The 144,179-nt window shown below is 45.8% G+C and overlaps 1 protein-coding gene and 1 pseudogene across 1 annotated transcript; one reads left to right on the top strand and one right to left on the bottom strand.

Annotated features, from left to right (window-relative positions):
* Positions 1–9,801: 9,801 nt before the first annotated feature.
* LOC118892006 lies at positions 9,802–10,145 on the bottom strand (annotated as a pseudogene).
* Positions 10,146–64,613: 54,468 nt separating this feature from the next.
* LOC118893048 (death associated protein) lies at positions 64,614–126,063 on the top strand. Its single transcript, XM_036848189.1, has 4 exons — positions 64,614–64,836; positions 77,224–77,320; positions 122,642–122,684; positions 124,138–126,063. The coding sequence occupies exons 1-4, from the start codon at positions 64,782–64,784 to the stop codon at positions 124,249–124,251; spliced, it is 309 nt and encodes a 102-aa protein (XP_036704084.1). The 5' UTR covers positions 64,614–64,781; the 3' UTR covers positions 124,252–126,063.
* The last annotated feature ends 18,116 nt before the right edge of the window (positions 126,064–144,179 follow it).

The following is a 144,179-nucleotide window of genomic DNA, read 5'->3' as shown; positions in this document are numbered from 1 at the left end:
TTAATGCCCATGTGGGGAGACATTGGTGGGGTCTTAGACCCTGGGGAGCTAGAAGTAGCTGGAATTGCTAGCCCTACATAAACCCAGCACCTTTGTAGGCCTTCTGCCTCCATCATAAAGTCATTCTGTTATTGGAAGTGGAGTAGGATTAGTTATATATGGCTGTGTAACAAATTACCCCAAAGCCTCTCAGCTTAAAACAACAAACATTTATTATCTTACACTTTCTGTAGGTCAGGCAACTGGATGTGGCTTAGCAGAACCCTCACACTCAGGATCCCTCACCAGGCTGAAATCAGGGTGTCAACCAGGGGTGGGTTTGCTTCCAAGCTCACTCATGTGGCTGTTGGGAATATTTCATTCCTCACAAGCTGTTGGCCTGAAGGCCTCAGTTCATTGCTGAATACTGGTCAGAGGTCTCTCTCAGATCCTCGCCACTGAGTCTCCCTATAGGGCAGCTCGCAACATGGCAACAAGCTTCCATCAGAACAAGTAAGCAAGACAGTGAGAGAGGGTAGGCATGATGAAAGCCAGAACCTTTTGTAACCAACCTCAGAAGAGACATCCCATCATTTTTGCTACATTCTGTCTGTTTATTAGGTGCAGGTCATCCTCAAGGGGTGGGATTTATGCAAGGCTGTGAAGACCAGGAGACAGAGATGGTTGGGAACCATCTTAGAAGCTGTTTAACACATGGTTATTGATCTGGACCCATATGTTCTTGCCCAGGAGTGGGTTATTAGAATGTAGAACTTTGGAGGAGAGATCTTGCAGACCTAAGATTCAGAGCTCTAAGGTGTGCAACCCAGCTGGCATTGGTGCTTCTGGGGGTAATGCTGACACTGGTGGTGTGAGAAGAAGCTAGAAGCTAGAACCACTGCCATCACTGGGATGATGAACCATTGCCAAGGTGATGCTTCAGGAGTAGTGAGCAAACAGGAAGCCTATTCTCTCTCCTTCTGCCTCCCACTCTCACTCTGAGCCCCTTATTGACAAAAGCTGAAAGAGAGGAAGATGGCAGAAGGGAAATATGATTTGCAGAATCCCAGCCCTGGCATCAGAAAATACAGTGTAGAAGGAGCAGGGCGAAGGCTGAGAGCCCACAGCTGAATAACCAGCACAAACAGCAAAAAGGATTATCTTCCTACTGGCCCAAGAAGGTGGCAAGAGGCTTCTCTCTGCCTGGGGATCTGTATGGAAAACAATATTAACGTCTCCAAAGAGATATCAAAACAGTAATTTTGTACATAGCATAGACGTGGAGTATGAATTTATGCTATCCACATAATACAGGGATCTCAACAAATAACAACAAAAAATCCCAGGTAAGTGAACCCCTGTGGTTCCTAGCAGAAGCAGATGCAAAAACCCTCTGTAGGGACGTTTATATAACTCAGAGCATATGGGCTTCCCACAGAAAGAAAGAAATCTCCACTAAAGATGAGCTCATTATCAAAAATTAAAAAACCAAAGAGGAAATGGTTCACCATAATGGGATTCAATGATCACAAAAACAGAAGAAAAAAAAGAAAGAAAACCGAAGTAGCCCAGTCAAGGGCTTGAGAGGTTAGAAGAATCTTTAAGAGATTTTAAGTTCATCTGTTAAAAAGAATAACAAAGATCAAAAAATAATCATAATGAAAGAACAAGAAAACATGAGGAAAAAGAGGCAGATTTTTCTAACAGTTAAAATAGGACATCTAGAGGAGAAAAATATGTTGATCAAAATTTAAAACTCAGTGGTCAGGTTAAATAGCAGATTAGACAAAACTGAAGGGAGAATTAGTCAATTGAAAGCTCTAGATCTAAACAAATTATCCAGAATGTAGCACAGAGAGAGACAAAGAGTTATTTCTTAAAGGGGGTTTCTAGTTAAACATGGCACCTTCAATATAAACATTTATCACCCTCCTTCATGAAATTTCCCCCAAAGTGGTAGTGGTAAAAAGAAGGCAGAGGGACTTCCCTGGTGGTCCAGTGGTTAAGGCTCAGCACTTCCACTGGAGGGGACATGGGTTCAATCCCTGGTCAAGGAACTAAGATCCCACATGCCACAAGGTGCAGCCAAAAAAAAAAAAAAAAAAAAGAAAGCAGAAACTCAAAGGGCAGACAGAATGGGAGAGGAGGGCAGTAATAAAATGTTAGTAATTAACATTTAGCCCAGAAAAAGCTAAAACCTAAAATGGCAAAACTGGAAAGCAGGCTGATTCAGGCTGCAAAGATCTGGTACCTCTGAGAGCAGGGGTGCATGTAGAACTCCAAACAGAACTGGCTGAAAGACTGAATGAGGAAAGGTTGGGACCAGTTCCCCTCTCATTCCCTAGCAGAAAACTCTGAGGAGAAGTTGAGCTAGACAGACTCTGGACTCAGCAAAATTCACCTCCGTCATAGACAAGGACCATGCTAAAAACTGACGAGTCAGCAAAATTCTGCAAATTGCAAGATGAGCCCTGGACACTTTCTGCATCTGAGTTTGAGAACGTTGGCAGCCACCGTCTACCCCTCAGACAGGCAAGTGCAGGACATCCCCTTTGGGAGAACGAGCAGCTCCAAAGAAAACATCTACTATTTGTAATATAAAATACTTTCCTCCAATGCCTTGTAATTTTTTAGCTAGCTTCATATTAAGAGTGAGGATTAAAAAGTTGATTGGGGGACTTCTCTGGTGGTCCAGTGGTAAAGAATCTGTCTTCCAATGCAGGGGATGTGGGTTCAATCCCTGGTTGGGGAACTAAGATCCCACATGCTGCAGGCCAACTAGGCCCACTGGCCACAATTACTGAGCTTGTGCACCTCAATGAGAGAGCCCGCAGGCTGCAAACTACAGAGCCCATGAGCTCTGGAACCCGTGCACCACAACTAGAGAGAGAAGCCTGCGTGCCACAACTAGAGAGAAGCCTGTGCACCACAATGAAGAGTCCGCACCACATCAATAGATCCTGAGTACCACAACTAAGACCTGACGCAGCCAAAAGAAAAAAGTTGATTGGAAGCTCTCTGTACTGAAAAGAAAAAGAAAAGAAAGAAGTGAAAAGAAAAGTACAGAGGCTCTGAGGAAACATAGGCAATACTTAGAATTAGAAGAAACAGAAAAAAGAAGCAAAAAGAAGTATAATTATCTTCAGAGTTATAAGAGAAGACAGCACATACATTAAACAAAAACAGGAGACAATTCAAAAAGGAACAACTGAAGAACAAAAATAATCTCTTGGAAAATAAAAACATGATGGTAAAAAGAAAATTTTCCTTGATGAGGTGAAAGATAATGGAAGAAAGGGGAGTGACGACAAAGAAGGTATAAATGAGAGCTAATTCCTCATCTTCTGTAGTAAAAAATCAGTAGATGATATCCAAATCTGAAAAACCAATAATAACATCGGCATGTTGTAGTAATACAGAGGTGAATATCAGAAGAAGCAAACAAAAGAGTTGAAAACGGTTGTGTCTGGGAGTTGGAATCAAGTGTGAGGCAGGGACTACTCCATCTGGTCATAAGTCTTTTAGAACCATTTGACTTTTAAGCATTGCATATGTATTACTTCAACAAAAATAAAGTTAAAACTATATATGTATACATATACCTGTGTGTGCACGCATAGGAATCACATAGGATAAAATGAGAAGACCCAACATATGTCTAAAATATCATTTCAGAAGGAGAAATAGAGAAAACATGAGAGATACAACATTTTTAAAGGTATTGGCTAAGAACTTTGCATTTTTAAAGAAATACATGCTGTTCGGATTAAGGAAGCCCTTCAAGTCTCAAGCTGTGCCTGCTTGATGAAACTGTTATGTAGGTTAAATGAGCTAATACTTATGACTGGATTAGAAGGAGCCCTGTCACAGAATAAGCTCTCAGTATATGTCAGTATCACTATTTCTTAATATGCAATTGAGACAACATTCCAGGATCCTCAGGGTCCTGGAAGAAGAATTGAGGGGTCCACGTGCCCTAGCAAACTGTAATGCCTTAAAAGGCACCACAAAAGCTTTATTTGATTTTACTGATATGCATCTAGTTACCCAAGTCTGATAATTCAGTTTTGCAGGTGTAATAACATCAGTAGGTACCATTTATTGAACGCCAACTGTGTGTGACTCCCTGTATTTTACATGCAGCATCTTATTTAACCCTCGTGACAATCCTATGCAATGGGCACTATCAGGACGCCCATTTTACAGATGAGGAACCCAAGGCATAGGGAGGTTGATTAACCTCCCCCGAAAGATAGAGAATAGCAGATCCAGGGTTTGAATCCAAGTATTCCCAGCTCCAAAGTTAACTTCTCTAGAAAAGGGTTTCTCAACCTCAGCACTACTGGCACCCTGAGCTGGATAATGCTTTGCTGTGGGGCTGTCCTTTGCATTGTAGGATGTTGAGCAGCACCCCTGGCCCTGAACCACTAATTCCCCCATCCAATCATGACAACTAAAATGTCTTCAGATGTTACCAAATATCCACTGAAGGTGAACAATCCCCTGGTTAAGAGCCACTGCTCTGGATCATCTTCCTGTATCCCCAGACTAGAGGCTACAGCCGTCTCCTTAAATCAGCAGAACAGAGGTCAGGAAATGGGCTCAGGGGTCAGGATGACAGGCTCTGTTGTCTACACGGGGCTCTGAGTCTCTCCACACCTCAGTCTTCTCCACTTTAAAATGAAAGTGGATTGGATGTGAGCTGAGGATTCTATCACCTCTGAAATCACATGATCCCCATACAACCTGGAAATATTTTTGAGTGTAGTGATCCAAAAGTGGTATGTTTCTACCAGTCAGAATGGCCATCATCAAAAAGTCTACAAATAATAAATGCTGGAGAGGGTGTGGAGAGAAAGGGAACCCTCCTACACTATTGGTGGGAATGTAAATTGGTACAGCCATTGTGGAGAACAGTATGGAGGTTCCTTAAAAACTAAAAATAGAATTACCATATGATCCAGCAATCCCACTCCTCTGCATATATCCAGAAAAGAAAAAAACTCTAATTCGAAAAGATACATGCACCCCAATGTTCATAGCAGCACTATTTACAATGTCCAAGACATGGAAGCAACCTAAGTGTCCATCGACAGATGAATGGATAAAGAAGATGTGGTATATATGTACAATGGAATATTACTCAGCCATAAAAAAGAATGAAATCATGCCATTTGCAGCAACATGGATGGACCTAGAGATTACCATACTAAGTGAAGTAAATCAGGCAAAGACAAATATCATATGATATCACTTATATGTTGAATCTTAAAAAGTGATATTAATGAACTTATTTACAAAACAGAATCAGACTCACAGATATAGAAAACAAATTTATGGTTACAGAAGGGGAAAGGTAGGAGGGAGAGATAAATCAGGAGTTTGGGATTAACAGATATACATCACTATATATAAAATAGATAAATAACAAGGACCTACTGTATACCACATGGAACTATATTCAAAATCTTGTAATAACCTATAATGGAAAAGAATCTGAAAAAGAATATAAATATAACTGAATCACTTAGCTGTACACCTGAAACTAACACAATGTTGAAAATCAACTGTACTTCAATTTAAAAATAGTGGTATGTTTCTGAGGCACAAATTGCAGCTGCCTACTCTACCGTGCCCCCTGGTTTGAGCGACTCATTAAAATGGCCCCATAATGGGAGCCCCCGGAAGGAATGGCCAGTGAAGTCAGAGCAGCTTGTTTATCCTCTCATTTGTAGTCCAGTCAATTGGCCATGTATCTATTCCATGACACTCTACCAATTTACTCAATATGCTGCAGCATCCAGAGGGACACAGAGCAATAAACAGTATTGCAACACGTGATTATTCTCTGAGGGAGCACAGAATTACTAGAGAATTCTAAAATAGAACCATTCTCCTCTGCCTGAAATGGGTAGATATCTCATTTTTAAAGAACATGAATTCTTTTGAAAAAATTAACTTGTTTTCTAAAATAAAATCTAAATTTACCTGTTTTTCAGCAGAACTTTGAGATCCTCAAAGAATGAAAATGCAGGGTCCAGTTACACAGTATCTAATATCTGTACAGCACTTTTAAACCTATTACCATGTTTTAGTACCTACTTTTTATTTTCACAACACTGTGAGTTCAATATCCATTTTGCAACTATTATCATTCTTAGATGAAGAGAGTTAGGCACAGACCGCTAATTGCCACAGATTACATGACAGAATAGTGCTGAGGTCCTTCCATCTTGGGGTTCTCATTTCAGTGGTGTCCATTACCCAACAAAGAACACATGTTGACCTGAAACGGCAACTTCTCCACACATTCCATGGCGGTCTGGTCCCCATTCATTTTATGTCAAGTTTTGAGGCTCTGCAACTCAACAGAGATAGGGGGAAATAAAAGGCTTGGGAAAAGTTCAAAAGCAATGGACTCCATTTGAATTTGAAAAATGGAACCTAACAGAGGAAAGTTGGAAAAAAAAGAGGAATGGGGAAGACAAGGCAGAATATAATTGTTCATATAAAATCAGAATTTTTTAAAAATCCAGCTAGAATTGATCAAATTTAGACCTGAATTAAAGCAATGAAAACTTGAAAGTTTGCATATAAGGTCCCATTAAGCCCCCCTGTGGAGTTGCACATGCAGGATCCTGGGGAGAATCACAGGGCAAGGTAGAAGTAGGAGACAGCTGATGACAGATGATGATCTCCAACACTTATTTAAAGCTTCCCAAATCATTACCCTCCACCCTCTCATCTCTGCTAAGTTACTCTCTGTACAGAGCTTTGGCAGGGAATCTGGCCCGCAGTTTTCATTTTGCCCTTGTGGACATTGGAAATAACCTGTTGCAATTATAAAAAAGTCAGGATTGGAAATCAGGAGACCTAGTCCTAGACCCACTTCCACTACTGACCAGCTTGATGACCCTTGACAAGGCATTAAACCCCTGGGGGCAGCAATTCTCCCTTGTGGAATGACTGTATTGAACTAGCGGAAATGTAAGGTCACTTTTTGCCTTGAACTTCAATAAGCCAGTCTAGATGAAGAGAAAATAGTTAAATCCCTGAAGTTTAACTGAGATCCTAGAATCTCTAGCTTTCCTTTTCTCCCCGTTTCTGTCCAAGCAGTGCCTTCAGATCCCATTTCCCCATTAAAATAGAGTAGAACTGATTCCAGCATTTGTACTTTGTCAGAAAGCATTTTATACCAACCTGTTGTCTCCCGTTAAATTTATATAACAAGTCTCTGAGTCTACAGCAGCCCAGATGAATGGAGTTGCAGCCAAAGCCAAGAGGAGAGATTTGATGTGTAACAAGAATGTCCTTTCAGCTCTTGCTAAGCCTTGCCCTGTGGATAACCTGGCTAGAGGCATTTCAGAAAGTCTGGGAGGTTGGGTCAAAAGAGGAAATGTGGAGGCTTGCCTCCTCCACCACGCCCCCTCCCCACCTCCGCCTTTCCCTTCTCTTCATCCCATTTCTTCCCAGAGGGAGGCCCAGGAGGATAGCACGTGTCTGGGGGTCTTCTTGCCATTGGACCCTGAGCCTGCAAAGTACATCATCCCTGGGGTCCACACATTTGGGAGACTCTGCACACCTCTCAACACACACAGGAGCCAATCGTGTGTAGAATGTTCCATTGCAGACAAGTGAAAACTGCGGCAAGGTAGGTCTGACATACTATACCTAAGAGTTATTGGGGCTTCAGGATAACTAGGAATAAACAATAGGAAGTCCATTGGTCTGGTTTGTGAATGAAACCTATTGCCTGCTGTATCAGTAAGCAAAGGATGTTGCAGCCTTCGAGCCATCGCATCACAGCCTCCCCGACGGTGAGCCCCGAGGGAACTCAGGGTGAAATCAGGATGCCCAGCATCTAAAGCAGTCAGCCGCTGCAGCCACCCCCAATAGTGCACCCTGAGGAGACTCGGGATGAGAAAGCACAGGATACTGGCCCCAGGGAGCTGAGGTGCACATCAAAGGAATGATTTCAGTGAGCCCAGACTCTTGCATCTTCCCATACACAGAAAAGCGCTAAATTCCTTAGCTTGAGATGTCTGGTTTTCCTTAATTAGCAGTAACCTTCTGATGTTCCGACTACCTGGTCTTTGTTACAGGAACTCCTGTGTATCCTGGCTCCCTCTCTTACCTCTTTGGAGCGGTCCCTCAGAGTGATCTGAGGTGCTGGGTCCCAGGCTTAAGTCCTCAGTTGTGTCTGCCAAATAAAACACAATTCTCAACTTTTAGGTTGTGCATTTTTTTTCCAAGTCGACACAGTTGTGTCTGGGGGCTTTTCACTTTGCTGGCCCCTGGTTTCTCCGGGTGACAGTCTTCCCTGCTCTTCTGTACTATTGAATTCTAGTACCTTGCTCGCACTCACTCTCACGCTCCCAACACACTCAGGGAATTTAACTCTGTGCAACAAGAGTTTCATTCTCTTGGAAATCTGTGTCTCCTGCTCCATGAGATTTCCTGGGTTCTGTCCCAGACCCCCAGTTTCACCCTTCACATGCCCAGATTCCCAGAACTCTGCCTTCATGTCCTTCCTCTTCATCCTTTTACCTGTAGCATCCTTAATCACCACCTCGGGTAAGGTCTCCACCACCAGCAGAGTGAGTGTGGGCTCTGACTAGTAGATAAATGAAAAGGAAATAAGGAAGCTCAAGAAAGGGAGAGAAACAAAGTCTCCAAACATTCAGAGATGCAGAGGGCTTATCTTCTCTGACCTTCTCAAGGCCACTCCACTTTGACATCTCTTATTTTTCTTCTGAATACAGTGGCTAGAAGTAAACTGAGAAAATATGTAAAATAAAAACACATGAATAACTACCAGGAACATGAAACTGGGACTCCAACTCTAGAATCTGATGATTCCTTGGAAAATTGTTTCTAACAGATGTTCCTTTGAGATCCAGAAGGTCAGACACACCATGACATTTAAAGCACCTCTCGCTGTGTATGAAATGTTCATCCCCATAGGGAGGGGAGAAGAAGATGCAAGTTACAGCCCAGATCAAGGTAGATTGATCTGCAGGAAAACCAGGAAGCCGGAAAAAAAGAGAAGGGAGCTGAAATTTCAGGAAGGAGCTTTCTTCACTAAAAAGTCAAGTAATCCAATCCAGCTTAACAACACATATGTCCACAGATGCTACAGGCTGTGATCAGAAAATTTTAAATAACCAGCAAACAAGACTTCCTTCAAACATGGGTTTCTTCCTCCTGATAGAAATAGAATAGTCAGTGCATCTACTCTTACAGTAGGAGAGGAGGGGGAAAAATAAAGGAAGAAAAAGTGAATATCCAAGAAAACATCTGCATGCTGTGATGCCTTAAAATAAAGCAAAAATATTGACTCTGTGTATTAATCGAGGAGGAACAGCCACATGCAATTTCCCAAATAAGAAGTAGTTATGGTTACTGCACTTTGGAAAGCAGGAGTGGAGGGAAGTGTCACTTTAAATAACTGCAATTTAAGCAAAACAACAGCTTAATAAAGTGCCAGCAGCTCCCTCACAGTTTAAAAACAGATGGGCTTTGCTACTCAAGAAGAAAGAATTTTTCGACGTGCTGAGATTTGGAGAGTCTGTCATCGCCCTTTACTGAATCATTAAAACTCTGAAAAGCAGAAATAATGATACAATTTCCATTTCACTTCAGAAACTTTGGTGCTGTATGTTTCATGCGGTCAACAGTATAAAACCATCATCGTTTTCACGTTATTATACAGAGAACAGACAGTTATATATTTGCAAACTTTGAATAGGATTTTAGCTGAAGTATTTTTTTACCATCTTTTCATCTTTTTTTTTTTTTTTTAAAAAACGTAATCTCAAGACATTATTGTCTTTGGATTGAAACAAGATACGAAGCTGAGGACTGGATCACTTGGTCCTTTCTCTTCTTATGTCTTCCCAGTTCAGAATGCTTGCATCTCTTAATAGCCAGCATTCGCTTAGACCTGCAGTTGGGCTCAATGCATTCAAGCCTCAGCACAATCTTCTTGGTAATTGTAGGCTTTTTCTGGAAAATCAGTTTAGTCTGTCCACCGTAGCCACTCTGCTTCTTGTTATAATGCTGCTTTCCCTGGGCACACAGAGAGTCCTTGCCTTTCCTGTTCTGGGGGATTGGTGCTTGCCATACTTCTTACAGAAAGTCTGACGGGTTTTAGGAACGTTCACCATGTTTACGTGAACAGTGTTGGCATGGAAAAAAGGCTTTTTATTTTTTTCTGATCGAATATTCAGGATGCCAACAAAATAGCTAATATTTCAACGTCAGACCTATGAATACTATATGTGTGTGTGCACGCACAAACGTGCGCCCACATGTGTATGCATGAGTGTGTGTGTGTGTGTGTGTGTGTGTGTGTGTATTTCAGCTATGCAAGGTATAGATTTCCTTCCTGCCACAGAGAGGGTGGGCATCTCCTTCCAGGATGTCCAGAATTTTTCCAGTTTTAGCCGTGGAAAGTTCCAGTTTCCTGGGAAATTCCTCTATCCTAAGCAAACCAGGACTGTTATATACCCTAGTCACAGGAGACTTTACCTCAGTGCTGTCAGATGCTACTATAAATTGCTGTAGAGTCTTTTTTCCTTTCTTTTTCAACTTTATTGAAATATAATAGATACATAATATTGTGTAAGTTTAAAGTGTACAACATGTTGCTTTGATACATTTATATACTGCAATGTGATCACCACCATAGTGTTAGCTAATACGTATCTCCATCACATCACATAATTGCCATTTCTTTTTTTTTTCCTGTGATGAGAACATTTAAGATCGACTCTCTTAGTAACTTTCAAGTATGTGGTACAGTATTTCTATCTATAATCACAAAGCTGTGCATGAGATCCCCAGAACTTATTCATTTTCTAAAAGGAAGTTTGCACTTTTTGACCAACATCTCCCCGTTTCTGCCATCCCCTAGCCTCTGGTAACCACCATTCAATTCTGTTTCTATGAGTTTGGCTTTTTTATATTCCACATATAAACAAAATCATACAGTATTTGTCTTTCTCTGTCTGATTTATTCCACTCAGCATAATGTCCTCTAGGGCCACCCATACTGCCCTCAAAATATTAAAACTGGAACTGCCATATGATCCAGCAATCCCACTTCTGGGTACATATCCAAAGGAAATGAAAACAGGATATCTGAGGTCCCTGCACTCCCTTGTTTATCTTCTGTGATAATCATAGCAAAGAGCCTTTTTCTTGATGGAAGGGCCTGGCGCCTTAAGGAAGCTGTGAGAACCCATTTAAACCCTGATCCTAACGTAAGAAGCTTGGCATCTGCCTTAGTTTCCATTTGGAGCTGGAAACCAAATCATTGGAGAAGGAATATGTAGTTTGTAAAACCTGTCCTGCAAACAAACCTAGGAGTTACCAAAACTTCCAAGGGTTCTTTCATCACAAGCCCTGCAGGATATTTAAGAGGAGGGACTACAACATTCCCTCACAAAGGTGGAAGCAGCCCTGGCCGGTTCAGGAGACCTAGGTTCTTAACCTGGTGCTGCCCTGACTAGCTGTGTAAACTTGAGTAAGTCTCTTCGCCTACATGGTTGACTAACCAACTGGTTGACCAGTCAGCTGGAGGGTTGAGCTGGGGGTTCTCTTCCCAGATGTCTGACTCTCATTGTTACCCCTTGCCAGTTACATGATATTAACCCTGCCCCTCTCTAATAATCTCCATATGCTCGTGTGTCCCAGCGATCGGGCAACTTGAGGCAAAGATATAGACCTTCAGTAGGACATGTTTCTTCAGGCTACCAGTAAGTTTCCGTAGGGATGATAAGGTTAGGGAACAACAGTTTTCTAGAACATTTACTCCTCTGATAATCAGGATTAACATCTCTCCCCAAATTCTGAAACCAGTTAGAATTTCTACCACATGGAAGCAAGTTACTAAATGACATTACACCTTTGTGTTTAATTACTAGTGAAAACAGAACAATATGGCATCATTTAATCGAAACAATAGAAAGGACAGCTTTAAGTGATAGAAGAACTATGCTGGGGTTTTAATCTTTAAATAGAGAGATCATACATAGCTTTATCATAATGTTGTATACTTCTTCCCATTACAATTTGATTCTCATTTGGGGGTTATTAACCCCATCATGGCATTTTATTTAAAAAGTAAGCTCTTATCACACCAACATAGAAATAAGAAGACAACACTGTTTTCATTGCAGCTCAGTGTCAATGTTGCAGATCCCAAGGCAACAAAGCTTTGTCCCAGAACAAATTTGTCTCCCTCACTTTTGCTTTGTGACATTGGAAGGAACCATCAACAAGCCCAATACTTTCTATGTTCACACTTTTTGTGTTAAAGGCGGAGTAGGTCAGTAAAAATTAATTAAAAGACCTACTTAAGCAGAAAAGAGAAATTTACTGAGCAATTTCCCACTTCTTGGTGAAAACCTCATCCCAGGCAATAGTTTCTCCTGAGCCAGTGGCCTTATTTCTGATTTAACAGTGGGGTATTTCTTAGCTTCCGCATCCCATCTGCATCCATTTTCACAATGACTGAACAAATGCAATTAGCTTGCAGTGAGCCAAGTAATGGTTTTCTTAAAGGATTGGGGACACTTTCTTAGACTCTAATATGCATGGGCATCTTCCCCGGCTCCTTTCAGCCAGGCTCCCATTCGTAGCAACCACATGTCTTTCCCTAGTGCACCAAGGCAAAAGTTTTGCTGCAAGAAAACAATACCAGGAGATTGAAGAGCCAGCTGAGGGTGTGGATGGGGAGAAACAGGGCCTTACTGCCATTCCTAGCTGGTAAAATCTACACAGAAAGAAAGAAAACTAACACTCATGGCACGCCTACTGAATGCTGGGCATTGCACTTATGCTTTTACAAGCATTATGCCAGAGGTCTAGAACGTCGGTTCCATCAGACCAGAGATCTCATCTGCTTTGCCCACTACTGTATCCCCAGTACACATGAGAGGCACTCAAAGAATATTTGTTAGGGGTAGCAACCTGAAGACCCCTAGGAGTCATCTCCACCCTTGTATTTGGTAGAATCCAATGTAAATATCGTCTCACTGTCGGTGGTCCGGGAAACCAGCTGGCTTCTCAGCAGTCATCACACCTAGGAATCCTCTGAAAGCTCAAAGGTAGTAACTCCAAGACTTTCAGAGTTAAAAGAACTTGGAAACATTTTCATGGATACCTTGGATTCACTGTTCAATGCAGAGGCCATAGTGAATAGTGTCTGAATGACCACATGTGGATAAAAATATTTGAATGAGACAATCTAATCTTGAAATGGGCTCTCCACCTTCACTGATTAAATTAGCTAACACTGTTCTCTAAAGTTACTGGTCATCCAGTATTCTTCAGCTGTATTTCTTCAATATTTGTCTTCAATAATAAATACTTGAGAGTCTGCTATGTGTATGTTACACACTCTACCAGGCACGGTGGGTTTTACAAACTGAAACAGACATGGCTGCAGTTGACCAACTGGCCAGCATTAAGACTCCTGCATGCCAGCCCACTGGTAACTAAATTTCATCAAATCTAAGATATGTTAAATGTACAAAACATCTTGATTTCAGAGATGGTATAATGTGAAAAATGGTATTTTTACCTCTCCCTGCATTTAGTTCTGCTCTGTTCTTTCTTCTATCGCTGTTGTGTTACCACTGACCCACACATAGGAACGAAGAAATCTGAAAGTATATGATGGTTTACGGTGGAAATGGGGCTCTTCTCATTGTAACAGATGTTGTAGTAAATAGACTACCCATTGAAATCTATTCCAAGCCTCAATGTCCTTCTATTACCACAATCTACTATATCACTTTCATCTGAATACACATTTTGCAAACACACAGAATTTAATCTAAATGGGAATTGACAGTAAAAATACATTTTTAGTGGCAAAGTAAAGTGATATAAGAATTGAAAAAAAACTAGATTCTTATGCTTGTATACTCTTTGGTAGATCCATATTTAAATTCAACTGCCACTGATAAAAAAAGAATTCTAATTTTTTCATAATTAGTGCAAAACGATTTGGCAGGCTAAAATCTGCATGCTTCAAGTACTTTATTCTTGGTAGACATTTTCAATGAGTTCATATAACAGACATATCCTGAGTCTTATTCCAGAAACTGACACCAATATCTTATGTTTTTGTAGCCCAGAGGAACTTGCCCAAACAACTTACTTTTTAAAAAAAGAAATTAACAGTAATTTTCCTTAAAATCATTTCTCTTTCCAGTTCCTTTGGTGGAGAGGGTGAGTTTTCCATTACTAAGTAGAGTTTTCCATACAAATAAATCAAGACTTCCTAATCATCATGATTTCTAATGCTGAATCTTGAAGAATTTTTAGTATACAGAAACTTGATCAGCAAAGTAACCATAGTTCCCTGGAAATGTTCCATTCTGTAAATTTATCACAGCAAACACACTCAAACAGAAAAGCAAAAGGCATAAATATGAAGTCCCTGAACCAACAGCCTCCCAAAGGGAAAGGATGGGTGCTGGGTTTCATAGCACCTGGCATGAATGGCTTTGAATGAATGGATGGATAGAAGGATGGATGAATGGATGGATGAATGGCTTGCATCACCACGTAAGAAGAAGCTATAATAAGCAAAGGATAATAGTTCTGGGACTATAGAGCATTAAAGAATAGCTACAAGAAACCAGGGAGGGGATCCGCTGGCTTAACAGGATGCATTATCTGAGATCAAGTTAGCTAAGATGGAGGTCGTTCTTTATTTCCAGAATGAGTCATGGATTTATTCTCTCCCGTAGGGCTAGAGAGATTCTGCGTGTTCACACAGAGCAGGGAGGCAAACTCCAGCAGAATATGGACAGGCTTTCTAAAGTGGGATATTTTAAGAGCTTCAGAGCCCGCTTACTGCTCTGTTGGCTTCCCATTGTGGACTCTGCAAGACCCAAATAAAGTTCATGCAGGTTATTTAGAAAATTAGATGATTTCGTGTATCATTTCTTGGAGATCGCACAGTCCGTAGATGAATTGCAACAGAGGTAGATCCCAAATCCTTGAGTTCTCAGTCTGCACCCAGAGCTGGCTCTTCTAAAACATAATGCTTTCCTGAGTCTCTAGCAAGAAGGCCAAGGGTTTGACGGATGGACTCTTCTTGAGTTCTGAAAATAACTGATATGGTGGCCAAAGGTAAACAGGACAGTCATTTGACTCTGTACTTGTCATTTAGCCTCGTCACGTGTCCTAATCAAAGCAAGAGGGCAGAGTCTGATGTTGAACATTGCTGCCATCTGCTGCAGAACCCCTGCCTCACCCCCAGTGAGGGGTGGGAGGAGGACGCAGCCAGGAGCCACCTTGCTTTGACTAATTCTAAACCACAGCAGCTCAGCACCAGCAGAACTGCTGAGCTGGGTTTTACTTCACCTCAGGTGTCACTGACAACACTGTCAGTTGAGCAGGGATGGCTGCTGAACCTTTATTTCTGGCAATAAGGCGAGAAATAGCAAAGGTACAGCTGGATCTTATGATCACAGGTCGGGTTTGCAAGGCTTAGGGTTGGGGAGGGAGAGAGTCATCTTTTATTTCACTACCTGAACAGTCAGGCTGGAAGTCAAAATCTATAAAATCGAAGAGGGAATCCCATATTTTGTCTGCTTCCAGTTCTCAGATGGGGCTCTTCTTTCAAAAGAAAGAGCAGTGTTCTTCTAGATGAGTTAAATGAAACAGGTAACCCCGCCTGCCCCGAAAAGAAGTAAAAGTCATTGGATTTAAATAATTTAAATACAAATCCTGTCTTCTCTTAATAGCTTGTCTATAAACTTCTTGAGAGTAGGGACCTTGTCTTCCCCCTCTTTTATGTCCCACAGTACAATTTATGGTGCCACGCACAAGGCAGGGAGCGAATAAATCTTTTTGGAATGAATGAAAGAATACAGACTCAACAGAGCTTAAATCTCCATCAGGCAGAAATGTGTAGGCCTGAAAGGAGACATAAAAAAAAACACACAGAATAAAAACTTCTGCAACTAGTATATTCGGAAGGAAATACTCCTAGTAGATAAAGCAAGGACTTAAGGGTAAGAGCACCCGGGGCAAATCCTGGCTCCACCACCTTCTGTGTGACCATCAGGAAATTATCCCATTTCTTTTTCAAACTTTTTTATTTTTTGCTTTTAAAGAAATTGAAGTATAGTTGATTTACAATAATTCGGGTGTACAGCAAAGTGATTCAACTATACGTACAGAAATTATCTTATTTCTTGAGCCTGAATTACTGACTTTGCAGGGTTGTCATGAGCCTGTGAAGACATAAGTCAGATTATATCACCCCTCTGCCCCAAGACCTCCCTCCAGTGGCTTCCCATGTCATGCCAGGTAAAAGCCAAAGTCCTGACACGAACATTCTCCCTACTCTGGCCTCAACCTCGACTTTCTGTGGGAGAAGAGCTAAGATAGATCCTATATATTTTGTTGATTTCTTTCATTCATTTCCTGGTTTCCTCCTAGAACGTAAGCTCAGTGAGGGCTGAGAATTCGTAGACTTTATCCACAACACTTTGAATGGTACCTGGAACTCAATAAATATGTACTGGATGAATGGATGAGTTTCTAGCACAGTATCTGGCACATAGGAGCACTAAATGGAGATTTTCACCATGAGTCAGCCCTCTTGCTGCAGATGTGAAACCCGATCATAAGGAGAACCAACTGTATTCTTTGCACTGGACCATTTTACACAAGGGACTAGAGCATCCGGAGATCTGGTATTCTCAGGGCTCCTGGAACCAACCCCCCACACAGATACCGAGGAACAACTGTATTCTTATTATCTAGGATCTCAGGAGGAACTAAAGCTATGTACTGTGTGCTTTACATTAGACACAAAAATCAGTCTTCTAAGAACAAAACCATAAACATATACAGTGAAATGTTTTTATATAATATTTTTAAGACCCCCCCCACAAAAGAAACCCAATAAAACGAATAGGAGACACAGACCACAGAGTAAAGAGCAGCTGCAAGAACCTTAAAAGGTAGAAAGAGGTAAGGATCTGTGCTGGGAAGAGTTAATATACAAGAAAATGGAGTAAAGAAGGCAGAGAAGGAAGAGGCTCAGAGAGAGAGGAGAGAGAGACAGAGACTATTAATTACACATTTTTGCAACGCTGTCTCCACCTTTATAACTTTGAGATGCCAGTTTGAGGATTTAAAAAGCTCTATTTTCTTTCCTTGAAGAGATTTTCCCCAGCACATTGCCAGCGTGGCAACTGCATTGATTCCATTCAGTGGTTCCAAAGAGGCATACTTTCTCAGAGATTCAGAGTTTCAAACATTTCAAACATTTTTTCAGAGTTGCTAATATAAAAAAATCTTCTCTTCATGATTGCACATCTGCAAAACCCAAATGAATCACAGGAAAATCTACTATGATAATAAAAGAATTTAGTAAGGTAGCAATTTTTTAACAAAGAAAAAGAAATACCCGTTATATATAATAAACAAAAAACTAGTGAGATATAAAAAAAGATCATATTTATGATAGTGAAAAAGAGAAGACATACATCTTTCAGGCATCAATCTTACAAAGGAGCGTCTGAAACCCATATGAAGAAAACCGTAAAACACTCCTGAAAAGACACAAAAATAGACAAACAAATGGGAGGACACTCCACTTTCCTGGGCTGGAAGACTTAAGATCAAAAAGGTATCAGTTCTTGCTAAGTCAATGTATGAATTTAATGTGATCTAAATTTTAAAATTTATCAATTTTTTCCCCCTCTGGGCCAGAGAGGTTGATTATAGAGCTCATTTGGAATAACAAGCAAGAAAGCATAACACCCTGGAAAATAAAAAGAATGAGAGAGAAGGGAGGGTGGGTAGACCTAGCAGATATTAAAACACACTATAAAGCTTCTATAATTTAAGAGGTTTTGTATTGGTACTTGAATAGACAAACATGATACAGGATTTTTAAAAATCCAGAAACAAACTCACCTGAATATGAAAATTTCATATATAGTAAAAACTACATCTTAAGTCAGTAGGGAAAAGATGAACTTTTTCATAGGTGGTATTGAGATAACTGCATAACCATATGGAAAATTAAAACTTAAATCTTTACTCATGTTGTACACCAGGATACATTGCAAATGGTGTATGTTTAAATGTTTAAAAAAAAATAAGATACCAGAAGAAAATATGGGTGAATACTTTTTTAACCTTAGAGTGAGTAAAACTTTCCTACTTATGACTTGAAATCTAAAAGCATAAGCAAAACGATTAATTTGGTTATAAGAAAAACACTTTTTATGGCCAAAAAAAAGCATAAGCAAAGTAAAAAGACAAATGACACTAAGGGAAAAATTCATGCAGCAGACAGTTAATAAACCTAATTTATAAAGAGGTTCTACAAATAGAGAAGAAAAAACTCCACCAAAAAGTAATCTAGAAATATGAATAGATAGTTTATGGGAAAATAAATGGACTCACTCTTAAACAAATAAAAAGATGCTCAAGATTACTTTCAGTAAGGGAAATACAAATTAAAATTATTCTGAGACAGAGAAAGACAAATATCATATGATATCACTTATATGTGGAATCTAAAAAATGATAAAAATGAATTTATTTATAAAACAGAAACAGACTCACAGACATAGAGAACAGACTTATGTTTACCAAAGGGGAAGGGGCGGGGAGGGATAAATTAGGAGTTTGGGATTAGCAGATACAAACTACTATATATAAAATAGATAAACAACAAGGTCCTACAGTATAGCACAGAGAACTATATTCAATTCAATATAAACTAAAATGGAAAAGGACCTGAAAAAGTATATCTATCTACCTACATATATAGGTAGATAGATACATCTGAATCACTTTGCTGTACACCAGAAATTAATACATTGTAAATCAACTTTACTTCAATTAAAAAAATTATTCTGCCATGCCATCAAATTGAAACACCTCAAATATGATGAAATCCCTATGTTCATAATGATATATATAAAAAAATGCTTTCATTCTTCCGTCTGGAAGATGTCTGTGAACCAATTCATTAATGTGAAAATTCGTAAGCAAAGAGAAAGGATCAAGCATTTATCTTGCCTTCCTTAAGTGACTGTCCTTCAGTCTAGTCAAAGAGTTGATAAAGGGAACTTTTGCTTAACAAACCATTCTAGCTAATGAATGAGGAATTATGGAATTTATATTTCACCATTTTGCAACCCCTAATGAATTAATGGATTGGCAAAAATCTAAAATTTGACACATGTGCTTCTCATTTACCCTATCTATCCCACTTCCGGATCTAACCCAATGATACACTGGCAAAGATTTGAAAACCCGTATTCAAAAGGCTATTCTTCACAGCACTATTTTTTTTTTTTTAATTTATTATTGGGTGCGTTGGGTCTTCGTTGTTGCGCACGGGCTTTCTCTAGTTGCAGTGAGCAGGGGCTACTCTTTGTTGCAGTGCGTGGGCTTCTCATTGCAGTGGCTTCTCGTTATGGAGCACGGGCCCTAGGTATGCAGGCTCAGTAGTTGTGGTGCACGGGCTTAGTTGCTCCGCGGCATGTGGGGTCCTCCAAGACCAGGGACCTAACCCGGCACCCAAGTAGCAGCCTTGCCAAATAAACCGAATCTGAATCTGATTATCCATCTACCTATCACTTCATAGGAAAGACAGCAGACAGAGGGACAGGATAAATGTCACAAGGGGGAAAAATCAGCAAAATCTAGACTGCTGGAAACCCTACAGGATAAACACCCAGTCGCGTCCGCAAGCCAGTGCAGGGAAAACCAAGGATGAAGACAGACATAAGAGAGCTGTCATCCAATGCCCTGCCGGGGCCCTGTTTGCATCGTGATTCAAGCAAACAGATGGAGCAAAACCATAGAAATGTACAAGACAACCAGAAAAAGGGAAGCCCCGCCTGGGTATTTAACAAAATGAAGGCATTCCTATTACTTTTGTTTGGATGTGATGAAACATAATATATAACACGCACATATACTTTATTTTAAATAAAGTTGCTCTAAAACCAGCTTGTGTAGCAATCTACCCGGTATACTACCTTATTCTTTTTCCGTTCATCTCTAGCTTGCCTCCTGGCACCTGGATCCACGTCCCGCCATCCTTTTCACGAAATAGGAACAGAGAAAGGTGCCTCCCACGGGTGTCTTTACCAACCAACCCCCAAGACTAAAGCGCCTTCAGTCAGAAAGAGATGCTGCTTCTTTTTATTCTTCACGAAGAGGAAAGCAGTTTCTCCCCCATCGACATCAAACAGGGAGGTTGGGAAAACCCATTTGCCTCCCAAGAACCTCCCTCAGAACCTCAGAAATGACTGCAGTTCTGGGGGGTCCCACTTTTACAAACTGTCCCCTGTGCAAAGCTTTCCAGAAGGTGTGCTGGTCTTTAAGTGGGGCTGGAAAGGACTTCTGCAATGACCTTCAGTCCTGCCCTTGGGGTCTGAGATTGCTGGACACAGGATGGTGGCCCGAGAGGGAAGGGGGAGGCTTCCGCAGCGGGGACAGCTGGGGATGGGGAGGCTGCCCCAATCCTGTCCCCTCCCCCATGACACGGAGAAGTCGCTGTTTGTGATCCGGACTCCTGTGCAGTCATACTTCCCGTTTCCACTTCTAATGCTGATCCTACATTGCCCTCCTTCACCTTTCCGTTTCCCCAAGGACACTGCTTCTCCCAAATCAGAGACTTTCCTGTCCCCGTCCCATCAGAGGAAGCGAGCATCACTGGCCGGAGCCGCTGCCCTGACCATGCTCCCTTCTCGTCGGCCCGGCCTGAGGCCCCAGGGATTCCAGAACATCTTTCCCCTTCCCCCGGCTTTTGCCTTCTCCCCAGCTTTTCCACTCTTCTCAGTGGCACAGTGTTATTGTGGAGAAAAGTGCTTTTCCAAAACCAATCTGTGCTAGGATATTAGTGTTTAACATCCTCTAGTGCTTTTTGAGAATTGTCTACCCCAGAGGCTGTTTCATCTGAGAAGGTGCCAGAAGAAACCAGTGGTGACGACTAGGATGACCCAACATGGGCACTTGGCTTTTCGGTTCTACACGGCGGGGAGGCTGGTGGTGCCGGCTCGGGTCCTCTTTACCATCCGGTAGGTGCCTCCACTTCCGGGCTGATGAAAAAGGTTGACTGGTGTTATGGATTGAGTTGTGCCACCCCAAAAGTTCCTGTGTTGAAGTTCTAGCCCCCAGCACCTTATACTGTGACTTTATTCAAAATAGGGTCTGTGCTAATGAAGTCATGGGAATTCATGGGAAGGGCTAATGAAGTCATGGGAAGGGTTCCAGCACCTTATTCTGTGACTTTATTCAAAATAGGGTCTGTGCCAATGAAGTCATGGGAAGGGCAGTTAACCCAATATGACTGGTGTCCTTATACAAAAGTCGCCTTTTATTTGGACACTTACAGGGGGAAGACAACATGAGGAGATACATGGAGAATATTCTTTTTCAAATTCTTTTCCATTACAGGTTGTTATAAGATATCAAATAGAGTTCCCTGTGCTACAGAGTAGGTCCTTGTTGTTTATCTATTTTACGTATAGTAGCATGCATCTGTTAATCCCAAACTCCTAATTTATCCCTCCCCTATCACCTTTCCCCTTTGGTAACCATAAGTTTGATTTCTGTATCTGTGAGTCTCTTTCTGTTTTGTAAATAAGTTCATTCGAATCATTTTTATAATTTTTTATTATGTTTTCATTTTTTTAACTTTTTATTTTATATTGGAGTATAGTTGATTAACAATGTTGTGTTAGTTTCAGGTGTACAACAAAGTGATTCAGTCATACATATACAGATATCTATTCTTTTTCAAATTCTTTTCCCAACTAGGTTATTACAGAATACTGAGCAGAGTTCCCTGTGCTATATAGTAGGTCCTTGTTGGTTATCCATTTTAAATATAGCAGTGTGAATCATTTTTTTAGATTCCACAATAAGTGACATCATATGATATTTGTCTTTCTCTTTCTGACTTACTTCACTTACTATGATTATCTCTAGGTCCATCCGCATTGCTGCAAATGGCATTATTTCATTCTTTTTTATGGCTGAGTAGTATTCCATTGTATATATGTACCACATCTTCTTTATCCATTCGTCCATCAATGGACATTTAGTTTGCTTCCATGTCTTGGCTATTGTAAATAGTGCTGCAATGAACATTAGAGATCTTGATTTTGGACTTCTGGCCTCCAGACTGTGAGTCAATAAATTTCTGTTGTTTAGGCTCCCCCCACCCCATCTGTAATACTTTGTCACTGCAGCCTGCGTGGACTAATACAGCTGGTAATGCACTACTGGCCCCATCTCCTGAGCATTCTCCTTGTCCTAGTGGAAGTTGCTGCACCTCACCCCATGGCCAGTGACCAGTGACGAAACATGTTATCAAGGGCCGGCCTTCTTGCCTCTAAAGGGACCAACCGTGTGGTACAATTCCTGCTCCAGAGCTCCCCGTGGGATCAGGCTGAAGCTGGTCTCCAGTGGAGCCCACATTCTCACCTGGTTCCCCCCCAAAACACATCTCCCCTACCCGTCCTCTCCTGACCCCTCCTGCCCTTGTCCTGAGAGCACTTCCTCAATGAATCCTTTGCATAATGTCCCTGCTTCTGGGAGCCTGATGCAAGACACTCAGCATCTAAGTAAGAGAGTATCTGGGTGGGTGGTACCCACCACCCCTTCTCAGCACAGAGGCAGGTCCTACCCTACCTCCACGTCTCCAGCTTGATATCCTTCCTCCCTGAAACCTCATGGCTCTGATAGCTGGGACCCTGGGGCCACCCCAGAAATCCAACTCCATCAGGGAGACTCCAGGGACACCAAGTCCCCCTCCCCTCCACTGAGCAGCATCGCAGAGCCCCAGGGAGACCAGCACATTTTATTCCTCTGTTGCCATGGCTCCTTCCCCACGTACCTGGCTTCTCAATGTATTTAATGTGCCACTGTGTTGGGGATGCCTGCGGATCATTACAGAGCCTATTCAAGTCCTTGTCAGCAGGCCTCCCAATGTGACAGACAGAAGAGGGGAAAAGAGAAAGAAAGGGAGGGAAATCTTACTGTTTTAAGATTCACTAAGGGAAAAAAATCCACCTGTTTTCCCACTAGATTTCACGTCGCTAATGGTTTCATCTCTCAGTTTTCTCTTGCAGTAATGAAAAGAAAGTATTTTTCCCTTCATTTTGCAGGCATTTTGGAGGAGAGGTAATATTTTTGGTTTTGTATTTTGTTTTTTGGGTTTTTTTTTTTACCTCTAATTGGGTTCCTAACTCTAATGACGGCCCAAAAAGCAAATAGGAAGGGACAGATTATGTAAATCACTTTCCCTTTGATCATGTTTCAGCGAGTCCAAGCCAACCCACACTTACGCATGGTTTCCATGTGCACGCAGAGCAGATGGTGCTAAGGGCGTAGGTTTGCACTCAGAAGCCTGCTCCCTGCTGAAAACTGCTGCTCCCACACGCTACAAAGCATCTCAAAGGCAAGGTAATTCCAGAGGAAAGGGAATTCAGAGTCATCCCCCCCACCCCCGACTTCCAGCCAGCTTTCCGATGCAAAGCTTCTGTAAAGTTGTCTCCAGAGATCAAATGTTTTTCTTTAAGAAAAAATTCCAGAATATTCAGGCAAAATTCTACCCTAAGTAGCCTATATTTTAAAATATAGCTGCAATAGCAGGTGAAGTAGTTAAGTCTTTCTTCTATTCAGGGTTTCTCCCACCTAGAGTTTCACATCTTCCTCTGGGTCATCCCAGAAGTGACACAATTCAAATTCGCCTTTCCTATTTCTTATTTTTTTAATGGGCATTGCTTTAATTTTTTGCTCCTAATTTAAAAATAGGATCAAAATATAGAGCAACAAAACTTAAAACAATGTTATTTTATCCCACTCATCTTTGTGAAGATATGCTATTTGCCTACTCATCCTAGATTGAAGATGGAAAGATGAGCGAGATGCAGAAGCTGTGCTCAAGAATTTTACAGTCAAATATTAAGGCAAGGGACTTTCCTCGTGGCACAGTGGTTAAGAATCCGCCTGCCAGTGCCAGGGACACGGGTTAGAGCCCTGGTCTGAGAAGATTCTACGTGCCGTGGAGCAACTAAGCCTGTGCGCCACAACTACTGAGCCTGCAATGAAGACCCAATGCGGCCAAAAATAAATAAAATAAATTTTAAAATTTATTTAAAAAAAATATTAAGGCAATAAAAAATACTCTTAAGTTGATCACAGGGCAGAATACAGTGCCTGTCATGAAGATTTTACACAGTGGTGCAGGGAAGGGAAAGCGTGATCCCACTGAGTTGTGGGTTTGGGAGAGCGCGCGGCTTAATAAATGTGATTTCAACAGTTAGAGATGGGAGGGGCATGGCATGGAAATGCAAAACTATTTTCCATAAAAGGAAAAACATGTGTGTGCCAAGGCACAGAGGCAGGAAATCTCAGGCCATGTTCACTGCATGGAAACCAGCCCAGTGTGAGTCGATAAGCAGTGAAGATAGTAAAGGCAGATCAGCTCCAGATCGTAAGGTCCCGTGAAGGCCTTGGGGGAGGAAGTCTGCTTAATGCTAAGAAACTAGAATCCGTTATAAAGTTTTTGAACAAATGAGTGACTTGATCATAAGTGGTCTGTGTTCATTTCCTAGGGCTTCCGTAGCAAAGTACCACAGACTGGATGGATGGCTTAAACAAAAGAAATTTATCTTCTCACATTTCTGGAGGCTGGAAGTCCAAGATCAAGGTGGCAGCAGGGTTGGCTTCTCCCCTGGGCCTCACTCTAGCCCCAGATGGTCATCTTCTCTTAGGTTTCTTCACATGGTCTCCCCTGTGTGCACATCATCTCTGTGCCCTAATCTCCTCTTCCTACAAGGACACCAATCATACTGGATTAGGGCCTACCTTAATGACCTCATCTTAACTTAATCACCTCTTTAAAGGCCCTGTCTCCAAATACAGTTGCATTCAGAGGTACTAGGGGTCGGGACTTCACCATATGAATGAGGGGTGGGGGGACGCAATTCAGCCCATAATGTAGTGTATGTAAAAAATACCCTTAAAGAGGATGGAGGCAGAAAGAGCAAGAAGACAGTGGAGTCTGGGAGGCCGTTGGAGGCTGGCACCATGGGTCCAGGGAGAAACAATGAAGGGACAGGCATGAAGAGGTTTCGTGAAGACGGATGCTTAGGACTTGGCACTGATGGATGCTGGAAATGTTGGGAGGGAAGGAATCAGAGATAGCTTCATGAAACTCCATGGGCCGGCTTGACATTGGCATGGACCTCTGCGTAAAATAGCTCGTCAGTAAACAGGAAGGAAGGGATGGAAGAGCGGGAGAGAAGATTTGGGCAGGGACTAGTGTGGGAAGCATACTTGCTTTTTTTTTCTGTAATTTTGAAAATTTATTTTATTGACATACAGTTGCTTTACGATGTTGTGTTAATTTCTGCTATACAGGAAAGTGATTCAGTTATACATATATATAGACATTCTTTTTCATATTCTTTTCCATTACGGTTTATCACAGGATATTGAATATAGTTTCCTGTGTTCTACAGTAGGACCTTGTTGTTTATCAAATTTGCTTTTAACAGTACTTTTGTATTGATTGGCTTTTTAAAAAAAATTACATGCCAATTCAAAAAATCAAACACAAAAATAAAAAACTGTGGAATTTCAAAGCCCTTCTGGGCTGGCTTTTTATATCACTGGACTTTCCCCCTGACTCCTGGGCATGTATGTTGGGGACATCATCCAAGAAAACAACCCAGGGAAGAAATTATAGTAGTCAAAGGTAAGGTCAGCGGCTAGAAAGACAAGACGAAATTCACCAGAACCACAACAAAACGGTTATTTAGAGAGAGCAATTTGATGTAAGAAGGATTAACCTTGGACTCTTCCAAGGAGATTCAGTTACTCAAGTTCCACCCCTCTTCCTCCAAAAGTCTCATTACAAGGGGGCTTCAGGCTGTTGACATGATTGAAAGAGATGACACCTATAAAGTGCTGAGCACACCACCTGGTGCAGAGTAACTACCCAATATGTTAGCTATTATCAAGGCACTGATAGCATCCTAGCTGTTATGTATCCCATTTTGAAGAGCATCGTCTATGAGTCACGTGGACCAGAGGGATGCAGTGGTTCTTGGCTGATGCCTGACCATCTCCTTCCTTGCAGCTTCCCTCCTCGCCTGCCATCAGAATCCCAACTGTGTTCAGGGTCTGGAAGGCCTTGTGCTTCTGTGGACCAGGCTCTCTATAGTTCCAGGGAGAATCTTGATTGGCCTAAGCCAGTCACTGCCATTTTACTTTCCTTGTGGGTGATGGATTTAGGTTTGGAAAAGGGTTGCAGTCATGGTCAAGTGCAATGGGAGGAGGAATCTGCTGGGAAATACCTGGGAAATTATTTCCTGCTCTTACAAAGGGGTAGAGATGGTGTCATCTGTGTGGTGTGATGGGAATTGTAGCAGCTATCTTTGGACTATGAGGGAAGCCAGCCTAAAAGGACAAACCAAGCCACCGAGGGTACCCAAGAGAGAAGGGGAAGTAAACTGAGTCTTAGATGGTTTTGTTGAGCTGCTGACTTAACCAGTGCTGGCACTGGTCCATCTCGGGACTTCTTTTTAAAGGGTAATGAATGACCTTAACCTTGTTATCTCTTACTTGCAGCCAAAAGTACCCTAATTAGTATAACTCCCTTTGGTCCACGTGGAAAAGTTCGACTCCTTTTCCTCTGGTGCATGTCTGTCTTCTTCGCCCAGACTAGGGGTGGAGTTTGGACGTCCCTCTGTGGGGCTCTGTACACCAGCATCCGCTACACCAGCAAGGCACACATCCCTGAAACAGCCACCTCTTGGAAGAACCTGGGAAAACAAGTGCAATTTCCTGGTAGCCAAAGCTCACACATTTCACTCCGACTCCCCCCCAAGTTGGCCTTCTGTTCTGAAGTGACTCACATTGCTTTTCCCTGGACTCCTTCCAATGCTTTCAGCATCCTAAACCCCAATGCAGAACTCCAACTGTGGGCTCGTCAGCTTTCTCCAGACTATTTCCTTTGTGTTTGCCAGGCTTCTTTTCTGATATGAGTCACAGTGCTTTGCCTACGTTATCTGCTGATAAAGAAACATGTCAGCCTCCCCGCCCCGCCACCCTGGGCTGTCTGCCATTTTCCCCAGATCCAATCTCCCCTGCTGGACCTGAAATAGTAACAACCACAACAATGCCTTACATTGCACTGCAGAGCTCTCAACAGTTTACAAAGCATTTCCAACATGCCACCTAATTTCATCCTTGCAATGATGTATGAGCTAAGTAGAGCAGACAGAGTTATTCCTATTTTGCAGAAGAAGAACCACATTTAGAGAGGATGACTTCTTGGACCGAGGTCAAGTGGCAGATACCTGGCACTAGTAGAAATCAGACCCAGAATTAGACAGAGTCTCTCTCCATCTAATTCAGTCCCGTCCCACGTGTATTTACTCTGTCTTCCCTTTGCGCTCGGCATTTGGGGGCTTGCCTGAGACAACTGGGAGAATGAGGGCTGGCATTCCTGCTTAAAAGAGACAGAGGGAGGTCAAACTGATGCCAGCGAGCGGTGCCTGGGATCAAGTCGCCTCTCGTTTTGTAACTTTTGTGTCCTTTTAATGTGGTTCCGGGAATTTAATATGCTCTGCTCTTTCTCCCACTAGGAAGAAGCCCTTTGTTTTGTTTTTTTTCTTGAACGCTATATTGGGAAATGAAATGCAGGGAGTGGAGGATGTCCATTATCTACAAAGCTGACTGAAGCACGTACTCAGCGCGGCGAGCAGAGGCAAACGGGGACTGGAAAGGAGAGTCCCACAGGAAGGGGGCTCACAATGGTGGAGCTAGGACTTATTTGATGAGCCGGATAAGAACCTAAAAATATTAGCTATGTTTACAAACACTTATTGCGCCCCAGGTGTATCAGTTCATTACTGACGAGTAACAAAAAGCCCCCCCCCAAACCGTGTGCCTTAAAACTACAGCCATGTATCATTTCTGAATTGGCTGAACTGGGTTTGGGTGTCCTTGGCTGCCATGTTCATGAGTCTGCAATTAGTGGGCAGGGTGGCTGGGGACGGGCTGGTCTACGATGGCCTTGGCCTGGGACGACTTGGCTTTACCGCACATGGTCTTTCATCCACAAACAGGCTAGCCTGGCCATGTTCTTATAGCAAAACAGAGATGCACGAGAGAGAGACCAGAAGTGCACAGGGTCTCTGGAGGCCCAGGCTCAGACCTGCCCCATGGCACGGTCACATCGACTGCATTCTTTGAGCCAATGCAAGGCACAAGGTCAGCCCACGTGCAGAGTTGGGGAAATAGATGTCACCTCTTGATGAGCAGAGATGCAAAGTCACCTGATAAGAGGTTTGGAAAGAGGGAGGGGTGCAGAATAGAGGCCCATTATGTGTGTTGAATTTTGAGGGCTGAGAGAAATATGTAAGATTGTCTTAGTCCTTCAACATGGAAAATAATTACGGGTCAATCCTAAGACCTGTTAATGCACGCTGTGTAGGATCACTTAGAAAAGCATCAGCTGAGGCTTCTTTGATGATTACAAGGTCAAGGGGATATTTTTGCCTGAGAGAGAGTAGCAGTCCCTGCACCTAAAAGACGAAAGAGCAGACCAAGAATGGCATCTTTGGTCAAGGTCAGGGATATTAGCACCTCCTGGGGCATTGCCATCTGGGGAGTTTGGAATGCTCACCACATCCAGATGTGGTTCATGCTCACCGTGTGAAGAGGGCTTTACACACATTGTTATGTGTCAGCCCCACAGCAGCTAAAAGTAAGGAATATTCTGAGATTTGTTATTGAGTTTTATTCAGCACACTTTTGAGAACCCCGAGGCAGACAGCAGATGTCAGTTTCACCTGAGCTGTAGTGGACGAGAACACCTCTTTGACGGAAGCAAAGGGAAAAAAGAATCTCTCATCTACAATTTGTGTTACACAAAAGCAACATCCTTATTTCCAACCAGGCCCCTCGGAGCTATAGAATATTTTAAGGCTTGAATTCTTCTATTTGAAACTAAAATTAACTGTTAGGAAAATACAACATCTGAAATATATGTTTTTGTAATTATCTAAATATCAGTAGTCAAATTTTTTATGGCCTGCTGAAGATCAGGCTTGATCTAACACCTACCAACAGTAAACAGGTGGGACAAAAGCATATCTCTCCATGAACCCAGACATGTCAGTGCCCTTGTTCTATTATAAAGAGTGTTTTAAAAATAAGAACTGCTACCTTTAGAACAACTGTGGACACGTTCTAAAGGCCATGTGGAATCAGCCTGGAGACCCTGCTAAAAATCGAAAATATATGAAATTCATAAACTTGTAAAATTCGAGCATATTCCCTTTCACAGGCAGGCAGCAAAATGACAGCTGTGCTCAGACAAACAAGTGGTTCCAGTTAAGGAAAGGAATATAACCGAGGCTTTGTTTGATCATGGCTGAGTTTAAACTCGTCAGAAGAAGCATGATCTGGAAAAGAAGCCAAAGAAGACAGCCAAGCAGGTGCACCGTCAACACCGCCGCTGTTTATTCCCCTTTGCTTTATTCATCAATTACCGGATGTTCTGAGCACCTGCTTTTAGGAGGGCATCACCTCAGAGGTAAAAATCTCCCTCTAGCCCTGCAATGGTTCTGAGAGGTTTGAGGGGTGGAGGGCAGGGGGACAAAAGGCCTGGCCCCGGCAGCCATGGGCTTTTGGGTCACTTCACCAACACCAACACTTACGTAGCCTTACATGGTCCCACCAGGCACCTGGGACATTTTTGCATCTCTTCTCAGGTGGGCCCTGTCCTTCTGCAGCTCCTCCCGGTGGCCGAGGGCAGTGATCTCCCGCCACCATCCAAGGGTTCTCATGCACCCACCCCCAGCCCCAGCAGAGCCCAGGGGACACCCTCAGGTGCAGGGAAGCACCCAGGACGGGCCTGAGCTGGTCTGGTTGAGCGTGAAGTCCACACGCTGCCTCGGGCGAATCTCTACTCCCTGGGCTCTAGCTACTCCCTACTAGAGCAAAGCCAGGGGCTGGGTCCAGGGTTGGACCCCCCTCCTTGGGCTTTGCCTGCTGAGTCTGAACAGGGGCCGTCTCCTGGGTGCAGCAAAGTCAGGGCGTGGCATGCAGCGAGAGTTAAAGGCCCCTGTAGAAATAGATTCCTCACCCGGCCTGGGAAGGCAACATTGCTACGGTGACATTTGAGATAGAAAATTGGTGGAGGAGAGTGTCTCAGAAACTGGCAACTAAACTCAACAGCTGCCTTTGGCCCTTGAGAGACTGAATGGAGATGAGCGGCTGGAACTTTGGCCTCCAGTTCTGCTTCTGCCACTTGCTGGCTGTGAGATTTTGGACAAGTTACTTCATGTCTGGGGATCTGTCTCCCCACCAGTGAAATGGGAATAGGAGTTACCTGCCCCAGTGGATCCTTGTGAGGTCTAAGGCTTCTATGATGCATAAAGATTGTAGAGCAATGCAGGCAAACTGTAAGCCCATATAACGGCCAGAGCAGCCCAGCCTCAGGGCACAAGGTGGAGGCCAGGGCTCCTGCCCACATCTCTCACTCTGGGTGGTGACTCAGGCCTCCACCCCAAATAGCCTAAGCAGTAGCTACAGAGGTCAGACAAGAGCCAAGAGCTGCAAAAAGGTTCAGGTCCCTGAGATCAGTCTAAGATTTTAGTGGTGAGGAGAAGGAGGCGTAGCCGGAGGCCGGAGGATTCTAGGGAAGCCGGGAGGCTCTGACACTTGGCCAGTCCAGACTCCCACCTCCCCCCACCCACCCACACCAGCCAGGCAAACAGGCCAAATCAGCTCTCCCTCCCTCCTCATGCCCCACCAGCTTCCCAGCCAGGGCATCTTCTTCTCTTTAAAGGGCCCCGAAAGTTAAGTTTAAAGGGCAGGAAGGAGGAGTGGACGAGAGAAGGGGAAGGATGTGATCAGCGTCGCCCCAGCCTCATATTCCCCTGGGGAGTCCCTCTTCACTCTCACAAGGCCATGTTCAGCTCTGAGCAGCTCTTTGCCCAGCTAACGAATGCCCGGGTGGGTCTGACGGGCTCAGGTAGGAGGGGAAGATGGTGAGGAGGAAACCATGCAGGAGGGAGGGGCAGTTTGGCCCCTTGTTCACAAAGAGGCTCACACGTGTGTTCACACGCGCACACACACAGAGGCACACGCACACACAGGTCCACCTTCCAGCTGACCGATGGCTGAGGCAGTGGCAGTAGGACCCTCCAGTGTTCTCCTCTGTTGGCAAAGCCCCAGACCAAGTTCCTAGACAGCGACTCTTTGTCCAACACTTGTACCATGTCTTCTAGGGCTTGAGTCACTGAGACGTGATGGCCGCAGGCACTGGAGAGCTGTAAACATTGAACAACGGGCTCTTTGGGAGCGGTGGGGAGGCCATGATTTGTAGATGTTGCCAATTTCTATGGTGTAAATACTCCACTGAGGCCAGTTTCAAGCTCACTGAAAGTGTGGCTGGGAGGAGACAGCTGTGATCAGGTGTGGTGAGCAGCACACCTCGCGGGTACCGCGGAATCACAGGTCTCGTGATTGCAAGAAAGGCTTCCCAGTTAAAAGACCACGATACTCAACCCCAGCAAGAAAGAGAACTGAAACACCAGCCGAGCTGCTGGCTACAGTGTATGTGTTCAACTGACAATATTTACTTGAGTAAGCGAAAACCATGGAGAAAAACTGGGGGGAAGAAAGGTCCTTGTGACTTCTGCCACGATGCATGGTTAACACAGGTGGAATGTTTTTCTGCCCAGAAATTGGCAGAATAAACATTACTGGGTAGGCTCACGGAGACATCACCTCTTATGAAATTTTTGTTTATTCTGGTGTAAAATAACTTCAAACAGCTTTATATCATAGGAAGTCAAAAAAGAACTCACTAGAAAGGCACCCCAATCTAACTGAGGTCACGTGGAAGGATTCTCTGCCTCAGATGCGTAGGATCCCCTTGCATGAAGGATGAAGGGTCACGTGAACCTTCTGGAGTGACTGCCTGGGGTGGGCGGAAGGAAAGTCCCCCCTCCTGAGAAAAAGCAAAGTCCTTCTGCAAGTGACAGCCTTGTCCCATTGTTCCGCAAAATCCTCATCAAACAACTTCTTTTCATTCCTCTGCTTTTGCCCAGTTGTTTGCAGCTCACATTTTTAGTAGCTTTTCTGAACGTAAACCTGAGATGACTCCCAATGCAGACAGAGAAATCTTCTGTTACAGTCTGTTGAAAAACTGCTCACTGGAATAGGGGAAGAGAATGGGAAGAGAAAACACATCTCTGTATTCATCTAAAGGAAATGGAGCCTCAAACAATAAGGTAAGATTATAATATTCTTGAGGGAGGCAAAACCCTCAATTCCAATATAAACTATACAATTGGTTATCTCTATACCGTTAAGAAAGTGTCCCAGCCAAATGAACTCAACATACTCTGGGTAGCCCAGATCCCTTACAGAACAGCAATCTGCACAAAGGCAAAGAAGAGATAAAAATAGAACACCTCCCCCAGACAGTAACCCCAAGTGGAAAGCTCTAAACCTATTAGAAGTGTGGGTTTAACATCTCACCCATCAGGAGTTTATTAATGAAGCTGTTGGATTATCAGCTCCTGGATTTACGTGGCACAAACTTCAGAACTGACACCCGGACACCAGGACTCAGAAGGGTGAACGTCCAGCCACAATCCCACTGCAGGGACGTGGAGGAGTCGGAACCAATGCCAAGTCCAAGGTGAATTAGGTCAGGAGGGCATGGGGATGCCACCTTATCAAAGCATTCTTTCCATAACATTCCTTTAAAACATAACTTCCCCCTCGTGAATTTGAAAGATACAAACGTTCTATTTTGTACACTTTTCCAGAAACTCATACATTGAGTGAACAGAAGTGAATCTGCTTTTCCATGTAACAGGGGGATAGGACAGGGAAAGATGCAGCCTCGTGTTCCTCAAAAGGCTGAGGTATGAGGGTCCAGGGGTCCTCAAGCTGATTTCTTCTTCCACCATTTTAAAGCTGTGCAATCCTTGGCAAGTTAATTTTTCCATGACATGTCAAGCCTGAAAAGGAGGAAACCCAAGTAGCGTACTTGATAAAATGTCCATAGTGGGGTGTCCACGCCATGTCCATTACAGGTCAGTGTCTCTAGTTGTTTTTTAGACCATGCTACCCGAGCAACTCACCAGGAAGGTGGGACGTATATGAGCTGGATTTGGCTTTGTAATTGAAGAAAACTTGTCTCAAAGTTAAGTAGACTTTTTTTTAATGTGCGTAAGTGTTTATCCACCCCGTGACAAGTAGGCATGGATGATAAATAGTTCATTCAAATAATAGTTATTGAAATTATTTCTTCAATAGCTCCCTGATATTTTGTCTCAACTCACCTTGTTATGTAGCTGAAATCAGCATCCTGGTTAACAATTTTCCTGAATATTCTCTACAGGTTAGCACCAAGGGTGGGATCCTCTGCACCCCTAATCTCACTAGCCACGGCCAGGCTGACGTTTCCTGGGCCCCAAAGGAAGGAATTCGGAAACAGCACAAACAATTACTTCCTGCTTCCTGCTTCCCGCTTCCAGTTTTGGCCAAAGCAGTGGGAATGATGGGTTCCTGCTGCCTCTGCCTCAGAATACATGGAGGAACCTAGGCAGAGGCTTGGTCCACAGATGGAAGAAGGCGCTCAGGAGATGAGCTCTGCAGAGTCGGAAATCTTTGCACGGGAGGAAATAATCCAGCCTAAAAAAGGGGAGGGGTGACGGGAGGGGGAAGCTCCAGCCTCTGTGAAGGCGGCAAAGGGAGGGAGCCAGTGGGGAAAGCCAAGAAGGGGGGACCACCTCACAGGGCAGAACTCCAAGGAAGTGGTGGACTCTGGCCTGGGGCTGCAGCGGGGGGAGCCCAGAAGCCCCAACTGATGCTTGGGCCGTGCGGTCAGTAGCCTGGAAGTAGCAGGGATGTCCCACAGGTTAGCCTGACTTGGTGGCTGCTCAGGAGGAGGCTGGGAGGTGGCCCTGAGGGCTGCGTCAGCCCAGAGCAGGATTTCAGAGTGACCTGGAGGCTGGGTTCAGAGGTGCACCCAGACCTCCACCCCGCTGCCCAGGAGACAGGCAGGTTAGTTGGCCGATGTCTGAAATACCGTTTAAAGGGGGCAGGATCTCTCACTCCACAATAGGAGAATGGTTGCCTAAAACGTTAACTAAAGAGAAAAACAACCGCCTGAGAGAATTTGCACTTCGTTACAGCTCTGAGTGGGGGTCTAGGACATTCAGTACGGCTGTCAGCTGTGTCCTATTGAGCCTCAGGGGAAAAAAGGCCTGGTAAGTTGCTTTCTCTCTTTCCCCGGATTTGAGAGCCTTCTGCCTGCCTTGGAAGGACAGTGTTTATTCTGGGATGGATCCCATCCCCAGCTGCCTCGTCCAGGCCTCGCTGACGTAGGCAGGGCCAGGGCTAGCCTCACAGCTCCTTCTTCCTTGTGCAGTGGACTTACTGGGGTCCCCAACCTACAACTCGCTCAGCCGAGCTCAGGGTCATCAGGGATGAGAACTGCTGAGGTCACAGAAAAATGCACCATCATTATTCCTGAAGAGAGGGCCCCAGGCCTGGTACCCCTGACCCTGATTTTCCATCTAACCATGAATAAATGATAGCCACTCTTTTCTTGCTTTGATAAGTGGAGAGGACCCAAGGTGAAAAGGCCTGAGAGGTGGACGGGGCCACTGCTGAGGAGATGAAAGGGCAGAGGAACAGGAAACAAAGACCATCTTGCTGGACTCTGCAGTTTCTCCAGGGCTCTGCTTTGCTTCCACTGACTCTCACAAAATAGAGGTGGCTTCAAGGAGGTCAGATTGTGTAAGACATCCAGAATCATGCCTGACTCAGTGAACACGCTGGCACGAACCACTTGTAGTTTTAAGTTGGTTGATTGCATATTTAATTATTTTAATTCCACTATTGGGGTAAATTGAAAAATCACTTTGCAGAACCTTACCTGGCAAATAAAGGGGGCTGAGACGTGTGAGCTGGTACCGACATGAGATGTGTCAAGAGAAGGTAGGTCTGCTGAGAAAGCATCAATTAGAAGCTGGAGAGTTTAGCATGGGAGGAACTGGAGAAGGGGGCACACACACATACACACACCTTGTTATCCTGTTGTATCTCCATCATTGCTGTTCTCACAACTTGAACACACTTCATGGATTGACTTGTTTGCACCTGTCAGCCCACCATAAGAACAGCCCACCATAAGAACAAGGTTCCTGAAGGCAGGAACCTTATGTGTCTTGTTCGACTCTAGGGTCCCCAGGATCTAGAACAGTGCCTGGAAGCAGAGCTCATCACTGTTTGGAAGAGAGGAGAGGAGGGAAGGCAGGCAGCTGGGCACTTGTCCCATAACAGATGCTGAAACCAACCGGGCTGAACGGACCCACACAAGCTGGTCATGTCAATCTCCTCCACAGTCGGCAGGCCAAGTATGAAACCACGGATTTGGGATAATGACCATCTCTTGAATTCTACTGTTACCCAAAGGGCAGCTCCGTAAACTAAAGAGCGTAAGATGGAGAGAAAGAAAGTCTTTCCCGGTTCCAGACACACAGGAGGGGAGGGGAAAAAACAGACACGCCAACAGAAAACCTAGCTGCTGGCTTGCTTGCTGTGAGAAGCCCACGTAAGAGGAGAGTTTGGGGTTGGCCCTGCCCAGTGAGCTGGAAACCCTGGGAAGGGTCCCAACAGTAGGGGCCCTGTCCCTGTAACACTGGGGTTTACTTGCCTCAGTTTATAACTTTGCCCTGGTCGAGATAGTGGGAATGAGTTCTTTAGGGTGACATACACATAGAGTCTACAGTCTGTGGCCTACAATCTGTGCTTAGTCTATATTCCGATGTACTTATGTGGAAGGAACAGAAACTGTGTGGTCCGTCCTGATGGGACACCAAGCACATGTAACTGGGAGATTTTTGTTTACTCTGAGCATGATAAGCCAGCACATTTAGAGCAAGATTGTGTGCAAACCTGGTTCCAGTCTACACTGGGGACAACACGTTAAGATGCTCATCAGCAAACCGGAGGGTCCAAGAAGATGGGCCACTGTGGTCCGAGGACGCCAGGCATGTCACCCAAAGAAAGAACAGGAGTGTGTACCCTGGAAAAATGAGGGCTCGAAAGTTCCTAGAAGCCTTTGGGAAGCATGTGACAAAGAGGAAAGAATACAGTTACTCTGGTTACAGATGGAAGACAAAAAAGTTAGACCAATGAGATAGGAAAGCAGAGACTGACTAAATGCAAATGGACTTTGGTAACAATTAGAAGTTTACGACAATTAAATGTGCAATAGGGAGCAGCATGTCTTCTGAAATTGTTCTAACCTGGACTGGGGCCCTACCCCACCATCTACTAATTGTGAGGTCTTGGGCAAGTTACCCAATTTCTTTAAGCCTCAGTTTTATCATCTCTAAATTGGGAAACATGACAACAACTTCTTCAAAGTTTGCTGTGAAGGTTAAAATTTAATAATTCATGTAAAACAGTTAACACAGATAGTAAGTACCCCATAAACATTAGCTATGATCATTTTATTATTATAGAAGATTCAGGACATAGCCACCTATTACATGAAGGAGTCCTGTTATAGGTTGAATTGTGTCCCCCAAAAAAGATATGTTAGGGTCCTAACCCCCAGGACCTCAGACTGTGACTTTATTTGGAGACAGGATTTTTACAGCAGTAACCCAAGTAAAATGAGGTCATTAGGGTGGGTCCCAATCCAATAAGCCTGGTGTCCCCATAAAAAGGGGACATTTGGACACAGATGGGGGGAAGACAATGTGAGGAGACACAGGGAGAAGACAGCCATCTACAAGCCAAGGAGAGAGGCCTGGAACAAGATTCTCCCTCACAGCCTCAGAAGGAACCAACCCTGAAGGCCTCATGAGTTTGGACTTCTGGCCTTCAGAGCTATGAGACAAAAAAAGTCTGTTGTTTAAACCCCCAAGTCTGTGATACCTTGTTACAGAAGCACAAGCAAACTAGAACGGGTCCCCACTCACCAAAATCGTGTGGCCTCTTGTTGGGGGTGGAGATGGTCATGACCAATTTACCATCTGTCATACGGGTGGAGATGGTCATGACCGATTTACCATCTGTCATACATAGAGGCTCCTGGGCATCACACCAGAGACCGATTCAACTCGGTCTGGACTGGACCCCAAATCTGCACTTAAAAAACATGCCCAAAGTACAGCAGGTGATGGTTGGTTTAAAGCCACTGGATGGACAAACTTCAAAGTATTCTTCAGCTCTGTTTGCTGTCCATGTGAAGCAAATATGAGAAGGAAGGTGTGTGTGCACACGTGTGTGTCTGCGTGTATGTCCACGTGTCCATGTCTGGGTCATTCAAAGCATATGCCCGTGTTCAGAAAGGATCTCCATTTCAAGATTCTACAGATGAAAATGAGAGAAGAAAGGTAAAGTATATAAGTTGAACTGATTTGCCTTTTCCACACGCAGCTCCCATCTCGGTCCAAGCAGCCCTGGCAGCAGAGTTATGCCTCCTGCTGCCCACAGTTCTGGCTGACGGCCACCCAAGCAGCTGTCGGGGGTTCGAGGGGCAGCAGGTTGAGCAGATCCGGCTGGAGCAGCTGCAGCTGCTCACGGCGCCTCTGCAGACCGCAGGTGCTGGGAGCTGCCTGAGCACGAGGGCTGTTCCACAGAGTGCACAGAGGGAACTTTTGCCAAGTCCAAACTTGTCTTTGTGATATGCCATAGTTTCATTTTCAAAGAAAGAAATAGCAGCTCAACACAAAGTGGGCATCTTCTGGTATTTTCTTTTATATAAATATTAGCCAATTCAGATATAAAAGACCATTTTCCCACATGAGCTAAGATATTAGGTCTGTGCATAAAGATAGGTGAAGAACCAGCCCCTGAGCAGTATGCGAACCTACGAGAAGACAGACAGGCCCGACACATGTTTGAAAATAGGTGGGGACATCTGAACTTGTGTCAAATAACAGTCTACTTCCAAAGAGGGATACTTCAGCTGTGTAGTATTTTCCAATTTCATTTAACTTAAATAAAGCAGACTGAACAAGTTCTATCAGCCTGAAAGCTGTATTATTCCCTCATTCAGGTCTGGGTTTTTTCTCCTGTGTAATGGTTATCTATAGCTGCATAACAAATTACCCCCACAATGTAGCAGCTTATCGACAGATAAATGGATAAAGACGATGTGGTACATATATACAATGGAATACTACTCAGCCATAAAAAAGAATGAAATAATGCTATTTGCAGCAACATGGATGGACCTAGAAATTATCATACTAAGTGAAGTAAGTCAGACAGAGAAAGACAAATATCATATGCGATCACTCACATGTGGAATCTAATTTTTAAAAATGATATAAATGAATCTATTTACAAAACAGAAACGGACTTACTGATTTTGAAAACAAATTTATGGTTACCAAAGGGGAAACATGAGAGGAAGGGATAAATTAGAAGCTTGGGATTAACATACACACACTACTATACATAAAATAGATAACTAATAAGGACCTACTATATAACACAGGGAACTCTACTCAATCCTCTGCAATAACCTATATGGGGAAAGAATCAGAAAAAGAATGAACACATGTATATGTATAACTGAATCACTATGCTGTACACCTGAAACGAATGCAACATTGTAAATCAACTGTACTTCAATAAAATAAAATAAAAAATGACACACATGTATTATCTCACAGTCTCTGTGGGTTGGGAATGCAGGGGCGCTTAGCTGGGAGCCTCTGTCTTGGAGTTTCTCTGGAGGTTTCAGTCAAATCATCAGTCAAGGCTGGGATCTCATCTTAAAGCTGACTTGGGGGGCTGGGGTCATGGACTCGCTTCCAAGTTCACTCACGTGGTTGTTGGTGGGGCTTGGTCTCTTGGCACACACATCTCTGCACAGGGTTGCTTCACAGGCTGACGTCCCCCAGGGCAGGCAACCCAGGAGAGCATGAGAGAGAGAGAGAGAACCCAGGATAGAAGTCACAGTCTTCTTACAGCCGAATCTCAGAAGCAACATCCATCACTTTACCATATTCTGCCTATTAGAAGCCAGTCACTAGATCGATCCCGCACACAGGGAGAGGGGCTGATTCAAGGACATGATGAGGAGGAGAAGGGGATTTGGGGGAGTAACCTGCCAGGCTTCCTCCTACATTCTGAATCAAAGTAAAGTTTCATGTCGTGAAACATGACATCAACATAAACATCGTCATGTCTCCCTAGGACATTCTACCAAAAACGGTTTTTCACAACTCATGTTGCAGATAGGAAAGGTGGTGCACTTGGGAAGGATCTACTGATGTCTGTTGGAATACACGTAAGAAATAAGGGGTTCACACAACATTGTAAATCAACTATACTCCAATAAAAATTAAAAGAAAAGAAAGGGTTAAACTTAAGTCACGGAAAATCCTAAAGTGGTCAATTATCAAATATTTACTGAGTACAAAGTGTTTTGCTTCCACTTTTTTTCTCCGATACCTACAGCAGAGCTGAAATGTGGAAAAAAGCATCCTTTACCTGATTTAGTGTCATAAGGAAGTCAGTCTGTGCCCACCCCTGAGATATTGCCTTTTTTGGTGCCATTAAGTGATGCAGTCGACAGGGGTGGGCAAACTTCCTACACAGATCAGACAGTAAATATTTTTCGCTTTAAAGGCTCTGTCACAACTATTCATCATTACCATGACAGCACAAAAGCAGCATTAAGTAATACGTAGAAGAACAGGCATGGCCATGTTCCAATAAAACTTTATTTATACAACAGGCATCAGGCAAAATTTCATTCACAGGCATAGTTTGCCAAACCCACAATTGAGAATAGCCTGTATTCTATTTGTGAATAAAATAAAAATTAGCAATAAAGGTACAGTAGCACTAGCATGTTACTATATCTAACAAAGGCCTTCAGGTCACACGTATAAAATGTTTCATCACAAACACGTGCAAATTATATTGAGTCCGTATTGATAATCACCAGCCAAGTAGCGGACATATGACCTGTGAATTCTTGTTGCCTGGAATCATGTTAGAAGTTGTGTGACAATTGAATCAATGGGGTGAGTGTAGGAAGGCCTGAAATTACCTGATATTTTCCTTTTGCCACCCTAATAATGAATTTCTACCTAATCAACTAGAACAGGAGTACCATTCATTTCTTTTAGTTGATGATAGAACAAAAGAAACATTGTGCTGACTGTGAAAATCCCATCTGATTGGAGGATACAGGACATGTAAATGAAAGAAAAAGTTCATGATAATAATTACAGTACTAAGCCTAAAGTGAAGATAGAGGAAGAGGCTTGGTCATGGAGATTTTTAAAGTCTAGCACCTGGAAACAGAAGTCAGGCCCATCATCACAGTTTCAAGGAAGTTTGATGGAATCTTTTTGTTAGGAGAACCACTGACCGAAACCGCCCGCCCTGGCCAGCCACTATAGTAACCACTTGCATGAGTTATCTTACAACAGGAGGTCCCGGTAAGGAATATGGAACTAACAAGCTACCACCAACTGCAAGAATTCGAGAAAGGTCAAAAGGAGAGAGGAGGTGCCAGCCCACATACTCCACCAACCTCCCAGAATCCTTCTCGCTGGAATCCACCTTGGCTGACCGATGCGCATGCCACCAGGAAGGACCCTGAGTCGGAATGATTGGCCAGAAACAACCTGGAAACTAACCCCATCACCATAAAACCCGAGACTGCGAGCCACGTGGAGAGCGGTTCTCCTGGTTTCCCTTACCCTGCTGCTTTCCGCCCGGCCGCCCCTTCCCAATAAAGTCTCTTGTTTTGTCAGCACGTGTGTCTCCTCGGACAATTCATTTCTGAGTGTTAGACAAGAGCCCACTCTCGGGCCCTGGAAGGGGTCCTCCTTCCTGCAACATTTTCACTCATCATTCATCCACGTAACCAGGGAAACATATTCCAAACAATGGACTAAAGTCTCCCAGTGCTTACCCTTCAATTTCATCATGTAGACTGCATTTTGGAAATCCCAAACATTGAAACTCAGTGTTCCCAAATACAGATTTTTTTCCTCTTTAGAGGAGGGCAATAGTGAACAAGAGTCAGCAACCTCGGAGGCAGCATCACACTTACCCGGGGCAAGAAGGGCACAGCCATCTCCCTCCCTTTCTCGTACCTTACACGTGAATCTGTAAATCAGACTCGTTCACAGCCTCCTGGGACAGCAAGGGAGTTGTTTGTAATCACAGAGCACTAATACACGTAATCAGTCAATGTCTTCTCCTCAACTGTGATCAAAAATTAATTTAAAGAGATTTAACTTTTAAAAGGGACATTGATGTGATGTTCATAAATCAATGAGCTAAATATTAGCCCTCATAAGTGTTATGAAATCAGTTAATGATCCCTTCTGTGGTGAATACAGTTCTTAATCATTAATGCCACTGCTATATGTAATGCCTCTCTTAAAAATGCCTCAGCCAATGCATCTCAACATGCAACATTCACTTTCTTAGCAATCACGTGAAAAAATAAGGATATATCAGGAATTCAAAAACTGCTTCGGGGTTTTGACTTCCTGGTAGGTCCCTAAATATTATAAGAAAAAAATCATATATTCGGTGGTTCTCAAACTTTAGCATGAAACAGAATCACCTGGAAGGCTTACTAAACTACAGGTTGCTGGACCCCACCCCAGAGTTCCTGATGGAGGAGATCTAGGGTAGGGAGAGAACTTCCGTTTCTTTACAAGGTCTCAGTTGATGCAGGTGCTACTGGTCTAGGTGTAACAGGGAAGAGCCAAATCTGACTACAAGTTGGATCTGTTTCTTTTACTTTAACCTTTGCTTTCTGCTGCTTTGGTTCACTAAAAGGATCCTGTCTATACTTAATGGCCTGCCTTGGGAACCCTGCCCCCTGCCTGAATGTTAAACCAAAGTGCCTTTGTTCAGGGAAGCATCCGGACCCTGCCCACCTGTGGACGGCTACAAGAAAGAAGTAACACATTCCCTCCCCAAGGCTGGCCATTCCAGGGGATATTTGCAAAACTTATGGCCTTCTTACTTTACTTCCTCATCTCCTCCCCCTCTCTGTGCTATAAAAGAAACTGGCATCCAAATCCCAATAAGATGGTTATTTTGAGACTTTAGTCTGCCATCTTCTCGGCTTGCCGGCTTTCTGAATAAAGATGGCGTACTAGGAGGACGCGGAATTTGTGTTTCCTCACAACTAGGGCACCTACCAGGCACCAGTGGGGGACCACGGACACCTAAGGGGATGGGAGGAACCCCCAGTGACTGGGTAGGATGTGGGGCATGAGGGGAGTGAAGGGGGAGGAGAAGTGGGGGCAGGACGGGACTGGCGCCCCTGAGGGGCGGCTGGGGGAGGGAAAGGGATCCCTTGCCCGAAGGGGGAAATTGGGGAGCCATTAGGAGGGCAGAGGATCAAAAGGGAGCGTGGCCAGGTTTGCCCTGCTCACTTGGGCCCCCAGGAACCAGCTGAGATCCCAGGCCTGATCCTCTGCCCACCGAGGCCCCCTCCAGCCACGTGGGTCCTGAGGGAGAGGGAGGGAGGGAAGGGGGAGCAAAAGTAAAGGCCTGACCTCCGGGACCAGCACCCCTGAGGGGCGGCTGGGGGAGGGGAGGGGTTCCTACACCCAGCAGGACCCACGCACGGTTAGGGGTCCAGCAGGGACGCAGAGACCCTGGGGGAGACAGTGCGGGGGGGCAGGGGGGGCACAAAGGAACAGAAGGGAATGCGGCCAGAGCTTTCCCTGTCCATGTAGGCACAGGGGAGCCTGCTGGGCTCTGAGGCCTAATCCTCTGTCCTCGGGGCAGAGCCCAAGCCCCGTCCCTACCCCCCCACCCAGGGCCCCACCTCTACACTCGGAGACCCCCTCTGATACCCCCTTCAACGTGCTGGGCCTAAACCCCACCCACACACCCCGACCCAGGGCCTTTCCTCCAAACTCCAGAACTCCACACTCCAGAGACCCTCCTTTCCATGTGCTGCCTCTCCCCTTCTGCGCAGGTCCTAAGCAGAGGCCCCGCCCCATGCTCAAAAGTCACCCCCCCACCTGCCTAGGTCCTGCCCCACCCAAAACCCTGTCCCTGTCTAAGTTCCACCCCTGCCTAAACTCCGCCCCTTAGCCAAGGCTTTTCTTTTTTTTGAATTTTTTTTAAAAATTTTATTTATTTATTTATTTATGGCTGTGTTGGGTCTTCGTTTCTGTACGAGGGCTTTCTCTAGTTGCAGCGAGCGGGGGCCACTCTTCATCGCGGTGCGCAGGCCTCTCAATATCGCGGCCTCTCTTGTTGCGGAGCACAGGCTCCAGATGCGCAGGCTCAGTAATTGTGGCTCACGGGCCTAGTTGCTCCGCGGCATGTAGGATCTTCCCAGACCAGGGCTTGAACCCGTGTCTCCTGCATTGGCAGGCAGATTCTCAATGACTGCGCCACCAGGGAAGCCCTTTTTTGAATTTTTGAATTTTATTTATTTTTTTATGCAGCAGGTTCTTATTAGTCATCAGTTTTATACACATCAGTGTATACATGTCAATTCCATTCACCCAACTCATCACACACCCCCCCCACCCCCCCACGTCTTTCCCCCCTTGGTATCCACATGTTTGTTCTCTACATCTGTGTCTGAACTTCTGCCCTGCAAACCGGTTCATCTGTACCATTTTTCTAGGCTCCACAAACATGCGTTAATAGACGATATTTGTTTTTCTCTTTCTGACTTACTTAACTCTGTATGACAGTCTCTAGATCCATCCATGGCTCAACAAATGACCCAATTTCGTTCCCTTTTATGGATGAGTAATATTCCATTGTATATATGTACCACAACTTCTTTATCCATTCGTCTGTCGATGGGCATTTAGGTTGCTTCCATGACCTGGCTATTGTAAATAGTGCTACAATGAACATTGGGGTGCATGTTTCTTTTTGAATTATGGTTTTCTCTGCGTATATGCCCAGTAGTGGGATTGCTGGATCATATGGTAAATCTATTTTTAGTTTTTTAAGGAACCTCCATACTGTTCTCCATAGTGGCTGTAACAGATTGGGGTTCTGTTTTACCTTGTTGATTCATTGTTTTTGATTCTTTTATATATTTATTTTTCCTGATAAATCTTTTATTTTTCTAATTTTATTTTATTTTATTCTTTATACTTTGTTAGTGATCTCTCCTTTTGGTTTGTTTGCCCACCCCCCCCCTTTTTTTTTCTTTTTTCTGTTGTGGTTTTATTTTACCCTGTTGCTGTTGTTTCAATTATAGTTTTATTTTTCCTAATATGTTTTTTATTTTTCTAATTTTATTTTGTTTTTTATTCTCTGATATTGTACTGTCCCTTTTTTCTTTCTTTCTTCCTTTTTTTTATATTTTTATTTTTTAACCACACCACGAAGCTGGCGGTATCTTCATTCCCAGGCTGGAGGTCGGGCCTGAGCTCCAGTGGTGGGAGCTCTGAGTCCAAACAGCTGGACTAACAGAGAACCTCAGACCCCAGTGAATATCAGTTGGAGTGAGGCCTCCCGGAGGTCCTCACCTCAGCACCAAGACCCAGCTCTATCCAACAGCCTGCAAACTCCACTGCTGGACATCTCAGGCCAAACAACCAGTAAGACAGGAATACAGCAACATCCATCCAAAAAAAAAAAAAAAATGAAATGACCAAAAAATTTAACAAAAGACGGAGCAAGGTAAAAACCTACAAGACCAAATAAATGAAGACAAAATAGGCAACCTGCCTGAAAAAGAATTCAGAGTAATGATAGTAAAGAAGATCCAAAATCTCGGAAACAGAATGCAGAAAATACAAGAAACATTTAACAAGGATCTAGAAGAACTAAAGCACAAACAGTGATGAACAACACAATTACTGCAATTAAAAATACTCTAGAAGGAATCAATAACAGAATAACTGAGGCAGAAGAACAGATAAGTGGGCCGGAAGATAAAATGGTGGAAATAACTGCCAGGGAGCAGAATAAAGAAAAAGGAATGAAAAGAATTGATGACAATCTCAGAGACCTCTGGGACAACATTAAACGCACCAACATTCAAATTACAGGGGTCCCAGAAGAAGAAGAGAAAAAGAAAGTATCTGAGAAAATATTTGAAGAGATTATAGTCAAAAACTAACCTAACATGGGAAAGGAAATAGTCAATCAAGTCTAGGAAGCACAAAGAGTACCATACAGGAAAAACCCAAAGAGAAACACGCCGAGACACATATTAATCAAACTATCAAAAATTAAATACAAAGAAAAAATATTGAAAACAGCAAGGGAAAAGCAACAAATAACATACAAGGGAATCCCCATAAGGTTAACAGCTGAGCTTTCAGCAGAAACTCTGCAAACCAGAAGGGAGTGGCAGGACATACTTAAAGTGATGAAAGGGAAGAACGTACAACCAAGATTACTCTACCCGGCAAGGATCTCATTCAGATTTGAAGGAAAAGAATAAAGAATAATAAAGAATGTTACAAGAGACAAGGAAGGACACTACATAATGATCAAAGGATCAATCCAAGAAGAAGATATAACAATTGTAAATATTTATGCACCCAACAGAGGAGCACCTCAATACATAAGGCAAATACTAACAGCCATAAAAGGGGGAATCAACAGTAACACAATCATAGTAGGGGACTTGAACATCCCACTTTCACCAATGGACAGATCATCCAAAATGAAAATAAATAAGGAAACACAAGCTTTAAATGATACATTAAACAAGATAGACTTAATTGATATTTATAGGACATTCTATCCAAAAACAACAGAATACACATTCTTCTCAAGTGCTCATGGAACATTCTCCAGGATAGATCATATCTTGGGTCACAAATCAAGCCTTGGTAAATTTAAGAAAATTGAAATCGTATCAAGTATCTTTTCCGACCACAACTCTATGAGACTAGATCTCAATTACAGGAAAAAATCTGTAAAAAATACAAACACATGGAGGCTAAACAGTACACTACTTAATAACCAAGAGATAACTGAAGAAATCAAAGAGGAAATCAAAAAATACCTAAAAACAAATGACAATGAAAACACAATGACCCAAAACCTATGGGATGCAGCAAAAGCAGTTCTAAGAGGGAAGTTCATAGCAATACAATCTTACCTTAAGAAACAAGAAACATCTCAAATAAACAACCTAACCTTACACCTAAAGCAATTAGAGAAAGAAGAACAAAAAAAACCCCAAATTTAGCAGAAGGAAAGAAATCATAAAGATCAGATCAGAAACAAATGAAAAAGAAATGAAGGAAACGATAGCAAAGATCAATAAAACTAAAAGCTGATTCTCTGGGAAGATAAACAAAATTGATAAACCATTAGCCAGACTCATCACGAAAAAAAGGGAGAAGTCTCAAATCAAAAGAATTAGAAATGAAAAAGGAGAAGTAACCACTGACACTGCAGAAATACAAAGGATCATGAGAGATTGCTACAAGCAACTCTATGCCAATAAAATGGACAACCTGGAAGAAATGGACAGATTCTTAGAAATGCACAACCTTATGAGACTGAACCAGGAAGAAATAGAAAATATGAACAGAGCAATCACAAGCACTGAAATTGAAACTGTGATTAAAAATCTTCCAACAAACAAAAGCCCAGGACCAGATGGCTTCACAGGCGAATTCCATCAAACATTTAGAGAAGAACTAACACCTATCCTTCTCAAACTCTTCCAAAATATAGCAGAAGGAGGAACACTCCTAAACTCATTCTACAAGGCCACCATCACCCTGATAGCAAAACCAGATAAAGATGTCACAAAGAAAGAAGACTACAGCCCAATATCACTGATGAACATAGATGCAAAAATCCTCAACATAATACTAGCAAACAGAATCCAGCAGCACATTAAAAGGATCATACACCATGATCAAGTGGGGTTTATCCCAGGAATGCAAGGATTCTTCAATATATGGAAATCAATCAATGTGATACACCATATTAACAAATTGAAGGAGAAAAACCATATGATTATCTCAATAGATGCAGAGAAAGCTTTTGACAAAATTCAACACCCATTTATGATAAAAACCCTCCAGAAAGTAGGCATAGAGGGAAATTTCTTCAACGTAATAAAGGCCATATATGACAAACCCACAGCCAACATCGTTCTCAATGGTGAAAAACTGAAACCATTTCCACTAAGATCAGGAACAAGACAAGGTTGCCCACTCTCACTATTATTCAACATAGTTTTGGAAGTTTTAGCCACAGCAATCAGAGAAGAAAAAGAAATAAAAGGAATCCAAATTGGAAAAGAAGAAGTAAAACTGTCACTCTTTGCAGATGGCATAATACTATACATACAGAATCCTAAAGATGCTACCAGAAAACTACTAGAGTTAATCAATGAATTTGGTAGAGTAGCAGAATAGAGAATTAATGCATGGAAATCTCTTGCATTCCTATACACCAACGATGAAAAATCTGAAAGAGAAATTGAGGAAACACTCCCATTTACCATTGCAACAACAAGAATAAAATGTCTAGGAATAAACCTACCTAAGGAGACAAAAAACCTGTAAGCAGAAAACTGTGACACTGATGAAAGAAATTAAAGATGATACAAACAGATGAAGAGATATACCATACTCTTGGATTGGAAGAATCAACATTGTGAAAATGACTATACTACCCAAAGCAATCTGCAGATTTAATGCAATCCCTATCAAACTACCAGTGGCATTTTGCACAGAACTAGAACAAAAAATTGCACAATTTGTATGGAAACACAAAAGACCCTGAATAGCCAAAAAAAGCTTGAGAAGGAAAAACAGAGCTGGAGGCATCAGGCTCCCAGACTTCAGACCATACTACAAAGCTACAGTAATCAAGACAGTATCGTACTGGCACAAAAACAGAAATATAGATCAATGAACAGCATAGAAAAGTCAGAGATAAACCCACGCACATATGGTCACCTTATCTTTGATAAAGGAGGCAAGAGTATACAATGAAGAAAAGACAGCCTCTTCAATAAGTGGTGCTGGGAAAACTGGACAGCTACATGTAAAAGAATGAAATTAGAACCCTCCCTAATACCATACACAAAAATAAACTCAAAATGGATTAAAGACCTAAATGTAAGGCCAGACACTATCAAACTCTTAGAGGAAAACATAGGCAGAACACTCTATGACATAAATCACAGCAAGATTCTTTGTGACCCACCTCCTAGAGAAATGGAAATAAAAACAAAAATAAACAAACGGGACCTAATGAAACTTACAAGCTTTTGCACAGCAAAGGAAAACATAAACAAGACGAAAAGACAACCCTCAGAATGGGAGAAAATATTTGCAAACAAAGTAACTGACAAAGGATTAATCTCCAAAATTTACAAGCAGCTCATGCAGCTCAATATCAAAAAAACAAACAACCCAATCCAAAAATGGGCAGAAGACCTAAATAGATATTTCTCCAAAGAAGATATACAGATTGCCAACAAACGCATGAAAGAATGCTCAACATCATTAATCATTAGAGAAATGCAAATCAAAACCACAATGAGGTATCACCTCACACCAGTCAGAATGGCCATCATCAAAAAATCTACAAACAATAAATGCTGGAGAGGGTGTGGAGAAAAGGGAACCCTCTTGCACTGCTGGTGGGAATGTAAATTGGTACAGCCTCTATGGAGTTCCTTAAAAAACTAAAAACAACACTGTAAAGCAGTTATACTCCAGTAAAGATGTTAAAAAAAAACAAGAACTAGAAACTGGCATCCAAACCCTGATAAGATGGTTATTTTGAGGCTTTAGTCTGCCCTCTTCTTGGTCTGCAGGCTTTCCGAATAAAGGCATACTCCCTGCCTCAACACCTCGTCTCTGACTTATTGGCCTGTTGTGTAGAGAACAGAGCGAGCTTGTACTCGGTAACACGGGGACCACACTTTGAGAACTGTCGACTGAAAAAAAACTCACAGCCTAGAAGTTGAGAATTATGTTTATCTGGTGGCCAAAACTGAGGACTTAAGCCCAGGAAGCAGCCTCTCAGATGGCTCTGAGGGATTCCTCTGAAGAGATAAGGGTGGAACCAGGATTTATAGGGGTTTTTGCAACAAAGTCCAGGTGGTAGGAACATCAAAAGGTTACTGTTAAATAAAGGAAACCAGACATCTCAAGTTAATGAATTTAGTGCTTTTCCGTGTATGGGGAGATGCAAGAGTCTGGGCTCATTGAAATCATCCCTTTGATATGCACCTCAGCTCTCTAGGGCCAGTATCCTGTGCTTTCCCATCCTGAGTGTCCTCAGGGGGCACCGTTGGGGGTGGTCGCAGGGGCTGAGGGCTTGGCAAACAGACAGCCTGCTGGTCTCCATCCTGAGTTCCCGCAGGGCTCACCGTTGGGGGCAGCTGTAGGGGCTTGATGGCTGCCATATCCTTTGTTTACTGATACGCAGGCAACATTTTTCATCCACAGCACCATTATTCTAAAGGAGTGGGCAAACTTTCTGTGAAGGGTCCAACAATAAATATTTAGGTTCTGCAGCCCATAGCATATCTGTTGTAGCCCCTCAGCTCTGCTGCTGCAGCATGAAAAGCAGTCAGAGACAATACAGAGACGAATGCGCATAGCTACGTGTCTTTAAAATTTTATTAGAAACCAGTGGCGGGTTGGACTTGATTCCTGGGCTGCAGTTTGCCCACAAGGGGTCCAGAGGAGGAAGGTCTCTCCCCACCAGACCTACCCTGGATCCCAGGGCCTGAGCCACACCTGAAAGTGATGAATGGAATATTTATAAATGGAATGTTTCCTGCCATTATCAGTAAACAAAGGATGTCACAATCATCAATGATCGCAGCCCTCCAATGTGAGCTGGAGAGCCCTGAGGAAACTCAGGGCCGAAAAGAATACCTGCCATCTAGCAGCCAACAGGCTGCAGCCACTCCCTGTGGTGCCCCCTGAGGAGACTCAGGATGTGAAAGCACAGGATACTGACTCCAGGGAGCTAAGGTGCATATCAAAGGAATGATTGCAGTGAGCCCAGACTCTTGCATCTTCCCATACATAGAAAAGTGCTAAATTCCTTAACTTAGGATAACTGGTTTTCTTGAATTTACAATAATCCTTTGACGTTCTCAACTACCTGCCCTTTGTTGCAGAACTCCTATATATCCTGGCCCCTCCCCTCGCCTCCTCAGAGAAGTTTCTCAGAGCTATCTGAAACGCTGTCTCCCGGGCTGCAGTCCTCATTTTGCCCCAAATAAAACTCAACTCGCAACTCTCACGTGGTGTATGTTTTTAAGTCAACAAAAAGAATAAAGGGTATGCAAGACAATCCCTCCACACCCACACTTTCTTCCTGAAGGGTCTTGCCTGACACGAACAGAGAACCAGAAACACCATGACACCAGAATTTTATCTTTTAAAACATGTCCCAGGGAACCCTTTGTTCAGTATTTGTGCAGAAACAACACAGCATATTAACATCACGAAGCTTCAGAACCTGGGGAGTTAGCCAGCGTTTCAGTTGGCTTGGAGGAGAATATCAGAATCCTACCTCTGTCACTTGTCATCATGCACAGTTTCAGCCTCCAGTCGTCCAGAATAAAGGCTCTAAAAAAGCTGAGAATTATCTTCAATTTGTAGAAAAGTGCCTGACGCTTTTGAGGGTAGGTCCTCGAAAGTGTCTGTTGAATCAAATAAAGTCTATGACGTCCATAAACCCATTTCTAGTCTTGAGATTTCTAGGTTTATCCTCAGAGCCTGGTAGCCAGCTGTGCCTCCCTCCTCCTTTCGTTATAATCCTGGGATGGTAGTGAAACTGCACAACTCAGATGAGAGGCAAACTCAGCCGAAATCCAGATTGGGACCTGAACGCATGAGTTGGGACTCGAACCCACTGTCTTTTAATTAAAATTGCACACCTGGTCTCCTGACTTAATGAAGCTCAGGTTCTTTATGTCTCAGCACAGAAGGAATTCAGCGAGAGGCAAAGTGATAGGTAAGAAGTGGATTTATTTAGAGAGATACACATTCCATAGGTAGAATGCGGTCCATCTCAAAAGGGCAAGAGTGGCCCTGGGAGAAGCACACTCCACAGACAGAGTGGGCTGTCTCAGAAGGCGAGAGCCTCCAAAATATGGGGTGGTTAATTTTCATGGGCTGGATAATTTCACAGGCTAATGAGTGGGAGGATTATTCAAACTATTTTGGAGAAGGGGTGGAGGTTTCCAGGAATTGGGCCACCACCCACTTTTTGGTCTTTTAGGGTTGGCCCCAGAACTGTCATGGCACCTGTTGGTGTGTCATTTAGCATGCTAATGTATTATAATGAGTGCATAATGAAGCTCACCATCTACTGGAAGTCAAATCTTCCACCATCTTGGACCTAGTTGGCTCTAACCAGTTAATGTCTCAATGGTTATATCATTCTTTTAAAGGTCATGTCCTGCCCCCTTCCCTTCAGTTTCAGTAGGAAGGACAGGGCCTCCAGGAGGGAGCCTTGGGACAAGCATATGTCTATCAAGACCACCTCCTGTGAGTAGGTGATGAGGACAGGTTTCCTTTCTATCTCTCAGCTACTGTAGCAGCTGCTGGAATCTCAAGGACCACTCAGTTCTCCAACCATGTAAGTGAAAGTTGGAAAAGTTGGGATAGAACACCAGGAAGGAGCCTGGGATAAAAACAGAGAACCTAGGGCAGCTGATGGAGAGCCTGGAACGAATGCTGTGTCTCATGCGACAGGGAAGATTTTAGTATCAGAAAGGCCAGCAAGGTAGTATCAGAAAGGGGGTGACTGCGGGGAGGAGGGGTGGAAAGCAAACCTTCTGCGTGTGTCTTGAATCCATTAGAGGAAATGCTTTTTATTTATGTGCAATTTGCAAGTGTGAAAGGAGAAAAACTAGACCTCGAGGTCTGAGAATCTTCCAACAAACATGAGATTTTACATAAGATATATAATCTATGGTGGTGAGTTAAACTGATACAAAGCCAGGGAGGTCATTTTGCAGCTTGAGTTATTAACATTAGGCATGATTTGTGAAGTAACACTATCCCTCACTAGGTGTAGGTTTAGGACTTGATGCAATTCTCTTAAATGTATTTTACAACTTGGTGTTACACAAGGAATGGGGTTAAAGGATTACATTCCCCAATGAGTAAACAATGGATAACAGGAGTGTCCTTATCCCTTGACATCAAATTCCAGAAAACCCTGACAGAGAGGATCAGTAACATTTTATGATAGATAACAGAGCCTCGTGAAATTTACGTTACCTGAAATCTTCTAAGCCTGATGAGTCAGTTAACAGAGCTCCTTGTTTATTTAGTTCACTGGGTTGTAAATGTTCTATCCACTTCAGCTTATTTAGCAGCCCCCAGAAAAATCATTTAGAGTGTAAAACAAAGAATGTTGCCCACCATCCAGTTCTACAAGGATCAAGTCATTAGCCACTGCAGTCACTGAGCGACAGAGCACCCTGAAAGGAATTCAGATACAAATGTTCTAGCAGGGCTCTCAGGAAACTTATTTTCTAGACCATCCCCAGTTCCTGAGACTGAGGAAAAGAGAGAAAAGAAGCCTTTTTAAACTCAAATGAATAGATAATTCATTCCAACTGTTATTTATAAACTAGTGAGTTTTATATTGTAATACCTGATTCATGATTAAGTTTTAAAATGAAAACTATCCAGGATAGATAAGAAGATGTACCCTACGATTCCCTTGGGCTCAAGGCCACTTGTGTGCCAATTTAGATAGGACTCCAGCAAATTTACCATTGGTATGAGCCTGATGGATCACTGATATCTCATGGGTATAACCATATAGCAGCTATCTTTGTACCTTCAGTAGGATTGGAAAATGTAATCACCCACGTCGAATCCTTAACATAATTCACTCAACAAACCTTAAGTGATAGTTATCAGGCCATTATGCTACTGAATTCTGAAGTCTCTATGATGAGAAAAGCGGTATTACAAAATCACATGGCCCTAGTACCTCAAGGAGGCACTTGCACCCAGATTCAAACTGAATGTTGTGTCTTTATACCAGATTAATCCTTTAATATAACACATTTAATGACCCACATGAAAAATCAGATTTCTGCCTTGAACAATCCACTCCTTAGTCTTGGTGATCTCTTAAAGAACTGGGTTGGTAATGGAAATTCTTGGCTTAAATTCTTTTTTTTTTTTAAACATTCAAATAATCTTTTCTGTTTATTTATTTATTTATTTATTTATTTAATTAACTAACATCTTTTGGCTGTGTTGGGTCTTCATTGCTGCGTGTGGGCTTTCTTTAGTTGCCGCCACCGGGGGCTACTCTTCGCTGCGGTGTGCGGGCTTCTCATTGCAGTGGCTTCTCTTTGTTGAGGAGCGTGGGCTCTAGGTGTGCGGACTTCAGTAGCTGTGGCGCACGGGCTTAGTTGCTCCGCGGCATGTGGCATCTTCCCTGACCAGGGATTGAATCCATGTCCTCTGCATTGGCAGGCGTATTCTTAACCACTGCATCACCAGGGAAGTCCCTTAAATTCTTACTTATGACTTTATTAATGCTACTAGCTCTATTATCTGTATTTTACCTATTTTACAAGATTGTTGTTTTTTGTAGTACCCAATGTGTAACAGAGTCTCTGACAAAGATAATGATGACTAAGCAACTTGAAATGGTTGACCAAATATATAGTTTTACATGAGACTGAAATGATTGTAATAGTGTAACTCTAGATATGGGAAGAAGCAACAAGGGAGAATCGTTTCATGGACCATAACAGAGTAGTAAGTCATGTGATCCAGAGACTTTTATTGCTACCATTAACAGGGTCTAGAAAATTAAGTGGCCTATCAACGGAATCCTCGCCTGACCTAGGTATGAGTCTTCCTAGCCCTGTGAGACAAACTGGTCATGAAATGCCTCCCAAACCTTGGTTGAATGTATAACCAAAAGCGGGGACTATAAAACAAAGAATTTTGCCCACCATCCAGTTCTACAAGGATCTAGTTATTAGCCACTATCGTTACTGACCGACGGTGCACCCTGAAAGGAATTCCGGACAAAAAACAGGATGAGGCACCCTGTGCGTTAGAGAAACAGACCCCCTCAAATAGTTAGATGTATATTTTAGGAAGAATTTTAATGAACCTGCATTCTTTCATCTTCTCATACATAGAAAAACACTAAAATCATTAACTGAGATATCTGTTCCTTATGCCTATCAGTTATCTTTCACTGAGATGTGTGCTTGACTGCATGTACTCCCGAGCCAAAAATCACGTATATACTGGCTTCTCCCCCCACCTCTTTGGAGCAGTCCCCCCAGAGCTACTCAGAGGCTGTTTCCCGGGCTATAGTCCTCAGTAAGGTCCCTGAAGAAAACTGAAACTTGCAACTTTTACATTGTGCATTTTTCTTTCAGTCAACAAGAGCACAGCACCTGAATTAAAGTAGTCTGAGGCCCAAGGATGTTTCATGTTCTCTGAATCTGATCTTGAATGGAGGACCAGGTGAGTGAAAACAGTTGTAGCTAGTGTATTAGTCAGGGTTCTCCAGAGAAACAGAACCAAGAGGAAATACATCTATATCTATATCCACATCTGTATGTGTATCCATATCTATCTAGATAGATTGAGAGAGAGACAGAGAGATTTATTTTAAGGAAGTGGCTCATGAAATTATGGAGGTTGACTAGTTGAAAGTCTGCAGGGTAAGCCAGCAGGCTGGAGACCCAGGGAAAAATTGAAGGCAGTCTGCTGGCAGAATTCCCTCTTCCTCTGGGAGGTCAGTCTTTTTCCTGTTAAGACCTTCAGTTAGTTGGATGAGGCCCACTCACATTATGGAGGGTAACCTGCTTTACTCAAAGTCCACTGATTTAAGTGGTAATCTCATTTTAAAAATGTCTTCACAAAATCATCTAGAATAATGTTTGACCAAATACCTGGGTACTGTGGTCTAGCCAAGTAGACACATAAAATGAACCATTGCCTGGAGTCATCCTCTGACAGCATTTTAGAGATAGAAGCTCAGTTATTGGTATTCCTAGGGCTTCCATGTTTGTTCCTGAAGCTGCAGGAATCCTCTCCTTAATTTCATGAATTCTTCCAGTATTCTACAATATTCCAATAAATACTCAGAGTTGGTTTCTCTTTCTGAAAAGAAAAAAGAAGAGAAGAGAAGAGGAGAGGGGGAAGGAGAGGGAAGGGGAGGAGAGGAAAGGAGAGGAAAGAAGAATAACATCCTTAAATGATAGGGGAGAAGTGAATAAGCCAAATCCAAGCTAGTCCAGCAGTTACTCTCCCATACTGTGGGAGTGATATCACATCAAGTTTTACCTTTTCTGTGGGCCCTGCAAGGAATAGCTTAAGTGTAGCTTTTCTTTACCCGAACACTCCATGGTTCTTTGTTAAGGAGATGAACTGTTATGTTGGAAGTTTCCAGCAAGCTACTGAATCTTGTATATTTTCTCTTATCTTTTCCATGGTCAGTGGCAATTTATTAATTTATGTCAGTGAAAAGCTATGAACAGTGCCCCAGAGGGGCCCTGCAAAGCTGAAGTATGGGCTCGGGATTTGTTCTTATCTGGATTAACAGCAATCACATTTCCCAAGCTAGGACGTTTTTCTAAAAATTGAGCAAGAAAGGAGGTGGCTTTTCTGCAAACATGGTAAGAACTAGGATGCTGACTGAAGTCATTATTTACAGCCTTCTCTAGTCTGCAAAGTCACACACAGATACTTCAGCCTGAATGGAATAATTAATCAATTATGTGAAATCACTTGGCTGAGAAAAAAAGATGGCTTTAAAAAGAAACCCAGGGCTTCCCTGGTGGTGCAGTGGTTAAGAATCCACCTGCAAATGCAGGGGACACAGGTTCGAGCCCTGGTCCGGGAAGATCCCACATGCTGCGGAACAACTAAGCCTGTGCACCACAACTACTGAGCCTGTGCTATAGAGCCCACGAGCCACAACTACTGAGCCCACGTGCCACAGCTACTGAAGCCCGTGTGCCTAAAGCCCGTGCTCCACAACAAGAGAAGCCACTGCAATGAGAAGCCCATGCACCACAACGAAGAGTAGCTCCCGCTCGCCACAACTAGAGAAAGCCCGCATGCAGCAACGAAGACCAAACGCAGCCAAAATAAATAAATAAATAAAATAAATTTATTAAAAAAAAAAAAAAAAAGAAACCCAGGTAATTTCAGCAGGGAAAATAGGTTTTAAATTTGTAAGGGGAAGTATTTGCCATCTCTAACTCCAGAATTGTGAGAGAGAAGAAAACTGAGACGGCAAGAGCCCAAAGGTTATCTTCCAGAATCGTGGTCAGGTATATGCTTATTAATATAGACTCTTATCAATTATTAGGCAACTTCAAGGTTATGATATAAAAAATTTAGCCTGTGTTCACACTGATTCTTAGTAGACAGCTTAATTCATGAATAAATTAATCTAAATCTATAAAACAACCATATTTAAAACACTTTCTATCAGAGAGGTGATCTAGGTGAAAATTATCAATGGTAAGTCATATTGATAACATGTACCCTTGATACCATGTGATGAAAATGGCACTTCACTTACATGGCCTTCCTTTCCAAAACCCATAACCCCTGTTTAACAATGAGATGGGAATTCTCTGGTGGTCCAGTGGTTAGGACTTGGTGCTTTCACTGCCATGGGTGGGGGTTCAATCTCTGGTCAGGGAACTAAGATCTTGCAAGCCACATGGTGCAGCCAAAAAACTGAGAGAAACATCAGACAGACATAAATTGAGGGACAATCTACAAGATGAGATAATTAAAAAGAATCCTTATCTATTTTTTTTCTGGAAGCCTAGAGGGACAAAGTATAAGTGGTAGACTCTAATGCTGGTAGGATTATTGAGAAGCAGTGACTTACTTTCTCCTTTGGACATAAAGAATACCATTATTTAGGTTTTCCAAAGTATACTGCTTTTGTATTTTTGCAAAATGTATTCATAGAAAGTATTTCTTGAAAGTAGTCAAAACATTCATATGGCCTATTGAGGGAAGGCACAACATGCAGCTCTGGAGGGAAAAGTATGGCCAAGAGCTTCCTGTTTGAGACTTTTGCCATTCCTCACTTAAAAGCCTGTGAATTGTTTTTTCTAGTTCATTAGAATTTTGATATGGATTGCACTGAATCCAAAGACGGCTTTGGGCAGTATGGACATTTTAACAATATTGATTGTTCCAATCCATGAACATGGGATATCTTTCCATTTGTTTGTTTCTTCTTCAATTTCTTTCATTAAAGTCTTGTAGTTTTTGTACTACAGATCTTTTGCTTCCTTGGTTACACTTATTCCTAACTATTTTATTGTTTTTGATGGTATTGTGAACGGGATGGACCTTAAGGTTATTATCCTAAGTGAGGTAAGTCAAACAGAGAAAGATAAATATTGTATGAAATTGCTTACATGTGGAATCTAAAAGAGCTGAACTCGTAAAAACAAAGAGTAGAATGGTGAGGGTCGGGGGTGTGGGGAATGGGAGAGATGTTTAATGTACAAATTTGGAACTAGTAGATAAATAAGTCCTGGAGATATAATGCACAAGATAGTGATTATAGTCAACAATACTGTATTATAAACTTCAGGGTTGCTAAGAGACTACATTTTAATTGTTCTCACCACAAAAAAGAAATTATAACTATGTGACATGATAGAGGTGTTAGCTAATGCTAAGGTGGTAATCATATTGCAATATATAAATGTATGAAATCAATACATTGTACATGTTAAACTTACACAGTGTGATATGTCAATCGTATCTCAATTTTTTAAGCCTGTGAAAGCAGAGCTTTTGAAAAATGATGTCAACAATGTTATCAAAACTCTAAGATTGCTCAAACTGCCTTTTCAAAGGCAAACAGCACAGCAGGTGGATTTTGTGGATCGAGAAACAGCTGTAGTGAGTGGGGAAGCCCAGACAGTGGGGACTGGTGCTGTCATTCTGGAGGCCAGCCTCACACCTCCATCCCAGCTGACCCGGCTGGCCCAGCGCCAGCCGGGTCAGCCTAGAACAGGGGAGCCCCTGAGAGTCCCCCTGCTGCCTCAGCCACTGCTGGGGCGATACCACCTGGCATTGTAGTCCTGGCCAATTGTAGGGCTGACATCACCACTGACTACAGTGTGGTGGTTGTATTTTAATCCAAACATATATTTTTCTTATTCTTAGATCAATAAGTGTCTAAAGAATGATCAAGAACAGCAATTCTCAAAGTGTGGTCCAGTGACCCCTGGAGGTTTTCTAGACCCATCCAGGGGGTCTATGAGGTCGAAACTAAGTTGTTTTTTTTTTTTTTTTTTTAAATAATACTGAAATGTTACTTGCTTTTTTCCAGTATTATTCCCTCTCAAGTGTACAAGGAAGTCTTCCAGAGGCTACATGACATGATATTGCAAGAGACTGAATGCAGAGACAGAGATGAGAATCCAGCTGTCTTTCTTCAACCAGACCTTAAACCAGGACCTTCTGGTCCGCTGTTACCTTTCCACGCTCATCGCACCCTCAGGTCAGACTGGACCAATCACCGTCTTGAGCACGTGAACTGCTGCCCCAGCTCCGCGCTTCTCCTCCGCCCTTTCCCCGGTGGAACGCCCTCCTCCTGCCTCCTGTCAACTAGAAGGGCTCAGTTCCACACCCCGCCCCTTGAAACCTGTTCATTATCACCATGCCTACCCACCCACAAACCAGCGGGAATCTCCTTTCTGTCCTATAACATTCATCGTCTGTTTTGTACTTTAAAATAAATGTTTACTTTGCTGTTGCTCTAAAATCTCTAAGAAATAATGTGCTTTGGGTAGACTTGTGTTTAGTCCTTTAATGTTTACCAAGCATTTTCAATACACTATCACGTATACTTCCTGTGAATATTGTAGAGGGGCATGTTATGTTCCCCACTTTAGGTGAGGGCGCTGAGACTCAGAGCTCTCTGCTGGAGAGCTTCCGTTGCTGTGGAGTTTCTCTGATGTTGCGCATTTAATGTGTGATCAGGCTGAGTCTCAAACCTCAGTCCAGAGACCCCAGGACCCGTGCTCAGTCATTTATAGATTCTCCTGCTCAGACTGATTCCACATGGAAAGCTGAGTAGAGGCTAATGGGCCTGAAAAGACAGGAGTAAAGCCTCAATGTACTTTGGCTATTCATCTGTCACTCAAGCTCTCTGAATATGACATACTCATAGCCTTTCACACCCACAAAAAAAAAAAAATTAAGGAGAAAAGGGTCAAATAATGTCCTAGTACCACTGAATCCTGGATAGATGGTTTAAAAAAAAAAAAAAAAAACGAACAAAAATACATGTTCTTCAATTTCAGATTTCAGACTCCCTTGAGATGATTTTATCTTGCCTTCGAAAGCCTCTTTATTCTTGATGTCTTTGTCATGTTTATTTTTTGTACTTATAGCAATTCGTATACCCTTGTAAGAAATTTTATACAGGGAGATAAATGCTAAGACATAATATTGAATAACTATTTGAATCCTTGTGTAAGATGGGTATTACTGCCTCTACTACGGAACTATGATCACAGAATGTGGAAGCAGCTTGCGCAAGGTCAAATAATGACTCAGGGAAAGAGCCAGAAATAAAATGATCCCTACCCTCCACCCCCATTTCTCTGCTAAAACACATTTTTCATAAATAACTTACATAGCATTTGCAATTCTGTGGGAAATCAGTATTCATGGTTGTAGTACTCCCATCTTTTTTGCAGTTTCTATTTTCTAACTTCCAAATAAAGATAAGAGGAATATTTTGCTGAGATTCAGGCTGGTTATTTTTTCCTTCAAATATCGTTAGCTAAAGGATGACCTCAGATGTGATGAAAAGCGACCTCCACATCCTTCAGCAGCTGTTGAATCACTTTTGCAAAATACCTCAAAATGTTTCTCAATAACCCTGTAACTGACAAGTTAGAGCCCAATGAAACCCTGAAGGATTCCCCATGTGTGTGAGTGTGTGTGTGTGTGTGTACGTGAGAGAAAGACAGAGAGAGACAGAGACAGAGACAGAGAGACAGAGAGAGGGGTAGTCCATCATTTTTATTTTGGGACATGCCTATCTTCTTCAAGTATTGTATGTGTACTTGTGGGTGTCAAAGAAATTATATTTAAATAAACATTATTTAAAACCCCCATAACATAATACAATGAGAAACATCCTGGATGTTACAAAGCAAAGCTGAGAACGGCTGCTGCCCTCCCCTTCCCAGCAATGTCAACAATGGAAGAGAAATCCTGTGAAGTGAATAAGAATTCTCATCCATCAGACAACAGCACAAGGAGACAGAATGTACGGGCCAGCCAGGAATCAGAAAGCAATGTTCATCAAACTGATTGATAGGCGGGGTTATTTTAATACACTGTGGGACAATTCTTGTATTTCATGAATGCTAACGAAAACTCCGTCTGCAATAATAACAGTATATTCTGTAGTATATTATGGTTTACAAAGCACTTCCAAACGTGCAACCAGGATTGTGGTGAGAGCGGGCTCTCCCGGGTTTCCCCACATTAGCTACCGACCCCTGTGCTTGGCCTTTCACAAGCTCGGTTCCTCCGAAAATGAGGGCAGAGAAGCCCTCGTGTCTCAGGATCTTACGGATAGCAGATGGGACGATGCTGAGCTATAGGGGCTTGCAGGCGGCACTGAGACGGCCCTGGATTCTCACACCAGTCCCGCGGGAGGTCAGTGTTCACATCTGCAACTTGCAGATAAGAAACTGAGACTCAGAATGTTTCAGTGACATAGTCAAGGTTCCAAAATATACACATGGAGGAGAGAATCTGCATTTTCTGTTTCTTCTTTGAATACTTTTTCCAGTGTTTACAGCATTCACATTAAGTAGTGTCTTAGACTCAGTGCCATTTTTTCCGGCACCACTTGGGATTACAAAAGAGCCTGCTTAGAGAAGAAGGGGAAATGGCTCCCAACACTCTACTTTAGAAGGCAGCCAACGGTGGGGAGAAATGGGATTGGGGCTTAAAGATCTGGCTTCTCGTTCCAGTATGCACTCAACAGGGTTGTGTCCCACATAAGTTCAACCATCCTTTCTTCTCCCTTTTGTCTGTTTGCTTTTGTCTTTCTTGGTAAAAATGGGTCAACCTGCCTTAATCCCAGAGTTATAGTGAGCTTATAAGATTATTCACTCAGAATTCTAATAATATCTATGGAATGTGCATGTCCACATAAAAAGCTTCCAAAGGGTGGTGTCTGACATACATCCTCAGCAACTAGGACTTGTGGGGCTGGACACACAAACACACACATACACACGAATTTACTTATGAGTGAAAGTATCAGAAAAGATTAGTGGTCATTTGTATTAATGTATTAGTGGCCAATCTGTATTAATTATCTATAATACATACTGTAATGTATATTTTTCATTCTCTGTGTAGACCTCATTTGCTGTTCTTCATTTACGTAACAGTTGTGAGAAATTAAATGTATCTATGCTCCAGAATTATGCGGGATAATATCTATCGAATGCTTCTTCTGTGCCCACCCTGGTTTTGGGTGGTGGAAATACAGTGAGCAAGATGGACAAGATCTCTCTCCTCAGTGGGCTGCCAGTCGACCGCGCAAGTCAGAGGAGAAAGACAGTAATGCCCAGGGATATAATGATGGATGACGATGAAGACAAAGTTATGAGAGTCGAGTGCCTGGACTGCCTTCTTCAGATCTGGTGGTCAGGAATAGACCCTTTCAAAAGCTGATTCCAGAATGCAAAGGAGTTAGCCATGCACGAATCTGGGGGGAGACGGTCCCAGGTGGAAGGAACAGCTAATGCTAAGGCCCAAAGGGAAGGGTTGGCTTGTCACATCTGAGGAGCATCAGAAAGGCCAGTGTGGCCAGAGGAGCTGTGAGAGATGAGCTCCTAGAAGCAGGCAGGGCCCCCATCACCCAGGGCCTGGTAGGGGTTGCATTTGGCTGCATGTAAAGACACCAATCACAGGGACTGCATCTACTAGGGGTTTGTTTTCCACACAACAAAACAGTCTGGAGGCAGGGTCCACTGCTCTGCAGAGACACCACAGAACCTCAAAGTCCCACTTCCTTTGGTCTTCCTGTTCCGCCACCTTTAGCATACGGCTTTCATGCCTTTGGTTGCCTCGTGGTTGCAATACGATTGCTCTGCCTTCCACCTTCTGTCTGAATTCAAGGCGGTGTGAACAATGAAGTCACCAGGAGGAAGGGTGGTCCTCATATCAAGAATGCAGAAACTTCCCCAGAAAACCCCAGTCGACTTCCACTTACATTTCAACGGCCAGAACTGCCTCTTGGCCCCCACTAGCTGTAAGGGAGCCTGGGAAATATGGGTGTTTGTTTTCAAGCTAAATTCCTTAAACAACCGTATTTTCTTCACTAGGAACGCTACGGATTAGGCAGGTACTCACACCGTAAGGAATAGTTTGGATTCTCCTCTAGATGGGAAGGTATTTATGGGTAGGTGGGTGAGTCAGGAGTTCTGCTTCCACGTGTAAAACTAGGCATGGCTGTTAACACTAGAGTGTCTTATCAGTGTGGCCCCAGAACAGGTCTTGGGCAAAGATATGGATTCTCTCAGGCCTTGGTGCAGCCCAGGGGTGACCGGAGCCTCCAGAGCCCTTGGGTAGCTTAATTCCTTCCTCAGCATGCTCCTTCTTTTACCCCCAGGGTTCCCTAGCAATGCCATGGGTCACTGAATCGAAGATGCCATCGCTCTTAACATATGACTTTAGGTACCACCAAGAGGAAACAACGCCGCCAACTAAACTATAACACGATGTTTTCTAACCTAGAATTTTTATTTCATACTTCTTAGAAATGGTTCTTTTAGACTTAAGGCATGAGTTTTTAACCATATAGCACTCTTGAACACACATAAAGAAGAAAATATTCATACAATTAATTTGGTTAGGTACCCTTAAAGCTTCTTTCTATTTAGAATCAAATCATCAGTGTCTGTGGATTTCCTCACTCTGTTCTATGAATAGTGTTAGTGATGGAGCATCTCCTAAGAGAGTGTTCCACTATTGATTTCAGATTTTCTTCTAAGCTGCTCACACCTGTCTGCAAGTTTGATGTGAATGCAAGACAAAGACAACTATCTCATGACTGCTGCCTGGCCAACAGCTGTCCTGCTGGTAGTGCTACTGAAACGTCGGGGGAAAGTCCCAGATCAACGTAGAGTATGTGCATTTCTCTGTGTGCCGTGATGCAAAGAGCTGGGCAGCGCTGAGTTAGACATCTGGGTAAGGGAGGTCAAGGGCGCAGCGGAATGTGAGTCTGGAGCTTAATGGAGAGGCAGGCATAGAGAAATGGGTTTGCAGATTTGGAATCCATAAGCGTATGGATGGTAGTCCGTACGCATGATGGCCTCATGTGACCACTGAAGCCAAGTCTAGACACGGAAGAGGGCTGGTGTTGAGCCTTGAAAGACTCAAGTGTTTAGAAATCTAGAAGAGGAGACAACCAACCCAACTGGGAGTTAGAAGCCAAGCCTCCAGCCCAAGCACTGGATGTCAACGCCACGATGCAGCAACCCTGAAGCTAAGGAGGAAGGGGACGGTCAGCTAGGTCAAGTGTTGCTGACAGGTCAAGCAGGATGAGAGTGGAAGAGTGAACACTGGATCGGGCAGCATGGAGGTCACGCGTGACCATGATAAAAGGACGTTCCTGGCTGGTGGCAGCCTTTGTGGCGCTGATGACAACCAGACGGACGGGACTGGGTTGAGGAGCCGGGGGGGTGTGGGGGGTGTGGGGGGTGGGGTGGCGGTTGAGATGCTCTTCGAGCAGCTGTGCCGTCAAAGGGAGACATACAGCCAAGAGAGCCGATGGTGTTTCCTTTTCTAAAGACAATGGACATGTCTGAATGCTAATTTAACAAGGCGGGATTGTTGGTCAGTAGAGGATACCTGTTAGTTACAAAGCGCTTGAGAAGGCGAGAAGGTTGCAATCCGAGGCACAAGGCCAACGGGTCAGCTTTGGACAGAATCAAGACCCAACGCAACAGGAAGACGGCAGAGACAGGCGACACAGACGCAACCTTGCAAGACCTCTGTCCAGGTTTCCAGGCTTCACAGCTCTGCCTTTCTCTCCCGGGGGGAAGGCTCTCCCATTTGCAGCATGTTTTAACAAATCCCGGGTATTCTTGGGCCCCCGGTCGGTCCCACCTGGGGTCTCATTTCCGCACTTCACCGGTCGCTCCGAGCGTGAGCTGGGTGAGGCCATCTGGCAGACGGGCCTGTTCCCCGACGGCACACAGCACCCCTGGGCGCCCCACTGTTGAAGCTGTTTCCCCACCACCGTCACCGTCTATCTGGAGGGTTGGTGGAGCACTGTGCACGGGGGTGCCACCCTCCTGCTGGGCTCTTTCCAACCTCGGGCGACTGTCGCCGCCGGCACCAACGCCCGCCTCTTCTAACCGCCAACGCCCCGCCCCCGCTCCCCTTCTTCCTCCTCCGCCCTTGGCCGAGGCGTCCAACGTGGCGCCGCCGACTGCGCATGCTCAGTACCCGGGGCGCGCGGGCGCCGGCGGGGCGGGGCGGGACGGGCGCAGTGACGCCACCGCGCAGCCGCGGGCTGGCGGGGCCGCGCCACGTAGGCGCGCGGCGGCCGCGCCCCCTCCAGGCGGCCGAGGTCTGTCCGCCTGCGCGCGGCCCCGCCGCCCCACGCACGCGCCTCCCTCGCTGCCGACGCTCACGCTCGCGCGCACTTTTCTCCAGGCCCGCGAGCACTCGACGACCGCCGTCCAGGTCCCTCTGAAACCCGGTCGCACCATGTCTTCGCCTCCCGAGGGGAAGCTAGAGACGAAAGCTGGACACCCGCCCGCCGGTACTGACTCGTTCCCACTTTCTCTCCTCTCGCGGGCCCGGAGGGCGGGCTCGAACCCGCGGGCACGGGGCGCGGAGCGCGGAGCGGGGCGCCGGGCGGGGGAGGCAGCCGGCCAGCCTGGGACGTGTCCGCTCGTGGGGTCTAAGTTAAACTCAGCCCCGCGGTGGTGAGACCTGTTTCTTTGTGCGAAACATCGCAAGCCTGTGCGAGTTGCACGCAAATTAGAGTGACCTGAACAAGACCAGATGCACAACTTGCTCCCAGAAGTTTGGGCGGTGAATACTTACTTAGAATGTACAGATGTTTTAGAAAAACGAGTAGCCGAAACAACGACAAATCAGTGTTTTTAACCTCATGATGATAAATCGTTGGCTGACAGCATTACAAAAGAACCGAAGGAGCGGAAATCATTTTTATCATTAATCACTCAATATGACTTTTTTTCCCTCCAGTTTCTGTCGCATTCTGCTTTTCCTCAGAAGCGGTTTTGTGTTTTGCTTTTTGCTTTTGCACAGCCTAAACTTCCGAGCCAAGGAAGTTAAATGCAGGAAAGAGTCATCTTTCTTAGAAAATGTGTCTCTAACCAACCTTCACGTTCAAACCGTCTCCTCCCCTTTCTGAGCCCAGTTCCTGTTTGCTCTTTCGAATCTGCCCAAACTGGTGGATTGCTTCTTCTCCTCTCCTTTGGAATGACGATCGATCCATATGGAAGGACACTGGGAGGGAATCAAAGGTGACTGGGTCCCAGGATACGAGTCACTTCAGTGTGTGGGGTTTTTAGGGTCTTAGCTGCACACGTTAGTTAAAGCATCAACTCAGTTTGCTAATAACAGAAGCCTTAGCCAAACATGGCTGCTTTTTATGGAACATTTGTGCCATCTTCTTGTTAGAGGAAAGATTGCCCTAATTTCTGTCTGCCGCCCCCCACTATAGGGCACTAATTCTCTGTCTCAACACGGTGAATAGAGAAGTTCTTTACATATGTTGCATTCCAGAGTAGGGAATGCTTTTCACTAGTGAAGCAAGCTCTGAACAAGAAGACTGGCAGTAGGAAAGAAAAATGGCTAACCGATGCGTGGGGATGTAAGAGCATGAGATTTTAGAAAATAGTTCCACTGTAATGGAAGATAGACTTCGGGGGTCTCTGTGTTGAATTAGTTTAAAATTAAAAAAGAACTTCAAAGGCATTTCCTTTAATGATAACTCTGACTTTTAATTCCTGCCCCGGAGGGTTCATGTCCATCATTCCTGCCTCATGACCTGGGCAGCACGGCAGGAGGGAACACCTGCATTTACACTCGTGGCCATGGACCACGCAGCAGCAGTCTGCACAGGGCTCCCCTGTCCCCGGGCAATGAGTGGCATTAGATGTATGTGTTGGAATGATACCAAAGCAAAGTAGCAGTAATGGAATTGCATATAGAGACAGCCATATGGAGAGTTTTAAGATCAGAGGTATAAACTGTCTATATTAACTCCCTGGGAGAAACTTCATGAAGGACTCTGATTTTCTTTGAATTGTAAACAGCTAGGCTGTGTGAGTTACAAGTTAAACATCTTATTTATGCCCAAGGAGAGGGGAGCCAGTGTATTTGTGCTGCTGTAGCAGTGAACTTGGGTTTTAAGTTTTGAGGCCTGTCACTTCTCTAGGGTTCAGTTTTCCTAATCCATGAAATGGGAGGTTCGGGCCAGATGGCCCCTGAGAAAGTAGCAGGGCGGGGCTGCCTTTGTGCTGTTCCTGTCGCCATCCATCAGGATTGGTGCCCAGGGGCAGTTAGTCCCACAGGTAAACTCCTCAAGTGACTTCAGGGCAGGTCCCTTAAGCCTTTGAGACCCCCGTCCAGCAGGAGCTGCTAAGGAGGCTGTCACTGTCATCCTGCATTTCCCAAGGCCAGTCACACTTGGCCAGGGGTGCAGGTTAGAAAGAGACCTTTCGTCCCTTGCGGTATGTTGCCTCCCAGGTAGTACCGCTCAGGTGCTTTTTCTCCCTGTGGTACAGAGGCCCCTGTGTGGAAGCCTGTTTTGGCAGAAAGTTCTGGGTGGCCTTGTTTACTCCGGTATGATCAGAGGTTAGACAGTTCTGCAGATTAGATGTTAAAAAAAAAGGCAACCACTATAATAAAGGATAATCATCAAGTACCGCCCAGAGCCCAGTTCATAAATCAAAATAACAGCCTTAAAAACACTGGGAACACTTTCATTAAGGGCTTAAGTTGGATAACAAGAGCTTGTGCTTAAATCTGCAATTGAAAGGACTAAAACTCTCCTCCATGACTCTCTTCTTTTTCTTCTGTGTTTTCTCGTCACTGCTGTGTGAACCGGGGATGCACCTGTGCACCCCCACAGCCTCCACCTGCCGGCCTGTTCTTCTTGCTTCCAGGGCTCGGTCCCATTGATGCGCGGTGCCTGGTTCAGAGCACTCAATAAATAGCTCCCGAGTTTCTGCAGAGACTCTCACTGCCTCTCCCTTGCTCCGTAGCGTGTGCGGCCCACAGCTCCCCTCCACTGCTGAGTGTCTCCAGCGGGCACTGGGGGTGCAGGTTGGACGGTCAGCCAGCTTCGGCAGCAGCATCACAGCGGAACCTGTAACTAACATTTGCTGAGCGTTACAGTGCGTGGGGCATAGGGGAAGAAGAAGGATTTTCCCTTTACCCTTCTAGGTTCTTAGCTGAGCTCCCCCTTACGATAAAGGACAGATTAACAAGGGAAAAACTGAAGTTTAATAACATGTATATCTCCTGTATACATGGGAGATAACTCAAGAAAAATGAGTAACTCCCAACCCCCACCTTAAATAGTAAAGATGAAAAATGCCAGGGAGAAGGGGAGGCCCCCGTTATGGGAGGGAACCAGGAAATGCACCAGGAGAAGGAAGACGGTTATGCAGATGTAAGATTCTCCTACAATTTTGTCATCCTTTTCTTCCTGGTACAGAGAGAGAGACACTTACAAGGGGAGATTTCCCTTATAAATGTAAATGTTTCTAACAAGGGTGACTCCTTGGTATACGGCTTTTCCTTGTGTGCTGTTTCTTAATCAGCTCAAAATCATACTTCTGCCAAAGAGCCATGTTTTGGGGTGGCATGCTCTGCTCCCCTTCACCAGCCCAGTTCTAATCGCTCGGTCCTCATGAGCTCATTTAACTCGCAGTCACCTTACCGTTGGGATACGGAGGACAACACCCTCTGGAGGATTGCCGGCACCCCCAAGCCTTGAACCGGCAGCCCTACTCGACAGGGGGCTCCATCGCTTGCCGGGGGCCTCCTCCCAAGGTGTGAGATTAATGAGGCTTCTGAAGAGCCTGGGACAAAGGTGCGGGGCGAATAACTAAAAAGTCCACCCCCTGAGTGGCGGTTGGCACTGCGTGGTGTCCTGCAGTGCGCTGGGGGCCGGGTCCTCTGGAAAAGTAACCAGGTCTTCACGATTTGAGACCTTGCCTCTGCCCTCGGCCACAGATATCTGTGGAGACATGGGGTGAGACTGCTTGTTTTATGGGAGTTCTTGCAAATGCAGATTAGCAAAGTGAGTGTGGTTCTGTTTCGCCCAGCGGCAGCGCTCTGATCGCCGGCAGAAGCGGGACGTGATGCCAAGCCCCACTGTTACTCCTGCCGGTTTCCATGAGTTTGTGGTGGCGACGGGGATGACGTCTCTTTGTTAAATACGTTTTGCCGGCCCTGGTCCCCCCCATTTCCAAGCGGAGCCAAAACCGTATGTCAGGAAAGTTCTCATAAATCTAATACAGGATAGCTTGGAGCATTACTAATTTTTACATATGGTTTTCTTTCAAGAGTAGACTTTATGTCCCTTCTAGAACTGAGTCAAATGGATTTATTAAAATGGGGAAGAGACCACTTTGCTTTTCTTTAGTAACTTCAAAATAATTCAGTTCTCTGTTCTCTTAATCAGTCAGAGTGCATTTAAAGGGCTGTGGGTGATACTTCTCCCTGAATTATCTCCGTCGGGGGTTTTCGTATTATCGCGGCCACTCTGTTGCTAGAAAGGCAAGACTGATTTGGTTTTTAGTGTATTAACCGTGCAATCGCAGGTGTGCTAAGCACGCCCCCAGCACCCTCAACCCGGTCACTGATCACTGCTTGAAGATACAGGAGAGAGGTCTGCCTTTGCTCCTGACATGCCAAGAAAAAAGAGAGACCCTGTTAGTCACTGCATTTTTTTTTTGATAATAATATTTTAATTTTAATCTGAACCTTTTTTTTTTTTTTAATTTATTTTGTTGAAAGTCACTGCATTTTTTAAAAAAGCTCCCTGTCAGGGTGGACCGAGCACCTCTAAGACATGTTTTCGATTTCGCCTCTGTGCTCTAGGACTTTGGGGGATAGGCGCGTCCTCCTATTTTCTGAGTGTCCTGTTTATTTCAGACGATGCCTGTGCACTCTTGCTTGGTTTTGTGAGTGGTTTCCCCTTCCCAGCTTCAGAAATTCTTTTCTTTGGATAGGGTCTATTCACTTTTGTATAAAGTACTGTATTAGTTACAGTTTTATATTGTACTCACTAATTGCAACAGACAACCCCAAATCTCGGTGCTGAGCCAGTCAAGGTTTATTTCTCTCCCGGTGGCCCTCCTACCAGGAGAAATGCAGAGGCCCAGGCCCCTCCTGCCCAGCGACTCCGCCTCTGCGGAGGGGCCCGAGTGCAGGCCGTGGTGTCGGGGCCTTGTGGTGCTTCGGCCTGGGAGCGGCATGTGTCACTGCGTTAGTTTCCTGCGGCCACTGTAGCAAACATTTAATGGCTTAAAACAACACAACTTTATTATCTTCCAGTTCTGGAGGTGAGAAGTGCAAAATGGGCCTCACTGGGCAGAAATCATGGTGTTTGCAGCTTCCTTCTGGAAGCTCTAGGGGAGAATCCATTTTCTTGCCTCTTCCAGCTTCCAGAGGCCATCCACAACCTCAGTTCCATCTGCGACATTCCTTCCCCTTTGCCATGCAGCCCAACACATAAACGGGTTCCAGGGACTAGGGCGTGGCCATCTGGGGAGGGCACATTACTCTGCCTCTTTTTGCTGTATTAGGGCCACGACCCGGGTAAAGGGCCCCAACCCAGCTGCAGGGGAGGCTGGGGTGAGGGTTGGTGAACGCTGCCTCACTGCCTGTCCCCAGGTACCTCCAGGCAGGGATGCTACTTCGTGGACTTTCTGAAATCCGCCGCCCTGAACGCAAGGTTTCCCCTGCGGCTGCCCACACCCTCCTCGGGTTTGGCCCAGTCGCGCCCGGCTGGCCCTTGTCTTGGCCTGCTCTCCGCGGGGTCTGTCCTCCTCCGGGGCGGCCTGTCAGGGGATGGAGCGGGCCCTGCGTGGAAGACGGGCCGGCCTGTCCAGTCCCGGTCCACAGCCCCGTGGCCCTGCCCCATGCTCCACGCCTCTGAGCCCCACGTCCCCTCCCCTGCGGGGTGAGCGGGCTTGCCGCCGTGTCACTGAAGGGCCTTCCCACCTTAACACCTTCCGACTCTGAGCGCAGAATAGCAGTTTCCCTTGTTAGGTCCTCAGTTTTCTTAGAGAGGAAACCGTCAGGGCTGCAAGTTCAGCAATTTATCTGGGACTCGCTTTTTAGCGCAAGCATCACTTTCCCCCGCTGCCTCAGGCCGGAAAGCTCCCTCCCGTGGGGGGAGCTGCACTTGGCCTCGGGGGTGAGGGGTGCCGGGGCTCCCGGGGTCCTCGTGACTCACTGCCTTTCACCCTTCAGCCTCCACTCTCCCTTCACGGGGCTCGCCACCTTCATGGGGCTCGCCACTCTCCCTTCACGGGGCTCGCCACTCTCCCTTCACGGGGCTCGCCACCTTCATGGGGCTCGCCACTCTCCCTTCATGGGGCTCCCCACCTCGGGGCCACCAGCCTCCCCAGACGGGCGTGGCTCTTCTGCCGGCCAAGGAGCCTCCTCTCCTGGTGGACCCCTTCCTCTTAACCGAGAGGGACCACATTCCTTTGCCCTGATCCCACCACTGTCCCCCATCCCCGGGGCTGTCCGGTCCCGTGTCCACTTTGCTCTCCGGCCGCAGTGCTGCTCTACCTGAGATGATTACGTTCTCGGCTAACCTGCAGCTCTGGGTGTTTCTGGTTTGCTTTCTTTTGTTCTCACTGGAGCAGTTCTCGGAGCCTTTCATCTCTTTTTTGTGCGTGGATTCGGTTTCCTTTGCATCACATTTCAGTAGCTCTTCTTGGGCAAGAACAAAGAAAGCATCCGCTCACGAGTCCTGCTCAGCACAGCAGCCAGGGCTCGGGCTGCTCCCCGGTGCGGGGTGCTTTTACTGTCCATCTAGGGACACCCTTCTCATCCCCCTGCCCGGCGTGCAGCTGGGGGGTCTTCCTAGCCTGCTGTCGAGTGTGGGCCCAGAGCCAGCTGTCGGGGACCATGTCACAGTCAGGCACCCAGATGCCTGAGAGGATGCCCGGCCCCGGGGGGATATGTCATCAGCTGCTTCCTCAGTATCTGCCCACCTGACAGTCTGACCTGGAGGACGCTTCCTCTGCCCCCTTTGCTCCTTGGGTAGGAAGCTGCTCTGCAGAGAGCTTTCAGCATCAAACACACTTTCTTTCCTGGCCCAGACCCTCCCCATAGGCCATCACTCTTGTCTCTCCGAGGAGGAGTGTCGCTCTGTTTCCTGGAATGTTCAAGCAGGGCAAGGCCTGTGGGTTGTGATTAAAGGCGCAGGCTGCCGGGGTCAGAAGCTTGCTACCTGTGCGACCGGGGCCACTGGCTTCCCCTCCTCGTGGGGGGGGGGGGTCTACACCATAGGGTGATTGGAAAGTCGGGGGGTAGCGGGGCGCCCGGCCAGTGGTTAGAACAGGGCCTGGCATGTGGCGGCATGAAGAGTGGAAGGATTCTCCAGGATCTGCAGTTCTGCAGAACTTACTTAGATGTGGTGAGATCCTGACGACAGTCCTGGAGGTGGTCAGCTGACCAGGGCAGTGGAGCGCCCCATGGTGGGTGAGCACTTTGCAGGGTGTGTCACTCACTCCCCAACAACCCGGTACATCGGTCCTGCCATCCCCACTTTACACGTGAGGAAACTGTGGGGAGGAGGTGGTAAACGACCAAGGACTCGCACACTGGAGGGTTCTCTAAGTGCTAGATGCTAGTTGTGAAAACCCGTCTCCTAAGAGTAGCTAAGAGTTGAGCATTCATGGGAACCAGGCCCTGGCGGAGGTGTTTCACATGGGCTCACTCCTTCAGTCCTCAGAGAACCCCTGGGGGGAGAGCACTGCCACCCTTTCTTCACAGACGGGACCCTGAGACAGTGCCAGCAACTTGCCAACACACACACACACACACACACACACACAGAGGCAGAGCTGGGATTTGAACCCAGGAATCTAGCTCCAGTATCCATGCCCTTAACTTCAGCTTGGCGCTCCTGTTAAGAGGAAGCTTGTTATTCTTTTTCTCCCCCCACCCCTTAAATTTATTTATTTATTTATTTATTTTTGGCTGTGTTGGGTCTTCGTTGCTGCACACCGGCTTTCTCTAGTTGCAGCGAGCGGGGGCTACTCTTCGTTGAGGAGCATGGGCTCTAGGCACCCGGGCTTCAGTAGTTGCAGCGTGTGGGCTCAGTAGTTGTGGCTCGCGGGCTCTAGAGTGCAGGCTCAGTAGTGTGGTGCATGGACTTAGTTGCTCCGCGGCCTGTGGGATCTTCCTGGACTGGGGAGTGAACCCACGTCCCCTGCATTGGCAGGCCGATTCTTAACCACTGCGCAGCTTGTTATTCTTGAAATTTGAAGCTAACATTTGAATAACAAGCACCACAACAAAAATCTGAGTTGTTTTTTTTTTTCACTAATGTCTCAGAAAAATACTTACATTCACAAAGAATTCTGCAAAGATTTCTGCAGAAATAACTCTGCCTTTGCATTTTTTTCCAATGAAGAGTCCTGGAGACAGTAATAAAACATTGGATAAATACGTGCTGTCATATTTTTTGGCAGTCGTGCAAGTTAGAATGAATCTGTCTCAGCCTTGAGTTATTATTATTATTGCCACTTTTTATTGCTGCATTAATCACCACACATACTGTGAGAGATTGATGAAGTTAATTGTTTTTATAAACTAGATTAAATGAAGTGCTAATGTGGGGTGACTGGGTTTGGACGTGTGTACTTACGTCAACAGAGAAGTGGACAGGCTCCCTGTGAGCTTCCCGAGATGTGATTGTTTCGAACGTCACCTTGACATTCATCCTCCATTCCTTTTGTAGTCAGTTGTACACTCTTTTTACTGTTAGCCAGTTTATAGAACACACCTGGGATTTATAGTTTTAAGGTTTTTGTGTCTGCCAGGTTGAAATGATTCAGAGATTATTTTTAAATGGGCATCTGTATTAGTTTGCTAAGGCTGCTATAACAAAATACCACAGACTGGGTGGTTTCAACAACAGAGATTTATTTTCTCACAGTTCTGGAGGCCAGAAGTCCAAGATCAAGGTGCCGGCAGGTGTTTTCTCCTGAGGCCTCTCTCCTTGCTTGCAGGTGGCCGCCGTCTCACTGCGTCCTCACGTGGCCTTTCCTCTGAACACGTGCATCCCTGGTGTCTCTTTCTCTTCTGTTAAGAGCATCAGTCCTATCAGATTAGGACTCCACCATAACAGCCTAATTTTAACTTAATTGCCTCTTTAGAGGCCCTGTCTCCAAATCCAGTCAGGTCTGAAGTTCTGAAAATTAGGGCTTCAACCTATGAATTTAGGGAGATCACAGTTCAGCTCATAACAGCACCTTCAATCAGTTTCTCATGGGCCTGGGATAGGGGTGGGATAAATGGGGGAGGAAAATGAATTTTAAAAAAATTTAGTGGGACAGTTCTTCTAGCCTCCTCTTCTGGCCAAAAACATTCATAATCTTATATTTCAAGAGAGTGAGTAGATAATTATCTTAAATATATTACAGAATTTTATTTTCAGTCTCCATTTCTTAAGGTTTGGCAGGCTACATAACCTGGGAAATCTTGATAAGCCACCTGCAAATGGTATTTTTGTTTTCTTATTTTTTCTTTTTTTAATATGAACCCAAAGTGAGGGAAATCTGTAGGAATCACACCCAAAAAAGTAGCTAAATTCAGAACAGTTAGCCTGAGCCTTGGGCCCACATGAGGCAGGAAATGACCTGGTGTCTCTTCCTCTTTTTATAAGAGCACCAGTCATACTGGATTAGGGCCCCACCCCTATGGCCTCATTTAACCCAAGACCCCAGCTGAAAGCTGGTGCTCAGAGACCAAACTCATGGAGAAAGGGTGCAGGAAAAAACTCTCCAGCAACACAGTGGGGTGGTGGGGAAGCTGGTGTGTTTCAGCCTGGCCTCTGGATGGCAAACAAAGGCTCCTGGAGAATTTGAAACTGTAGGCCTGCCTTTACATGGGCGATGAGTTCAAATTTACACTGTTTGGCCATTCCTGTTCTCAGTTAATGTAAAAAGGATTGCCAGGTTTGACAGAAGCATGTACAGCATGTCTCCAAAGGGATGCTGCCTGCACCCCACACCCCAGAGGATCCCCACAGCTAAAGGCTTACTGAAGACAAGCCCATGGCCCACACTCACCTCAAACAAGAGCCAGAATCAGAGAAAAACGAACAGTGAATGAGACTCCCGAGGACCTCAGATAATAAAATAATTAGATATACAACCATGAGACAAGTATGCCTAAGACGATTAAATACATAAAAGAATTAAAAACACAAGATATGAGTAACGCACTATCAAATAAAGACCAGACAGATTTGAGGGGGGAAGAGCTCTAGAAATGAAAAATAAAAACTATCGGAATAAAAATCGGTCAGGATAAAAGTAGATTGTTGAGAGAATTACTGGACAGGGTTATATTTCCTTCTTAACAAAGTAAATGTCCCCTCCCCACTGAAAAGAAGTGATGGTGGCAGCAGGGAGACTCCTGTTCCAAAACCAGACCAGCAGACGCATCATTAAACACGGGCCTTTATTTCACATGCCCTCTGCTTTGCTTTCCTCTGACGGACTGCAGCTGGGTACCGCTGGCCATGCAACAGGCATTGTCAGCTTCCTGAATCCTCCCGGGGAAATTGAAAACTAATAAACCCGAAGTGTATAAGCCTCAGGGTGTTTCACATTCTCCTTCCTGTTCGCAGCATCATAAAGAAACCAGTCCTGGGCTTTCATAATTCAGCAGGGTCCAACGTAATTTGAAACACCGGAGGATGTGGCCTGGCAAGCTGGTTGTACTGTGTGGTCAGAGCAGGGCTGTGGCAGGACGCGGAGTGGCTATCCTGAGGAAGGAGGGTGAACACCCTGGGCCCCACACCCGAACCTGGGGCCAGTGAGCTCAGTTAATACACTCTACTTTCTGTCAAGTGCCAGGAAGCTGCTGAGCACCTCTGTCTTCGTCCTTTTGGGCTGCTATAACTGAATACCACAGACTGGGTGGCTTGTAAACAACAGACATTCTCCCTGTTCTGAAGGCTAGAAGTCCAAGGTCAGGGCACCAGCAGATTCGGTGTCTGGTGATGTCCTGCTTTCTAGTTCACAGACGGCTGTATGCTCTGTCCTCACCTGGCAGAAAGGGTGAGGGAGCTCTCTGGGGTCTCTTTGTAAGGGCACTAATCCCATTCATGAGGGCTCCACCCTCATGACCTAAGCACCTTCCAAAGTCCCCACCTCCAAACAGCATCACTTTGGGGGTTAGGATTCAACAGCCTCTCTTCTCATCTAAACTTCTCCATCTTAGGACGTGGCTCTTGTCCCCTTTCTGGAGATGAAGCATTGAGGCTTTGAGAGGCTGACTAATCTAAGACCATATAGCTGAGGACATGGAGGGACTTGCTGACCCTAAAACATGCACAGTTGACTGCCATGTGGGGCTGGCTTTTTGGATGTAAGGCCAGCATTTCCAAACTTTATCCCATGGAACACTAGAGTCCTGAAGAATGATAACCAGCATTCCCTGGGGGAGGAGTTCTGTGGTGAAATACACTTGGGAAAGACGGCACATTATATGCCCCATATAAAGCTTACAATGCACACTAAAGGCAGAAAATCTGTCTTGAGGAAACACATTTAATTTTTCAACCTCGCATTTCCCACACTTAATAGATCCTAGAATCCCCACTTCTGTTGTCATTTTTTTCTCTTGCAAAACATTATTAACATACTAGCCATTAAGGGAATACAAATCAAACTACAATAAGACACCACTTCACACCCACTAGAATAACTATAAAAAGATAGACAATAACAAGAGTTGGCGAGCATGTGGAGAAATTGGAACCCCTACTGGTTGGAATGTAAACAGTTCCATGGCTTTGGAAAGCATTTGGGGATCCTTCAAAAGGGTAAATATGGGGTTACCCTGTGACGCAGCTATTCCACTCCTACATATGTACCAAGGAAATGAAGGTATACGTCCATGTGTCCACACAAAAACTTGTACATACACAGTTGTTTATATCTGCATTATTCACAGTAGCCCAAAAGTGGAAACAATGCAAATGACCACCACAGATGAATGGATGACAAAATGGGGTCCACCATGCGTGCCGTGGAGTATGATTTAGCCATGAAAACGAGTGAAGTACTGACACAGGCTGTGACATGCATGGACCTTGGAAACATTATGCTAAGTGAAAAAGCCTGTCACCAAAGACTATGTATTTTATGATTCTGTTTATGTCAAATGTCCAGAAGAGGCAAATGCAGGTGACTGGTTGCTAGGAGCTGGGGGAGAAGAGGGATTGGAGAGTGACCGGTGATGGGTTTCTGTTTAGGGTGATGAACATGTTTGAAAAGGATCGTGTGCAACTCTGAATACACTCAAAACCAGAGAACTGAACACTTTAAATGGGTGGATTATATTGTATGTGAATTATATGTCACTAAGGCTGTTTTTAAAAACCAAATAAACTTCTGCCAACTCTAGGGTTTCACAGCACAGTTTGGGAAAGGTTGCCACCGGAGTGGACCCTGGCTGTGTGCACAGCAGCTGTCCTGTGTCACCTGTGGCTGTATCGCCCCTTCGAAAGCACCATCTGCATTTGAGAAAATATTACAGGCAGGGATTAAGTGGGGTTTTTTTTGCATCGAGAAGCTGAGTATAACCGAAAGCAAGCAGCCACTGTGTCCACACGGTTTATACTCTGGTTGCACTACTGCTCTTACCAAATACTTGAAAGGAGACCAGACAAACAGAGGAGACTTGGAAACTTTCTAAGTGGATCTGAAGTAAGAGACAGCGTTGAGTGTCACATCATATTGAATCTCCCTCTGACAGCCTTAACCTCTGCGGTTAATCACCGTCGCCGCCGGCTGATCTGGACTAACCTGGGGCCATGGGACAAACACACACTCTCAAGCTAGTTCCCCTGCCGTCCGGTGGTTCCGTGTCCACACTGATCATACCCTCTTTGTCTTCACTGCAGTGAAAGCCGGTGGGATGCGAATTGTGCAGAAACACCCGCATTCTGGAGACACCAGAGAAGAAAAGGACAAAGACGACCAGGAGTGGGAAAGCCCCAGGTAGGAGAGTTCTGGCGAACCTTGAGATGTCTCACAAATCACCGTTATTCAGTTAAACGTTAACGTTTGTTCTCTGCTCCGTGCTTCTGATAACCCCTGGGCTTCGTGGGCCCTGTGCTGTGTGCTTTTCCTCTCCTGAGCAGTGACGTGGGGCTTGTGTTCCCAGACGGGAGAAACAGGGCATCAAGAGTACGCCCTCTGCCTGCATAAATCCGAGCGGGTGCATCTGTCTGTGGGCAGAAGCCCTGAACCCCCACTACCATACTGAAATCGCCCACAGACCTTTGAAAATGCCATACTAGTTGAATCTCTGGGCTGGGCCTGGCATTCTGTGCAGTGAGAGCAGAGAACTACTGATTTAAATAATGTTTACAAACGTTAGGGCTTTGCCAGTTTCAGCCAAGCAGAATCACTGAGGCCACACCCTTATGAGTGACCGAGTGCCCTTAAACGACATCTCTGCCCCCGGCTCCCCGGGTCCCCGCCAGCTCGTCTTCCTACAACACCACCATCTCTGTTTACACCTGTCTTCCTTGGTGATTCTGATGTCAAGTTTGGTCCAACCACCTTGATACAAGTCCATTTCCTTCCACCTTGTAACATAGAAACATGCGCCACCAATGCGCACCTGTCTGTGAGCTTGTCCATGTAAAGGAAAGTGGACACTAAGCTTTCTGCCTTATAACTCGCCCCCGGACAAGTCTCAGTCAGAGGAAAAGGAAGTGTGGAGGGCAGCCAGCCTGTGTTTCTGTACTTCATTCCGACAGTCCTGAATAGCAGGTGGAACGCTCCCTGGGTTACACGTGGGAGACTGAAGACCACAGAGGCCACACGCTTGCCATGCCGAGCAGGAGCTAAACCCAGGTCTGGGGTCCAGAGCAGGGCAGGCTTCCATAAGAGTAGCTGCCGACAGCACGCACCCCCTAAGAAGGACGTGCATGTGCTTGGTGACCCCACGTGTCTGCTTACACGTGTGCTGCGCCGTTGGGTATTTTCTGTAAAACCTCATGTGATATGACTCACAGGGCAGTCACTGGAGGGGAGGACAAAATTTGAGGTGAAGTTTCTGAGTGATTATTGCCCATTTTAAATCATGAGATGAGCAACGGGAAGGTTCTGCCTAAGTTCTGGTTTTATAAAAGAAGAAGGTGGTTTAAAGAAAATTCTAGAATTTTCTTTCCACTGGCTATCTTCACAAGGCTGTGTTCGGCACGTAACAACATCAGGAATTCTCCTACAGGTCCACGGTCCTGTATCTGAAAACCTTGGGGCCTAATTTATTTCAGAATTGAGAAATTCTGTTGTTTTAAGAGAGGAAGCAGGTTTTAGGAGTATAAGACCGTACACATTTCATACAGCACCCGTAGTGGGATCTCGGGCAGCCTAATCTGTGTATGATGTTCACACCAGCAGAGATGCATTTTAAAAATTTACAGACTTGGATCAGTCCAGGTTAAGTTTCGCCTGCATAAGAGTTGTAACGAAACTTTAGTTCAGTGTGTGAGAACATTCTTGGATTTGGAACCGAAGATAAGAGCATGTGGCCTGTAGTCATTTCCTCCTCTAGGAAACCCAGGATGTCACTTCCCTTCATACCCACTGGTTCCCTAAGAAGGAAGAGAGACTGAGACAGAGAGCCATGCCTGGGAAAAAATCCTGGAAAGTTAATGAAACGTGCTTTTCTGCATGAGTTTAAGTGGAATAAGGGACACATAGCTATTTCTCTGCATAACACAATGTCAATACAGTGACAGATGATAATTTATTAGCGTGTTTAGAAATAAGGACAGAACAGCCCATTAGTTTTCTTTCTATTGATTTTTTTTCTCATGAGGTGAAATACAGCATTTATGGAAGGTGTACAATTTAAATATATGTGCTAGAGGATGAACGATTGCATGAGAAAGGGGAGAGCACCCAGCTCTCTAGATTTCAGCATCTTACCCACTTTGAAGGTTGGTTGGAATGAAGTGTTTTGAAGCAGGCGGACTGCAGGGCAGGGTTTGCATGTGAGCAAGGGTATGTGTGTTCCCTGCAGTCAAACTGTTGTACTGTGTTCCTCATGGGTGTGTTAACTCTTGTCCTCTGGACTTTGGCTTCTCTCTTTACTGCTGTGGGTTAAACCACCGGACACACCGTTGACAGAAGGGGTAAGACCCTGCAGACTCAGAAGCTATTGGCATATGTTGCCAATACAATTTCTTCCAAACCCCTACACCAGACCTGGTACTCTGTATAATAGGTCATTTCCATCACCATGCACTCCCCGTTTTCCTGGTGGGCTAATTGAATAGTCATAGTTAATAATGGTCATTGATAATGTTACAGAATGCAGCGAACCTGGCCCTGTTCTAAGTGCTCTGCCCATGTTTTTTCATTTGAACTACTTGCAACTGCTCTATTCTCATCCCTCTTTGAGAGTTGGTTCTTGATTATTATCCTCATTCCAGATTACTACCCCCACTTCAACGGCTCAGAGCGGTTAAGTGACTTTTCCAAGGGCACATAGCGAGTGAGTGGCAGTGCCAGCATTCCAGAGTGGCAGCTGGGTCCATAGTCCCCCACCCTTAGCCCCTGGGCTGTGTGTACCAACTGAGCGCCTGTTTTGTGCTGGGCACTCACTAAGTGCTTCCCGTTGGGTTTAATGCGCAAACCACCTGAAAGTTGGTATTACTATGCCCATTTCACAGATGAAGAAACCAAGGCCCAGTGAGGTTATCTGACCCAACGATATGTAGCCAGTCAATGGTCTGGCCAGGATTCAGTCCTGACCCTGTCTTGACTTGGAAGCCTATGTCCTTAATAGGCTACAGAAGCCCCCTGAACTGACAAAATATTTTTAGGATCAACAGACTGTAAATCCAAATCCCTCTGTAAAATAAACTTATTGATTCTGGGGTTGCCCATAACCTATTCCATAGTCCTCAAGCCCATAATCCCACCCATGCAGCCCTACCATCAGTAGATGGCCTAATTCCAGCTTACAACAGCGTTTCAGGGCACTGGGCTGGTTTTACTTTACATGTGGAAAGACCTCTCCATTTCCAGAATTTGTCAGACATTTAATGTTTTACATTAATTTCCCTTGGAAATGTCATGGCATGTGACTTCAACATTCATATCACCCTAATCCTAAAGTTCTATATTTTTTCATGTTTTGATCCAAGTGTTCTTCAGATATGAAAATAAGTGCCCAGTCTCAGATGCCAATTTCCTCCTTAGAGCTGCATTTGCAAAACTCTTTGCTTTCCTTCCCAGATATTTAAAATTGGCTTTGTATTTACTGACTCATCTCTGGTGGCTTCCTTCCACAATCAGTAAATCAAGTACTGATTACAGAGAAAATGAACAACTGGAGCGTTAAAGAGGTTATTACGTGACCCAAAAAAACCCCCAAACACTTTTACTTGTAATCTTTTTTTGCAAGTCTTTATGTTACTCTTACTCCCCATAATCTTGTAACTTTTCAGATATAATAATAAAATAATTTCTTCTGCCACCAAATTGTTTTGAAATGCTTCATTTAAAAAAAGAAAAAATGATAATGTAGCACAAATTTGAAAATGTTTCCCAAGAATTCCATCAAGCTGAGTTCTAGTTACCTGTGGCTCTTCATATCGAAACAGAGTAAGAGACTTCATTGTTACGAGCTAATACTTTCCTGAGTGGCTGCTGGATTCCATCTCAGAACTGACCCAATCAAGGAAAGCTCTGATCTTCCTCAAAGCCTTCTGTTGAGCATATTAAGATGAAGTGCCCAGTTTCATTATGTAAAAGAGAAATTGCAGCATAGAATGGACTTCAGTAGTCAGTAGGATTCACTAAAAAACAGTGTAGTGGTGAACATGTACTGAGGTCCTACCATGAATCGAGCTTGATAAAAAAAATATCTAAAAAGGTAGGTGACAGGAAGAGTAAAGTAGAAATGGAAGGGTTTGTGTGTGGACTGGGGGTGGGTAGGAAAGGGATGGAAGGAAGAGGGAAGTGGGGATGGGGCAATAAGGGTAGGAAGGGAGCAGCCCTTCTTTGAGCTCGGCAATTTGTACAGCTCTGACCCAGGGCTGTGGTGCTGCTTTGTGTTCACATACCCCCAAGATAAGCAAACAATTCCAATCATCCAGAATGTGGGAGAGATCCAAGATGGAATACACACACAGTAACAGATGGATCTAATTGTAATACAAAGGCTACTATTACCAACTGAAAGGCGTGGGTGGGAGAGCGACCTAACCTAAGTACAATAATAGTATTTGGGGAAACAGTATTTTGACTGGATACTATAAGGCTAAAGACAAAAAATGCAAAAAACTGTGCATAAATGCTACACTCCAGTTAGTAAATATGTCTTCAGGGGTTTGGGTTAGCAATTCTGAAATTGCTTTATGTGTATATTACAATTGAACAAACAAGTAAATATCTTGTGGCTAATAAAGAGTCAAATTTCTCACTGTTAGAGAAAGAAGCTTACAAATAGGAAAGGGGGAAGACTAAAATGGCTTTGTGGTGTTTAATTGGAATTGGAGGTATTAGTATGAAGTCATAATTTTAAATGGATGGATGGCTGGATGGATAGTAGATACATACAGACATGTACATACATACATAAATAAATATACATGGGGGAGGATGAGTGTACACACCTGTACTTCCCAGCTGTGTTCACCGGCAGGGCATAAAAGAACTGGCACCATGTAGCCATGAGCATTCCTAGGGCCAGGATCTTGGTTTCTAAACATTCCCCAATCAAGTGAACTAGGGTGTTTTGGAGAAGTAGTTAATTCCAGGACCAGGGCTGGAAAAATACCAGATGAGCCAGGAACAACTTGTAGCGCCAGAACATAAGGAAAATTCCAGAAAGGATGGGACATGTCAAAACAACACAGAAGCCAACCTGAAGGCACACCTAGTGGCAAAGATGGAACAATCTGTGATAAAATAAATAATGATAGTATTGGAATATAACCCATAGAGTAAAATAGATATCCATGAGTCCATACTGATATAAATAAGTTGAATACATAAATGAGAAGGGGCAGCTCTTCTTTATAGAAGAACTCCAATTAATATTGGTGTAAGGAAGGCGGGAACTAGAATATCACCAATAGGCGAACATCACAGTGGCTGTCAGCAAGATCCACTGACGGATGCTACGATTAGTGGGCAAAAATTTAAGGAGAAACAGGATGATTTTACAGTGTCAGTTTCCTCCAGTATATTTATTAATTGCAAAACAAGGAATGTCTTTACATGGAGACCGGCAATCTTTGGCATCCCTTGGCATGTAGATGTATCACCTTGATCTCCGTCTTCACATGGTCTTCTCCCTGTGTCACTTCACCTTCCCTCTGTATATGTCTGTCTCTGTGTCCAAATTTCCCCTTTTTGTAAGGACATCAGTCATATTTGATTAGGACCCACCCTAAAAGCTTCATTTTAACTCAGTTACTTCTGTAAGATCCTATTTCCATAAAAGGTTAAATTCTGAGGTACTGGGGGTAAGGATTTCATATATTTGGGGGTGGGGAACAATTCAGTGCCTAACGGATGTCAAATAGTAATCTATGGTCATTTTTAATGGTTCTCTCAGTTAAAGTTAATTCTGAAGATAAGAAACCGAAAATTGAAAATGCTGAAGTTAAAAGATGGCACAGCCTATATGCCTGGGAATTTTTATCTAAGCCATTATCTGCATGTTTGAACTTGAACTAAACCATGTGGCTTGCGAGCCAATTTCAACATCATCCTTACTTTGCCAACAATATCATCTTTTATATCCAAGCTAGTTGTCAGCTGCCTTTTAAGAGGGATGTATCTTTCTCCCTGTGATGTGTGGAGATGCCGTTGGACTAGGAGTGCTGAGTGCCAGCCAGCTCCCAGCTTCTGTGCCGTTTGGATGGCCTGTGTCGGCAGGCAGGATGCATGACGTGGCAGCAACAGTTGACCCGGGTGCTGGAGCGCCGTGGGCCACAGACCCCTGCCCTCGGCCAAAGGCAGAGTCTCGGTGTGGTGGGGACATTGAGTGACATGGGATGTCCTTGTGATGGGGGTAACTGGTGTCACCTGCTTGTGGACTGAGATGCCACCTCCAGGCAAAAGCCATCTTAAAGGTACAACAAGATCCTCGGAATAGAAAGCACAGGAGGAGGGAGGTCATAGCCACGTGAAATAGTAATGGACGGGCCTGTCTGCCTCGGTGAGGAAAACGGGGAGAGTCTAGTTGCTGTTCGGCAGCTCTCACTGTCAGGTTTGGCCACGTAGGGGCTGGATGTTTGAGATGAAGGTGTCAGCAGGACCCTGCCCTCTCTGAAAGCAGTAGGGAAGGATCTGTTCCAGACGCGTCCCCTGGTTCCTTGGCTGGTGGTAACGTAACTCCAGTGTTCACATGGCATTCTTGCTGTGTACGTGTCTGTGTCCAATGCCCCCTTTTCATAAGGATGCCAGTCATACGGGATCAGGGCCCACCCTAATGACCTCACCTTAACTAATTATGCAACAACTCTATTTCCAAATAAGGTCACATTCTGAGGTACTGGAAGTTAGGGCTTTAACATAAGAAACTTGGGTGAAGGGTGGGGACACAATTCAAGCCATGACAAGCAGGCAGCACCTCAATGCCACGAGGCATCGGTGGGTGGTGCCCGGCTCCAATGACATCCCAACAGCAGTTGTTGCTCAATAACTTATGAACCGTGAGACCTACATGGCAAATGACTCTTGCTTCTGTGCGATCCGTTATGGTTGCCCAGGCTGAGCACTGCAGCAGCCCGCGTTCCCGTCAGGTGGATGCCTTGTACCAGGGGTGTGGCCCCAAACTTTGATCGTGCGCTCCATCAATTTAAAAAAACGCTTTTTGCCTGCGCCCTCCATGTGTATATATTCATTTAAAAATTATACATGCATATTTTGCTACCATTATATACATTGTAAAAGGTATGCAAAATGGATATTAATGTTTTAGATCAAGGTGAAATAAGCAATATTTTAAATGTCTTGCTAACCATTATGACTTCTTATTATCATTAGCTAACATCTCAAGGTCCAAATACCCTTGAGGTAGTGTTTCTCATTAATGATTCCAATGTAAATCTAAATTTCTAATGTCCTTCCTGGTGATTTCAGGTTTTATGGAGAAGGGTGGCTTCCTGTCACATCTGATTAGATCTTTGGTGTTTGTAATGTGGTTCATGAAACACTTGTGCCAGGACAAGAAGCGAGAGCTCTTCTCTTTTATTATTGTTCACTTGTGCTTGTATTGGTGTTAACTTCAGCCTCTGGAGGATTTTTTTTGCAGGAATCTTTTGAAGCCACATGTTCCTTTTGTCACAGTTAGTTTAAATTCATCCATTATACATTTGAGCACAGATCTAGGTGCTTGGGATATACTAAGATAGAACTAGAGAACTTAATTCGTTAGCCCGTTAACCAGACAGTGTCCTATGTATGTTGCAAGACACAGGAAGCAAAGGAAGGGGCTCAGGGACCTGTGGGTGGTGACCCCCCCCTCCTTCCTCCAAAGCCTTAAGGCCATGAGGCTGGGTGATGAACAGTCAGCCTGCAGACTGTAGTAAATAGTGGTAAAGCTTAGTTCGTTGTGCTTTGGTTCTTTAAGTAGAAGATAAATGCAAATAGAAAAATTTGCACGTTTATCTCACTTTCCCAGCGATGCTCTGGCCTTCTGAAGCACAAGGACTGCCTTCCTCGCCGACTGATCGGTGGTGGCTCCAATACCAGTTCTGTGGTTGTATGTCGTATAAATTAAACGTGTCTTCCAAAACCTGTGGCTATCTGTATTTTAGTGTGATCAATAGGAGTGCAACCGTGTGCATTAAGAAGTTTTGCCCAGAATTGTCCAGTGAACACAGAGCAGCTGGCGTGGGACGCAGATGGTTTGTGGCCCAGGAGTCGTGGGCAACGGCGTTGCCAGGAACTCGGTGTCTGAGCTCCCCTTGCACGTAGATGGGCCCCAAGGAAGACTCGGGTCTGGCAGGTAGTGAATCAAAACCTCACCGTGCCACAGAGGGAGGAAGGATATGGGCATCCCTGTGTTACGGGAGGCTGGCTGGACTCCACCGGGGTGAGGATGAGAAGGAAAGTGCCGGAGTCTCGGCTGCCCTCCAGCGCCTGGTGCTGTTGGTCATGGGCTCAGAGGCAGTATTCGCCCAACATCTGGTTCTGTAACGGATGCAGAAATGGGGTGTGATGGATGAGCTTCTGAGCATCTCGTTCCCGGTCCCTCTCCCTCCACAGGCCTCCGGCCTCCTTATGAGACTGCCACGCTCCCCTCTACCTTTTATCAGATAGAAAGAGGGAAGAAAGGAAATGGAGCAATCGGTTTTCCTCTCCAGACACAGCCCTGTTCATCTGTACTGGAGTCAGCCTCTTGGAACAGATAACTCTTTTGTTTTTATGGTGTTCCTCAAAGGGTTGTGCTGTTTATCAGGAGTGTTTCCTTATTACATAAACATAGAAACTGAATTTAAATCAACTCTCCAGCAGTTGGATTTTACAGGATGCAATATGTAAGAATAACTACATAGAATAATGTTGCATAGAAGAATAACTGCATAGAAACAAGAGCCCTTTATTGAGTTTATTACATTACAATTACTATTCCTGAAATTTTTAAACCCTCTATTTAAATAAACTCCCTTGACTTAAACTGGGTCAGAATGCGTAGCGCTCAGAAAATACTTAGTGAATCAGTAATAATTAGCTTAGAATTTGATTCTTTAAAGGTATGTAGTTAATTAACTTATTAACTTGATTACTTCTTATTTTCCAGCTGGTGGAAGAGGTGAGCTAGGTAAGGTCAGTGTTGAGGATGAAAATTCTTCATCCTTGCGGGCATATTCTGTTGAGCCCTCAGCTCTCTCTAGGGAAGATATTGACTTTGATTTCTGGTTGTGCACATCCTCTGGGGCAGAGATATACTCATTAATGTGACTAGAGTCGTGAGGATGGTATTGTACTCAAGAAATCCTCACAGAATCATTGGATTTAGAGCTGGACATACCTGAGAGGTCACCTAATCCAGGTGTTCCCAGGTGGAGCTCTTGAGAAGTAAGATGGCAGATTTTACTCAAGATCTGGAAGGGTCTAGATACCATGAGCAAAACACCTATTAGGTAGAGATCAACAGAGATTTTTACATTAAAAAGAAGCCCTTGCCCACTTATGGGTATATATCCAAAAGAATTGAAAGCAATGTCTCCAAGAGTTATTTGCACACCCATGTTTATGGCAGCATTATTTACAACAGCCAAGAGGTGGAAACAACCCAAACGTCCATTGATGGATGAATGTGAATGATAAACACAATGCCTGCGGTATATACATACAACGGAATACTATGCAGCCTTAGAAAGGAAGGAAATCCTGTCACGTGCTACAACGCGGATGAACCTTATGCTAAGTGAAATAAGCCAGTCACAAAAGGACAAATATTATATGATTCTACTTATACACATAAATATACTTAACACTACTGAACTGTGCACTTTAAAATGGTTATGATGCTAAATTTTATGATATGCATTTTTTACCACAATAAAAAAAAATTTTTCTTAAGAAACAAACAAAAGAACCCCTGCTGCTGTGGAAAGTAGTTTTTGGCTCCTCAAAAAGTAAACACGGCATTACTGTGAGACCCAGCAGTTCTACTCCCAGGTGTGTATCTAAGAGAATTGAATACAGAAGTTCATACAAAAACTTGTACGTGAATAGAAGTTCATACAAAAACCTGTATGTGAATTTATCACATCATTATTCACAATAGCCAAAAAGTGGAAACAACCAAACACTGCCATGTACACCATATGGTATATCCATATAGTACAATATTATTCAGCCATAAAAAAATGAAGTGCGGATGCATGTTACGACATTGGATGAACCTTGAAAACATGATGCTAAGTGAAAGAAGCGAGACACAAAAGACCACACATGATATGATATCGTGTATACGACATGTCCAGAATAAGCGAATACAAAGAGAAGATTACATACAGCATTAGATGCAGATTACATATAGCAGATTCCTGGTTGCCAAGGAGCTGGGCAGAATAGGGAGTGACTGCGTACTGGGCCTGGGCTTTTGTTTTGGGATGACGGAAGTATTCTGAAATTAGATAGAGGTGATGGTTGTATAACAAAGTCAATGTTAAAAGAGCCACCAAATTGTATTTTTAAATGGTTAAAATGGTGAGTTTTATGATGTGTGAATGTTACCTCAGGTTAAAAAAAAAAAAAGTCCTCAGGCACGAAAGGTTGGGAACCATGGCTATAATCCAGCCCCCGCATTTTCATAGCTGGGGAAGCAGATGCACACTGAAATGACTTTCTGGAGGGCCATGGCTGCAGTACTCGAGGACAGCAGGACGACTCGGGGAGGTGAGGAGAGAGACATTAGTTGGATGCCGTCCACTGCCAACAGCAGATGACCCCGGTGCAAATGGGCCCAGGCATCAGGGACATGCGCTGTCTCCCATGCAGAAGGCCCAGAGTAGGTCTGGCTGCAGGGGAGGTGGGTCTTTCTTCCAGGACGGCCCTGCCCCAGTGGTGTCTCTGGCTGGTCCTGCAGCAGCTTTCTCCGGTGGTGGGTTGGCCACAGCAGATCCCGTCTTCACATACCAATGTATGGTACCCAGAGGAGGAAACGGGCATCTCTTCTTGCATCTTTTTTAGGAGCAAGAAAAGCTTTGCCAGAAGCCCCCTAGCAAACTCATTGGCCAGAACTGGGTCCCGGGACTCTTCCTAACTCGTACCCTGTGGTTTGCGGTAACGTGCATGTTGTGGATGTCGAAAAGTCAGGCGCAAAGACCAGTACCCTGGGTCATGCGGGTCGTCCGGGGGGGTTCCTGGAGCTGGGGGAGAGGCGTGAGAGGGGGATGTGCACAGGCCCCAGGTCTACACAGGAGAGGAGGGAAGTCCAGGGAGGGCAGCGGAAGCAGAGGTCGGAACCTCAGCCTACAGCCTGGGGAACAAGGTTTGGGAACCGCAGGGTCTGAATTAAGAGCTGGCACCTAGCCAACGCTACAGAAAGATCCCCCTCCCAAGGGCACTCACAGACTCCCCACAGAGTGCATGTTTGAACCCATACCCATTTAGGATGAAAAACTGAGGGATTTGTGAGTTAAGCCAAATCTTCTTAAAGGTTATTCCTTGTTGACACCATCAAAACTGACCAAAGACCACTGGTTCAGTTACTAGAATTGCACCGTGCCCTGTTCTTCTCGATCTTTCTGGGAGAGAGCGTTTTTGTGCCTCAGTGTTTTTCCACGTGGCAGCCTTTAGTGACATCCCAGGGCGCACACATCCACGTCCTCCGTGCTCCAGGCCTTTCATTTACTCCCCCCGCCTCTGTAAGCACCTACTGTGTGCTGGCCCCGTGCTCTGCAGTTGGGACATGTTAGTGAACAGAACGAAACCCCTCCTCTCACAGAGCTTACGGTCAGGTGTGGGCACCAGATTCACAGGTGGACGGTCGGATATATGCGCGGCAAGTAGCGGGAAGGTTCTTCACCTCCTAGGAGAAGTACACATGGAGGAAGCCAGCCGAACGTGCTTCACCTCTGTTAACAGAGCCAAGGCCCCTGGGAATGAGGTGGCCTGAGGCAGTCACGGAGGGGGTGGGATGGAGAGGAAATGAGGATGGCTGCTGGTGCCGCTGTCCTAGGACACAGCTGTCAACGTCCTCCTGAGCCCGCGAGTGTCACACATTAGCTGATCGCCAGGATCACTGGCCACCTTTGCTCCACTGTGGACGTGGGGTCGCTGCAAAGGTGAGTCTTCTGCTAAGGGGAAGCGAGAATAGGATCTTGGTGGAAATGGCTTCAAGGATAGTGGTCAAGCCTGAGGCTAAGGGTTTTGCAACTAGAGTACAATCATTATGGGCTGGTCGGTGTGCTGGTGGGAGATGGTTGGCAGCTGCTTCCCTGGCGCTCGAGGTGAGCAGAGCCTGGTGAGGGCACCCCAGAGCACTGGAGAAGGGTGTGCCCGTGGTACCCCATGAATTTGTCCAAAAGTTGGACTGCTACCACGAACTTTCTATTCTGGCTAACTTTGAACTTATGTAAGTCAAGACTTAAAGATGAAAACTGGGGGTGGGGGGTGGTGGGGGGGGGGCGAAGATTCTAAATGACATCTGTTACGAGTTCCTTTGTTAGCCGGGTCCCTCAGTGTGATGATAATGAGATTTAGAGCATCTTTGGCCAGGCTAACTAAATTTAGAGAAGTAATTGCTGTTTACCCTTTTGGGTGGCGTCGTGGGAAGCATGAAAATGAAGGGACCAAATGAAGCATGAAAATGAAGGGAAAAGCCAAGATGACAGAGTAAAAACAGCCAAGTTCTGGTTTGGGTGCCCATTTTCGAAGATAGCAGTCGAGGATAATGTTTAAGGTTGATTATAGGAGCACTAATTTGTTTCCTTTCTTTAACAACATTCCTTCCAACGGAATAGCTTGACCTTTGCAGCTAAAGTTAACTTTGCCACACGTGGATTCAGTAGAAAGCTGACCAGATGGAGTAGTTTTGACAGTTGTTTTTTTTTTTTAACTTAAATGTAGTTGATTTACAGCGTTGTGTTAATTTCTGCTGTGCAGCAAAGTGAAAAGTGTCATTGGACTTTTGATAGTGATTGCATTGAATCTGTGGATGACTTAGGTAGTAGGAACATTTTAACAATATTAATTCATCCAACCCATGAACACAGGGTATCTTTCTATTATTTGTGTCTTCTTCCATTTCTTTCATCAATATTTTATAGTTTTCAGTGCACAGATCTTTTACCTACTTGGTTAAAGTTATGCCTAAGTATTTTATTATTTTCAATTCTATTGTAAATGGGATTGTTTCTTTTATTTCTTTTTGAGATAGTTCACTGTTATTGTATAAAAATGTAGCTGATTTCTGGGTGTGCTGGTTTTGTATCCTGCATCTTTGCTGAATTACTTTATAAGTTCTAATCGTTTCTTGGTGGAGCCTTTAGGATTCTCTAAGATCATATCATCTCTAAACTGTTTTACTTCTTCCTTTCTGATTTAGATGCCTGTTATTTCTTTCTCTGGCCTAATTGTTCAGGCTAGGGCTTCCAGCCTATGTTGAACAGAGGTTTTGAGAATGGGTGTCCTTGCCTTGTTCCTGATCTTAGTGGGAAAGTTTTCAAGTTTTCATCATTGAGTATAATATTAGTTGTGGCTTTGTCCCAAAGATCTGTGTCTTCTGTCCGTACAGACATGCAAGCATACACACACACATGCACACACACACACGCACGCACACATGCACACACTGTGGCTGAATGACTGGTTAGCTGGCAAGTAAGGTAAAACCCAGACCCTTCACAGATGCCAATTTAACAGGAGGGATGGAGGGAGGAGTCGTGGACAGTGTGTGACTTGACCAGTGGTGCTGGCCAAACAGCAGTGCTCCTCTGAGTGGCCGGGCCTCTCAGATTTCAATGCACTTGCACCTCACCTGGGAATCTTGCCAAAATGCCATGGTCTGGGGTGGGACCTGAGACTGCATTTCTCCTAGGTTCCGGGGGTGGGGCTTGGGGCTTGGGGGGGTGCAGTGAGGGGAGATGGCCATGGTGCTGCATGTTCCCACCACACTCTGAGCAGTGAGACCGTCCCATTCTCTCTAATGCTAGCAAAGTCCGTGTGCTTTTCAGAAATGTATCGACACAATGTAAAAGGTAGAAAATGTTATATGAATAATTTACCTTTTAGGTGTTCGTTAGTAATTATAACTTCCTACTTAACCAACATATTTATAAGTACTCCAGAGAGAAGGAGGCAGACACTGTGAGAACTGTCCATTGAGCAGGATTGAACCTTTTTTTTATGGGACTTGAATCTATTGAGAAAGTATCTATCACTCAGCTGGTTGAGTTTATGACTGTGTCTCATCTTAATCGGGCCTCGGGGAATGAGAAGTTTAGATTGTCCCAGCTGTCAAAAAAGCAATTCAGCATCATTCAGAAGTCTAATAGCCAAATAATGACAAATCCAAGCCACTGATAGACTAGGTGCTTTATATACGTAGTCTTATTATGTCTTCCCAGTCTGCAAGGAAGGTGGTGGACCCTTATTTTATGAGTGAGGAAATTTGCTCAGAAAGGCTAATGACGTGCCCAAGGTCATTCTGATAGGAGCTGACGGAAGTAGGATTTGAACCCAAATCTATGATTCCAAACACACGCAGCTATATTTAAAATGGATAACCAACAAGGACCTACTGGATAGCACAGGGAACTCTGCTCAATATTATGTAACAATCTAAATGGGAAAAGAATTTGGAAAAGAATAGATACATGTATATGTATAACTGAATCATTTTGCTGTACACCTGAAACTATCACAACATTGTTAATCAACTATACTCCACTGTAAAATAAAAAAGTTTTTAAAAAATGTCCCTTTTAAAAAAAAATAATGTCCTTTACTATTATTAAAAGCAACAACAGAGGCTTGCTGCTCTGCTGCCCCGCCCTTGTATTCTGGCAACCAGCCCTCTTTTTTTTTTTTTTTAATTTTTTTTTTTTATAGCTACTTTTATTTTTATTTATTTATTTATTTTTGGCTGTGTTGGGTCTTCGTTTCTGTGCGAGGGCTTTCTCTAGTTGCGGCAAGTGGGGGCCACTCTTCATCGCGGTGCGGGGACCGCTCTTCATCGCGGTGCGCGGGCCTTTCACTATCGCGGCCCCTCCCGTTGCGGAGCACAGGCTCCAGACGCGCAGGCTCAGTAGTTGTGGCTCACGGGCCCAGCTGCTCCGTGGCATGTGGGATCTTCCCAGACCAGGGCTCGAACCCGTGTCCCCTGCATTAGCAGGCAGATTCTCAACCACTGCGCCACCAGGGAAGCCCCAGCCCTCTTTTCACAAGGAGTTGGAGAGAAATTATTGAAAAGAGAGCCTAAAACTCTACTTAGAGTTTTAAAGTCCGGAGACCTATTTTCAGCACTAGGATTGTATTAATAGATACTGGTTTCTAGCTAAGCTCATTTAAGATGGAAGAGATTCTGTGATTTTCCTTCCACCCCAGTTGTCAGCAGGCTTTGCTGTTCCACAGGGTTCTGCTGAAGGAGCCCTGCAGTGACCCGGGCCCCTCCCACGAGGGCACGTCCCCCCCCCCAGACACGCCCCCTCGGCCTGAGTGACGGAGCCCCAGAGCCCGGAAAACGACCATCCCCTTAGGAAGTGCCAGCCCCGAGTATGGGGGACACGGGGCCCAAGACTCAATTTCAGAAGCTCTGAGGTCCCCAAAGTCGGCTGCAAGGAAAGGAAATCAGAGCAGGAAAGTGCAGATAAGAGGAAGTTGGAAAAAAAATTAAAAAATAAAAAAAAAAAAAAGAGGAAGTTGGCAGCAAGCTAAAACCGATGCCTCACGGCTACTAAATTCGTTATGACTTTAAGTGGAAAGAAAAGAAATAAGGGCTTAAATTGGAAGGGTGGTGTCACGTGGACCCAAGACAAATACTGCTAAAGAATGGAAGCGTCCGTTTTCATTTTGCCAGAGGTTCCAAATGTGATTCTATGTAAACGAATGCAAACCCTCCCCACCTTCAGCAAGGGTGAAGGGTGGATTTCTATGAGAAATGCCTTTGTTGCCTGTGTTGGGTCAGAGAGGAGCCTGAGGGGGAGAGAGGCTCAGGTCAGCAGGGTCGATGTGTTGCAGGAAAGAGAGCGGAGCGGAGCGCAGAAGGACGGTCACATCCCAGGTCTCAGGTGAGCCCCTGGGACAGCTGCCGAGTGTGGGTTCTCGGCTTCACGCAGGAAAGAATTCAAGAGCGAGCCATAGTAAAGTGAAAGAAGGTTTATGCAGGGAGATACACACTCCATAGACAGAGTGTGGGCCATCTCGGAAGGCGAGAGGCCCGGGGATAACGCGGTTGTCAGTTTTTATAGGGGTGGGTAATTTCATAGGCTAATGAGCGGGAGAATTATTCCAACTATTTTGGGGAAGGGGTGGGGATTTCCAGGAATTGGGCCACCTCCCACTTTTTGACCTTTACGGTCAGCCTTGGAACTGTCATGGCACCCGTGGTGTGTCATTTAGCATGTTGATGTGCTACAATGAGCATACACTGAGGCTCAAGGTCTAGTGGAAGTCAGCTCGTCCGCCATCTTGGACCTAGTTGGTTCTAACTAGTTTATGTCATGTCCTCAACGGCTGTCATTCTTTTAAAGTTTGTGCCCTGCCCCCTTCTGTCTCATATTGACCCCCTCCTCTCCTCCAAGGAAGATGAGGGAATTCTACCCCGAGCATCTCTGGGCATTCAGAGCTTATGGCTTCGTGCCCAGATGGCTATCGTCCTGGATGAGAGGCACTGAAAACCCAGGCCTGGGGGTGAACACAAGGGCTCCTTAGGGGGACACAGAACCGGAAAAGAGAAATGTTTCTCCTTGAAGCGTGAGTTTGACCCACTCAGGCCTTTCGTCTGTTAGTTTATCTGTTGGTCTTCTCAGCTTCCTTTTTAATCCTAGACCACCCTTATGACCATGAAATCAAGCAACTTAGGTACACGTCATCCTCAAGAACCAGCTTTCCGTGTCTGCCTGAAGTGTGCGTAAAGCAGCTTGGCCTGGGAAAGGCCCAGGCTGGGGGACGGAGCTGTCTCCATGAGTCCTGGCCCGTGGCCCCTGGGTGGTCCCAGGTAGAATGCTAACCTTTGGGGCCTGTCTCCTCATCTGTAGCACAAGATTTGTAGACCCGTCTGTTTCTCTTACAGAACTTTTATAGTGAAAACAGAAGGAGGGCAGTGAACATCTGCAAGCTTTGCAGAGAACTAACAGCACAGCGTGAATTGACAGCAGTCTCACCTGGTTACGGAGGTTCTGCTGTGTGGCGGGCACTCCACTAGACTCAGGAAGAGATGAGAAAACCGAAGTTTGTCCTCCAGAAACTTGGGGGGACGGCTCAGTCCTCACTGAGCTCCTCTGCATTTCTTCGGTGGTAGAGTAGTTCCTGGTAGGTGTTTATAAACCATGTCAGGCTTAAACAGGATGAAACGTGCTGTGCTCTTATATGTTTTTAAAGGTTTTACTAAAAATTATTACATGACATTTTTAGGGTAGCACAGGGGAAATGGACTCTCTGTGCTCAGTGGCTCATTAAACAAATCTCTCAGGTTTACTTTTGTGGTATATGTGTCTTTTCTGCACCCGAATGATGCACCATTTGTATTTTAGCATTTCTTCACTAATCTTCCAAATGGACGCCTGGCAGATGCACTCAATGGCACCCAGGCCCCTTAAGATGCAGGGCAAGATGGACGAGCCTCCTTTTCTCATATCCTTAGGAGCCCTGTCAACACTGCAGGTGTCATGACTCAGCATAAAGGATGAAGATAATGACGTATAATAAAATGTAGAGCCAACTCAGACCAAGATTTTTAATAAGGCAGGAGCTTGGTTTCACACGTTTCTTCTTTTGCTTTAGTATCTGGCCCAGAGCCTGCAAAATAATCTCTCCTCGCAAAGTGCCATGTGGTAATTAGTGACTGTAGCATGCTGTCTTTTTCTTTACTAAAAATGCCCAAAACTGTTTTGTTTTCTCTCTTGCCTGGGTATTCTTAATGATCGTTCCTATACGTGCCTCCGTTTCTCATCTGTTATTTCTCCCCAAGTGTCCCAAGGAAGTGGGCTTAACAATAGGCATGTTGGGATGATCCAGAGGAGTTTAGTATTGTTTCCACGGTTCTGCAGCCACTGAATTGTTCTTACAAAGCATCAAGGTGGAATAGAAGGACTCAGTTGGAAGACCTGAGGTGGGCCAGCTGAACCACTACCTAGCTGTGTGACCTCATGCGACTCAAATTATATTTATAGGATAGATACACACACATACACACACGGGGAATTGAATTAATTTCCATGGTTTTTTGCATTCATCTATTTTTTATCTAATGGGTTATTTTTTTTTAAGTCTTTATTGAATTTGTTACAATGTTGCTTCTGTTTTGGGGTTTTGTTTTTTGTTTTTTGTTTTTTTTGGTTTTTTGGGCATGGGGCATGTGGGATCTTAGCTCCCCGACCAGAAATTGAACCCATACCCTTTGCATTGGAAGGCGAAGTCTTAGCCACTGGACTGCCAGGGAAGTCCCTCTAATGGGCTGTTAATATGGTATCTTCCCTCTTCTATCAGCTTAAAAGTTTGTTTTCATAAGTACTGTTTTAGAAGGGGGAAATGGTTCCCTTTTTTTCTTTCGTAAACTACTTCCTCTTTAGAGGACAGCATGATAGCAAGAAGAAGGTGAGGCCGCAGATATGTAAGGCATGTCTGTCTATATTTCTTTGGCGTTGACATTCCACCAAGGGACGTGGCTCTGAAGGATGGCTGTCCCTTCTCATGGCCAGGACTTTGCGGCTGCAGCGGCCAGGAGCATAAAGACGTGTAAAGAGGATTTTCCGGTGCCTCGAACACTGAATGTCTTGCTGTGCAGCTTCTTTGATTGCTATTCAGTTCTGTGGGCTCCTTCCTAACTGCATCCCTTAAAGGGTGGTCGGGAATAGTAATTTCCAGAAAGACTCTGTGTGAGGGTCCGTTGCTGGGTGGTGGGTGTGAGCTGGGAGGACCTCACTGTCAGTGGCTAAGCGTCTTCATTTAGATGCCAGCGTTTTCCCCCAGATGGTTTTCCTTAGGATGACCGGCACATTCCGGGGCATCTGGACCTGGCGGGGTGGGGAGGGGCGGGTGGCAGACAGCAGCTGCCTCCCGTGCCGCAGGGACAAGGTTTCGTTCGAGCTGCTTGTAGGAGGGGTGGAGGGGTGGAGATGAAAAGATTTCTTCTGGCTGCTCACAATGTCTAGTCCAAAGGGAGTTTGCTTGGCACCGTTAATGTGTTCCTGAGAAATTCATCATAAATCAGTTTCCCCAATCAAATGTTCATTTCTCCCTGACATAATTTCAGAGTTTATTCACCCTTGTTTTCCCACTGAGTCTCCATTGATGGCACTCACTTTCCGCTTCTCCTCCTCACATCCTGTTCACCTCTGAAAACTGTAAATGATCGGTGAGCAACCCTGGGACCCCGCGCTTCCTAAAATCGGCCACAGCTGTTAGAGGAAAAGGGGCTACGCGGCTCTGAGCCGCGCGCCGAGTTGAGTGCTGTGGGAATTATAAACGCGGCCCCGTTGATCCTTGCATCTCTGCCGGCGAAATTAAAAAAACGGTGTTCATCTCCGCCAAATCCAGGCGTGCCGTATCATCAAGAGGCTTCTTGTCAGGTCCAGTTTGGGATCATCAAATTAATTGTTACATGTGACAATGACATGCAAAGAAAGTGATCAATGCCTTGGTGCAGTCTCCCTGTGAAAATTCCACGGTGAGGTTTCATGGCCCCGGGGCCCGGATGACGGATGAGGCAGGAGCGCTCCCCTTCCTCCAGTGGCTACTCATCTCTTTCCACGGCTTCAGGAAAATGACCCCGTTGGCCTAAAAACCCTCATTAACCCACTCCTTTCCCAAATTGTGTTCATTCTTCGCCTTTGTCTTTTGCTTCCTCCCCAGATAAACTCTTGTGGATCGCTTTCCAGGGGGCACTCTTCACTCCCTAGAAGTGACCCAGCAACTGTCTTATAAGACCCTTGGCGGGGTCCTCAGGAACTGCCTGTTAAGTGGCCCAGAGGACAGGCAGATGACCGCCACTCGCCTGGGTTTCTCCAGGTTGGAGGGTGTTGCTGTGGGAACCCGCAGGGGCAGGCTGCTACTGATGTCCCCCGGGGAGGGGGCGGGCACAGCCCTTAGACTCAGCCAGCCGAGGGACACCTGCAGGTGGGCGGGAGCGTCGGCGGCCTGTGGCCTGGGAAGTTACTGCCCAGGTTCTTCAGGGCCATTCCCATCACGTCACGAATACTCCCTCCAAGGAGGACATCAGGCTACCATGTCTACACCTCTGCAGCATTCCGCCTTTGGGTGGGTCCTCCCTTCTCTCGCCTCTAAAAGTAGCAGCTCAGCAACTGTATTTCCCTCCACGGTGGGTGCTGGGAAGTTTACAGCCACATTTGAGGCTCAGACTATAGGAAGAACCTACATAGGAAATCCCTGCTCTCCTAACAGGAGAGCCTACACTCTGCCCATCTATGTTTCCTCGTTTTTCAAATGCTTTTGAATTTTTTCCAGTATATTTTTCCTGATTTTGTTTTTGTTTACTCCTTGTAATACAGGTTTTCTCACCATAAGAGGTATGAAATGCAGTTATCAAAATAGTACTTTTAAACTATGCTCTACTTATTTAGAGATTCAATCACAAGATTTCATGATCACCGCTATCACTTTGTAGTGGTGATGAATGTAAACTGTCATTTGAGGTAACTGCAACAGCAGGAGCGTGATGTAAGAGTTACAGGTTCTGCTGATACTACCGTGGCTTGTTGCCTGAGTTCGTAACAAAAGAGAATGAAAATAAAGATACAGGGTTTGGGTTTTGTTTGTTTTCCCCTAGCCTAATTCATGGGGGCCCTGATTTTTAGTTCTGGGCCCCTTGGGTTAAGAACCCTTGTCCTCTTCGAGCCATATTATATCAAAACATATATGTCTAAACTTGTATGACAGGTTTCCTCTAATTTTCCATCACATCAGACAACTTTTCAAAGGTCTAGATTCCGGCATGATTTTCAGTGTTCTACACCCCACATGTACCTTCATTCAGTGTGGGAAGGGCCCCCAGCTTAGTGTAAGTGATTCAGCAAGTCTGCGTCCCTGCCGGCCCTAAGTACCTTCTCCATTTTCACATATAACAAAAACACCCCCAGGCAGACTGACGCGACATCCTCTCACTCGGTGCGTGTTCCCTCAGCTCAGCCCTCAGACGCCTCCGTGCGGTTTGCTCTTCACCGTCCAACCCAGAGCCTGCGTGTCTTCCTGCCCTCTGTCCTCACCTTGGGTGTGGGGTGGGTGCCGACTGCAGCGCTGCTTGCCCAGCTCTGTGGCTCCTCGGGGCGCACCAAGCCTGCCCGCGGTTGCAGGGATAGCCTCCTGGGGTGGGGGGCGGGGTTGGCCTCCTCTCGACCTCTGCAGTGGAAAGGAGTTAGGGGCAGAAAACTTGGGTGTCAGTCTCAGCTTTGTGACCTGCTGCCTGTGTGGTGGTAGGAATATATCGTAATTCTGGGCTTTTGGGGGTATAAAATGGGGGTAAAATAATAACCCCTCGCAGGGTGAAAAGACACCAGCTTCGTACAAGATACTGCTCATCGGGAAGCCAAGGGCTTCCTCAGCCTGGGCTTCAGGGCTTCTTTACAGGCCACACGCTCGCCCGGCGCTGGTCCACAACTTTCCACTGTGCCACGTCGGTCTCTGGAGCCCCCGCTCTGTGTAACCTGTCATTGAAGGCCCTACCCAGCGTCACTCCATCCAACCTTCGCTGCAGACCTCAGGTCCCACACTTTTGCACGAATCCAGGCCTGAGCAGAGCGCGCACAGCGCCCAGCCCTCCTCCACACTTGCGCACTGCCGCTCCTCCCATCTGGAAGGTTCTCTCAGCTCACCTCAAGGCCCCCCATAAGCTGCTCCCGCATTCCTGCAGCCCCCGGGGACTTCTCCCCTCTGAATTCGTTCTACACGTGCAGCTGCATGTGCCCCTGTATCACTTTGCTGGGGCTGCCGGACCAAAGTGCCACAGGCTGGGCGGCGTAGACAATGGAAATGTGTTTTCTCACAATTCTGGGAGCCGGAAGTCCAAGGTCAGGGTGTCGTCAGGGTGGATTTCTGAGGCCTCTTTCCTGGCCTTGTAGACAGCCATCTTCTTCTGTGTCTTCACATGATCTTCCCTCTGTGTGCATCTGTGTTCGAATTCTCTCTCCTTGTGGACACACCAGTCATATTGGATTAGGGCCCACCCTAATCACCTCATTTTAATTTAATGACCTCTTTAAGACCCTGTCTCCAAATAAGGTCACATTCTGAGGTGCTGGGGGTTAGGACTTCAACATAGGAATTTGGGGGACACAGTTCAGCCCGTAACAGCCCCTCCCTTAGCACAGGGTCACCACCTGCTGGAGTCCTTCCCGGGCTGCCCGTGAGCTGAGTTTGCACCGAGATTGTCTCCATTTTGGGGGAAGCACCATCTACTGTCCCTCTGAACCCCTGCGGTGCTTGAGGACTCACTCGGAGGGCAGTGTGATTTAGGGGCCTCTGCCTGAATCAGCTGGTCACGGTCTAGTCAGGGACACAGGGTGTATATACTTTTGGACACAGGATGTACACGCTTGTGGACACAGGGTGTACACGCTTGTGGACAGGACAGTGAGAAACACCGAGTGAGTGGAAGAGGAGACAAAGCACTGTAGGAGGGGAGCTCAGAGGATTTTTAAAGCCACAAGAGTGGCACTCGAGGGGCCCGTGTGTCCCCAGAGTGCCAGTGGGGAGGACCCCATTAGGATGCTTTTCTCAAACCATGGTCATCATGTCCCCAGCCCCACCCCGTCTGGGGCTGGCCCTCGCTAGAGCACAGACACAGACGCGGAGCTTTGGCTTGGCAGGTGAAACTCTAATGGTTTCTAATGGAGGGAAAGGGTCAGGCCCACAGCGGCTGGAGGCCGGCCATGCAGCCAGCTGGGAGCTGCCAGTGACTGTTGGCCACGCTGATTCCCCAGTCCTGCTCGCCCTTAACTTTCCCTTGCGGGGTGCGGAAGGGCAGGACCCTCTGCTGTCCCCTCGCACCACAACCCGGAAGCAGGTACCCCAGGGCAGGATTTGTGTCATGGTTGACAGTTTCAAATATTTCAAGAGCTCACGTTTTACATTCACTCGGGTTTCAGATAAAGCCCTCAGTGGTCATTGTTTTAGCTACGTTACGGGTTTTCTCCATCCCTTCTTCTCCCACTCAGTGTCCTGCCGGGGTAATCTCATCTCCACTCACAGTTTTCACACCATGCATGTGCAGATAACCCCTCAGCCATGGTCTGCGGGTGTAGATAACCCCGGGGCCATATCTCCAGCCCTCACCACTTCTCCAGTTCAGGCTGGAACGGCTAAATCCCGTTTGCCCTGCCCTTCACGCCCGCTTCTCTTTCATCCCGCCCCCTCGTACCTTACAGCCCTAACACGGGGACACCTATAGCCCCAGCATCACCACAGACACGCACACGCCACCCTCCCGCCCCCCAGGACTCTGCCTGGCTGGACTCTGGCCGTTCGCGCTCCACTTCCTGAGATGACGGCTCGTCTCAGCTCCTCTCTGCCCTGCGCTCTCCCTCTGAGGTCCCAGGAGGGCGAGGGCTCCCTGAGGACGTCCGGGCCTTGCTCGCCTGTGCATTCTCCCATCCTGGGCCCTGCGGCTCTGTGGACTAGATGATAGAGGCCAGGAGCCGCCCCTTCACCTGTCTGATGCCTACGCATCCTCAGGCCCCACCTGGGCTCCGTGGAACTCTGCTTAAGTGCCTTAAGGGCACCATGGGTTAAAGTTGTGTTCTAAAACATTTTCTCCTGCCTCCTTGGAACTGTCACTGCATGCCGGGCTCTGGAGCAGGCATGGAGTGACACCTTGGGCACAGGCCAGCCCGAGAGCACTGGAGCCACCCTGTAGGCAGCCCATGGGTAGCCCCGAGTGCCACCCCCCGCCTCACCCCCCGGGAGGGACCGGTTGAGCGGGTGTACAGAGGCAGCCGAGCCTGGTTCTAAGCCGGGAGCCTGGGCGTTTTCCCGAGGGAGGCCCGTGGGAGGGCACAGTCCGCCCGGCTCCCACCAGCCAGGTGCAGAGCTCTCAGCTGCCGGGGCTGAAGGACATTCCCAGGGAGGTTGCTCCCCATCACCTCCAGGAGGCACCTAGCGGTGCACCTTCCTCAGCCCCGGTGTGCCTTCTCCGCCCACATCCCCACGTGATGCCCTTTCCACTGCGCCCACCGCTGGTTCTGGTCCCTGCTTCCCTTTCCCCTTCCGAGCGTCCCCGCCCCTCCTAGGCTTCAAGACCCGATGCACCTGACTTCCCCTCTGACCCCTTTGCGGACCTCCGTGACTCTCCGTGCTCTGTCTGTGCCGTGGCGACGTTTCCTGCAGGCATCTTGGTGCCATGGGTGCAGGATGGGAGGGTGCTAGTTAAACCCGGTTCTGCCGTAGCTGCTGTGTGCTTTGGCCACGTGCCTGCCTGCAGTGCCCTGAGCCTCAGTTTACCATCTTGGCGATGGGGTGGTTATATCTTGTTCGGAGGACTGTACGTGATAAAGCTGGTTGAGGCTTCTGCGTGCTGCCTGGCCAACAGCATCACGCCGAGAAGAGCAGCCTGCCCTCCTTCACCTAAGGCCTTAGGATGAATTACTCTGGATGGGCATGGGGGGGGATAGTTTTTACATTTTGTTTGTGTGTTTGTTGTGTGCGTGTGTGTGTGTGTGCTAATACAGATTAAAAGCTGTTTCCTGGTCTGTGTCATTGCCAGGACACGCGGTAGCGAATTTTCCCCTAGTTGTTTGTGAAGGTGGAGGTGACTGGACCTCCGGGACCTCCCCTGTCCCCGCGAGCACGGTGACCTGGGGGACAGCTTGGTTCTCAGCCTGAGTCACGGCAGCATCTCCTGGGAGTGGATGAAGCACAGATCGCCAGCCCAGCCCCCAAGTTCCTGGTTGAGCATGTCTGGGGGGGCCGGGGCCAAGGATGTGCCTTTCCAACCGGTTCCCGATGAATGGATGCTGCCGTGCGGGGACCGCATTTTGAGCCACTGCCCTGAGGAACATGAGAGAAAGAGGTGATAAATCTGGTTGAGTACTAACAGCCATCCTTCCCTTTGGAGGACCTGCCCTGGGACATGTTACAGGGAGCTAAATGTCAGCTTATTTTACAGTAGCCACGTTTTTCGATGACATTGTGAGATGTGGGTGCCTTCCTTCTGTAGCGTTTTTCAAAGCCTGCTTCCCAGCAGTTCAGCCCTGTAAAATACCCTGATAAAAAAGAGTTCTGTGGCCCCAATTCCCCCCCCCCTTTGTCTTCCTGTGGCCTCGGGGTTCCTGTGCGGCCCCTCCCAGGAGGCCGCTGGCAGGAAACCAGGTGGCCGATGTGTGACCTCAGGCTCCACATCCACGGATCACCCACCAGCCAGTGGGCCCCGCACAGGACAAGGCAGGCCCAGGAAATGACCTTCAGGCAGCACAACTCAGGGGCCACAGTCAGGACAGCATTTTTTTAAGTATTTTAAAAATATTTTTAAAAACTATGTGTTAAAGCTCCGAGTATTCTTTTACTGCTTCAAACAAACCAAGGGAAAAAGGATTTGATTTTCAGGCAACGAGGAAAATTGAACACATTATTAATTATGTGATATTTTAAAAAATGACTGTTAATTGTGTTGCGTGTGCTAAAATGGTATTATTTCGTTCTGTCAAAAGTCCTTATCTGTTAGAGATTCCTGCGCAAATGTTTATGGATGGAATGATGTGACGTTAGGAATTTGCTTTAAAAACCACCAACAAAACAAAGTAGAGGTGGGAGGAACAGATGAAAGAGGAATGTCAGTATGTTAGTTGTTGGAGCTAAGTGCCAGCATATACTACGCTTTCTACTCTTGTTTGTGTTTGCAAATTTTAAATAAAAAGTTAAAATTTAAAAGAAAAATTTTAAGAGTCCCATAGTCGGAGGAGTCTCGCCACCATCTCTGGTGGTCCCCTCTTGGGAATTCCCAGCACACCTGAGCCTATGACCTAGCTGGGGAGGCCCAGCCGCAGAGAAAACCAGAAACCCCGTGAACCCAGCGTTTGCCAAACCCGTCTGCGGCCCTCCGCAAAGTGCAGTGGGCAGTGTACAGTGAGGTGGGATAGGAAACCTTCTCTGACGGTGGAATGTCTTTAGCATTTGACCTGTTGAGCTCATTCCTCTCTGGGGCCCGTTCTGTTTGGCTCTGGTACCCTCGGCAATAGCTACGCTGCCTCAAGTAGACTGATGTGGGATCATGTGGAATTAATTGGACTTTCATTTGTTATTTGCCATCCCAAGTAATTTGCCTGACTCTTTATAGGAATGTGTGTATATATTCTGAATAGCAAACTTAACAGCTCTTGTAAAGTATAACCTCATGCAGTAGAACTTTACCAATTCGTGTTAATTGTCCTCAATAACAGTGTGATGTACTTTTTGGAATTCCAAGTTAGAAAATATAAAGAAATGTGGTATTGTTGCTTTTGTGATCCTGCTGTAACTCAGACTTGTCTAATTAGAGTGTTGCCAGTAAAATTCCTCACAGAGGAGATGTGATTTCATGCATAAGTAAGAATTCTTTGTAATAAACATATCAACTATTTGTGTCTACAGATAATACACAAATAATATTTTCACCGTAGGGTTTTGGGGTTTCTTCCCCAAACCTTATTTTCTTGAGGGGTTTTAATATTCTTCCTATTCTTCTGTTTATGTTGCCTACTTGTCCAACCTTTCTCCTAAGGGATATAAACTTCAAATTAGTGAAATCTGACTAAATAAGGTTTTACTCTAATGGAAAAATCATTCACCTGATAACACACTCAAGCCGCCCGCCAGTGCCTTGCCATCTGGTCCAAGGACGTTGTGTCCTCATCAGAGCCTTAGCTGTTAGTCTGCACATCCGTTCCTGTAATCGCCCTGTGGTGCAGGAGTTTACCTGCGAAAGCCTACAGTAACTTTCATGCATTGTTATAATTATGGAGAAAAATGGAGGCTCAGGAAAGTTTATCATTTCATGCGTTTCCTCAGAGTAGACTGTAGGCTGTGGTCCATTGGTAGATCCTGAGGTCCGTTCAGCTGGAGACAGACCAGCATTTTTTTTTTCTTGAATGGAATAAGATCAAGCAGAAAATATGAGAGTGCATCCCAGGCTGTAAGAGTCAGAATTGCTTGTTTTAGGTGTGTCCGTGTGCGCACACTGGGTCACAAGTGTTAATGACCCAAGTTTTTATTGTGGGTCATGATCAAAGCCATCTGATAGAAAATAGTTAAAGCAGTTCCAGACTAGAGAAGAATTAATAACTGAAGATTAAACTTTTTCTCCTTAAAGTTATAATTGGGTCGTATGTGCCCCCAAGTCATTTCCGTGCTCTGGCAGCCTACGCCCTCTAGGAGCTGCCTGCTAAATGGAGTTGCAGCGAAGCGCAAGTTTGTATCACCGGTGGGACTCCTTTGCGTTGTTGAAGGATGATTCAGCTCCTTGGGGTGTCGTCCAGCTCTTGGCGCTGACTAAGAGTTGGAGCCCCTCGGAAGAAGTGATGACACCACGGTGAGGCACCAAACTGGTGTGATCACGGAGAATTAAAGCGAGAACGGGGCTGTTAGCGGCCCTGGTGCCACCAGCGTCCCCGACCCCTTGATCAGTGCCGGGTGCTACGTTGTGAACTACTGTGAATATGAAACTTTATTCAGGGATAACCAGCGTCCTGCGGTTGAGAGAATATGGGAACCGCCCCTGGTCCTTCCTCCCCGGTCCCCCGCCCCACCGCGGGGCGGGCGCTTGTCTGTTTCAGAGCCTCCGCTGGACAGAAGTCATCCGTGCGCAGCACCGCTCACCTTCAGAGCGCAGCTGAAACCTCACGGGCCCTGCAAACCAAATCCCCCGCTGTATGCGCTCCCATCACGCCTTGGCTTCTCCGTAACCGCCCTTTGCCGAAATATACGCCCTCGATTAATTTCTCATTACTCATTTTACCGGCCTCAGACGCGTGCAGCCTGGCCGACTGCCTCAGAGGCAGATCACCGGCTTCCCTTGAGAGCCGCTCCCCTCTGACTTCTCCGTGTGGGCTTTGGAACTAGCTGTCCACCTTGTGTCTCACAGTCGTGGGAATCCAGATCCAGAAAGGAGAACTCACTCGCCCGAGGTTAGGGGGAGACAGGGGTGGTTTGCATTGTTCCCGAAGCAGGAACAGAATAGTCCACGTGCACCGGGCATGCTGACCTCTGAGCAGTCAGAGCCTTACCTGCTTTCTCCACGGCCATTCTCTGACCTACAGTGTAGGCTTACATAAACCTGTCTGACGACCTAAGTGTAATTTAATGTATTAAATTTGGATAAGCATTTTCTGACCCCAGGTACTGTTTTGAAGTTAGGAAAAAGTGCGTCCTTGATCACATCCCGTGATAATTTTTCTCTCAGAAACTGTTGCAAGAAATTCCTCCTATTAAAATGTTTCTCAGCTGCCTGGTCATTGATTAGTAAAGTGAGTTAGTCTTAACTAGTCTGGCTGTCACTGTCTGATTTTCTTATAAAATAAGGGACATTTGGGTAAATTCACAAAATTGTGCCGCAGCTACAGAAGACCTTAAAGTATTTTGAGGTTGGGACTTTGAAAAGCACTGGCTACCGTTAGGGACCCAGGCTTGTGGGTTTGGATCCTGGCTCCTCCTCTTACTAGCTGTGCAGCCTTGGGCAGCTTACTAAACCTCTCTGTGCCTCAGTGTCCTCATCTGTAAGTAAGTTGTGGTCGATGACAGATCTTACCTGATCAGGCCCTTGTGAAGATTACATGAGTCAATGCATCTCCAGCACCTGGATTAGTTCCTGGCACAGAGCAAGAGAAATATTAGCTCTCATTAGCAGTATGTCCGTAACGGACTCTTTACCTCCATCATTTTACAGTCAAAATCCTAACGAGCTGGAAGCAACCCTCACACTCTGAGTGGGTCACTCTGGTTGTTCTTGAACACCGAAGCCCCAGGGTGCTCAGGAGGCCACCTGCCTCTCAGGTTTGGGGGCATCTTTTCAGTGTCGCACTGTTTGAGACAAGTGCCGATGCGGAGTGGAGCTCAGATTTCCCCGTCCAGAGTTTGGAGATCACTGTGGTTTTCTCATCCCACCTAATAACACACGTTTGAAAAGTGCTTTGTTTCTAGGGATCTCACATGATTTCGAGGGCGATTTTACTATTACCCAAAGGAAGGCAAAATTCTTATTGCCCAAACGAATGTCACTTTGTTATGGCCCCAGGAGCAAATGTTCCACCAACGATACTTGGTCCAGCTTTCCCACCTGACCGCATAATTTCTAGAATTTCCCAACATGTGGATGTATCGAATAAACTCCAAAGGAGAAATCAAAGCTCAAAGGTATGACTTCACTTTTAAATCTGCTGCTGTCCCCTCGTCACCTTGCTCAGGAAAGGGTATACTGGCATGGAAAGGAAGACCGGAGGAGGGCAGAGTCCTAGACCGAAGACGGTTTCCCCTTTCTCCATTAAACATGCCCATGGTCCACCAGGTTTTGCACGGACGGCATGTGCCGGTGAGGGCATTCAGCCCTCGGTGGGGGCGCTTTGTTTCACCACAAGTGACAAGGTGCCCCAGCGTCTGTGAGCCACATTCACAGCCTTGCTCACCGTCAGCAGTGGAGCGGGCCAGGCTTGTCCATCCAGCGACCCCAGCAGCACGTGACTGGAGGTAACTGGCCACGGGGAGGAAACGGAGGAGGATGGAAAAATGGATGCCCTAGACTTGGGTCTCCAGGTAGATCGCTGTAGTTTCTCTTCCAGCCTTGGAGGTAAAAGACTTTCCGAGTGGATCAGCCACTTTCAGCTCTACGCACAGTCAGGGACACAACTGAAGCTGCCTTCAATCAGAGTCTGCGCGTGTCAGTGCCGACAGGAGTTCTGCCCCAGAGGGTTCCACGTTCAGATGCATTTAGGAAACATGGGTTAAATGAAGTCTACCTGGTTTCCTTATGACGTCTCAGGGCCCTCATGTGCCAGGGGCATTTAGATCTCTGAGAGGAGGAGACAGCAGTGTTTCCAAAAATTAGTCGAGCAAGGTTACTCAGATCACGCCGCAGGACTGGAGTTGGTTGGCACGTATTTGGGGCCACAGTCCTGAGGGCTGTGCACGTGACCGGTACAAGGGGGACAGTTTGCCAGAGAATCCGAGGACCCAGGTTCTTGTCGGGGCTCCACTCCCTCCCAGCCCAGTGACCACAGGTGACATGGCCTCCTCTGTCACAGAGGAGGAATAGATGAGGAAGTGGCTTCCTCATCTGTGTAAAAGGAGGCCGAGCTCCCTGTGTGCCAGCCGCCCTGCACACCTCACAGTGAGGTGGCTGGAACGTGGGAAGCGGGCTCTGAGATCAGCTGCAAGTGTGAGACAGGGTTATGAGTACAAGTTCTCTGAACCCAGAAAAGGCTGAGGCAGGCTGCCAATTTGGGAGGAATTCCCTGGTCGCAGTCGTTTTATCCTGCCTTGCCAAAGGTTTTGCTTAAATGCATGAATCAAATTTTACTCTCTATAGATAAATGTGCAGAACTGACCGCAGCTTCTCTGTGTAATCCCAGACTAATGCCAATGATTCTTTTTACCCCTTGACAGCTATACTGTCTTCTTCATTCCAAATCCATTTCTCTTCCTCGGTGGTGGAGGGAGTGATAGCTAGAGCCTCGTAGGAGGTAGTAGCAGAAAGTGCCCCAGTGTCCCCAGGGCAAGCAAAATGCACAGTCCCGAGGGTTTGGAAAACTGCAAAGGTTTTCGTATCTTCACACTAAAACTCATGTGGTGGCAGAAACTGAACCGATGTGCAGCTATTTATACTCTGTATTTATCCTACTCAGTGTAATCTCTATACGTTTTGCTGTAGAAAATAGTAATGGTTTTGACTGTGGGGTGCTGCCCCGGACCCCTTCAGGAATATTCATTATATGTGATTTATGCAACGTGGTGCCTTTATAATATTTGAAAAAAATATGAATTCTGAAACCTATCTGGCTCCAAGGATTTGGGGTACGAGATCAGGGGCCATAATGGAAACTGAGGTGCAAAGGCACACGTGGAGATGAATATCATCCACGTGGGCTCCAGGGTTTGGCTCCAAGGATTTGGGGTACGAGATCAGGGGCCATAATGGAAACTGAGGCGCAAAGGCACACGTGGAGATGAATATCATCCTCGTGGGCTCCGGGGTTGGCAGAGCAGGCTGCCCTGTTACTGGGCTCAGGCGAGAGGTTGCCGCACTCTTGTGGCTGCTCTTCACCGTCACGCACCTGGGCACCTGGCGAGGAGAAGCCTCATCAGTGCTTTGGAAGCCCCTCCCTCTCTCCTTCCTCCCTGCCTTCCTCTGAAAGCCACAGAAGGGGAGGCGCATCACACCGAAGGCCCCTGCTCTCTGCTCCACCGGGGATGCTTTGGGAGACCAGCCAAGGAGAAGGCTCCCGGGTACCCCCGCACCCGGGCGGCCAGGTAAAGAAGCAGTTAACATGCACCCCAGGTGCTAGCTACCGCCAAAAGCCAGCAGTACTTTATGAACCTTGGAAATCTTGTTGTACCAGTCCGTTCTGAATTATCAAATTAACACTGCCTATTTATAGCAACTTCTTAATAGTTTAATGATTTACTCATCCCTTATGGGTCCTTTGGTATATTTGTTGTAGTTGTTAGAGAAAAGAGTCCTTTTAGAGCTACTTTACGGGGTGACTCCCTTGATGATGCTTCCAAAATTCTAAAATAGAATCCCACTCAACTCTTCCTGACACACATATTGAGAATCCAGCTGAAGAGGCAAAGCGAGCTTAAAAACTGTCCATGTTGAGGGTCAGAATAGCAGCTGCCCATTTTTATCGTCTCCAAGCTCTGGAGAAAATGCCTTGGATATTCTGGTCCCTCTTGCATTAAGTGAAGTCAAACTTTATAAAAAAGACTCCAGTTTCTTTATAAGGTTGGCTGCCTTTAAACCTGGGCCTTAGTCTGGTCACCTGTATTTTTTGAGACTTTAGGGAAATATGGCAAGAGTCCTGCAGAGAAACGCAGCCCTTGTTGGCATCTGCCAGGAATTGCCATATAGAAAGTTAATGGATTTTTCTCCTGTTAAATTTAATTCAGACTCTTGAAAGTGGTCTCAATAAGGCACTCCCCCTTCTCTCTCTTCCATCTGCCCCTGGCTATCTGTTCTTATCATCAAAGACTCATGGTTCCATCAGCACTCTCTCGGTTTGACTTGAGATGATTTGAAAACGTACCTCTTAGCCTGAGCCCTCTCTTAATAGGGAGAGAGACTCTTTACTATTCTTCAAGATCATTCTGGCAAAAGCTGGAGGAAGAGCCCATTAACTTGGGAACTCCAGGTTATGCCCCCATCGCCAGCGGATCTGGCCCAGCCAGACTGGTAGGTAACAAAAAAAAATGCACATTTTGAATCGCTCCTTTGCAAGCCTTTGAGGCTCTGGTGCAAGAGGAGTTTCATGCATTCCTAAAACATGAGCCACAAACAGCCCCCAGGGAGTCACCCTGGTTAATTCACTCCCTGCAGCTGCTACAGGACATGCCGCTCATTTGGTGCTGACGGCACACGTTGAGCCTCTGTGTGCACCAAGCACTATGTCAGGTGCTGGGGACACAATAAATTGAACCGTTGACCTTGACCTTGAAGCAGTGTTAGACGTGCAAGAGCCTCCACTACATTGTGACACGTGGGAAGTCCTCGTGGGAACACAGCTGGGCAAGGGTCAGTTCAGGGAAAGCAATGGAAAGATAACACGTGAGCTGCCTTTGAAGCCGGCTCAGGTTTTCAGATCATACAGGCAAGAGTTCCAGCATTTCTAACACGCATGATGAAACTCCTAAGAGCCCCAGTAATGTTGAGGATCTTTCTAGAATTCTGTGTCTCGGCTTGGAGCGGCTGTGCAACGTGTTTAGACTGGTATGTTTTGGGGAGTGAAAGGAGGCGCGATGAGTAATGACACCGTGACCGAGGCCTAAAGCCGGACTGTCCCAGAGACAGGGACACCTGGGCCAATTCCGTCTTACCTCTGTCGGTCAGGGAAGAGGCAGGAGGGGGTTGGCTGCTTTTTTTTTTTCTTCCAGAAAAGGATAAGAAGACAAATACAATGCCATCTGCCCTTAGGATCGTTTTTGAAGACTGCGATGCAGAAAATGTTCGTACTTTTGTCACCGATAATTGTTTTAGGATCTCACAGCCCTGTTACTGAACCATGAAGATGCTGCTTTTTTCTCTATATTCAAAGCAGCACCTTTTTGAAGCAAATGCTGAGGAAAAGCAACACATGGTATCTTGAGCTTCAGAATTCCTCTTTGGGGTTCTCTGAAGAGGATAGAAGTTACTTCTTTTAAAACAGTGTTTCAAGTTAGCACTCCCATTCCATCCTCACCTGCCCGCCTGAAAGAAGCAGCACAGATAGACGCAGGTGATTTTCATCCGGGAAAGCCTCCGGGCCAGTCTCGGGCAGGCACGCACTGCCCAGCACACTCCGCGCTCCACACCTTTCCAGGTTGTCTCTTGGGTGTTACCGTTCCTTAGGGTCCTCCCCTCTGGTTTCCAAGGTGACAGCTCCACCATCGGATGTATTAACCGAGGCTGTGCAAACCCAGGTGACTTATACCCTCTACTCCGGAGACCGCGTGGCCCAGATTCCCTGGAAGAGCTCTCGTTTCCAATACCATCTTCCATTGTCCACATAAGGGCTTCTGCTTGTCAGGCAGTGTGTTCTAGTTTGCGATAACAAAATGCAAAACAGTGGGGTTCTATTACCTGTGGCACGTGACCCAGAGAAACCCAGAGGAAGCAGGGCCCTGGGTCCACTTGCACGTAGTCTGTCTTGAGCCCCGGTCCATGCTGAGGAGCTCAGAGCCTGGCGCAGTTAGGCTGTGCTGGTGCCGCTGGGTCTCCAGTACCCAGCCCCGTGGCTGCACCGGCAGCTGCTCAGTGTTTATTGAACGCATGGGCCCAGGCACAGGTGGTGGCGAACAGACTCACATTCATGGACCCGCCGTGCCTTGGGCATCCGTGCTTCCTGGATCCCAGCAGTGCCAGGTTGCGCTCCCAGCCGGAACCTGCTCTCCTTACCCTAATAAAACTCCCCTTCTTGCAGGGCCAGTGGGTGTTAAAAAGGAGTAAAGTGAAAAAGGCCCCCAGCTCTTCCTCTCCCCCAGCCTTAGTTTGCATCTCAAATCCTTTACCTTTGTGGCAGTGATCCATCGCTGTCCTTGACCGAGGGCGTCCTTAGGCGCCTCTGAAATGTGGCCCTGCTGTTCTCACGCTTTCCATCACTCCCTCGGAATAGGTGGGCCTTCGGTGTGGATTTACTTGCCTAACAATGATGGAAGGCGGGCTGTGGGGTAGGGTGTGTTCATGCCTGCCATCTCAATGTAACATATAGGTTCTCCTTTGATCTCTTAAACACTGAGTTTACATTGAGCCCTAGTACCTGTAGGAGCTCATCATGACCGACCTACTAAGAGTCAGCCCAGGGTGCCTCATCCCAGCTGCCCTCGTTGTGGCCATGGGACCGACTCTCCAGGTGTGACTGGGCTTGCTAGGAAACTCCAGATGATGGCTTGCTCGGTTCTTCCCCCAAAGCCCTGGCACAATCCACGCTGTGGTCCCCGAGTGTTGCCTCGGGTTTCAGGTTGGCGCTGTCCTCCAGACACAAGGATGTGCTTCTCTGCTCTAATTTTTACAAGAACGATGACCATCCTCCAGTCCTCCCTCCCCACTGCAACGTGGGGATAAATCTGCTTTTGTTTACACGCTAACCTCACGGCAGCTCTCTCCTGGAGTCACGCCTTGCATGCAGCGTGCCTAACGCATGGAGCTCCCCTGATCTTCCCCAAACCCCGTGAGATCCAGGGGTAACTAGCCCCTCCCCTCAGATGAGGAAGCTGAGGCTCAGGTGCCCCTGGCCACCTGGCCGTCAGTGAGAATGTTTTCCGTCTGCCGGCCCTTCTCTCCCAGCCCCATGCATCCGCCTTGATTGTTAATGCTTCCCTGGTGGCGAAGGCAAGTTATCAGGCTGCCCCCAAGGAAAGCAAAGGGCCCTAAGGGAGGAGACACCCAAAGGGGACCTTTGGAAGGGAGGGTGGTGACGAGAGACTTGGGGTGGGGCGCAGGGCAGCACGCCTGCTTCTGCCCTGCGTTCTCCACTTGGAATCCTTATTGCCAAGTTCGGAGAGAGTCTCTGCTTCCCCACACGTGCTCAGGAGCAGCCCTGGAGAATTCGCATCCCCCTCGGAGGGAGGGTCGGCCCGTGGAAGTTCTTCCTGTCGGTAAGGACAAGCTTGGTTTTCTTGTGGTTGTCATGGAGACTGGCCACACTGAGATAAGGAAAACCCATTTCTGGAAAATCACGACGACCTGTTTTCCAGTTTAGCGTCTGGTAAACCTCACGGGTGTGCCGCGTCGGTCTCCTGATGACATTGGAGGGGCCTCTAGGACCAGCTCTCTGAGGACTTCCGTCTTCACCTGGCCCCTAACTCAGAGCCCTGCCGTGCAGCAGGAAGAGGAGGACCGCAGGGAGAGGAGGGGCAGGTCCTGCAGATACTACACAGGCAGGAGGCGGGAGGCAGGCCTGATGTAGTGTAAGCGCTTCCTAATTCTGAGGCGTGTTTGGTACTCAGTGTGCACACGTATGTATATTTCTGTTGAGTGGAGAAATAAATGACACTGATGAATCAACAAATAACCCAACAAATGAAACTGATGGATCAAAAAGAAACCTTAGGGCCCTGAACAGTGATTTCCCAGGCGGGAACCTGGGCAGGGGAGGGGATCAGAGCTTCCCGGACTATTCACTATCCGGCAGAGAAGGAAGACCAGTCAGCGCCCCGCGTGCGCGCCCCACAAATTTAGTGACCTTGACAAGGTCTGTCCGGCTGCGCTCTGGGCTGTTAGAATATTCTCGAGTGCTTGCTCTAAACACGTGGGCGAGGGTGGGAGCTACTGGATTGAATGGAAGTTGTCCTAACTCACTAGCTGGCTTTTTTTAAAGTAAGCAGAATTGGCGGTGGGTTTACTTTTCTGCGTACCTGCTCTTTTTCTGTTAGTTGTGGATAAAGGCATGAGGGCGTGGTATGATCTGAAGAGGGTCCACAGAGGCAGTGTTTTAATCAGGCCGCAGCTGAATGTGCAAAGCCGGAGACCACTGAGGACCGCAGCTTATCACTTATCAGGTGCACCCGGATGCCCAGGGAGGGAGTGATGGCCACCAGCAGCTTACCAAATCCCTCCGCGCCGTGAGTTTGGAGGGTGGATTAAGGATGTAACTGCTGGTGAATCCAGCAGCCGAGAAATCCAAATGCTCTTGTCCATCATTCCAGGTACTTGCCTTTAACCTGAGCCGTGTTTGGTCCTCCCAGGCCATGTCTTGACTTTTGCAAGAGGCGCCACGGCCAAGAGAGGCCTGCCTGCCTGGCAGTCTCCTGAGAGCAAGTTAATCTGGGTCTCCTCTTTACTTGCTAGGGTCTCCCAGAGCCAGCCTAGTGAGAGCTGGTCCCACGTAAAGCCAGCCCCCTGCACCTCCCAAGATGGGAGTAGACCCAGACCAGATGAGTGTTTTGGTGTCTGTATTTTATTTAATATCAGCGTGTACTTCTTTCTAATAGGAATTCTATTAAGTCATCTTACTGTTACACATCTTACTTACACGATCATTTTCCTTTTTAAAGCCATAATAGCTGTCCTCTAGAAAATACATACTTAGTACTTTAAACCATGGATACCGTCCTCCCCCAAATCGTACCATTATAAAACATGACCTTGACCCTGAAGACAGCCGACAAGATCTGATTTTAAGCTATAGACAATAAATACCCTGATTTTTAGCACCTGTCTAGTCAGCATTAACTATTCACTGGTACTTCCCTATATTGGAATTCAGAAGAATGACACTGAAACAGATGTATTCAGAATCAAAGATGGGATGGTTTTAAGTGTAAGTGCTACTTACTGAAATGACGTATCATTAGAACGTTTAATACATATGTATGATAGTTACACAGATTATCTGATAGTTACACAAAGTATTCTCCGGTTATGCCCAGAGCATGCCCCTGTTGTAATGAGCTGATTTTGCCAGTGGAGGCAGTATGCTAGTCTAAGCACAGTTTATCTACATTATTTCGTTTGAACTCACAACTGTTCCATAAAATAGGGATTGTTCCCATTTCACAGATGGACATTGAGGCCCAAGGAGGCTACTCATCTGAAGTAAGATTTGAACCGGGAGCCATCTGTCTCCAAAGCCCAGTCCTCAGACGCTGCATTTCACAGCTTTCCTCTGTGATGCTGAGTCCCCTCTGAGCTCTGTAGAGACAGGGGCAGCATGCGGTGAATTTCCAAACAGATGCTCAGCTCACCCCCACACTGTCGGGAGGCCTGGCCGGGTTTCTCTCATCAGATATGGTGACCACTCTGTACTGTGATGAATGCAGACACACATACTGGTCCAGAAAGGCCCCCCTGTATGAAATCCATAAGATGCAAGCTAACGATTAGAATCATGACTGTATTTATCTTATCTTCTTTGCATCCGGCACAAGAGAGAGAATAAGGTAAGAGCAGAGGGAAGACAGAGGAGGGAAAGCCATAGGTCACACGATGAGACGGTCTTGTGTGTAAAGGGCATTGGTACGAAGCTTAGAGTGGCTTTCTGGAAATACGTGTCTAGAGGGAAGATGGGGCTTCCCGGGCCCTGGTGAGGTAGCTGTCCCTGTACCTTGTGTGTCTGTGGGACACATCATTTACACGTAGGCCATCCTCGCCCTACATACTCAGTGCTTGGGGTGGCAGCCTTCTCGAAACAAGCAGGTGGTGAGGTGTTGGCATCTGGATCGACAATCAGCCAAGCATCTGTGGGTGGAGTGTCATCTGGAGAGCAGTCTTTTTAGAATCCCAAAGAAGAGCATCCTCCCACCTGGAGACGGGACCCCACACGTCTCTAGGACAGACTCAGAGGCACAGGCTGGGTTGCGCTTTCTCCCAGAGTCATGGCATCCTGGGGTCAGCAGGCCTGAGTCAGGGAACTAGAGGCACCACAGCCGGTGCTGAACCTTAGCCTTCTCATTGAAACAAAGATGTAAACACGAGCTCAGACATTGTCCCCAGAGGAGCACCTTTGCTCATGCCCTTTGAAAAGATATGACAAACTCTGCATGCCAAATCCTACAAGGAATGGGGTTCCTGATTATTTTCTCTAGATTTAGAATTCTGCCTAAAGCCCTTGAGTCGTGTTTCATTTCCCTTTAGCGAGACTCCCTGGACAATGCCCTAACCCTTAGGGAGAAGGGAACACGCTTGTCCTAAGGTGCCAGTAGCCCCTGCCCACCGCGGACCCCCAGCTCCCTGTTACCCTGGGCCTGGCTGAGCTGGCCGAAGCCTTGCTGGCCCAAGAGCCGCCAGCTAAGAGGACCAGCAGTGCCATCTTGTGGGAGTTCTCGAAGCTCCTAAAATCAGGCGGAAGGCGGGAGACAACCTTGACTGTCACGCTTTGAAGAATGACACACGAAGAGATATATGGGTTCAGTCAAGTGAGATGGTCCCCTCTGGTCACCAGCCATGCTAATTATTATTTTGGTGTCCAGAAAATTAATAACCCAAATAAATGAACACCAAGGCAGAAAGATATTTCAAGAACTACAGTGGCTAGGAAGGATTTTGTTTTCCTTCTGTTTACTAGGAAATGTATTTAAAATCACCCCTGGCGGGAATATATTTTTCCGTAAACTCTATGAAAAACACAAAGCCATAGGTATTAAAGTCCAAATATAGCCGCGGAATCTGCTTCTAGATCACCTCAAGGCTCTGTCCTTTCATGAGGAGGGTCACCAAGGAGATGCCTTTTCCCAGGAATCTGTCATGGGAGCAGGACCCAAACCAGCCCACCTCCATCACTAGGAGAAGAGGGGCCTTAGACCCCATTCGCTCTGCTGACAGCAGCAGATTAAACTGTGCCCCTTCCTTCTCACTGTGCTGGGGCATCACGTCCTTCCCATTACACGTGCGTGTGCACAGTCACACACACACACGGATCTCAGCCTGAACTCCGCCTTCTCAGGCTCCGCCCAGACTCCCCTCTACGAAGTACCTCCCCCGCCCCGCCCCCAGTGTGTTAGCTGCTCGTCAGAAAATGAAATTGAAACCCTGACGCAGCTTTCTGGGCTTGAGTGTTCATGAGAACGGCGCTCCCTGACTCACCAGGTGGCTTTGACTTTTAGGGAGATTCTCAGGGGAAAATCCCTTTCTCATGTGCTTTCTCACCGGGAAGGGAGGGAGTGTCACGTGACGACCGCTCCCGGGTCCTGATGTAGCCTGGATGGCGCGGCGCTCCCACCACCGCTGCCGGTGTCCCCGCCAGCTTCGTTCCGTGCTTGCTTCCTGTGCTGAGAGCAGGAGCTGTGGGTGGAGGGGGAATTAGTGATCTGGATGGAGCCTCTCGCCGCAGGGCAGCGGCCTCGCTGTGAGCTCAAGTGGCCTCATCACGTTCAGGCTTTCTTCCTGTCTTCAGTGGGCTGGGAAACTAACCAAGCCCAAGCCGTTCCCATCAGGTCAAAATAGGACTCAAATAGATCGAGGGCCCGGAGAGTTTTTCTTCAAGTCCATGGTTTGGTGGCATCTGTTTTGTGTATCCCAGACCCTCCTTTTGCTTACTTGGGAGCTTTTCTGTCCCAGATAAGCAGGGTTATTCTGCATGGCTAGGGGATCTGAAGATGAGGCAGAGCTGATCCAGTTGTGAATCAGCAGTGGAGGCATAAGGAGGGGCTGGAGATGTGTCATCCTCATCCCAACACCTGCCATTTGCTGAGTGCTTGCAGTGTGCCTAGGAGCATGTGTACATAGAGTCACCTGGCGAGGGAGGGTCCACTGCCTCCCGTTTTACAGATGAGGAAACTGAGCCTCAGAAGTTCACATGCCAACCTACCAGCCAATCATTGGCAGAGCCAGGATGGTCTGACATCAGAACCCACACTCAGCTGGCGTCCACCTGCCACCTTTCCTCTGGGCCTCCTTCTTAGACTGTGTTGACTGCATCTTGACTTGATGGATAGTTTGAAACCTTCACTGGGCTTTGTTCCTGAAGCTCGGGAGCTGAGATGTGGGTGACGGTGGGACCCGTGACCCAACAAAGAACACAAAGCTGAGAGCTCCAGACCCGCGTCCTCCAGGCTCTGTCTCTGGGACCACGAACAAGGTTCAGCCTCTTCCAGCCACCCATAAAATTGGGATAACACCAGCTGAAGAGAATCAGTTGCGTTAATAATTTATGTGGAAGCACTCTGTACCCTAGTTAAGTGCTACAGACATAAATGATAGTTTTCAAGAAAAAAAATCCATTATCAAGTCAGAAAGTAAATGCTTAGGCAGATTTGAATACCTTGTACCGTCTGGTTGAATAAGGGATATTCTGATTGCATTTAGATTACTTACTTAAAAAATCTGCATCTCTAAATCATGTATAGAAGCCAGAACCTAAAAATAGAGGCTGCTCCATGACCCAATTCTCAGCCCTAAAATGAGGGCATCAGGCTAATGCCCTGGGCTGCCCTTGTTCCAAGTCTGGCTTGGAGCACTTATCTACTGTGCAACTGTCTGGCAAGTTACTGAATCTCTCTGATTTACTGTTCCCTCATCTGTAAAATGCAGATAATAGTTTCTACTTTGTCGGGTTGAAAGGTTAGATATCACAATTCTGTGTAAAGCCCTTAACTCAGTGCCTGGCCCATGATAAGTGATCAATAAGTAGGAGCTGTTACCATCTAATATTCCCATCCTGCAGAGAAAATAGAGAACAAACAACTCATTAAAAACTATGTGTCCCCATCTCCTGTAAACAATGCCCGCTGATTCTTTCAGAGCGTATTTACATGAAGAGGAGAAAGCATTTGCAGAGGACGACTTGGTGGACTGCCTTGAACCCAGATCAAAACTGCCAACATGAAAAGGATTCTGTGAAATAGAACTCTTGGCAATGCCTTTGCTGCCCTTTTGACTACTTGCAATGGGATTAGTGACTTGCCTGGGTTCTCGGTCTTACTGATTACTCTGTGTGTGTTTGTGTGTGTGTGTGTGTGTGTGTGTGTGCACGTCCCCATCCCAAAACACTCCTGCATGGCAACTCAGCGACCCCAGTCCTTGTCAGGAAGGCGTAGGCTGACCAGCCAAGCGGGAATCCTACCCACACCCGACCGCCCCACTTCATGGAAGCCTATGTTTAGATGAAAAAGGGGCCCTGCACTTTTCTGAGGGTGGAATCCCCCCTTAAAAAGGATTTCTAAGGGCTTAACCCCCGGGGGTCCCAGGAGAGAAGGGAAATGGCTCCGTATCACCAGCTGGGAAAGCGGGCCAGTGTAGCGGAGCGGGCACTAGTCACTCCGACCACGTTACCTATCACCAGCGATCCAGGGAAGACGGGCAGCATTTTGATTCTCGTCGGGGCGCCCAGGATCGCTTCCCCAGGCTGAACTCTCCGTAGCCCCCGAGAAGGGTAGCATCCGTGTGCCTGGACCAGGCGCACGGGTGTCCTGCAGAAGGCTGGGCTGCCAGAGGAGCTTATCTGCAGTGTCCACTGCAGTCTCGGGCAAGACCCTAGAAGCCGCAGCGGAACGGAGGCGGGGAGGGGCCTGAGGCTGTGAAGGAATTTGCAGTCGTGCCCGTGAGTCTGGGAAAGAGCCCTGCTAACCTTCCTCAAACATGCAGGGCCTGTCCCACGGAGGAGGTCGTGGACTTGGGTTGGGGCCACTGGGCCAAGGGCAGGGAGCCAGAGACCGCGTCGCCATGAGGCCACCCAGAGGGCCACGAGCTCCTCGTCTGCAGAGGCACGAAGGCCTCGGCTGTGGCCGCGCTCCACATGGGTGGGAAGCTGGACGAGGTCACCATTAGGCCCCCGTCCAGCCCCAGCTCACCAGCCAGTGGATTCACACCTCTCAGGGCTGGACAGAAAACGTCCACATGGCCCGGGGCCTGCGCTGACAGCCCAGGTTGTGAAGTCTTAGGACAGAAAAAAGAAGGTGATCTCAATTATTTTTCTACGTGGTGTTTTGGGTATGAGTGAAATAAAATATATTGAAATTTATTTCCATATTCGCTGTTTTAGAGTTCAGCAGAGTTTTTAAGATATGAACTCAGTTTTCTCAGCCCTGGGGACTTTCATTTCAAGATGAGACCGTGAAAACACAGTCCTGAAGTCGTCTGCTTTCCACAGGGTCATGCATTCACTAAGCATTTCTGGCATTTTGTCCTGCCTTCTGCCTTTTCTGAGAATGTCAATAAGGCATAAACCTTATTCATCAAGGAAATTTATAAAATAAAGAATAGGAAACTTTTGTTAAGGACAAACGACCCTGTTAAGAATTTGACGTGGTCCTTGACAGGTGAATACTGGAAACCTACGTGCATCAAACATTTGGCGTCTGCACAGGCCAGGTGTGGTGAAGTTGCAGTTTCTGTTGATGTGTAGGAGGGTTACCGGCACTCTAATCCCCGCTAATTTCATCAGGTTCGCAGTTTCTTTAAATTTAAATAAATATGGTTTTCAAAAACTGGAAAGGCCTGAGGATGTGGGGAGGACAGGAATGATATTTTTCACTGTCTCTGTTTCCTGGGAGAAAGTACTGTTGCTTCTTCAAAACAAGATCTGTCAGAATGATTTTCATCAGATTAAATAAATCCTCAAAGCCGCTATCACAGTTTATAGAATCTTGGAAATGTAGGTTACGCTTCACGTGGAACCCTAATGGAATTTAAAATCTGTGTGTTTTTGCAAACACAGCTTCGAGAGCAGACACTTTACTGGGGTTTGTGAATTTAAGCTACCATGTCTCAAAGAGTTTAGGAAGTGTTTTTACTACATAAATGTAATAGACAATCGTTTACCAATTTGAGATGCTATTAATTGTAGATGGAAAAGGCATTGAGCTTGGGGCTCTTTGGCCAAGCCTGATGAAAAGCAGCATTGCACAGTCTCTGACCAAGAGCTGTGTGAAAACGGATTCCACTCTTAAGTATGACACGAGAGGCCAGCCTTCTGTCATCTTTTCACAGGCAGCTGCCATATGTCCTTATGGTCAATTATGGCCTTTTCAGTTTTTTAGAGGAGAGAGAACTTTGTTGCCGCGGGGTGGTGGGTGGGTGGGTGGGGTGCGGTTTATGTCCTAAAGACCTTGGATGATCAATACAGATTGATATTTATTATTCCTTGCTGCACAAAGCTTACTCTTAAAATTAGTTGCTAAATTTAATCCCAATGAGATACCACTTCACACCCATTAGGATGGCTACTAGTCATAAAAAAAAAAAAAAAAACCCAGAAAATAATAAGTGGTGAGGACGTGGAGAAATTGAACCCTTATGCATTGCCTGTGGGAATCTAAATTGGTGGAAATGCTGTGGAATGCCGTTTCTTGGTTCCTCTACAATATTAGAAACTAGAGCATGGTTCTCAAGCTTCAGATGCAAAACCCTTGACCGTGAAATCCCTGGAGACAGAGCCTGTGGGTGATTTGGACCAGTCAAAGCAGGATTCCTTGGATTCCAAACAAATCCAAATGTACTACATCAGGGACTTAACACTTGAGCCAAACTTACTCATCCCTGGCTGACTATTGATCCCATAGCCAAATCATATTTGTAATAAAAGAAAAAAAAAAACCCAACCCAGTTAACCACACAACAAAAGCTAAATAAAACAAAACCAACGTCACATAGGGAACATTTCTGTGCTGCTTAGTAAGACTTGAAGTTTCTTAGTCTCATGGAGTAACAGAAATTACTTGGGGGAATTTGGGGTGTTTTTGTTAAACTCTTTGGGATGTAAACAGTGAACTTTCTGAATCCTGAGACTTTTGCCTGCAGCAAAAGAAAGCTAAAACAAGGGCCCCTGCGGCAGGGCGGAACAGCAGAGCTGGTGGAAGGCGAGCTGGGCAAGTCAGGGATGGATTCCGCTCTGTCTGCCCACAAGACCAGCCTTAAGCAAAACTGGGCACTTCTGGGAGCATCTCACTTTCCCCACTGGCCGGCCTTGCATTCATCTACAGCTCCCGGGTCCCCTTACCTCTGGCTAAGGCATTTCAGAGGTGTGCACACCTATGTACTACCTGGAACTGTGTTCTGATGCTTTTAAACTATGACACATGCAGTTATTTTTTTAAAGGCATAGAAGAGTCTAGAATACCATAGAAGTAAGCTCGCCAGATACTAAGTGCAGAAAGCAGACTACAAACAAAGTGATTCTTTTGGTAAGAAAAACGGAAATTTAAGAAGAAAACAAGTGCATCTGTCTATCCATAGAAAGGAAGGCTGGAAGCACATCCCACGTGTTAACAGTGGTTATCTCCAGGTGGTAGAACTACAAGTGGTTTTAACGTGCTTGGCTTGTTGCTTTTCAACGATGAACATGTACTGCTTTGGTCCTATATTCCGTCCCCTCGGTATTGGTGACAGGGTGGGCCAGCTTAGTACCATGAAAGAGGTTAAGAAATGGCAAGAGCTTCACAAGGACCTTACTTTTTTTTTTTTAATTTATATTGGATTATAGTTGATTTACAATGTTGTGTTTGTTTCAGGTGTACAGCAAAGTGAATCAATTTTACATATACATATACCCACTCTTTTTTAGATTCTTTTCCCATGTAGGTCATTACAGAGTATTGAGTAGAGTTCCCTGTGCTCTACAGTAGGTCCTTATTAGTTATCTATTTTATATATAGTAGTGTGTATATGTTAATCCCAATCTCCCAATTTATTCACCCCCCCCCTTACCCCCTGGTAACCATAAGTTTGTTTTCTACATCTGTAACTCTGTTTCTATTTTCTAGATAAGTTCATTTGTACCCTTTTTTTAGATTCCACATATAAGTGAAATCATACGATATTTGTCTTTCTCTGACTTACTTCACTCAGTATGACAGTCTCCAAGTCCCTCCATGCTGCTGCAAATGGCATTATTTCATTCTTTTTTATGGCTGAGTTATATTCCATTGTATATATATCTGGAGAAAACCATAATTCAAAAAGACACATGCACCCCAATGTTCACTGCAGTACTATTTACAATAGCCAGGACATAGAGGCAACCTAAATGTCCATCAATGGAGGACTGGATAGAGAAGATGTGGTACAGATATACAAAGGACCAAATGTTTTTAATACTTGGGGTCCTGTAGGGGCCAGGAGCTTTGCATCGGCTCTGGGATCTCACCCGTTAGAAGCTTCCGGAAGTCGTGGACTCTGCGAGGACTCTGGAAGGGGAGCCCCTCAGCCCATAGGACAGGAAGCTCCCTGGTTGGAGTCTACCATTCATCCAGCATGACCCTGCTCCCGCCCTGCTCTGGGGAGCGCCCAGGTCCATATCTCTTGAGACCAAAACTACTGCGCTTGCCCACAGTTACAGTTTAAGGATTAACCAAAAACCGAAAGAGGGCTCTTTGGTGACGCGCCCGCTGTCTGCTGCGATCATTCTCCTCTCTCTGCCTGAGCTCAGCCTCCGGGGGAGGAGGAGCCGCTAGTGTCCTGAGTGCAGCAGCCGGCGGGCCCAGGTGATGAAATAACAGGAAGAGGTGTGCCTCCCGCGGGCCCTCGTTTGTCACACGGCCCTGAAACCAGTCTGCACATGCGCGTCTCCTGCGTGCTCCTCTTTTGTGAGTCGTGATAGTCAGTGTCTTCTCCTTCTTGTCTTGCAGCCCACCCAAGCCGACCGTGTTCATCTCCGGTGTTATCGCCCGGGTAAGAGCCCTTTCGTCACGTCGGGGCCTCGGCCGCGACGTCCTGACGCCTCCTCTCCTTAGTCAGCCCCCCTTGTCCGCCCAGGTCCGGAGGTCCCTCAGTCAGTCGCCCCCTGTCCACGGGGCGTGCTTCTGTGCACCCGCCCAGCAGGGGCGGGTGGGACAGGGGTGACGCGGAGCCCACGGCCCGAGCTGGCGCAGCTGCCTCTCCTCCGTCCTCGCCCGTCTCCCTTCTCTTCAGACTCAACCAGGGTCAGCAGAGGGTTTCAGGGTGATCTGTGAGCTGAGACTGTTTTTACATTTTAAATGGTTGAAAATTTGAAATAAGAACTATACGGCGTGACATGAAGGTTACATGGAATTTAAATTTCTGTGTCCATGGATAAAATTTTAGTGGCACACAGCCTTGCTGTTCATGGATGTATATCATCTACGGTCCTTTCGTGCTGCACTGGCAGAGTGCAGAGAGTATGACCGGAAAAGCCTAAAATATTTACTGTCTGGCCCATTACAGAAGGTAGTTGCTGCCCTCTGAACCAAACTGATGGGTTTTGGTCACTCTCTTTGCCTTTCAAGAGCCCCCTCTTCTCGTGAGACCTAACGTTTCTGTAACCGCAGACCTCCCCCCAGCAAGCCCCCATCTGGGGGACAGTGCACTAATTCCATCCATCGATCTGCGGCTCACAGCCCATTCGAGCCCTTAGCATATGATGTGTAAAGAAAATGCCACTGTTGGGGACACCTCAGCACAGCCATCCAGGGACCCTGGGACAGACGGATGGCACATCTACTACATGGGAGGAAATTAAAGGCCCTCACAAATCTGAGGTCACCCCACGGCTCAGCCAAGAGCTCGCCATGGCTCTGTCCTGCCCGGGGTGGGCTGGACCCCAGCCCCTGTCCCAAATGCACAAGAAGGCAGTTCCTCCCTGAAAAGCAGCCGGGTACCTTCTCTGAGACTCGGCTGGTTGAATCTGGCTCATCTCACAGCTTCCAGCCCTGCCCTGTGTGTTTCCTTCCCAACGAGTGCTCCAGGCCCAGCTCGCAGCTGTGGCAGCAAATCTGAATTTAAGACCCTGGATTTGGTTCTGCCTTGCCCCTAAGTTCAAAAAAATCACAAGAACTGTTCTAGCAGAAGAAAGCCATCCAACACCCAGCTTAGTTCTGAGTGCGTCACGTGGGACCTGCTCCCGTGGCGTGGCAGCAGGGGCAGCGAGCTTTCTCACCTTCTGGAAGGGACACGGGCCTTGGTGCCCGCTTGGGCTCTCCAGACAGCTTCAGGACCCCCAGCAGTCCCAGGAGACAGGCTTCCACCTGCCGACAGGTTCCCCACTCCATCACCCACCCGCCCCGTCCCCAGAGGGAAGCCAGAAGATGCTGGGTTTGGGTCTTGCTCACGTACTCACTCAGCTGTTCACGGTTGATGAACCAGTGCTTTCCGTGTCTCCCGCCAGGGCGACAAGGACTTCCCCCCGGCGGCCGCCCAGGTGGCCCACCAGAAGCCCCACGCCTCCATAGACAAGCACTCTTCCCCGAGGACACAGCACATCCAGCAGCCTCGCAAGTGACTGCCGAGGACCCAGCGCCCTCACCAGCCGTGCCTCAGTTCCCTGACACTTGGTATTTCCCCAGCAAAGAGAACTGGCATTTTCTTCAAGGCGTTGCTCCACTGGGAAATTTAAGACAGAGCAAAGCGCCCCTCCCTTTGCCTTGAATTTCCATATCTAAAGCTAGAATCAGACCCCAAAGCTTGTTTCCAGGGAGTCCTGGCAGGTGCTGTTTGAGAATCACTGTGGCACTACAAGTGCCATTAGCAGAACTTGCTAAGACTTGAGTGAAATGGAATTGTTCAGGGTTTAGCTTCAGTTCCGGTTCATCAATTGCCCTGGTCTTAAAAACAAGCGGGCACAAATTTGGGAGGGTTAGATCAGGTCAGGGGAAAACTCAATCATTTCATGCTTTTCGGTAAGAGGACAATAAGTCTTAATACCTAGTGGGGAGAGAAAGAGATGAGAGCATTAATTACAGAAAAACTGAGCAGGGGAGCTTTTGGAAACAGGTAACAGCATCACTGCGTTTCTCTCCTTTGTGTGACGAGGGATCACAGCACAGGGCGACACCAAGCACTCCCAGGAAAACCAGGGAAAAGCGTCCAGCTTTGAAACGGCTCTTTCATTCCAGGAGTCACCTTGCTGAAAAATTTGCCCAAAGGGATTACTTCCAGAATGAGGTTTCTCAGTGTGGGTCCCAAGTCCTGCATTGCCCCACCATCCAGACAGGCTTACCGCAAAAACAAGGCAAACCTTCATTTTTTCAGTAATCACCTCTAGAGCTGCTCTTTGGTTCCGGGAGTGATCGCTGACCAGGTGGAGGCATAGATGCATAGCTGATTCTGGAACACTAGAGCAAAAGCATTGACCACGTGGAAAGACCAGACGAGAACCTGCCCTTCGTCTCCCTAGGGAAAAGTAGAACTACCACGTGCCATTTGAGCTAGAAAAGCCTGTTCGTCCATCAGTCGAAGTGTCAGGAATTCCCTCTGCCCAAGGGCACGTGTACCTGGGCCCGTGTTCACTCGGGCCTCTCAAATTATCCTACGCTTTCTGCCCAGGTTTCCTACCCAGAGCTGCCTTAGACTGCTCACTGGCTGATGACTATTGGGTGCCCTGCTTTTCTGAAGAGCCAATGGGCTCGTTTACTCAGATGTTCAAATCTCCCGGAGCAGATGCTTTGGGAGAGGGTGCAGCCCAACTGGCACACTTGCCAGCATGGTGTTTGCCGCGGGGTCAGCAGTGGCGGCAGCGAGCACACCACAGCCTTTCTGATGCCCTTTCCAGCTCCACATCCGCGACTGGTAAAGGTGACACAGACCTAGCAGACCCAGCTCTCACCCTTCCCTAAGGAAAGAGCCAGCCCTACTTCACATCCTAAAGGCACCATTTGGTTTCCCATCTCATTGACTTGCGGCAGCCGGGGTCTCACCCTCAAGGCACCATGTAGTCACCTCTCGTATTTCTTAATCGCTGAGATGTTGCTAAAAACTGAGGCTAGCTTTTAGAGATGCAGACAGGGCGGGCAGCCTCCTCCCGGCCGTCCCCTGGAGCCGGCATCTCAGAAGGATGCTGAGAGCAGGCAGCCCTAGGTCAGTCTGTGGACCACTGCGCCCTCCGCTGCAGAAATGAAGACGCATCCTTGATACTTTGTAGTGTGGCAGCCAGGCCTGCCGTGCTGTTTCCCAAGGTGCATTTTTCTTGTCCTTTTAGCTACATCTGGCATGTATCCGTAGATCACTGAAAGCAAAATGTTCTTCTGAATGAGTTTATCAATGGTTAACCTCAAGAATAATAATGATTATAATAAAGCTCCTGCATTTCTTCTCATGGTTTGTTTTTTCTTCCATCTCAGAGACTTTTCCTTTTCATTTTACTAGAGTTGCCAGATGGTTTCAATAGAAATACGAACATGCAAAAATGAGGGGTATTTTCACAAATTGTTTCTCAGACACAAAGCCAAACTATTGGACAGCAGGCACCTTGAGTCTAATCGTCTACTTTAAAATGTCATAAAATGGAAAAGCTTAATGCAATTGATTAAAACGCATTCCTTGGGTTCAGCAGCTGGCCCCGTGCTAGGCAGGCCCTTTGGGAACAGACTTAGAAGGAATGATTAGTAGTAAGCCCAGGGATGGCTGTGAGCAGCTTTTGATAAATAAGCTAATTTATCCAAAGGTCTTCTGGAACTTTTATGAGCAGGATGAGAAAAGAATCACAATCATTAAACCTCAAGATCCAGAATCAGACTACAGATTTGAGTTGGGAGAGACTTTGAGGTGTTTTCACCTGATGAGGACCTGGGGGGCAGCCTGGCAACCCTGAGCCTGGGGATGGCAGGTATGGCCAGAGTCTGCATCTCCCAACAACCCTCACCTCTCCTTAGCCCTTAGGGTCACCTCTGGACGCTGCAGTTTGTATTCACGCGTCCATCTCCCTTACTGTTGGGTTGGCCAAGAAGTTCATTCAGGTTTTTTTCTGTAACATCTTACAGGAGAACCCGAATGAACTTTTTGGCCAATCCAGTAACTCGAGGATGGAATGAGGGTCTTATGCATTTAGTGTCACTGGGTAGAGAGTCGTTCTCGGTACATAAATATGAATAGAAATGCCAAACACACACTCACCGTGGAGCAGAATCCCCCCTCCACCCCAGGGCTTTTGCACATTGTTACTAACGTCACTGTCACCTGTGTTAGTTCCCCATTGCCGCCATAACAAAGTACCACACACTGGGTGGCTTAAAACAATGGAAACGTGTTACCTCACAGCTCTGGATGCTAGAAGTTTGCAATCAAGGTGTGGGCAGGGCCATATTCCCCCAGAAGGCTCCAGGTGATGGTCATTCTTGGCCCCTTCCGCTTCTGGCAGCTGCTGGCAATGCTTGGCGATCATCGACTTGTCGCAGCATAAATCCAATCTCTGCTTCTGTTGTCACATGGACGTCTTCTTGTGTATCTGTGTCCAAATTTCCTTCCTCTTCAAGGACAACGGTCGCTGGACCAGTGTCCACCCTGATCCAGTGAGACCTCATCTCAACAAATTAGATCTGCAAGGACCCTGTTTCCAAATAAGGTCGTATTCACAGACACTGGGGATTAGGACCCGAAATGTCTTCTGGGGGAGACACTATTCAACTCAGGACATCAACCATGTGCTGAAAAGCCAGAAACCTAGCTCCCAGCTCACACCATTTGAACCGCTGTTCATTTGGTAAATTGCTTTCCTGAATGAGCTTTACTATGAGAAGGCTTCACCCGCCACAGATTTTGTTACAGTGTTGCTGGCCACGGAGCAGTCAAAGCCTGTGTGCAGGGGTAAGGGGAGGAGAGCAGGGCAGAGGTGCCAAGGGATGGGTGCCCCCAGGCTATGGGGGGCTGTCTACCCCCGGTTTCAGTAGCTCCTGAGACTGCAGCTCTCAACTGCCCATGTCCTCAGATCAGAGTCACAGTGTTTCTACAGCCTACATCTTGTCTTTTGTATGAGTGCTGCATGGGCAGTGGTCGTCCCATTTTACAGATGGGAAGACTGAAGCTCGGTGCCCAGGGTCCAGAGTCATTGTTAGCCAACATTTGTCCAGGGAAGATACACAAATGGCCGATAAATACCTGAAAGGTGCTCGATATCATGAGTCAACAGAGAGACGCAAATCGAAATCACAGTGAGATACAACTTCACACCCACGAAGATGGCTAGGATCAAAAATCCAAATAATAACAAGCGTTGATGAAGATGTGGAGAAACGATCCTGCTCCCGGACCTGGTGCTGGCTCTTCCACAAGCCGGGTGTGGATGCAGCGAGCCTGTGTGTGCTCAGGAGCAAGGCTGCAGGTGTGACAGGCCCATGTGATGTGGAGGGGCTGCCCGACCCCTATGGGCACCGGCTCAGGCACCGCAAGAAAGGGCAGGGCAGTGGGGAGGGCCGGGGGGTGGGGAGATACTGCCAGACCCAGAGGGTTTTTAATCAATGAATTCTTTTTAAAACATCTGCCTCTTGCCTCTGCGGTCTGTGGGGTTCTTCTGCGGTCCTGCAGCTTTTTCTAACTTCACAGCAGCCATGCTGGTTAAATGCTTCCCTCTACAAACCCCAAAGTAAACTTTTCTTCCCCAAGACTTGGCATCCTGCTGCCTCTGCAGTATAAAAACAAAAACAAAACAAAAAACCAAGCATTTCGTAACCCTCCCAGGAGGCATCTACAGCCATACGCTCTTGAAGAGTGGAGAGAAGGTGAGGGGATGGTGGTGGTTAACAGGAAATGCTGGGCACTGGAAATAGCCTCAGCAGGTGTGTTAGCCAGGGCTCTCCAGAGACAGCAACAGGGGATGGGTGATGGATGGATGGATAGATGGATGGATGGATGGATGGATGGATAGGTGGATAGATGGAGAGATGGATAGATGGATAGATGGATGGATAGATAGATGGATAGATGATAGATGTATAGATGGATAGATAGATGGATAGATGGATGGATAGATGGATGGATGGATAGATGGATGGATAGATGGATGAATGGATAGATGATAGGTAGATAGATGGATAGATAGATGATAGATATAGATAGATGATAGATAGATGGATAGATGGATAGATGGATAGATGGATAGATAGACGGATAGATGGATGGATAGATGGATGGATGGATAGATGGATGGATGGATAGATGGATAGATAGATGATAGGTAGATAGGTGATGGATGGATAGATAGATGGATAGATGGATGGATAGATAGATAGATGATAGACAGATGATAGATAGATATAGACAGATGATGGATAGATAGATGATAGATAGATGATAGATGATAGGTAGATAGATGATAGATAGATGATAGATTGATAGATGATAGATGATAGATAGATATAGATAGATGGATAGATGATAGATGATTGATAGATGATAGATGATAGATTATAGATATAGATAGATATAAAGAACTAGGTAGATGATAGATGGATAGATATAATAGATATAAAGAAACAGGTAGATGATAGTTAGATGGATAGATAGATAAAGAGATTTAAAGAATTGGTTCATGTGATTATGGAGGCTCACAAGTCCAAAATATTCAGAGTGGGCCAGCGGGGAGAAGAGCCAATGCAGTTCAAGTCCAAAGGCATTCTGTTGGCAGCATTCACTCTTCTCTGAGGAGGACAGTCTTGTGTTCTCTTCAGGCCTTCAACTGATTGGATGAGGCCCACCTACATTATGGAAGGTAAACTGCTTCACTCAGAGTTCACTGATTTAAATGTGAATCTCAACCAAAAACACCCTCACAGAAACATCCAGAATAGTGTTTGACCAAATATCTAGGCATCATGGCCCAGCCAAGTTGACACATAAAATGAACCATCACAAGAGTTTACTGTAGCTCATTTTTCTTGGGAATCCTTGAGCATCTTGGATCTGTTTTTACTTTGACCACGTGGAAGCATCTGCACATGTTCACTACATTCTTTTTTTTAATTTATTTTTTATTTTTTTATCTTTTTAAATTTTTGGCTGTGTTGAGTCTTCATTGCTGCACGTGGGCTTTCTCTAGTTGTGGTGAGTGGGGGCTACTCTTCATTGCAGTGCACAGGCTTCTCATTGTGGTGGCTTCTCTTGTTGCGAAGCACGGGCTCTAGGTGTGCGGTCTTCAGTAGTTGTGGCGCACGGGCTTAGTTGCTCTGCGGCATGTGGGATCTTCCCAGACCAGGGCTCAAACCCATGTCCCCAGCATTAGCAGGTGGATTCTTAACCACTGCACCACCAGGGAAGTCCCCATCTTTACTACATTCTGTCTAACATTTAACTTGCTCTTCCAAACAGACATTCTAAAATTCAATTAAGGGCATTCATGACAAGAGAAAATAATTTTTCCCTCATCCTCCCTTTTAATCCTAAATATTATTATAAATCCAACTGCCATGCTTTAAAAAAAAATCCAATTTGTCCACTAGAAAAGACCCGACATGATTTAATATAATGAACTGATATAATCTGGAGGATTTGGGACTCTACCCAGGAGCCTTGAACGAGCTTTTTGATTACATTTCAGCTTTGTCATTCTGTGCGGCCGAGGGTCACCTAAAAAAGAAAGTTCAACATTTTATAGCACAAGGGCTCAGCTTCTGTGCAAATTAACCAGAAACCCATTTGTGTCATTCTTTAAATAGAGATGCATTGAGAGCATGGGATGCGCTTGGAGTATTAGTAAGGATCTTCATTATCTCGAGGGCAGTGATTTCCACCGGAAGGGTGGGGTGTGTGGGCAATGTTAGCCCCAGAGAACACCGGGTGATGTCTGAAGACATCTTTGGTTGTCACAACTGGGGATTAGAGGGGAGGGGAATGCTAGCAGGTAGCATCTAGTGAGTGGAGGCCAGGGATACTCATAAAAATCCTACCATGTGCAGGACTGCCCCTGCAACAAAGAAGTATCCAGACCAAAACGTCAGCAGTACCTAGGTTGAGGAACTCTATTGGTCCTGTTCTTATAGTAATGCAATTAAACAATTAAAGGCAAATTCCCCTCATCCTTGAATCTTGAAAAAAGTTTTACATGGGTGTCAGTGACAAGGGCACATTTTGTGGAAGCAGCTAAAGTAGCTCAAGCTTGTATATGCTTTTCAGTCCCTGGAGCAGAAAACAACAAATTGCTATGATGCAGATTTGCTCCTGGATGCCATGGAAAATTCTAGATAAAGCAAGCCTTTTCCTCCAGGGAGAGCATGCAACAGCTCTACAGCATAATGACTGTTTTCTCAGACACGGATACAAAGAGGAGCAGAGCTGAGTTTCCCTGGGTGGCTTCACACACCCAGGGCAGGCGGAACAAACACTCAGCCTTTTGGCTCAGCTACTTTGATGTTCTCCAAAGAAGATCTATATAGAAACTCCACTCCAAACAATTGTAGCCTATTTTCCAAAATAGACCGAGTGTGTCTCAAGCTGATTAACCTCAGAGCTGTCAGTAAGCGCGGCGGAGCAGGAAGCAGAAGAGGAAAATGAGTGTCTCTGCAGAGCGAGCAGCTAAGCCTGACTGGCCGGAGGGGAAACTTGCGTGTGTGAAGCTCGCCTTCAACCCGGGGCTGTGTCCTCATCCTGTATCCCCGTCTCCTAGCATAGCTCCCCCACCCACCCCTCCGCCGCCCCTCCTCAAATCCTTGTTTCTATCTCAGAAGGACTGAGGCTAGCTGTGAACTCTTGGGAATGTGGCCACTTCTTACCCCTGGAACTTACCCATAACTCCACACTACCTAGATTGTAGACCTGGGAGGCTGACATCCCTCGGTACTGAAAATGTTCAATGACTTGGTTCTACTTTTAGCTGCACCATGTACCACTAGATTACATCACGAGGCGTATAAAAAACAAATTTCATGGAACAAAAGTCACATGCTTTGTCACAAAATTCTCTACCTTGGGTGCCAAGGACACTGACGCCTCTGTATGTCAGTTGGCTAGCAACTGTCAGGCTCAGTCACTTCCCAAAAGCATGATTTGTCAGGGTGCCATTACTAACGGGGGAAGCCGTGTGGGACTACCCAAGTCATTCAGTGTAAATGAGCAGTACTTTCAGTTGGGGGGAGACTCATCTCAATCCGGGTCACCAAAGTTAACAAGCATCAGATGTATCATATCAGAACCAGAAAGGCTATTAAAGTGTTGGTGGTTCCCGGACCTTCTCAGTCTATCTGAAAACTGGAAACCAGAGTGCTGTGGGTGAACGTCCATCCTCACCTAATGGGACCAGTGTGAGAAACCCACGTCCTGACAAGTGCCACCTCTCAGCCAAATACACACTGGACCTAAGAAGGGAGATTTTAAGAGTAGAAAGGATCCCTGAACAAAAACAACAATAACCCAAAAAAAACCCCAAAACCATAAACAAAACCTAAGAAACAGTGTTTGGGGTAACCATAGTGAGGTTTCCATACAGCATAATAAGGGAACCCCCTCAAATTACATATAATGTCACGTCATGTATACTTAACAGCCCTTAGCCCACCATGCCAGTTAAAATAACTAATAAAGTCCCTCATATATTTATTGTTTGGGTTTCACAGCTAAAGCTTTTTCTGACTTAATACTAATTTGTTTCAACTTAATAGGGTAAGTCATTTAACTGTCCTCATAAAGGCTCTTAACATATCAAAAGGATTTCCCAAAAAAAGTTTTCCTGTGAAACAACAACAAAACTAAAGATTATTAATTTGGGAGGTCTGGGCAAGATGGCGGAAGAGTAAGACGCGGAGATCACCTTCCTTCCAACAGATACAGTAGAAATACATCTACACGTGGAACTGCTCCTACAGAACACCTACTGAACGCTGGCAGAAGACGTCAGACCTCCCAAAAGGCAAGAAACTCCCCCCGTACTTGGGTAGGGCAAAAGAAAAAAGAAATAACAGAGACAAAAGAATAGGGACGGGACCTGCACCAGTGGGAGGGAGCTGTGAAGGAGGAAAGATTTCCACACACTAGGAAGCCCCTTCGCGGGCAGAGACTGCGGGTGGCAGAGGGGGGAAGCTTCAGAGCCACGGAGGAGAGCGCAGCCACAGGGGTGTGGAGAGCAAAGCGGAGAGATTCCCGCACTTCCCGCACGGAGGCTCGGCGCTGACCAGCACTCACCAGCCCGAGAGGCTTGTCTGCTCACCCACCGGGGCGGGCGGGGGCTGGGAGCTGAGGCTCGGGCTGCGGTCGGATCGCAGGGAGAGGACTGGGGTTGGCTGCGTGAACACAGCCTGAAGGGGCTAGTGCGCCACGGCTAGCCGGGAGGGAGTCCGGGAAAAGTCTGCAGCTGCCGAAGAGGCAAGAGACTTTTTCTTACCTCTTTGTTTCCTGGTGCGCGAGGAGAGGGGATTCAGAGCGCCGCCTAAACGAGCTCCAGAGACGGGCGCGAGCCGCGGCCATCAGCGCGGACCCCAGAGACGGGCATGAGACGCTAAGGCTGCTGCCGCCGCCACCAAGAAGCCTGTGTGCGAGAACAGGTCACTCTCCACACCGCCCCTCCCGGGAGCCTGTGCAGCCCGCCACCGCCAGGGTCCCGTGACCGGGGACAACTTCCCCAGGAGAACGCACGGCGCGCCTCATGCTGCTGCAACGTCACGACGCCTCTGACGCCGCAGGCTCGCCCCGCCTCCTCCGTGCCCCTCCCTCCCCCCGCCTGAGTGAGCCAGAGTCCCCGAAGCAGCGGCTCCTTTAACCCCGTTCTGTCTGGGCGGGAACAGATGCCCTCAGGTGACCCACATGCAGAGGCGGGTCCACATCCAACGCTGAACCCCGGGAGCTGTGCAAACAAAGAAGAGAAAGGGAAATCTCTCCCAGCAGCATCAGGAGCAGCAGATTAAAGCTCCACAATCAACTTGATGTACCTGCATCTGTGGAATACCTGAATAGACAACGAATCATCCCAAATTCAGGAGGTGGACTTTGGGAGCAGGATATATTAATTTTTCCCCTTTTCCTTTTTTTGTGAGTGTATATGTGTATGCTTCTGGGTGAGATTTTGTCTGTATAGCTTTGCTTTCACCATTAGTCCTAGGGTTAGGTCCGTCCGTTTTTTTTTTGTTTGTTTTTTTGGTTTGTTTTTTTTTTTTACTTAAAAATTTTTTTTCCTAATAAATGTTTTCTTAATAATTTTTTCCTTATTTGCTATTTTTAAAAACTAAAAAAAATTTTAATAAGTTTTTTCATATTTTTTATTTTAAAAAATTAAAAATTATTTTTCTTAATAATTTTTTTCTTATTTTTTATTATAAAAAATTAATACATGTATTTTTAAAAATTAAAAAAAAATTTTCTTAATAAATTTACTCTTAATAATTTTTTTCTTATTTTTTATTATAATAGCTTTATTTTATTTTATTTTATCCTCTTTCTTTCTTTCTTTCTATTTTTTCTCCCTTTTATTCTGAGCCGTGTGGATGAAAGGCTCTTGGTGCTCCAGTCAGGCATCAGGGCTGTGCCTCTGAGGTGGGAGAGCCAACTTCAGGACACTGGTCCACAAGATACCTCCCAGCTCCACGTAATACCAAATGGCGAAAATCTCTCAGAGATCTCCATCTCAACATCAAGACCCAGCTTCACTCAACGACCAGCAAGCTACAGTGCTGGACACCCTATGCCAAACAACTAGCAAGACAGGAACACAGCCCCATCCATTAGCAGAGAGGCTGCCTAAAATCATAATAAGGCCACAGACACCCCGAAACACACTACCAGATGTGGACGTGCCCACCAGAAAGACAAGATCCAACCTCATCCACCAGAACACAGGCACTAGTCCCCTCCACCAGGAAGCCTACACAACCCACTGAACCAACCTTAGCCACTGGGGACAGATACCAAAAACAATGGGAACTACGAACCTGCAGCCTGTGAAAAGGAGACCCCAAACACAGTAAGATAAGCAAAATGAGAAGACAAAAAACCACACAGCAGGTGAAGGAGCAGGGTCAAAACACACCAGACCTAACAAATGAAGAGGAAATAGGCGGTCTACCTGAAAAAGAATTCAGAATAATGATAGTAAAGATGATCCAAAATCTTGGAAATAGAATAGACAAAATGCAAGAAACATTTAACAAGGACGTAGAAGAACTAAAGAGGAACCAAGCAACGATGAAAAACACAATAAATGAAATTAAAAATACTCTAGACGGAATCAATAGCAGAATAACTGAGGCAGAAGAACGGATAAGTGACCTGGAAGATAAAATAGTGGAAATAACTACTGCAGAGCAGAATAAAGAAAAAAGAATGAAAAGAACTGAGGACAGTCTCAGAGACCTCTGGGACAACATTAAACGCACCAACATTCGAATTACAGGGGTCCCAGAAGAAGAAGAGAAAAAGGGACTGAGAAAATATTTGAAGAGAGTATAGTTGAAAACTTCCCTAATATGAGAAAGGAAATAGTTAATCAAGTCCTGGAAGCACAGAGAGTCCCATACAGGATAAATCCAAGGAGAAACACGCCAAGACACATATTAATCAAACTATCAAAAATTAAATATAAAGAAAACATATTAAAAGCAGCAAGGGAAAGACAACAAATAACACACAAAGGAATCCCCATAAGGTTAACAGCTGATCTTTCAGCAGAAACTCTGCAAGCCAGAAGGGAGTGGCAGGATATACTTAAAGTGATGAAAGAGAAAAACCTACAACCAAGGTTACTCTACCCAGCAAGGATCTCATTCAGATTTGATGGAGAAATTAAAACCTTTACAGACTAGCAAAAGCTGAGAGAGTTCAGCACCACCAAAACAGCTTTACAACAAATGCTAAAGGAACTTCTCTAGCAAGAAACACAAGAGAAGGAAAACACCTACAATAACAAACCCAAAATATTTAAGAAAATGGGAATAGGAACATACATATCGATAATCACCTTAAATGTAAATGGATTAAATGCTCCCACCAAAAGACACAGACTGGCTGTATGGATACAAAAACAAGACCCATATATATGCTGTCTACAAGAGACCCACTTCAGACCTAGAGACACCTACAGACTGAAAGTGAGGGGATGGAAAAATATATTCCATGCAAATGGAAATCAAAAGAAAGCTGGAGTAGCAATTCTCATATCAGACAAAATAGACTTTAAAACAAAGACTATTACAAGAGACAAAGAAGGACACTATATAATGATCAAGGGATCAATCCAAGAGGAAGGCATAACAATTGTAAATATTTATGCACCCCACATAGGAGCACCTCAATACATAAGGCAAATACTAACAGCCATAAAAGGGGAAATTGACAGCAACACAATCATAGTAGGGGACTTTAACACCCCACTTTCACCAATGGACAGATCATCCAAAATGAAAATAAATAAGGAAACACAAGCTTTAAATGATACATTAAACAAGATGGACTTAATTGATATTTATAGGACATTCCACCCAAAAACAACAGAATACACATTTTTCTCAAGTGCTCATGGAACAGTCTCCAGGATAGATCATATCTTGGGTCACAAATCAAGCCTTGGTAAATTTAAGAAAACTGAAATCGTATCAAGTATCTTTTCCGACCACAACGCTATGAGACTAGATATCAATTACAGGAAAAGATCTGTAAAAAATACAAACACATGGAGGCTACACAATACACTACTTAATAACGAAGTGATCACTGAAGAAATCAAAGGGGAAATCAAAAAATACCTAGAAACAAATGACAATGGAGACACGATGACCCAAAACCTATGGGATGCAGCAAAAGCTGTTCTAAGAAGGAAGTTTATAGCAATACAAGCCTACCTCAAGAAACAGAAAACATCTCGAATAAACAACCTAACCTTGCACCTAAAGCAATTAGAGAAAGAAGAACAAAAAAACCCCAAAGCTAGCAGAAGGAAAGAAATCATAAAGATCAGATCAGAAAGAAATGAAGGAAACAATAGCAAAAATCAATGAAACTAAAAGCTGGTTCTTCAAGAAGATAAACAAAATTGATAAACCATTAGCCAGACTCATCAAGAGAAAAAGGGAGAAGACTCAAATCAATAGAATTAGAAATGAAAAAGGAGAAGTAACCACTGATACTGCAGAAATACAAACGATCGTGAGAGATTACTACAAGCAACTCTATGCCAATAAAATGGACAACCTGGAAGAAATGGACAGATTCTTAGAAATGCACAACCTGCCGAGACTGAACCAGGAAGAAATAGAAAATATGAACAGACGAATCACAAGCACTGAAATTGAAACTGTGATTAAAAATCTTCCAACAAGCAAAAGCCCAGGACCAGATGGTTTCACAGGCAAATTCTATCAAACATTTAGAGAAGAGCTAACACCTATCCTTCTCAAACTCTTCCAAAATATTGCAGAGGGAGGAACACTCCCCAACTCATTCTATGAGGCCACCATCACCCTGATACCAAAACCAGACAAAGATGTCACAAAGAAAGAAAACTACAGGCCAATATCACTGATGAACATAGATGCAAAAATCCTCAATAAAATACTAGCAAACAGAATCCAACAGCACATTAAAAGGATTATACACCATGATCAAGTGGGGTTTATTCCAGGAATGCAAGGATTCTTCAATATATGCAAATCAATCAACATGATACACCATATTAACAAATTGAAGGAGAAAAACCATATGATCATCTCAATAGATGCAGAGAAAGCTTTCGACAAAATTCAACACCCATTTATGATAAAAGCCCTACAGAAAGTAGGCATAGAGGGAACTTTCCTCAACATAATAAAGGCCATATATGACAAACCCACAGCCAACATTGTCCTCAATGGTGAAAAACTGAAACCATTTCCACTAAGATCAGGAACAAGACAAGGTTGCCCACTCTCACCACTATTATTCAACATAGTTTTGGAAGTGTTAGCCACAGCAATCAGAAGAGAAAAAGAAATAAAAGGAATCCAAATCGGAAAAGAAGAAGTAAAGCTGTCACTGTTTGCAGATGATATGATACTATACATAGAGAATCCTAAAGATGCTACCAGAAAACTACTAGAGCTAATCAATGAATTTGGTAAAGTAGCAGGATACAAAATTAATGCACAGAAATCTCTTGCATTCCTATATACTAATGATGAAAAATCTGAAAGTGAAATTAAGAAAACACTCCCATTTACCATTGCAACAAAAAGAATAAAATATCTAGGAATAAACCTACCTAAGGAGACAAAAGACCTGTATGCAGAAAATTATAGGACACTGATGAAAGAAATTAAAGATGATACAAATAGATGGAGAGATATACCATGTTCTTGGATTGGAAGAATCAACATTGTGAAAATGACTCTACTACCCAAAGCAATCTACAGATTCAATGCAATCCCTATCAGACTACCACTGGCATTTTTCACAGAACTAGAACAAAAAATTTCACAATTTGTATGGAGACACAAAAGACCCTGAATAGCCAAAGCAATCTTGAGAATGAAAAATGGAGCTGGGGGAATCAGGCTCCCTGACTTCAGACTATATTACAAAACTACAGTAATCAAGACTGTTTGGTACTGGCACAAAAACAGAAATATAGATCAATGGAACAGGATAGAAAGCCCAGAGATAAACCCACGCACATATGGTCACCTTATCTTTGATAAAGGAGGCAAGCATATACAGTGGAGAAAAGACAGCTTCTTCAATAAGTGGTGCTGGGAAAATTGGACAGGTACATGTAAAAGTATGAAATTAGAACACTCCCTGACACCATACACAAAAATAAACTCAAAATGGATTAAAGACCTAAGTGTAAGGCCAGACACCATCAAACTCTTAGAGGAAAACATAGGCAGAACACTCTATGACATAAATCACAGCAAGATTCGTTGTGACCCACCTCCTAGAGAAATGGAAATAAAAACGCAAATAAATAAATGGGACCTAATGAAACTTAAAAGCTTTTGCACAGCAAAGGAAACCATAAACAAGACGAAAAGACAACCCTCAGAATGGGAGAAAATATTTGCAAATGAAGCAACTGACAAAGGATTAATCTCCAAGATTTACAAGCAGCTCATGCAGCTCAATAACAAAAAAACAAACAACCCAATCCAAAAATGGGCAGAAGACCTAAATAGACATTTCCCCAAAGAAGATATACAGATTACCAACAGACACATGAAAGAATGCTCAATGTCATTAATCATTAGAGAAATGCAAATCAAAACTACAGTGAGGTATCATCTCACACCAGTCAGAATGGCCATCATCAAAAAATCTAGAAACAATAAATGCTGGAGAGGGTGTGGAGAAAGGGGAACCCTCTTGCACTGTTGGTGGGAATGTAAATTGATGCAGCCTCTATGGTGAACAGTATGGAGGTTCCTTAAAAAACTAAAAATAGAATTACCGTATGACTCAGCAATCCCATTACTGGGCATATACCCGGAGAAAACCATAATTCAAAAGAGTCATGTACCACAATGTTCATTGCAGCACTATTTACAATAGCCAGGACATGGAAGCAACCTAAGTGTCCATCATCGGATGAATGGATAAAGAAGATGTGGCACATATATACAATGGAATATTACTCAGCCATAAAAAGAAATGAAATGGAGGTATTTGTAATGAGGTGGATGGAGTTAGAGTCTGTCATACAGAGTGAAGTAAGTCAGAAAGAGAAAAACAAATACAGTATGCTAACACATATATATGGAATCTAAGGGGGAAAAAAAGGTCATGAAGAACATAGTGGCAAGATGGGAATAAAGACACAGACCTACTAGAGAATGGACTTGCGGATATGGGGAGGGGGAGGGGTGAGATGTGACAGGGTGAGAGAGTGTCATGGACATATATACACTACCAAATGTAAAATAGATAGCTAGTGGGAAGCAGCCGCATAGCACAGGGAGATCAGCTCGGTGCTTTGTGACCACCTAGAGAGGTGGGATACGGAGGGTGGGAGGGAGATGCAAGAGGGAAGAGATATGGGAACATATGTATATGTATAACTGACTCACTTTGTTATAAAGCAGAAACTAACACACCATTGTAAAGCAATTATACTTCAATAAAGATGTTTAAAAAAAAAAAGATTATTAATTTGCAGGCACAAAACTGCAACATCTAAGAATGAGAACTGGCATTAGTTTGATAAACAAGTAGTTTTCAAGGACAATTAGATAACCTGAACATAAGAGACATGATAAATGGGCATTTACTAATTAACACTTTGTTTAAACTATATAAACTTAACCGGAGTGACTATTTTCATGAATTACAAAAGCATCCAAGTAGACAGATTACCCACAGGAAGAGATCCTGAGCCTAAATCACCATCATCACCACCACCATCACCATCATCCTCATCCTCATCCTCATCACCATCACTACTACCACCACCACCATCATCATGACCACCAACATCATCATCACTATCACCACCACCATCATCATCATCACCGTCATCATCATAATCCTCATCACTTTCACCACCTCCACCATCATCACCACCACCATCATCATCACCAACACCACTATCACCATCATCATTACCACCAACATCATCATATCACCACCATCATCATCACTATCATCACCACCACTGCCATCCTTCTCACCTTATTGAGCACTTACTATGTACCAGGAACTCATAGCAACTCTACTTAGTAGATATTGTTATTGTTGCTATTATACAGATGAGGAAACTAAGGCCTAGTGTGGTAAAAATAATTTATATAAGTAGTAGATGGCAAAGCTAAGATCAATCTGACACCAACTCCTATGCTTCCACCACCAATCTTTAAAGACCAGAACACTCCACTGTCATTTCCACACTTAATCCATCCCCCACCCATCTAATTTCCATCGCCACCCTCTGACCACCAGGCCATCTCTGATGTTCTCTGTCTCCTTACAGAAGAGTTCAGATGTCCTTCTGCTTACACAGTTCCCATCAACCAGCAAATGTCACCCCAGGTGACAGTAGGGCCCCCAGAGTTGGAGGAACAGTAAGGTGCTCTGGTTGTCAAACCCTGATTGGCACCTCAGAGGTGTCTAGGTGCCGCTCTCAGGATGGGTAACCCTAGGAGAAATTTGAAACCCATTCCTCTTGAAGGTCTTCACTGGGCCAGATTAGGAAAGGGTAAATATCTTGAAAGACTAGATTTCACTTTCACTGCATGGAAATCCAGCTCTAAGTTCTCCTCCTGAGGATGGACCTCTTAGCCAGGCTTCACTTATGCTCTGGGGAGAAATCCATTATATATCCTTGGGGCTACCCTTCTTCCTTCTCACCGTGGTTGGAAAGATCTTGACCCAGACAGTCTGGGACACTGTTCTGGGCACTGAGGACACCACAGCAACTAAGTCAAGCACAAGTCATGGAGTCCACGAGACCACGATTGCAGTGTGAGCTGAGATCACCTCTCCACCTGCTCGGAGACCATGTGTGCTCTGAGGCACCTCGCCAGAACTGGGGATCACACAGGGCCTGGGGCTGAAGGGCTCTGGCCTGATTCTCCCTGCGGGGGATACTAGCACTCAGAGGGCCTTTCAAACACACATCTCGCCTCATCCCCACTGCCGGCCATATTACGCTGATCTACCTTCCGTAGGGAGTCACTGGGGTTCTTGAGAGACATTCCTGATCACCTGCTGGGCATGGAGGCAGAGAAGAGATGGAGAGCCCTTGAGGACTGTCAGTCAAGGTCATGAGCACGGAGTCTGTGCTCAGAGTGGCCCCCAGCATCCCTGTGCCCAGGACGGGCACCAGGCAGGGTGTGTAGCATTCACACAGAGACCAATTCTTCTGCAAGGAAATGACTACCCTGCCAGGATCACAAAGAAAACATGTAGCAAAGCCAGGACCAGACCTTTGTCTGTCAGTCTCCAGAGACCCTTCCCCACACAGCTTTGAATATGCCTACTGTCATTTGGTTTAATTAAGCAAGCGGAGCATCTTCTTCCCCGTATGCTTTTCTGGGAGGAGAGACAGGCTGAGTCTGATAAAGCAGAGTATTTTCCACATTGCTGCTTCTACCGAGCCGATCTAGCTCGTTTCCGCTGTCACTTTACATTCTCCTGGTTAAGCACCAGCGCCCTCATCGACAGGATCTAATCAGCAACGTCCCGAGAGGCACCTGGTAGCAGGACGGCCACCAACACCCCCCGCTGCCAGTGGGAAGCAGCTGATGGCCGGTCAGTTCCGTGACTCCAGGGCCGGATGAAGTGAGGGCCGGACAGCTGCCCCAGGTGTGTTTCAAGCTTCCTCCAGCCCCTGCTCATCTCCCAGCGACAGAGCTCGGGCCCCAGGAACGACCTCCAGAGACGCACAGAGAGCAGCTCAGAAGGCAGCACAGCCCAGGTGGGGAGGCCCTCGATACCCTGGATGACCCGTGGATGGAGACTCAGCCTCAGCCCTCAAGGCTGTCCCGGGGCGGAAACGGAGAGTGAAGTGAGGCTCTTCTCTCTCTGGTCCTGCCTCCGTGGGGCGTAGGGGCTTTGGTCTGGAGGACACTAAGTACATTTGGTGCAGGAACCAGCTTTCAGTCTCAGGATGGAAAGGCTTGGCAGGTCATGGGTGTGGCCTCTGTAAAGTCGAGGAGCTCTCAGAGCTGATGGGAAGCGACGAGGTGGGTGCGGAGATGGGGCGGGGGAAGGGGCAGTGTTCAGAGCTCCCCTCACTCACCTGGGAGTCCCACCCATTACGCTAAACGAAGTAAGTCAGAGAGAAACGAATACTGTCTAATCTCACTTGTATGAGGAATCTAAGAAAACAAATGAAGAGCAAAAAACCCAGCTCACAGGTACAGAGAACAGACTGGTGGTGACCAGAGGCAGGACGTGGAGCGGGGCATGAAACAGGTGAAGGGGTCCAAAGCCACACACTTCCCGTTATAAAATAATTACTCATGGGATGTAACAGACAGCATGGGGACTATAGTTAATAATCCTGTGCTGTGTATTTGAAAGTTGCTAAAGAGAGTAGATCTTAAAAATTCTCATCACAAGAAAAAACATTATAACTATATGTGTAGTGATGGATGTGAGCTAGATGTTGTGGCCATCGTTTTGCAATACCTACAAACAGCAAATCATTATGTTGTACACCTGAAACCAATATAATGTTTTATGTCCATTATATCTCAATTATTAAAAAAGAAAATAAAAAAAGAGCTGTCTGGGCACATTAGGCCTTCAGTGCCCACTCCACACCAGATGGAAGCATCCACCACCTGTGGGACTGGTGCCCAGGCAGGTGTCAGCAAGCCTTCTCTGCACAGGTTCAGACAGTCAGCACTTTAGGCTTTGTGAGCATACGGCCTCCGTTACAGCTACTCCACTGTGCCCTTGGAGAGTGAAAACCACCATAGACAATACGTCATTGAGCGAGCAGGGCTGTGTTTCTATACAATTGCATTGACAGAAACAGGCAGTGGCTGGATTTGAACTGTGGGCTGTGGGCCCCTGGCCTAGAGGTGGTGGTCAAGGGCACAGCTGAAGGTCGGCAGCCTCTAGCTGGCATTTAAAGCCATGAGCTGTTGAGATGGCCCAGGCAGGGCGGCAGAGAAGGGTCCCCAGGATGGAACCGGCTTCTAGCCTTCAGGGGTAGGGTGGGGACTGGGTTGGGGGGAAGAGATGGTAATGACATGACCCCCGTGGTCAGCAAGGTGGGAGAGAGCGTGAGTGTTGGGTGGGAGCCCGGCGGGCGTGCAGAGTTAGGGAGGGTGCACTCCCAGACTCGCAGCGTCTCTGGCTCAGTAGCTTGGGTGGTGGTGTAGGTGGAATTGTGTCCCCCCGAAAGGTTTTACTCTAAGTCCCTGTGAATGTGACCTTATTTGGAAACAGGGTCTTTGCATATGTAATTAAGTTAGAACAAGGCCATACTCTGTTAAGGTGGGCGGGTGCTAATCCAGTGACGGGCGGGTGCTAATCCAGCGACAGGTGGCCTTATAAAAAGTGGGAAGTGTGGACACAGGCACACAGAAGGAAGCCGGCCGTGTGGTGACAGAGGCAGGCGGAGGCTGCCACAAGCCAAGGAACGCCAAGGATTGCTGGCAACCGCCAGGAGCCGGAAGAGGTGAGGAAGCATCCTCCCCTGGAGGCTTCAGAGGGAGCGTGGCCCTGCTGACACAGCGATTTCAAACGCCTGGCCTCCCGAACTGCGAGGGGATACATGTCAGTTGCTCAAAGCCATCCAGGTGATTTGTCGCAGCAATCACACGAAACCAATACAGGTTCGGCCTGAGAAGGTGTATTTCTGAAAATTTTCCAGGTGGTGCCGGTGCTGTCTGTCCCGGGAACCCCAGCCCTTCAAGCACCATTGCTTTACGCAACCGCAGAGAGCCACCTGCCAGCCCAGGGGGAACACGAGGGTTGCCCAAATCTCTCCAGAGTCACCTGGCCGGAGTCCAGGACTAGGAAGGTGTAGAGTTAGAGAACCACAGGCTGGGGCTCAGGATGGGCCCAGCGCCTGCACAGCAGTGGGAGGGAAGGCAGGCAGGGGTG

The sequence above is a fragment of the Balaenoptera musculus genome, chromosome 3 (assembly GCF_009873245.2).
Source record: "Balaenoptera musculus isolate JJ_BM4_2016_0621 chromosome 3, mBalMus1.pri.v3, whole genome shotgun sequence".
NCBI lineage: Eukaryota > Metazoa > Chordata > Mammalia > Artiodactyla > Balaenopteridae > Balaenoptera > Balaenoptera musculus.
The sequence above is the reverse complement of the archived record's forward strand: the minus strand, read 5'-3'. Positions and strand labels throughout refer to the sequence as shown.

What these genes read in the sequence shown, in the direction of transcription:
- LOC118893048 (XM_036848189.1), top strand. Translation starts at nt 64,782, where the DNA reads ATGTCTTCGCCTCCCGAGGGGAAGCTAGAGACGAAAGCTGGACACCCG. An exon ending in AGCTGGACACCCGCCCGCCG is followed by an intron (nt 64,837 to 77,223) that starts GTACTGACTCGT and finishes TCTTCACTGCAG; the next exon opens with TGAAAGCCGGTGGGATGCGA. An exon ending in TCTCCGGTGTTATCGCCCGG is followed by an intron (nt 122,685 to 124,137) that starts GTAAGAGCCCTT and finishes GTCTCCCGCCAG; the next exon opens with GGCGACAAGGACTTCCCCCC.